Source organism: Vanessa cardui, chromosome 8, assembly GCF_905220365.1.
Source record: "Vanessa cardui chromosome 8, ilVanCard2.1, whole genome shotgun sequence".
Lineage (NCBI taxonomy): Eukaryota > Metazoa > Arthropoda > Insecta > Lepidoptera > Nymphalidae > Vanessa > Vanessa cardui.
The window spans coordinates 7396485-7540663 of record NC_061130.1 but is presented as its reverse complement, the minus strand read 5'-3'; the positions used below and the strand labels follow the sequence as shown (position 1 = coordinate 7540663).

Below are 144179 nucleotides of genomic sequence, written 5' to 3'. Positions count from 1 at the left end.
CTATGAGATTAAACATTTAATAATAGCAAACTGCAACTATTCATATAATAAATATTTAGTCTGCTTTATGACAGAAATATATAAAATATACTTTTCAAACCCTGACTGGGTCTGCATCCTTGTAAGCTTTAGCATAAAAAAAAAACTTTTTGATGTTGTGTTTTCATGAGTTTATCATGCTTTCACGTGTCCGATGAAATTGGTTTGGAGTCAATATAATTTTTTGTTCTTACGAAATGCGCGAATGTTTCCGCCGTAAACAAATATTAACATTTATTTTATTATATCACACCTATTTTATAATAATCTCACTCTAACTGCTCCAGAATTTTTATATTATGACTGTTTATAGAGGGAGGAGTAATAAAGTAATCTATGTCCTTCCTTGGGTCTGATCTCATAACAAAGATTATGAAATTCAGTTCACGGATTTTACCGTAAAAGAGCAACAGACATAATTACTTTCTCAATGTGATATTAGTATAGATGATAATAATATAGAAATAAAATAGTAATAATAATGTAGAATAATAATAATATAGAATATAAAAAGTATTATGTATGGTTAGTATAGATCGCTTGATTTGAGACTTGTTATATCATATTTATTTATATCTCATTTATTTAACCGTGCGAAGTCAGGATGAATTGCTCGTATTTAAAATGACTACTAAAGATGAAAGAATCTTCGTTTTAATTTGTTCTACAGGTCAGTGATTTCGAATGTCTTACATTTATTTTTACTTCACCGTTTCATTTCAAATTCTTTGAATCATTGGATGAAAACAAAATTTTATCCAAAATATTTTGAATAGAGTAGGTACTATAAGTACCTACCTCGGATTGATGAGAAATAATTTTTAATTGGCGTTCAAGTTCATAAGACCAAATAAAGGTAAGGTTTAAGCTTTATGTGTGCTATCAATTTCACATCTTACATTGTATTTTAACAGCCATCATATTCATTATTATTATTTTATCTGTTGTTTCAACAGAGCAGCTTCTGTTGCGGTCACGAGCTGACTAGAAGCTCCAAGCGCCGCATTACTAACATTAAAGTGCGTTTGCTGTGTAATATGTTCGCAACATGATGGAACGAAGATGATAAAAGTATAGTAAAGGTACATGAACATATCGGACAGTCGACGTCGGAGACTGTGAGGAGCTCGGGATATGAGATTCCACTGCAGGTCTAATGTCGTCGAAACTTCCAATAAAGTGATAAGAAACATAATACAATCGCAGTTAAAATCAGAATATAAAGTGTGAAATCGACTTTCTTTTAAATAATTCTGATGAGTGCATATTTAATAAAGCTTCTTCAACAGCCTACCTTATCATTACTCATTCAAGACCTTTATTTTGAGTATTAGTCTAAGAAGAACAATTATTTTGGTAGGACGAACTAGAAAAAGACATTCCCTAATAAAAGGTTATATATATTACAATCAATTTATAACCATGTCGATAGGCAATTGGACTTGTGTCAAGAAGAAAAAATATTTTTTGATAACTAAAAACTTTCATTGCATAGATATTCAATTACTTTATTTTTGTTGTATAAAATTTTACGGAAAATGGTTTTTATTATACTTATACTGAATAGCCAATATTCCGAGGTTACGCTGCATTTGTGTCATATCCACTAATAAATGACATGTTTTTTGTAATGCCTAACTGAAAAACATACTAAGCCTCTTGACATAAAACTCATACCAGACGATGCAACGCGTTTCGGAGAAGGTTTTAATGTATAATATTATTAAATAAATATTTGCGCTTTGGAATTTCACCCGTTTTACAATTACACGTGACAATCATGAACTTAATGTCCTTATAAATATCATACATATATTAATTTTATGTTTGAAATTTTAAATGAATTATATATTGACAGTGAAGTGAATAGTAAATGAATCAACTTGACTGAATTGTTATGCATCTTCTGTTTATAATGCCACATCCAATCGTGTCAGTGTGATTCGTGGCTGCGCTGTGCTGCGGCAGAGTGAAAGTGGCAGCAAGCCCCTTGGCTCTCGGCGAGCGAAGGCCAACGCGCGTCGCACCAAGCGTAAATAATATACACCAAAACCATTACAAATATACTACGATAAATAATACTTACATTCGTTACTTCTGCGCGTAAGCACTTATCTCATTCTATATTGACAAATTTTTATTTAATATTCGTTGGTGTTAGTATATAATTTGTATTACTTTCTCTTAAGTTTTGTTGCATTTTCTAAATATACGAACAAAATTGGTTATCATAAGAAATACTATTAGAGAAAAGAAAGAAGAATAACAATTAGAGATCTACATGGTTTAAGTTATATGATATACAATATTTATGAGAATTATAATACATGAAAAAAGGTGTACATGAGCTACAACTGGGCTTGCTTTGGGGAGAAGTTTAGGAGCTTATTCCATTACGATTTTACAATGCGTATAATATAGTACAAAAAAGCTATAGATCATATGAAAAAATTAATAAATGAGCATTCGAAATAACTAACAATAAAAGTAGAGCGTAAAGAAAATTGCTTGAGTACATTTTTAAAAAAATCTAAAAATCAAATATCTCATATTATGACATATTCTTTCTGTAGTTCCATAGAACACTTCCCGTAGAAATGGAGTAGTGTACTCGTTATACATGAATAGTTCGCAAATTTATAACCCCAAGCTAAAGGAAGGTTAATCAACCACGCAGCTTCCTGTAGTTTTGAAGGGTATAGATAAGTATACCCTTCAAAAATAATTCTTATTCTAGAGCTCAACGCCACTTAATACATGTAAACTGTGCTTACCTCCAAGCAATAATATCCACATACATCTACTCGCTTATCTTTTCTCGTTATTAATTCTTAGGATGGTCATAACTTTGAACAAAAATATTCTTCCAGATTCATTTATTAACACTATTTTCACATTTATTTTACCCACTAATCCGTGTTTTACAATACATCCCGTATTTATTTCCAAATGAGGCCTATAATTCTAATTGTTTTGAATATAATTAAAATTAAAACAAAACACTGTCGCCGCGTTCGATTTATTGACATTTTTTTTTATACCGGCCAGTATCAGACATTCGGCCAGTATTAATCGTGAAAAATTAAAATATAACATTACAACATATTCTAAAATAGTCAATTATTAATTAAATAATTATAATAAACTATAGTTACACAATGTGTAAAAAATAACTCTAGCATAGTGTAAATTAAATGTCTAGACTATCCCTTTGGCACAATTTTGGATGACATCGTAATTTAAACAATTGACTCGGCGTGTCAAATATATATAATCTATTATGACAGAATACACCCACAGTGACAGTTAATATTTATTGTATATATTGCAAACCACAACACCTTTAAAAAAACATATTAACCGATCTAATCGCCTGTACTGTTTTAATGTATCTTACAACACGCCACGCATGGCCGTAGGCAGGCGGGGGTTTTGGGGGTTCAAACCCCCCCCGAAATTTTTTCGATAACCGCTATCGTATTATCAAAAAAATATTTTGCGCTAATTAAACAAACAAAACGTAAGTATTTATTGATTTCTTCAGAAAATTAAGCCGTTTTGTCTAGATACGACAATTAATCTAAACAAAATGATTCATTTTACGCAAAGACTAGAGGCAATAATAATCATACCCTTATTCATATTTTATTAAGATACTAATTTTTGATGTCATAATGTCACGTTAGTAATTTTAGATACTAAAGAAGATAAACCTTTTAGAGAGTGCCATTACTTTTGAAATGTGTAAGACAGATTGTAAAATTTCTGATACACTCTATGCACAGGGTTATTGGTAATTCGACGTATATCCGTTAGGAGGTGATAGGGGTGACTATTTGAAATAATTTTAACCCCCATATGCATAATCCAAAAGTGAACCATTTTTGAGTTATCACGTTTTTTAGCTTTTTTCAATTTATTTAAAAAAGTATCAATAAAAATCTATTTTTTTCTTTTGTTTTATAAAAACGATTAAACACTAGATATTTGTCAATATTTAAACAGTAATCATTGGTCCGAATTTAAAAATGCGAGACGGAAAACTAAATTATTTCAACATATTTTTGATTTTTTTTCCTCAAAACGCCTTAAAAACTAAAAAATAAATAATAAATCATGGCCTGCAGATTATTTTTAAAACATAACCGTTTTCTCATCTTTCCAAAAATTTATAAAAAGAAGGAAATTATTTCAAATCAATCGAACTAAATTGATCAGAAAGGACGCTGGTGGAAATTCGTAGTCGAACTTGAACGAATTCGTATTAAAGGTCGCTCTTTAAAATTCCCTCATGAGGAATGGGATTACTAACTATCATAATGACATGTTCATTGGATTGAAAAAATGTACAAAACATCCTCATATGAAATCCTCCTCAATAGTCCAACTAATCACCCCTATCATCTAACGGATATACGTGAAATTACCAATAACCCTGTATATTTTATTGAGAATATTCATACTATAATATTAAAAAACAGATAGTCGGCGCTCTTTACCGAATAGTCGCCGACTACGAAAGCAGCCGAACTCCTGGAAGACTACTTTGGTGCATCCTATCCCTAAAAAGAGCAACCGCCCATACCCGTCCAATTATAGCCCAATAGCTATCACCTCCTTGATTCGTTTCCATCGGGGTCGTTCAGGCAGTGATCTTCTAGATTACCTTAGTCATAGATGGGTGGAAGCAGTTGAGAGCAAGTGGGAGGCATTGGCGGCCAGTCTGGACATAGCGAAGCCCTTCGATAGCGTACGGCAGAAAGCGCGTCTTCCGAAGCTCCCTTCCTACGGGCTTACCGGGAAATTATGCAATAGGATCACCAGCTTTTTGGCAGATCGGAACATTAAAGTCGTTATATGGTGCTTGCTCTGATTTAAAATTCGTTAATGTCTGTGTTGCACAAGGCTGCGTTCTATCACCCACTCTGTTTCTTCTGCATATCAGTGACTTGTTGCAAATCTGTAACATTCACTGCTATGCAGACGACAGTACTGTAGACACCTCATACACCGGCTGGGCTAATATTTCTCGGGAAAACGTCGGAGAAAACCGGAATAAACTTGTGTCTAAAATCGAGTCTTCATTAAACAAAGTCTCTAACTGGCGCCGGCTAAACTTAGGCCATATATGATTGCTATTTTGTTATTAAAATATCTGATGGCGGGGAAGTACTCTCCCTTAGGCTCACTTAGTAGTTTCAGACCCCCTGGCTAAAATTAGTCCACTTCAACCCCAAAAGAGGCAAGTTTTCGCGTTAGCTGCTAAAAAATTACCATTTCTCGTATCTCCACGATTTCAGAAGATTCCAATAGCCGCCACAGCTAGTATTGGAATACTTTATTTTTCGAGCCTCGTTCAGTTCCGCGGTCAATTGGAACGCAAAGCCAAATTAGCATCAAAAAAGCTCGGTGTGCTCAGCAAGCCATGACAGTATTTCACGCCGGTCCATCGCCTAAAACTATATAAGGCGCAAATTGAACCCCACATGGAATATTGCTCACAACTCTGGGCGGGTGCTCCCCAATACCAGCTTCTTCCATTTGTCCGTATCCAACGCAGAGTGGCTCGAATTATCGACGATCAAGCCCTTTTCGACACGCTTGATCCTTTAGCTTTGCGTAGAGATGTTAAATCACTCTGCATCTTCTTCTTCTTTCGAATATTTCACGAAAAATGTTCGGACGCATTGTTTGGATTAATCCCGGCTGCGGAATTTCACCTTCGGACAACTCGTCAAAATTCTAAGTTTCACCCGCACCACCTTAATGTTCAAAAAACCACAACATCACCATTTTTATGACATTTTCTACCTTGCACAACCAGTCTGTTGCACCAGCGACGCTTTTTCCGAACCGATACGACTTCGGAACCTTGACCTTGAAAAGAGCGTACTCCTTCCTTAAAGGCCGGTAACGCACCTGCAAGCCCCACAGATGTCCATGGGCGATGGTAATCACTTTCCATCAGGTGAGCCTCATGCTCATTTGCCTAGAACATAAAATAAGCCATAGGTTGTCTTTCAAATAAATGTGTATAAATTATGTCTAATTTTAATATACCTATGTACTTATGCTTATTTTAAAAAAAACCTGTTGCTTTTTTTTCCTGGAGCACGAACCCCCCCCGAAATGAAATCCTGGCTACGGCCCTGACGCCACGTCTATTTAAAACTCTCGTAATATTTCTAAAACGACTGGTTCGAATTGGATATAAGACAATATTTATCTACACAAAATGTTGAACAATTTTATTTACCTTAAAAATTAGGAAGTAACACGTTTGCTCTTAATAAACGAATTAATTAATTTATACCCCAGTAATTTAACTCACTCATTCAACAACAATGTCATATTATTGGGGAATAAATAAACTCACATAAAAATAATAATATAAACTTACATAAAAATAATAATAAAGAGAGCTGAGATGGCCCAGTGGTTAGAATACGTGCATCTTAACCGATAATATTATGGTTCAAATCCAGGCAAGCACCACTATATATATATGTGCTTAATTTGTGTTTATAATTCATTTCGTGCTCGGCGGTGAAGGAAAACATCGTGAGGAAACCTACATGTGTCTAATTTCATCGAAATTCTGCCACATGTGCATTCCACCAACCCGCATTGGAACAGCGTGGTGGAATATGTTCCAAATCCTCTCCTTAATGGAAGAGGAGGCCGCAGTGGGAAATTTACAGGCTGTTACTTTACTTTACTTTTTAAAAATAATAATATAAATACTAATTATCAAAAGTTGTTTTAAAAATACTGTGATTTATATTTTAATAAGAATCTTCATTTTGTGAACATTAAATTAAACTGAGAATTAATTCCCATTTATGGAAATATAACTATGTTTATTTTTATTTATTTATGGTTGAGAGACAAATGACTTTTCTTCAGAAATTCAAGAGATTTTCAAATTGGTATAAAAATCCTAACATAACATTTTGTGTAACGATAATATTATGGGTACCAATTGCCTAGATAGCGTTTGCATCGACATATTTTTCTCCGATTAGGTACGATGACGTAATAATTTATATCTTGAATCATCTGTAACATATAACATGCCCCCTAACCTAACCTAACTAACAACTGACTAATGAATGAAATCAATATTAATCAAAAAGTAGTTTTTGGAAATCAAAAACGAAAGTTACCAGTTTATTAGTTATATAGTACAGTAGTAGTACGTCAATTGTATTTTACTGGTAAATGAAATAATAACCCATTCATATCCTGCTGCCGGCATAAGGCATCTTTTCTCTTTGAGAATATATTTGGTTTGAGTTATAAATATTTGGTTCAGAGTTTATGCTCCACCACGCTGCAATAAATTGGGGTGACATGTCATTTGCTTTTCACAATTTCATTGAAATTAGACACTACAGATTTCACCGCCAAGAATGAGATAAATTATAAACCTAAAATGAACTCATGGAAATTTAGTTGTGGCACCTACAATCACCGATTGAGATACCCGCATTTTAACTACTGGACCATCTCGGCCCTCATTTCTATTTTATCATTTCGTAATTGTATCATGTTTTGTAATTTTCTTTAATACTACGATTTTTTTTAAATACAAAAGGTGTTATATGTCATAATGATCCTGTAACTACCGTTTACTGACTCAACAACAGACATCACGTCAAAATTTTGCAAGTTACGATACTTATCGTGATGACTTTCATATTTATTAATAGATTGTTGAATAGATTTTATATCCCAGTAGCCGCATAACCAATATCCCATCGGAAACTTTATTCAGAAGCTTGCCTATTTTTGAAATTTTAGTATTTTAAAGCCCAGACATCGATCCTTTTTCATTCATATCCATATTTTTTTGAAAATCATTTCAATAATCTATTCGATTTCATTGTCGATTTTCATATTTCTTATATAAAAAAGATAACTTACCATTCAAAATTATATCTTCTATTTAAGCCCTTAGGGGTTGTATTTTGTAAAATTCTATCTTAGTCCATCTACGTTTCATAAGACATTCCTGAGCATAATTTTATACTTCTAGACACACCGGTTTAAGCTTTGCGTTGTTTATCAGTCAGTCATTTTAAAATTTTATTAAGTACCTACTTAGATTAATTCAACGTATAGGCTTCCAAAAAAAATCAACAAAAATATTTAAAAGTTTCTATAATTCTCCGCGTAATTAGTTTATATTATATTAATCGTATAATACCGGTTGGAACTATTTTCCTATGACGTGACGTTTACATTATCGTTTAACGTTTTGTTGTAGAAATCATAATTTATCATTGAAAACGAGTTAGCCTATATAAGTTATGGAAATATTGAAAGAGAACTAAAGCTAACTATCTATAAATCGTAGTAATTAAGTTAGTATCAAAAAAGGAAAGATGTGTATGAAGGTTATTATCGTTGGCAAGTCGGTCAAAGACAACTTAGATAAAAAATAAACAAATAAATCGCGCAATTTAAATTCACAATGCTGAAATAAAAATGAACACGTTTAGCTAGCGGTTATCGGAGTTGTTTGGAGTAATATATTTGTGGAATACTTATTACACGGAGAATCCGGATGTAAATAAATCTTCGAGCATGAGCGTACGCAATGATCATGCACTGTTTGCTCGACTTAGGGTTGAGAGAAATTTTACTATCACTTAATAAGTTATGATTTTTTTATTCAATTTACTTAAAAATATTTTAATACATATTCTTTAATGAAAATACAAAGATTTAAATAAACCAAAGTATTGAATATTGATATGCATATGGACCCTACTATACCTACTGCAATAAGTCGACTGATCCCAAATTAATTTCCACTTCGATATAATTAAGCTGGAAATGGAATGGTCAGTATATACATGTGATGATAGGGCAATTTTAAAATGGCAACCCTAAAACCCCGAAGAACGACGGCTCGCGCTCGCCGCAATTACGGCAGTGGCCTGCGGCACATTCCGCTGGACGTGAAGCCTAATTAGCCCACTATACGATGAGCCTTTGTCTAACAGTTCACATTGCCTATACGTGTAGCTTAAATACTGATCGTTAAGACGATTTGTTATTTCGCTCGCTCGACCTTCCGCAAAGGACGTGTCCGTTTTGCAGAGAACACGTTGCGTATTCGAATTGTTGCGTGATAAAATTTGTGTGACCTATAGACACAGATATTAAATTTAATAGATATCAATTTCCTTCGTTCACAAATCGCAAGAAACCAACTAAAGTTGTTTCTCGGGCGGATTATTTATAAGTTGGTCATTAGGTTTCTTAACAGATACGGGTGACAGATTTAAAAGGTTTAGATTATTACTTTAAATTGATTTACGGTTCAGAAAAAATAAACAACATAATAATATATTACATCGTATTCAACGACTTCTAATGGTCCAACTACAAAACGGAATAGTTAATAATCTTTAAATATAAATTCCATTAAATGCTTTTAAAAGCAAATATGCTTGTAATGGAGTGTCACAAAAAAATGCTCAAAGTTTAATTAAAATCAATAATCATATATTTATTGTGGAAGCGTTGTCTCATATATGTAGATTAAGCACCCGTTCATACGAACAAAGAGCCGAGAGCAAACAAAGGTTCTGAGTCGAGTTCGGAAGCCGATTCGTGTTTACCAGCGCTGCGTAAACGACTCCTAGTCGAACTGTTACGTAAACATGTTGAACACAGTGCGCAAACACCGCCTGCACTGATCGTTAAAAACAATATTTATTCTGTTAGCGCGAACCAACACGCTTTTTTAAACTAATGAGTTATTCGAAACAACATAGGCGAAAGAGGAACGAATTATATTTCTATGTTTTAATTCAAAATTACGAATTAGTGATAAAGTTAGGCTGTTTTGGATATGATATAGTATTTATGCTGGGCAAAAAAAATGGTATGTATACGTAATTCAAATCAATATTAAAATTAATACTTATTTTATAAAGAACTAGATTTATAGAGATGAAATGTAAAAATATGTAGAAACAAATGAAAAGTTAAAAAATAATCGCAATATCACAAAAATAAATACGTTCTTGTACATTGACAGTAATCCACAGAAATGGCGCCTGCATATCGTTACATTGTTTGAAAGCTATTTTGCTTTCGTATCACACCTCACCTTACCTAACCCAAATGATAAAAGATCGTGTTACGTTTACAAAGTTTGCATTTACCTAACAGTATATTTTTAATCTATGTACAAAGTGCGATCTGGTTTATAAATAGCCCGCGGCGAGGGCAGGTGCAGCCGCGCAGGCAGACGCGCGGACGCCGTGCTTCCACGAATCTGCCGAGCAAACATCGCGAGCAGGATTGCGAACCTACACTTACTATACATACAGAGAGACTTGTTTGTTTAAGGAATAATCGGGTCGATGTTCTAGCTAGCATGGATTACCTTAACAGCTAGTTAATTACAACGCAAGTCCGACGGAGTGTACATAAATAAAATATTTATATCTACACAAAATGCACGAGACTGGAACGCAAATAAGTCGATTCTCATGGATTGTAATGTATTTTAAGTAACTTAGATGGAAAATTACATCCATTTTGCCGATAATTAATCCGTTGCTCGTTCTACACCATACATCTGATGTCATGTCGTCGAAATTTCAAAAATTCGTCAGTCAACAGTTTTATTATGTGGTTTAAATTAAAGTAAATTATAATATTTAGTAAATTATGATTAAGCCATAGTTCTTTGTTTTACTGAAGAGTTAAAAATACAAATAATAATTTATGAAAAGCAGAGAGACTACATATAATGTAAATACCAAAAAAATATGTATGAGTTTTGTTGACTTGATTGTTTTTTAATCGTATTGAAAAGAGTTATAAGCAATTCGAATCTAACGTAGTTTTTGGTATATTAAGGCATATTCGTATATTTTTTTGGTTTTTGTGTTCTTATATAAAAATATCAGGATAAAAGGTCGACTGGTACACATTCGGATGGGAGTGGTAGTCGGCTGGTAGACGATAGGGCGCCGCGCGACGACGCCGCGCCGCCTGACCGTGTCGCATTACGTATCGCACATACTGCTTTAAACATTAGCTAGTGGAATTTCGACTTACAATCTTATAGTTACTACGTGCGTACACATTAGCTTATTAACTGCGTGTTCACAAAATATCATTGAATATAAACAAAGGTCGTTCATACGTGAGACATTTAATTACCACACTCCATCGCATAACAATTCTTACAACCAGAACATATTTAGTTTTGTATTTATAAAGAACAATGTGAAAAAATAAAAGATAATGCTGCAAAACTTGAAATTGTGAGAACAAAGCGCTGATTGCTGTTAGCTTGGAAATATTAATTGGTATTATCAAGTATAGAACGAGGCGCGAGCACTAATTTTATATGATCATATCAAATAGTGCTTTGACCCGTCGCAGTTGACTTTCACTTGTAATAGTTTACGTCAATATTACGCGTTACTGCATAAATACAACGCCATAAAATACCTAGTCGATAATAAAATAGCATCTGTTAGTGATTAAAAACACTTAAATTGTAAATCGTACGGACGATCATCGAATAGAAACGAGAGGTTGTTTTGCATTAATTATGTACATAGTGAATATTCGATTAGTTAGTCTGTCCAGGTGCTCGTTGTCCTCGGCGACGGTGTGTCTCTCGACTCGAGTTACCGTACACGCACCCACCTGCGAGCCGCGCACCACCAACACTTGCGTCATTTACAAGTTACAACTTTAAAATAATAAAACTGGTTTTGATTGTGATCTATAAGAAGGTGGATCGACGATTAATGTTCCCAGCACACCTGGCAGACCTCGTGCTGGTATGACATTCGATACCTTCACGATCAATATTGCTCTTCAAAATCCATATTCTACTAATAATTACGACTATAACAATTATGAATATATTTGCAAAACGATATAAATTTAAAATTTACAAATTAATCGCTTTTAGCATTTGCTCACACGAAATAAAAATATTATTTTAATTATATTCAGACCTGATCCTCGACGTATCGAATTTCTTAAAGACGTTTTACTATGAGAACAATATTCTTTACACATAAGTATTATATTTCAACTAGTTCATGATATCCGATCAAGATATAATCATTCTATCACATATTCTCTGTTAACGATACTATTTATTATATGTGTACTCGTATGTTTAAATTTCTACGTATAATTAGTGACTTTTAATTTTTCTTTGTTTCGTATTTAAGTTTTGTAAGGCTAACCAAAGATTTCAATACCTCGCATTCGTTTAATACAAATTAGGTCTTTTAACTCATTATTAAACCTTAGTTGGCTTTCCGTGCACGTAAAAAGAGACATGTATTTTTTTCAACAAAGAGCGCGGAGCAACGACCTGCCCTTATTTGGAGGAGTCAGCGCTAACTGCGAAGGCAACGTATTATGATGAAGCTGCGCTGGCTGAGCCGTCCACTGTGTATGAGCAATGCTACCTGCATTGCCAATATTAAACGCATCATATGAAAATATTCCAAAACATACTCCGAGGATAGCACATTTTAATTGAAAGAATTATAATAATAAACTGTTTTGTTTATTTATCACGCAACTCTTATTTTGAAAACGTACTTTTTATATAAGAACTACGCATTTTTATCGGCTGATTTATAATAATAGTCGGTTCTAGAAAAACATAAAAATCTAATTTGAATGGTCTATTAGCAGAGTTGACGTGAGCTTCACAGGTGTAGCGGCAACCTGTTCGATCTCGAGATCATGTTACACTAGGTTTCACATTAGGAAATTTATACGATGTCTCGTATGACTACCGATGCTGTTAATTATTATTTTATTGACGAGATAAATTATTATAATTATTAATTGATTCCAAGAATGAAGTGCAAAACAAAGTGATTCATCCACGTTTATTCTACAGCGGCCCGCCCAGATGTGCGCCCGCGCTACGGGGAGTGTTGATTATATTAAGTGACATTTCATTTTAATTCATCGACATAAATCTTAGACATTACGAGGAGCATTATCGTAAGTTGCAGGTGCTGCCGCACCCCGCTATAAGCTAAAGGTCTTCGCATATCGGCTAACGCGAAACGCCATCGTGTCTGCCTCAGACCTCGGTAATGTTTCGATTATAATCGTAAATTATTATTATCTCATGACCGACTGACACGCTTGTTTATAACGTTCATAATAATTATATATCGATCTATTATATTCAAACGAATAAACCGCTCGATATTTCATTCCTTTAAACAACGTGGCAAGTTAGCTGATATTCGCATGATTATACTTTCCCCGTTTCTTATCAGTAAAGGTTATGGACATTAAATTTAATATATTACGTTATAAAGTACAGTCTATACGAGTGAAGTGAATTTAATCGTATTGTACTGTGTGAACGAATAGTCTAACTTATTACTAAATTTCTTACGAGTCACAGCCGGTTGGTGTAGCGTTGCACTGGACGCTGTCACTTTTAAGCATCTACTACATACATTACCATGTATATTTGTATGTCAATATAGTTAATTTGCATAAACGAAGCGAAGGAAATATTACTTATGCACCAAGTACGACATACCTGGGCTCGCGGTGCGTTTCCATTTTGCAATAAAATCAACACTATGATATGCTAGTACCGACACAAGTTATTAACATAAATATTTACGACTCTGTAGCGAATCATGACATTTATACATTAGAGATTAGAAGCAGGTACTCCTGGAATTCTGTAATCTAAACAATAATATACCTTGTTGAAATTTTCTTTATAAACAAGAGTAGGTAGCGGAAGCATTGGTAACAGGTCTAGTTTGATCAATTGTTTTTGGAGAAAATACACCGCAGTACGATATAAGGGCACAGTAGTTTTCTAGAAATAGGACTTTTCAAGTATATGAACTAGACTAAATGATTCTATTTTGACAGCTGTTTATTTCGATTAAACACGATGAAATGATTCAAATTTCAGCTTTGTAAAAGTAACTTAGCTTGTTTGACACTGGTTTGTGTATATTATTTCCTCGTCGATTGAAGTCTGTGACATAACCGCAACGCTTCGTCATAATTACAATATTTATATACTTATTAATATTAAAGTTTCACTTTGTTGACAACCAAGAAGGAAAAAATCGCAAATAATAGTTAAAAAATATATACATTATTTAAAATACTGTGAATATAAATTTAGAATTATGTTTTGATATCATTTAAGATATTTTTTTTATATTTAAATCCGTAAAATATTAGCATAGTAGTTGCTAATAATAAATATAAAATTATTATCTTAACATCAATAGACAGAAAGTAAGAATTATTAATATATAAATACACAGCAGTAATGCTGGCTAATATTAATGGTTCATCGGTACCATCATTATCATTTGGTGGCAGAGCTATGTACGAGCCTCTGTGGATAGATAACAGCCACTTATCACCAAACGTTAATAATTGGTATTGCTGGGTTCTGGTTTGAAGGACAAGTCATCAAGACTGCAAGACAAAGGGGCATAATTCCCAAGGTTGGTGGCGCATTACTGCCAATGTCTTTGGGTAGCGTTGACAACTCACCAAGAAGTAGTCCATTTGGCAGTACGCCAAACAAATAAAAACTTGCCTTGAAAACGAGAATGCTATAAAGTTTTCAATAACAAACAAAATGAAGAAGCCTTATCTACCGATACAAGATTATTGATTTCAATAAGTTAATAAATACAGAATTTCATTTTTCGAATTAATGATCTACTAGTCGGTATCACATTATACGGTTATTTGGTTTCGTTCAACCATGGTGGTGTTAGCCCTAATACTGGCACAAGCACGCGCAGTGCAGTAGCGACCTTGTGGCGACGGCGCGGACGTGGTGTCGAGTTGCAGACTTGCGGCCACATTTCTGCCGTTCGCCGCCTCCACCTCGCCGCGCGTGCGGTTCGTTTGCGAAGGAATGCCCCCATCATTTGATAGCCTGACTTAACATTTGATACACTCTCGGCCACATAGTTGAAACGCCGCGAATGCAGTCAACGTAACTAACTGTTCAAGAATCCATGAAAGGTTATATATAGCCTTATCTAACCATATAAGGTTAAGCGACCAGCGACCGTCAAATCTTCACACGGTTTTAATTTTGTTCACTAATCGTCGCTACATAACTGAAGGTACCTCAAATTTATCACTTTTTTATATTAAGCAAAACTTTTGGAATTTCCATACTCTTGAACGTGGAATACATTTTCAGTTGATATTATTGCACGGATATCCGATACTGGATTACGTTTACTCTTTTCCGTTTATAAATTTCTTTGGAATTATTCGTGTTGGTATAAAAATACAATGAGGTAAGTATAACTTCTTCCAATTTATTGTTAATTAATTGCAAAACCAACCAACTCGCATCGGAACAACGTGGTGGAATATGTTCTAAACCTCCTCCTCCAGGGGAGAGGAGGTCTTAGCCCAGAAGTGGGAAGTACAGGCTTTTGTTGCAATTGGCAAGTAATACATTAAGTTTGTACTAAACTTATTACAATATACATATTTGTAAGTGCGAATGACACCAATCTGTATCAAACAAGTGCAACTATTCCAGTATATAAGAAGAGCGTCTATTAATAAAACTGATAGTGCGTATAATGCCAAGCTTTGATTTATATATAAACGCAACATTTCATATTCTCTAAATGATCCTTATAATTAAAATTTATTACAATAAAATTTCATCTTTTTTACATTCCATTGATATTTTAAATCAACATGCAAATACTTAGTAATAATCTCCATTACTTGCGCAAATTGTAAATACATTAAACCACTTAATCACCTGAAGCCGTGCTCAAAATATTTAATATTTGCTTGTGTGTGTACATAATGCAAATATAAATATGACGATCGAATCTTATAATAAATCAAATAATTAAATTTGTATAAGAATACTACGTACACGTTTCTTCCAAATTTAATACTTTATACAAAAAACTGCGCTTTTAATATTAATTCACTGTCATATAAGTTACCATTGGTTAAATACTTAATTAAAGCAAAGGTTCGTTATAACACATAATGAAGTAGTTTACAATAATAACCGTAATATGAGCTTGTCTATTTTTAGCCGCGATCGTTGCACTGGTTAGTAACCGCAAGTGATAAATAATACAAAATGAGCTTTTCGTGGTGCTATTACTCGCTGTTGGAAACATCAGCTATTTTACGGCTCTGCCTTAAATCTACAGACTAAGAATAGCGTTTAACTAAACAAACGCATTACGTTTAACTCTTACACTTGATTTTTTTTTCTGTGATTATCTGTTATTATTCATGTCAGCCGAGGAACGTCCACTCCTGGTTATAGGCCTCCCGAAAAAAATTAATTATCACACTTAAGTTATTATAACAGTATATTATCACAATTTTTAATATTAGATCTCATAAATGTTTGTTAAATCAAAATTGAAAGCATCTGTTAAGAGACTGTGGTCTCAAAAACGGATGTTTGTTTTAGATTATACATATCTGTATCTCAATTGGAATACATATATATAACACAGTAATAATATGTGTATATGATTGGTATATCACCCAGTATGTCATTTAATACTAAATCCTATTATAATATAATTTGGTTTACTTATAAGGTGTAAATTGATTGAATATAATGTAAGATATAAAAACTATGATTGTGATAATATACATAAATATATATTTTTCTTTCTGGTTTTCTGAAATGGTCTTAGCTGGTATACATAGCTGTGAAAAGATAAGATTCAACTTTAAATAACATAATGATTCACTCTTCCACTATGTAGCAGGTCTGGCCAGTCAAAGTATGAATCGAGATAACTTTAAAGGGTTCCAAACGGAGGTCTGCCGATCGATCATTAGAATTTATTTGTTTTTGACGGTGACAAGACGCAGAGCGGGTAGTGGTGGACAAGTTTCGGCTTTTATCTGGAGGTTGTATCACACCATTCGTCATACTGTCACTAAGGCAGGGCACAACGAAACAATCAAAGCGCCCGCTTGATAAAAACGATGGCTCATCACGGCCTATTGGTTCTAGTGGTAAATGCGAATAAAATTCGTTCGATAGCTTAATATGTTCAAATATCCGTTTTTATTTAAATATTATATAGCGATATAACCAATACGTTGTAATCAGTAATTATTACTAGACATAAAAATAAATAAAGTTATAAAAAAAAAACCTAAAAAAATTTTACGAATTTACGATATTGTCATTTTTAAACATTATGTTTGATAGTAACTCGAAAACAACTCTGAAAGGTTTAAATGTGTTGTCAACATTTACCAAAAACAAAAAACTAACAACATTACATAGTTGTCGCTTCAAATTGAATTATTCGAAAAGCATATTCTTTAGCAATATGCAATAAGATGCTTGGAATTACATTTTGATTGCTTTGCTCCCATACATTTGGCACTTGACTTGGCATTGTTTGTAAATTACGCGAAAGAGTTTCGAATAACTTTAAATGCAGCCAACCTCCATCATCCTTCCTAAGAATACATTACTGGTTGGGTTCGATCCCCGTCACCCCCTAGTTTTGCAGATGTCCATGGTCATGTCATGGTAGTCACTTCCAAAACATTCGTTAACAGTTCACTTTTGCTCATTTGAGTTTACTAGCTTATCTTTTTCATTAAATTCTCTTTATTTTAAATTTGACATTAATAATGTACATATTATTTTTAAATTCGTATGTGTCTCATTCAAAACAAGAAACAATTTTTTTCTGCCTGTGTATATATGCTATAATATAAGTAGGCAGACGGGGAATTAGGCCATCTGATGGTGATTGGTATCCACTTATTATCCGTAGTCATTAAATAATTCTAGACATCGTCAATACGCCGTCAACATTGGAAACTAAGATGTTATGTCACTTCCACTTGTGCCTATAATTATGCTGGATCACGCAAACGAAACACAACAATATTAAGTATTGCTGTTAGGCGGTAGACTATGGGATGAATGGATAACCTACCCAGACGACCTTGTACGAGCGGAGTCTGATAGTCCGTAAGCTATTGTCCTGTCTTGATATCGAATCAACGAGGATACAGTCTGCAACATCACATTCGGGGTATGTGCAATGTACTCTGCCAACTTCTTAACTCGTAATAATAAATGCAAATCGTATAATTTTGAGAGGAGGACAAGATTGGTTGGATGTAATATTTTATTGTGTCTATGTTATCTTTTTTATTATAAAAATCACTTTAGGTAATTAGTCTTCAAGGATTAATTATAAATAAGGAGGATTACGTTATTGAATTATTAGACCAATATTAATTTAATCTGTTACTTTTAAAATATTTTATGGTAAAGGCATTACGGTTTGGAATGAATCTTATCTTGTTTCGTGTCCAGCAAAGTGGAACAGGTATTTGCACGTCAGATTTTATCGAAGGCAAGTTTTGCATACCGCAGGCCATGTCTATAAAATACAATACATTACGAGCAATCAATGGCTCCCGTGTTACGTGTATATACAGTTTTAATAATATTCGATTAATAAAAGGCTCAAAACCAGCACTGAGAAAAAGCAATAACTCTGGATTTAAAAAAAAATTAATAAACTTAAGCCTTATTTATGATTATTTTATTGTTGGTCGATTACATTGCCTTCGAAATTCGATAAATTGTATGCGAAAACAAAATTAAAAAAGTAGTAAATGTTGTATGAAATTTGATTTATATTTTATTAAGTAATCAAAGCACGATTCCAAGGAATTAATAACTGTTTTATCGTTGAATTCAAATATTTATTATAAATGAGTTCATTATAACTTTTATATTATACCTATAAGAATCGTAGTGGTGGATGAATAGTAAGAAAAACAGCTTTTGAACGTAACGGTACAGTTTGTTGGATATGATCATATAAACAATTTTGTTGATATTTTGGATAATAATTTTGTATTTCCTTAAATTGTTAGTTCACAATATATCTGCCAAATCACTTCCATCGACTAAAAGGCGGCAGACTTCCAGTCATGAAATAGACTTAAGTATCTACTTGGATTTTTCTAAGAAGAATTCAAACTTGTCAAAATGAAAATATTTAATAACTTTATTGAAGTAGACTCCAAGAATCACTTTTGAATTGTTAAGTTGTAATATTAAATGTAAAGCTACCGTCGATGCAGAACGTAAATTCTACTGAACCCACTGGATTTATCTAATTAGACAGAATATTATAGCCGTAGACTGTATTGATGACCTTTTTTTGAACAAAAAGTTTTCAAATTATACTTAAAACCCAATACGTAACCCATCCTCCCAGCGAACAAATTGCGTCAAGGGACCAGCTGCTCGTGTAAAAAAGAAATAGTATAGGAATTTTATAAGTTTACTAATTGTAGGTGATAGTGATTAGAAATTTGTAGCATACTTACCAAGCTCATTAATTGCCGCCTTTCCAAATAACATGGAATCGAATCTAAAAACATCGTTATCTCTATTCCCACTCAAATCACGGGACAATAAAATTTCGAGGGTCTAAGAAAAACGGAGCATCACGATAACCATAAATTTGAGCCGAAACGGATGGGACAAATTTTTATAATGGGCCTCCCCCATTTGGTCTCAGCGCCGCGTTAATGACAGCCTAACAGTTTGTTTTAACGTCATTATAGAAGTGTATCGGGCATTCCATCACAGGTACCTGCGTCGAGCGTATAGATACACATGTCGGAACATCGCGATGTTTTGATACGACATTCGATGCTCCTGGTTTCATTGATTTAGACCTATGGATATCAGATTACACTTATTGTGTTACAAGTTTAATCTAGCTCTTTTCAACACAACTAAGAAATATTACGTAATTTAATGATCGTGAAGATGTGTTTTATTTTATGATAATTTAGAAAAAATGAAAAAAAAAATTCAGACATTTTCGTTTGTCAGAGAACAGATATAAGAAACATGTCAGGATAAAAAAATGAATAATTATCTGTGTAGGCCAGTTGGTAGTAGAAGGGTCAGCGAGGCGGCCGCGCCCGCATCGGCTTCCCAGCAATATATCCGAGAGACAGCTACACGTATTTACAATTACCTTATCTCGCTTTAACTCGGCTCCTGACATCACGGGACAAATATTCGTGATCGTCAGCCAAACTTATTGGGATATGCAAAACATTTATGATTTTTTGCCCAGTACTACTAACGGTAACAAGTGATCGCTATACGTCACCCCATTCCCAGGTTTAAAAGATTTACATAAGTTTAAAGCTCTTAGTATTACGATATGAATTTATGTTTTTCTTGGAAATTAAACAGCTGCCTAATTACTGAAGTAGCCCAATTAAGTCAATATTGGATATTATCAGTATCTACTCAAGCCAACCCTACTGTACCCGAAGCTCATATCTAGTTTTCCTACATTACTAGTATTAATACTCAGCCCGCTAACAACATATTTTTTTTGGGTTTTTTCAGCAAACTTGTAATACACTATGTAGAGCTTACCAGTGGTACGTAAAATACTTATTGTACACTTGCTAGCTATACAAGACAAATTCGTGCGGATAAATATGTATAAGGCCTATTTAAATTAACAAAATATATAAAATATGATAATACATTCATGACGGACTCGGGCGATATTCGTGACTGTGTTAATACATCTTACCGCACACCCCAACGATGCTTGTTTTTCTTAAGATAAGAATTAATGCGGTGTGACAAAAAAGTCACCTAAGTTTTTTTTCTTTGCGTATAACTTAAAAATAGTCCCGTGGCGTATCTATAAACTATTGTTTTCGCAGACTTCATTTCTGACATTTGAAGTTTTACAAATTACGAATACAAAGCTTTCTCTTCTATCCGTTATCATTTGTATAGCGTTTTCATAAGGCTTTTTTCGTATAGAAGTTCCATATAAATCGGATTATAATTTTTTTTTTGCTTTATTCAAAAAGCGACTAAAACTTGCCACGTTATCAATTTAATATGATAATATTTTCGAAGTTCTGATGATCATAAAAATACTTATTATTATAAGAAGGTCACGATAGAGAAGTTGTGTTAATAGTTAAGTAAAGTGCAAAGTAGTTGACAATAACTAACAACTTTTTAAATAATGCATCTAATACTAATCGAATTAATAATTAAGTATTTCGTTTGTATGTGCACGAAGGAGTGTGCTGAAGTAAATGTATCCATGGGATAAGCACGCCAAAGGCTTTATGACTTAATTATCAATTATTCTCTGGCGTAATTTTGTACATATATTTTGTTTACAGACACGTACGACAAAGTATGTAGTTGTAAAAGTAAAATAAGGATATAAAGAATACAAATATGTTTTTCGTAAACATGAATAAGCTTAAAACTTTTTCAGTGTAATGATCGACCTCACGCAAACATAATGCTGCTTATACAATTTATAAATTAAATAAAAACAAAAGAATCCTGCTTATTTTTAACCAACAATATAAAACCTCAATGTAAAATGAAATACAAAATTCCATTCCTACCGTAACTCATTATGACCCTAAAATAAAAGAACTAAATATAAGGCAAAACCGCATGCCCACCGCGACCAGATCAAAGGTGACTTTTAATTGATTTTAGGCGAACGGGCTCGCTGGAGATGGTAAAGAAATTGACATTTCAATGGCAAAAAAGGAAAGGAGTTGCAACGGCGAGAGTGGTCGTACGGCAATGATTTAGCACGTCTTCGGCGCAGAGCCAAGCCCGGGTTCCCATGGGAAAACGTCCGCAAATATTGACACTACAGCAACATGTTTATATGCACTTAATGCATCGCTCACATTTTTTTACATTTTATTTGTTTTATGCGAGCGAGGCAGACGGAACGTCGGCCTCTTGTTTGAGTTCTTTTTTGTCGTAATTCTATTTAGCAGGTAATATCTTACGTCCGTTATTAAATGATAAAACTAAATTGCGCTTTGTTTCAAAGTTGAGTTTTCCAATTACAGATGTTACGTTTTACCCAGCTTTCATTTAAATGGATATAACTTAAACATGTATCTAATTATTATAAAAATATAATAAAACTTGTGAAAATCTTAAACGAAGATCAAGTCAAGTCCGGAAAAAACATAACTGACTTTTCATGTATTTAAATTGTGTTTATTATTATCTCGCGCTAAGTGGCGAAGGAAAACATCGCGAGGAAACCTGATTACGTCATCTACGCCACGTGTATATTCAAAAACCAGCATTTGAGTAGCGTGTTGGAATTAGTTCTTAATATTTTCTTCGGATAGAAGGCCTTTGCCCAATCGTGGGGTATTTACGCACCGTTACTTCTATAGATACTTTGAGATACCACAATCGTACTTGCCTTGCTACATATGGAAACATTCCACGTTTGACCACCAATCCAATATCTCTACTAGTGTTTAAGACAGAATGTTAAATAAAAGTACTCTGTCATTATTTTATTTATTTAAGATACTAATTAATTACTTTTTGTTACTAAGGGAGACTTTTCTTAGTCTTAGAAGCATAAAATAAGAAAAAAAATTCAAACAATGTATGAAAAAAAATATTTTACAATTCGTGTATTGATTTTAACTTAAATATGTAATTTGTCGAGAGAAAAACGATTTACTTTTTGAATATGTTGACTTAAATGATGACGAAAAGCAAACGATTTTATATTATAAAAATATGCTTTAATATAATAAATATCACATATGTATATCTGCGGAAATTATACGATTTTTGTCAAAAAACAATAGGATTTATGATTGGAAAAATAAGGGAAAATTTGTTGAGCAAAATTATAATTTATTCAAAAAATCATTGTGACCCAATTTCAACAAAGATAACAAAAAACTTATTCCGTTTATAATTGACTGAGATATATTTTTTATTACCGCAAAAACGTAAATTGATTTTTAAACGAAAGAAATTCATTATTTAACCAAAATGCTAATTAACATTATGTGCACACAATAATGAATTTAAATAATAAAATATATCACGGATTTTACTTGTTCGTGGCCATATCTGTTACAAATTTATAACATGTTAAGGCACCCATCACGGTGTGAGGGACAGCAATTTGCGGTTAAAATAATGGGTCAAAATTATTATGAGTTGTCCTTGGCGTGTCCATATGGGAATGTGCAACTTATTGCGTCACGTCCCCTCTAATTATTAATGTCGATGTGGATGCACAAATTATAGCTTTTCGATGCCGACTTCGAAGTTAAAACGAATAAAACTTTTATACCTTTTGGCCCAATTAGGTACTTTGTATATTTTATTTTGTTCTAATTCGCTTCAAGCTAATCTTTAAATCGATGTCTTTTTTCTTTGATTTTTTGGGTAAAGTACGTTTTGAATAGCTATATTTTTATTAACAATAACAATTATCTTCAACGAAACAAAGGATTGAACCAATCAAAGACATATCTGTATATTCGTCGTACATTTAACATAATTAGGTAACTAGAATCAAATGGAAATATAAAAAAGCACAGATTTAAAGAGTACTTGAAACAATCTAAATATAAAACATCCTAACGTAATAAACAACAATACTCACATATCTCTATTCGAAATCTGTATTTACCTATCAAATCGTGTCGAACTTAAGACATCAAAATCAATTATTATTCTCGAATTGGATTTATCTCTTGAGTTATTTATCATTATAATCTCGATCATAAAATGAAAAAGACATAGAATAACTTATTTAAAATGCTTCAAAGGAGTGTGGACTCTGTAAGAGGGGAATAAAAGACAGTTATTCTCTGCTAAAGGTCGATATGATGCTTGGAGCGATTTCGATTTGGGATACATGAATGCGTGCAAAGGATTTGGACTGTTTACGACTTCGTGGGTGGTTGTGGGCGTGTCGTTCTCTGGTCTGCTCACACTCAGGGTCACTGCATATATCCATTTCGTTTCACGGCCGCTCCCACAGGACCTTCTTGTTAAGATATTTTTTGTTCCTCTCATCTTGCCTTAAGAAATGGTCAGACGGGCAAATATTTACTCACGATTTTGAAAATCTTATTATCATACTACCAGCTTGGAGAATGATTCGTTATAGAGATTATCGTGTTGTATCATTCTTGCAATAATGTGGAAATTCGATGCACAAAGTTCGTATATTATGAATTTAGTATTTAGTCAGTTGGTTATATTATTTTGATATTTTATAAATAATACAATAGTAGTCGGCCTCTTACACTTTATTTAGGTACTGATTGTGGCCTATGGTTTTCTTTTTTGGCATTATTTTCTTTTATTTTTCAAAAATTGTATTTGAACGTGATTTTTATTTACCTGGGTATACATATCAATGAACCTCCTAAATAATAAGTTTTTAAATCATTTAACTTGTAACAGTTTCATACCTTTCCATGTAAAAATTTTGTAAATCAATACGATTACATTTTTTGTAGTTTTCGTAGAAATATCATTCGTGTAATTAAAAAAAAATTAAGACAAAATTATGTTTATTTGACACTATTATCTACTACCAACAAAAGTCTTAAGCTGTCAACTGTTGTCAAAAACCAGTGAGTCTAGAAATATACTTTTTAATCATTTTTACATCCAAAGCTTACGATAAGAAAGGAATTTTGGTAATTTCAGCTTTATAAATAGAAAATGGATAAATTTGTATAAATTTTACCCCCACGAAGTCGGTAGTTTCGAAAGTATTTATAAATACAATGTACTGAAACTATACTTAGATATTACATTATTTACTAAAAAGTTTTTGAAAAGTATATATACTTGCCCATTAACATTTTTCGTTAGAAATTAATAATACATTAATTCGTATATAAATTTATAATAAGTACATATAATAATATCGATCAATAAAATGTGTTTAGACTTTTTAAACTACTTAATTATAGAAGTTTATTTTAAATAAGTAATTAAATGATAATGTAATATTTCGAAATAAGCATCGTATAGTTTTTATTGAAATGACAAATATTTTAATCCATAATAGAGAACGTATGATTTAGTTGAAATTGAACGATTCCTTTGGGGTTTTAGCGGCCGAGTCCAAAGACGGAGATGAGGCGGACCGCACGCAGGCTTGGCGATAAAGAAATTATCTTCTTCCCAACTAACGAGCCACGCACGTATCTAATTGGTACCCTGCCGAAGCTCTGATTCATTTATACGTTCCACTCTAAAATGCGTCGAAAATTAATGATGATCTCATACAGTATCAATAAAATCGTGTAAGTTTCGTCCTTCGATATCTGAAATTTGTTTTTAAAAATTATATATAATCCATAGTGATTATGTTTAGTATTTGTACCTTTTTTTATTAAACATTAATTATTAAAATAATGGAGTTTATAATTGACTATAGAACGCTTGGTTACTAGGCCATTCATCGCTTTTTGGAATAGGATCTTAAGTCACCCAATTTTAAAATTTTAATCATAATCCAGAAAAATGTTATTAGATAAGTATCTACAATTAAACGCAAGTTGAGATATTAAAAAAATATCTCAGAGTTTAAAACCAAACTTAGGTTTAAGAAGCAACAATAGTAATATACAATGTCATGTTATTTTTATAATTTATCTCGAGTATGTTGCTGAAGGAATATAGTAGGAAACCTGCAGCATGATCGAATAATTATTGAATAAATTATTCATGTCAAGTAAAATAATACTGTATTTCTAAAATATTATATTATTAACTTAATCACAATATCCATCCCCAGCTTTAATATAAAATATGCAATTCAAATCGATAAGGTTGCTATGAAAGCATCGATGGTTTCGTTTTGTGTTTCAACCAGTTCAAACATGTAAATTTACCGTAAGTACATTATAGTTAAGCTGAAAGGTAACCCTCCTTTCAAAATATATCTTACAAGGAATCTGCCCAAGGGTTTATGATTATAAAAAACAAATGAGTCATTTAAAACTGAGAGCATGAATCACAATACTTAACCGCTACCTTCTAACGTTTCACTGATAAATTGTTGATAACATTAAACGTCAAACAATAGTGCGTCGCAGAAGAGGTCGCTCCAGCGGTGCTACTTTTATGAGTAACACAAAAAACATCGTATCGTGAGGATTTAGATGTTCAGCACGACATGAAATACTTAAAACAATTCTTTGTAAATAAATACACAATGGCTAATGGTTCTGAGTACAGGAGCTCTCTGAGAGCGCCGCTGGCGCTTACAGGACAATGGCGATTATCTAATTTTCAGACAAAACACAAACACGGGGCTTCTCGACATTAATCTATAGTGAAAAAATGACACTGACACTCGGAGAAAGTTAAGGAACGCACAAAGATGTAAGATTTTAAGATAACGCGGACACACTTTTTTCAAATTATTCAATACACGGTACCTTTGTTTAATAATCATAAATAGATGTGCGTCATACTCGGAATTTCAAAGACTTAATTAGTCGGACAAATTTGAAGCATATTACATGAAAATTGTACTGAGATGAAAAAAATGTGACACAAATTTATTAGACTAAGACGAAGGTATTATTTTTCATCATGACGACAGTTATATAATTAGACAAGTCTGTTTACCCAAAAAAAATGTACATACCTATACATTAGCAATAATTGTTACGGAGCATCAAAAATAAAATAGCAATGCAAAACACCTACAGCATACCAATGTGCTGACGCACGACAGGTAGGTACAGACGCGCGGTCAGTTTGCGCCACCGCGCAGGGTCGTACCATAGAGTGTAAAGGATGGTGGTGCTGACACGGTATTTCGTCTCTTATAGTACAACCTCTGTGTTCAAAACAAGCGCCACCATAAAAAAGTCCCGACGGAAGTAAGCTCACAAAGCAAATACCAACGAGCAAAAAGTTGACGAAAAAAACTGCATAATGCGGTCGAGAGCCAGTGTGGGCTTCGGCCGCTCTTGTAAAATTTATAACAGCTCTATTTAGTTTACCTGCTTGACTTCGCTTTTATATTGTCTTGTAATTGGAGGCATTTGACGATGACTTATTAATTTATTGAACGTTTATTGACAGTTTCTTTTAAATTTTTATGGAAGTGCTAAAACGTTCGTCATGCTATGCCTTTGTCTTTTTTAGGATGCTTGCGCAACAAATTTAATGATTATTTTAATTTACTTAAAAATAGTTTAAGAATCTGCGTTTGTAAATATTTGATAATTAAAATAAATAATACATCTAAATCCCTTATTTATATTCTGATTAATACTATTTTACTGTTACTCTCTTTATATTACTCTACTATTCTAGAATATGTAAATAAAAGGTGAAATTTATACGATGACGTAACAACAAAAGCATTTTACTGTAAACTTGTAATTAAACAAATTTAGTAACACAATTTATACACGTAAAATAAACAAATGAAAATAATCTAAATTGCTCTTTATAATTTGTCTTTAAGTAGTGCACAGTAGAAATCTTAACGGTTAGAAGTATGTACTTTTTTCGAATGAAAAATATTTCACACAATAAATAGACTAATTCGATATCAACTTCCTTTTATTAGGATTATCCTAAATCGTCTGATTACTTTAATATTTTCAAATTTATTTAAAATTTTGAATTGATATCTTCGACTACCTTATAATTTTCACTTTATAATTATTAGACCATATCGCAATATCCTTGGTTAAAATTTCTGGGTCAAAAATAGGCCTTCCTATCAAGAAATTCTTGGTGTCTTCACTGCATCTAAACTCTCTGGTCGTGTTTTGCTGCCCCGTTGGATTATGAATTAAAATTATGAAGAATTATGAAATAAAATATGATTATGAAGAAAAATTGTTAGTGTACTAAAATTTTTCCTGAAGAAAAAATCATCGACTCATTAGTAAATTGTATAGTAAAAAACAAAATGTACTAGTATGTTATGAAATTATGATATTCTCTGGTCTCAGTGGTTATTATCAACGGACTCAAGCCATTTGCCGCAAGCGCAGGGGATATTTTAATGGTCAAGCATGTGGGTAAACACAGTCTAGCTCTGCATTTCCTCAATCTCATAAACCGATGGAATTACACTCAGTAAGTTCAGACGTAGGACCAACTACAGGCCACAAATAATAAATTGAGACAGAAGAAAGGATATAAATATGATGTTAATATATTAATGGTGTTATTAAAATATACGCATTAGACTAGAGAGAGACACTCTTTTGTCTAGAATTTAATTTATGAACAACGAAATTCTTTAAACTGTGACATCGGTTAATACAACATTTTATAAAATATTCTTACCTAGTTGTTTAAAAAGGTTTTTTAAAAATTGCTATTCAAAAAGAATTAGAATAGATATTTAGATATTTGTAAGACATGTTAAAGTATTGTAAATACTGTTTAGACATTACTTCGATAATATTTCATTTCGAACGAAAAAAAAAGTACTTCAAAGCAAGGTTGAATCATATTCATCTATGAATTTGCCAAATCTAATGAAAGTATGCAACATAAAAGTTCAATATTGTATTGTTAATTGCAGTTTATATGCTGTGTTTTGCCAAAGAAATAAAACAATGTAGATATATGTTAGCCAGTATTCAAGCAATACTACGTATGTTCTTTTTTTCAAACCCACTTATTTTATGACATTCGTTAAAAGTACGGAAAATCACTATACATGGAATTTTTTATGATGAAAACCTTGATTAAATGCCTATAGAATCATGTTGTGACGACGTATATATAAATTACAAACAGCAATGACAAGGTTCATTAATTCGCTTAGACACGCGCAAAGGGAAATAATATAGTAATTAATTATAATGTAAATTATTATAGATAAATTATATTGCTAATGTGATAAGTAATACCCCGCAAACACGTTAACAATTGATTTGCATTGAGCGAAACACGTTGTCTCTATTCAAGTCATTCTAAATGTATGGAAATTGTTTTTTTAAGTAATATGCTCAAAGATCACTCACAACTACATATGCACAATACACACACGGGAGATATAAGCTGATGACATATAGGTATTTTCTTACAAATTTGTTATTAAGTATTTGCTTAATGAAAAAATTATAATGTTGATTTTTTAACTATCCCTTTTAAGAAGATCCATATAATCTAATTATTATTACCGATACTAAACAATCAAGCCGTCTCTGATTCATTTTTTTTTTAATATTTTTAAGAGAGCTCTTTTTTAGAGAAATTTTCGAACGTGTTACATTATATTTACGACGACGTGTTTAAAAGTCGAATAGGTGTCAAGTGTTAGGGTAAATGATACAATAATGCGTCCACAATATTTTTTCCTTACGTCGCCCGCGTGTCTCGTAAGTTACATTACCGTTAAAACACCGAAAACCATTACTATTGCTTTATAGCATGTCAACCGGTTCTAATTGATATTGTTTACTCAACATTTTTACTCCCGAAAAGAGAAGTGTAGTACATAAAAAAATGTTCAAAAGGTAGTATATTGGTAAGCGTTCGAGTTCTCAGCGGCACCTGCAGACGAATGTGCCATTTACATTGTAATGCACGTACAACCTCCAACCAGTTCGATTAGGAGGGGAATGCTGTCTACATACTTTCTGGGCTCTGTAAATGATTAAGTTTTGTCAATACGTGATGCGTAAATAAAATAGTATGGTTTTATTAACTGATCGTATTCATTTGTTTTTTGGGTCTCACATAGGTATTATGAATTGTGTCTAATGCTGAATACATATATTGTTTCTATTTTATTACAAAATTAAGTAACAATGAAATAATTTGATTTATTCAATCTTGGTTAAGTTATGTGCAATACGATTGAATTTTTATTTGTTTTGTCAGAGTCTCAACCAGATTAAAGATCTAGTATCAAAGTTTTAAGTAAAGAAAATCTTAACGGGATGAATAAAAAATAAAAAAAATAAGGTTAGCTACTTAAGGGTCTTTTAAAACATCTTCACGAAACGTTTACACGAATGACAATAACGAAACATGTGTACACAAATACGTGATTGATTCCGGTGCGGGGTGAGGGGTGGGGAGGGCGAGGTGGCTTGAGACAGCGGCAGTGACCGCTGCAGCCAGGTGCGTGCGGCCATCGACACCATAAAATTAATAACCCGTCGAGCCTCCTAACCAATGCACTCTTGAGTCCCATGTGCACTTCACACATGCCGAGGAAAACGAGCGTTTACCGCTTAATATTGTAACTGTTTACGTGACCTATATTTCATCTGAGTTATCAAAGTTTTGACCGATGCATACGAGGATGTAAACATTATTAAAACCATCTTTCAAATGAATATTCTGTACAAATGAACTCTTATATATTTTTGTATTAAATAATCCGTTTGTTACAAGTTCATTTGTACACAAACAACCAATATAAAGTTTGTTTCTATATGAATCCTAACCTTACCTAATACAAATTCACAGGCGATGAGATAATTAAGAGTTCTGAAAGGAAAAACAATTTATTAGTATGAAAAGGCTTTTAGGTCTTATCGAATTGCTTAAGTTACTGCGTTCTCGGAGTTATGTCTCTTTATAATAAAGAATGTAATTGAATTTTTTCTACATTTTTTTAAAGTTAATTCTGCTCAATGCATCCGGTGCTTCCATCTCCTGCACCTAATATCAAGATTGTGCAATGTTTATATATAAATATTACTTTAGCACAAATATATAATCGTATTTACTTACTAATTTACACTGATGTCGAGTTAATAGTAAGGGTACCATTCGTTTCTACAAATTGAATTATCATAAAATGTATCCTTTCAACGCGTTATGCTTCGTTAAGGGTGTGTTTTAAATTTGAATTTAATAGCGGCTCAAAGCACAGACTGATTTGATCCGACAGCAGCTCGGCAGAGGCACGGCTGCGGCGCGGGAGGGGATCGGCCGGAGGAGAGGACTACGCCGAGACGGTTAGTCTGCCTGATAAAGAAGGATTTTATCCGCTCGATTTAGCATGAAATTGGAACACAAAGTGAATAAAGCCACAAGATTGTAAACATTATAAGGTTCCTCTTTTTATTGCGAGCTTCGGCTTATTTACAGTTTTTTTATTTTTATTGGTCGCTAGTGCCCACATCAAAACCCCTATTTATTACCTTGTTAACTGTTGTTAACGAACTCGTCTCTCGATGCCAATTCGGCGTTTGCGATGCGGTTAATTGAAAATTTATCGCTTTTTCCCTACGATGCCAAATTGATTTGAGAGTTAAACGATCAGTAAAATGTAATTCGTAAATGAACATTCTGACAACTACAAGGAATGTAAAAAGGAAAAGTCTTAAGAGTCTATTTTAGACAGAATTTTAAAAGCTCGTAAATGGAGGCGAGTGTAAATCACGAGTGCCGCTCGTTCCCACGCGGCGTTGCGTCGCTTCTACCAGAATGAATGACTCACTGAACTCGAAGCTCCATTTCCACAAGTCATAGTGCAATTAATAATATACGGCATCCTGTCGAATTATCTCTCGTCGTGGCAGGGGTCCGGGCGGCTTTAATTTACCACAATGGAAGATGGTTCTGAGAAGCGTTGGCTGGCGAGGCGGGCCGATTCTTCGACGAAAACAAACAGAAAATAATTATCATAAAGATGAAGAGCGGCCGCTCGAGCCTCGCCGCTGCTAATGGGAGCCCACCTGGCAGCGTGCGCCCCGCGCCCCGTCTACATACTACACGCTCACACATTCCATGCCGTACCACATGCTACATAGCCATCCAGTCAACTCATCTCCGCCATCGAATAAAGGCGTGATTGATTTTTGATACAAGCCTTAATGTGATTGTAGTCGTTTACAATAAAATTTATTGTATTCTTGTAATATGTACCTACTATAATATTTTTAATCTTAATCTACCTATTTTGTTAGTTTATAGTGTTTCACTGCCTGCCTGCCTGCTGTTCATGTCCGTTATTAAATTGTCATGAATGCAGCAATATATAATTTTTTAATAAGATCTACACGCTGCTCATGTAGAACATGGCGATTAGTGTAAAGGCAATTTGGCATTAGGCAAAAACAACTACAACGATCTGGATAATTTAAACTTTTGTTTCATTGGTATCGGTTCCTACGTGGACGTACATAGCTTTCTTTGACGTATCTATTTGACTGATAAAAACAATAAAAAAATTTAAATTATTGACAAATTTTAATTCTTACAATGTCCAACCCAAACTATTAGTTTATTGGGTTACAAATTTTCACAATAATTCCTTATACGTAGTTAAGCTCATAGGAATAATTTTTCACAAATGCTCTACTAAACGGATTGAAAGTCAAGAAAGGAAATGTGTTATTTCTGATGTCGGAAATATGAAAATAATTAAATAACTTAGGTTAAACTAATGGTTTATTGGGTTAAAAATGTTCACAATAATTCCTTATACGTAGTTAAGCTCATAGGAATAATTTTTCACAAATGCTCTACTAAACGGATTGAAAGTCAAGAAAGGAAATGTGTTATTTCTGATGTCGGAAATATGAAAATAATTAAATAACTTAGGTTAAACTAATGGTTTATTGGGTTAAAAATGTTCACAATAATTCCTTATACGTAGTTAAGCTCATAGGAATAATTTTTCACAAATGCTCTACTAAACGGATTGAAAGTCAAGAAAGGAAATGTGTTATTTCTGATGTCGGAAATATGAAAATAATTAAATAACTTAGGTTAAACTAATGGTTTATTGGGTTAAAAATGTTCACAATAATTCCTTATACGTAGTTAAAATCATAGGAATAATTTTTCACAAATGCTCTACTAAACGGATTGAAAGTCAAGAAAGGAAATGTTTTATTTCTGATGTCAGAAATATGAAAATAATTAAATAACTTAGGTTAAACTAATGGTTTATTGGGTTAAAAATGTTCACAATAATTCCTTATACGTAGTTAAAATCATAGGAATAATTTTTCACAAATGCTCTACTAAACGGATTGAAAGTCAAGAAAGGAAATGTTTTATTTCTGATGTCAGAAATATGAAAATAATTAAATAACTTAGGTTAAACTAATGGTTTATTGGGTTAAAAATGTTCACAATAATTCCTTATACGTAGTTAAAATCATAGGAATAATTTTTCACAAATGCTCTACTAAACGGATTGAAAGTCAAGAAAGGAAATGTTTTATTTCTGATGTCAGAAATATGAAAATAATTAAATAACTTAGGTTAAACTAATGGTTTATTGGGTTAAAAATGTTCACAATAATTCCTTATACGTAGTTAAAATCATAGGAATAATTTTTCACAAATGCTCTACTAAACGGATTGAAAGTCAAGAAAGGAAATGTTTTATTTCTGATGTCAGAAATATGAAAATAATTAAATAACTTAGGTTGAAAGTAAGTTATAATTTTAAGTATTAGGATTATACACCATTATTATATTTAAAGTTTTAAAAATTAAAACATATAGAAAACCTCTTATTATTTGCTGTTAGGAAAGGTGAAAATCTCGCCTTTTCTCTACTTTAATATGCATTTATTATAATACTCATAAATCTTCCTCTTAAATCATTCAATTTAGTAATAAAACCGCAATAGAATCCGTTGCGTAGTTTAAAACATTTAAGCGTGTATAGGGCGGGAAGCGACTTTGTACATATTATATAAGGCAGTCGATTTAGAGTTTTTCGCATTTCACATCTTAAGATGGTGAAATTTCAGACTTCGTTTAAGCTCTTGTTTATGACAGTTGTTACGCCAGCTTTGAATGAAATGGATCAGTGAAATGGATATCAAAGTTCGTACTTTCTGTATTGAAAAATGAAAATCGTTGTTTTTTTTCGATTTATGAGTAAAAGATTTCATTGTGTGTGTAATGTTAAAATTTTTTTACATTTAATTAAATTTTGAATTATTTTGACTCCATTTTACTCGCTAAGTGTTACCGGATTGTTAAAAAAACAACTAAATATATGGTGTGTAGGCAAAAACTAGTCATTTATATTATCTTGAACAGCAATTTAAGCTATGTTTATAACATTAGTAGTATGTATGTGTATATCTAATAATTATTAAGTAGAATGACCATGAGGTACAAGTTAAAGTATTTTTTTAATGTATGCATATATCTATCCTATGTATGCATAGGCAAAAGCTGTAGGTAAAATAATAAAAAAAATCATCGCGCCCTCTCCATAATTCATCTCAATAGTGAATAAGTAAAGGGAAATAGGTACTGGGTTTTCTTGAAATATAATATATGTGAATTTAAAAAGAATATAAAATGTAAGTACGTATGTAGGAACAGTATTTACGTTGAAGAAGATAGATTAAATTCAAACGTATAATTTAATGTTAAATTATTAATAGGTTAAGAACATAAACAATATCTCAAGAAATCTGTAAAGAAATTGAAATGTAATTAATATAATTATACGAATATTATATACGAGTTAGATGTAAGTTTTCAATTCCTATGTATCATATTATTGAACTATATTACATACACATCAACACCGTCTAGGAATATTTTGTATAAAATTCTTAAACTCAAAAAATCATAGCCAGTTTTAAAATCTTTTGATGAAAGACTATTTTGTAAACCTTCTTGGACGATTCTAAATTTGAATTTGTCATATTAAGATATTTTTTTGTGTCAAATTTAAGTTTTATAACAAGTTATCGATTAATTTCGAGTTAAACCTATTGTGTGTATCATGCAGCGGTGCCATTTAACGAGAGAAGAAATGCTAAGGGCAGTACGCATGCTCCAAGCTGAGGCTACTCAACGGAGTATTGCTGAGGAGATTGAAACAAGACAAAATGTTATATCTAGGTTATGGTCACGCTACCGTGCTACTGGTAAAGTAACTGAAAGATATCCAGGTGGGAAGCGCAAAACCAATCAACAACAAGACCGATATTAGCAAGTTACCGCAAAAAGAGAACCAAATGTTTCGGCACTTCAATTGGTTCAGAGGCTCCAGCAGAGGACCATTTGCTTGTGAGTGACCAAACTGTAAGGAGAAGGCTGCATGAAGCTTAACTTCATGCTTGCAGACCGCTTCGTACTCCAGCACTACGCCGAGGAAATCGTGGGCGTCGACTAGAGTGGGTTCGTGTAAATTTGCTGTCGGAAGATAACCAGTCGTCTGTAGTGCTGTTTGCCGATGAGTCCCGGTTCGGTTTCCATCCTATCGGGATGGAAACCGAACCGGGACTCATCGTACGTACATCATACGTAGCGTACGTGTTTTGAGATTCCCTGGTCATGATAGCCGTCTGCAACATCTTCAGAAAGTCCATACATACCACGGCGGCATAATTATGGTTTGGACAAGAATTCATCGTGGTCGAAGAACAGACCTCGTTTGGATTAGAAACCACATGGCGGCCGAAAAATAGCGTAACGAGATAATTGTGCCAATAATTTAGCCCCATAGACTAAAAACGGGCCAAGAATTCACGCTCATGCACGATAGCGCCCGTCCGCACACAGCGGTAGTGGTGACGAGTGGTGGTTGTAGGAACAAGACGTATCAGTCTTAGGCTATCCCGCTCAATCACCTGACCTAAACCCCATAGAGCACGCGTGGGACATACTCTAAAGAAGGGCTTTGAAGAATTTCCCTGCAAATATTGCAACGGATGAGCCACTTATTTGCATCTTAGTCAGACCTGGGACAATATACCTACCGCAGCAAGACTTGGATAACTTAATCAAAAGTATGAAAAGTTGTTGCAGGACCGTTATAAATGTCCTGGGTAGTTTTACAGACTACTGATTTTTCATATGACTTTTAAAAACAATAACTTTTCTACATTTTTCACATTTTTCTGAGACAAACATTAATTGTTAATTTGTTAGTTTTACCATTATTTTACGTTTTTTCTTTATTTAAGAATAGAATTGTTTAAGCAAAATAATAAGGTTTATTTTTCAACCGACTTCCAAAAGGAGGAGGTTATCAATTCGTCTGTATTTTTTTTTTTTTTTTTTTTTTTTTATGTTTGTTACCTCATAACTTTTCACTGGGTGGACCGATTTTGATAATTTTTTTTTTGTTTGAAAGGTAGTGCTTCCCGTGGGGTCCCATTTTTTTTTTATATTTTTCCGATGATGGTATACATTTGAAAACGACATAAGTCTTAAATTTGCATTATGTATATGCGCGACAAATCGGTGAATAACTGAAAATCACGTTAACCAATTTTGATAATTCTTTTTTTACTATAAAATATATACTTCAAGGGTAATTTGGTGAAAGTTTGGTAAGGTTCTGAGCACAGGATCCATGACAAAGTAACGGAACGGAAGGGAACGGAACAATTCTGAGGAGCACGTTAGCGATACTCAGTCGAATCTTTTTTTCTAAGTTATTTGGATATTTGAGTCACCTTCCGTAATGTGGTTATGTTTATGTAATTATCATAGTCAAATATTATAATCAACTAGCTACCCACCCCGGCTTCGCACGGGTGCAATACTGATACTAAATATACTACAGAATTTGTTTATTTACGACATCACATTGCACACTTCTAAAATTATCAGTGTTTCTTTACTATATTGTTCATGTATTATATACACAAACCTTCCCCTTGAATCACACTATCTTTTAAAAAAAACCGCATCAAAATCCGTTGCGTAGATTTAAAGATATAGGAACAGAGAAAGCGACTTTGTTTTATACTATGTAGTGATAGAACTCCTATACGGCTCGCAGTTAGTGTGCGATATGGGGCAGAATTTCTTACTATCTTTAATCAAATTTTGTGTATGTGATGTGATGTCATATGATGTCCGAAATATAGTTGGTCTTTTTCAAAGATTTTTTGCTGAGTTCGATTACAGCTCTTTCGAGGGATCCTTGTAGTTTACGCCGCGTGACGTATTAAACATTTTCGAAAGTCTATTTTTGCTTTATTCGAAAGTTTATTTTGAAATTGTCCCCAAAGTAGTTTCTGATTCATATAAACGGCACGCTTAATCTATCCATATTAGGAAAAAAATGTAAGTCTACATCAGCTTCACTTAAAATCAAAAAATAAATAAAATTTTAACAAAAAGAAAAACCGACTTCAAACAAAACACTATTTTAAAACAAATAAAAATATACTAAAAAGTAGTAAAAATAATTGCATATTTAACATATTTTTGAGAGTCCTCCTAGGTAAAATGAAATGAAAAATATTAGACTACTTAAAAGTCGATTTACGATTATATAACGTAGTTATAATTATTGCTATATTTGGAGTCGGTGTCAGCCAACCCTATACTATATCTATCAAAAAACAATACGAGAATACTTTAAGAAATATGTTTCTTACAAATTACCTTTTATACGATATTATACTGGGTCAATCAAGAGGCTCGTATCGTATTCTTTCTTTTGATTGTTGAAGCGTGTGCCCGTGGCTGACACCGGCTCCAAATATAACAATAACTATAACTACGTCATATAATCGGAAATCGACTTTTAATTAGTCTAATATTTTTCATTTCATTTTACCTAGGAGGACTCTCAAAAATATGTTAAATATGCAATTATTTTTACTACTTTTTAGTATATTTTTATTTGTTTTAAAATAGTGTTTTGTTTGAAGTCGGTTTTTCTTTTTGTTAAAATTTTATTTATTATTCTGGAGTATAGTCAGATAAATGGGCTTTATGAAAATATAATCATGTTGCATGTTATCTTTAATAAATTTTGAAATAATTGAGTAATAAATTCAAAATATCCCTAGATGGTGTTGATGTGGTATTTTCAATTAAGAATACTTAAGATGACTAATGAAAAACTAGTGATGAAATCTACACTAAGTAAGGAAATTATAACATCTGTGTATGATATTAATTGCTATGTATTACATTTAATTATCAGATAACAGATGCGAGATGGCTTGCTGGATATAAACTAAACAAAAACATTTCGATTTTATCAATTAAGACTGACTTATCGTGCTCTTAATTTATGTTTATAATATCAACTTATCTCATGAAGTCTCGTCAGTGTGGTCAAATATGAATTCATATGAAACCTGCTTATTAAATAACACTCGAATACAATATGTGTAAGAGACGTATTTGGGTAGCTTCGTGAAATAAGATCTAAACCTTCTTTTTCGGGATTTTCCAGCAGTTGATCATTAACGGGCTCTTTTATATCTGATAACATTAATGTGTTAAACATTTAATAATAATTAAGTAATTTTTAATTGCTGAAGTATTACTAATAGTAGGTACTCTGGCACTCACCTTCAATTATCTTATTATTATTAGACAAAATTAATTAGAAAATTATCCGAACATGCAGGTAAGTAACAAAGACTATAAATTAGTTCTACAAAATATAAGATATTAAATATATAGCGAAATCAAAGAAGAACGTAATCGGTTACAAATAACCATACACCAATACTACCCTACGTGCAAACACGTTAATACATACTTCTTCGGTTAGCTTAATGTTTATAAAGAAACTGAATTTCAAAGATTAGAGACTGCTACATACACGGACTGATACTGAAATAAACGTAAAGAAAATGGAGAGAAAATTCCACAAATGCAAAATAATGATATACGTTATCGCTAGCTATAGAGAATAAAGGTCCCTTTAGCCGTCTCCCAAGGAGGGACGGCCGGAATCAATATGACAGCGTATAAACGCTGGTGTGGCAGGATATCAGCCGGGCTGGGCTGGCTTCGCTCTGCTGTATTTGAGCTTAGGGGACGAGATTACCTTCGTCCGAAAAGGAGAGGCTCCGCTAACCAATGAGTAGAGCAAAGCTCGAAAGAGGCTTTGAAAGTTTCTACACTGTCAAATACGCCTATTTTAGGTATTAACTAATTTTGAACCTTATTTTTGCGTATTATAAACCGTGCGTCATAAGTCAGTTCCTTGCCGAACAACCAATATTTTTTTAGATAAAGCTAAATATGACACATGGCAATTTTTAAAATTTACTATGACTTATCTAAATTAATCTAAGTATTGATCATGGTATTGGTGTGTTTTTGTGTGAGTTTAAGTGATTGTGTAATTACCTACTTATGTAAATTTTTGGCTGAACGTTTATTTCATTTATCTATAGGTAAGGGAGCCTCTACTTTTTCATAATTAAACTTTTTTAACTCAAGTTTTAGTTTTGTTGTGTTTTGTTGAGTAAAAAGATAGTCACCTCCATAGTTATAAACAAATGGCTTATTATCTAGATTCGAGAATATTATATTTGTGCAATACTTGCAATGGTTTTAACTCTTTGATTTTTATTACGAATTTCAAATCAATTGATATGATTATCTTAAAGCAGGAAATAAAAGTTATATTGTAATGCATTTCACTACTATATGAGCTACACGTTTATTATGATTGTTATTATTAAACCTTAATCATCACCGTCGCGTTCGCACCCGTATGCAACCTCCGAGATTTTATTAGAACCCTTATGAACCCTTAAATTGGGCTTTACAGTCTTAACTAAATCAAAACAACACGTAAACTTTACAATAATCGAAAACATTTCGAGGACTGTCAAGTAAAACTCACTTAGGTACTTATTATTTACTGAGAAAGAATAAACAACAATGAATGGCAGAAAATGTATATTTCTTTAAGTTCAAATAATCGAAGGTGGCCGCTACTTTATCTTAAGAATGTTCAACCAGGGATAATTTTTACGGTACTTTTTTTAACAAAACAATGTTCATTGTATTCACATTAAAAATAAGAGGCGTGGGACCGTGATACTTTTTTTGTTTTTAAAATAACGCCGATGATAACATTTACAAGCAATATTGCTATTTTTCAGTATAAGGTAAATTTAAATAAATTTTGTTCTCTTCGTCATAAAGAAAATTAATAACAATAAAAATTTATGAGTAAATTATTAAAGTAGTTAAACTTAGTCTTGTAATTTTAATTATTAACACAAAAATGCAGAAAAATTAGTAGTTCTATTTTTTTTCTGTAGACCATATTATGATTTTTCTTTTATTCTTTTATTGAAAAGAATAAGGACTATGTATTCATAGTGAACAACTACTGTAAATAAAGTTAAAACTGAGTTGAAGTGCTAAAATATTTTAAGAAAATATATAATAATTTATTGTTTATTTTAAAATCTTAAGATTTCTCATTAAAATATCTTGCACATTTTAAAGCATTAGAAAAGTTCTAAAGCAAATTGAATTTATTTTCTATAGCAAATTGAAAAATAATCCTTGAAGTTTAATCAACGACTGATAAGTTATTTTAAATCAAAAAAAAAAGCAAACAAATATTTTAAGACTATACATGAATACGAAACAATTCTAATTATCATCACGTTAAAAAGGGTCTCACTTAAATGATAAGTCTATATTGTCAACAGTTTGACACTGCGACCGCTATCGACCTGTGAAAGGCAGAGATAAAATACTTTACGGAATTCCTTGAGGGACTAGTCGGTATACTGTTTTTCTTATTATTTTTTCGGCATCAACGTTTCAGAACTGTTTTTGCAGAAATTCCACTTCATATCGGTCGGGTGGTCCATTAAAACTGGAACAATGGCCCACTCAGTTTCTATTACCAATTTTATCTGTATTTAACGCAGCTTATGTGAGTTCTGTCGGTGTTTTTTATGTTGAGCTAACGATGTGTAGCCATTAGCAAGATAATGTTTTCTCGTAGGTAATTGTAATTCTAGATTGTATTGTTTCCTATTCCTAACGGCTTCAACGACTATTCCATAATCTTCCTTTAAAAATAATGGTCTTTGACACGATCATAATTAATTAAATGACAAGAATGTCATTAAAAGAAACGAAGATGACTTAGGAATGTCTGATAAATTATCAATTAATATAATTGAAAAAAAAAATAACGTTGATTACAATCAAATCAAAGGAAAAAAAATGAATACTTTACATTACCTTTGAAATAAAAATAGTATTTTTTAGTATTATTGTTGAGTTATTATTAAATTTTACCTATATGGACCTTCATTAAGAGTAAAACATTTCGAAACAATTAAGGTTTTTTTAATAGTAGTTATACGATATAAGTGTCATGTATTCAAATGATTTTTTTTTGTATTTTATACATGACCCTATCAACAATTATGATTGCCACGGTTTACATATCATCGAGAACTGAATGATGAACATAGATTATAAAGATATTCTTATCTTAAAATAAAGGAATGCGTAAAAGAAATAATTATTGCTTTATTGTAAGAATTTTGTCAATTATGTTAGTCCAAAGCCACGGGAGGCAGCCACAGCAGGTTGCCTGCCCGACTAACGTGGAAATAGCTCCTCTTTGTAGGTCGAATGAGATACATTTACTTAAGTTTGTTAACGAGTGAGGTGTTTTACGAAAAAATATCAAAATTACATATATAATTACTTCATTCAATAACATAATTGAAAATGATTCAATGAAATATCAATCAACATGCCAACGAATATAAGCTATGAATTAATTAGTATGCAGGTAAATAGTACTAGGAATAAACAACTTTGTCCAAAAAAAAAAAAACTAAACTTTACTAAAAAATTACAGGAAGAGAAAAATAATAAAGAGAACAAATATTAATGAATTATTGTTATTTATCAAATATATTATTATGCAGACAATAGTACGTACTCATTAGATATATTTTAATAGCACAGCGGCTGTTTTTTTACTGTTTATATTCTACATCTTGAAACTAAAACATCCCTTCTGATGTTTACTTACATCACATATCCTACTCTCAAATCGTCTTAAAACAATACAGTGACCAATTGATGCAATGTCGAATAAACTTGTTAATGTTTATTTACTTTTCATTGAGAATTATTTAATCTTACATCGAGCAAAACGAAAAACAGCACGCCGCAATGTTTGTAAACGAATACGAAAAGACGGCCAAGAGCCTTGAGAAGTACAGCCAACATGTTCCATCCTAACCCATTTACACAAGGTAAATTAAACTTTCATCACAACATGATAGAATTAAACTTCAAAAGCAAATTTAATTTTATTTCTTCCTAAATAGAGTATATAAATGACCTTTATAGCATGACTAGTAAGGTTCAATTTAGAATCATGTATCAATCTAGACCTGGAAACTTCGGTATTGGGCATCCAATTTGTTTACCGATAAATCACGCTCATTGTTTGAATAAATTTCTATTTCGAAGCATTAACGTGAAACATTTGCCACGGGATTCGCGTTAAACACTGTTTCACCGTAAACGTGGGAAGTGCCAGCTTAATGCGCACTTAAGAACAGCTTTTGTGTAATAACAATTTCCATCATAATATAATATTGTTAGAATTGTTTCTTAATCTAAACATAAAGGAAATCAAACAACAAAATATCTCTATTTTAGTCACGACACACGTAAGAAGTTATTAATTTCTTTTTTTAAATGTTACAAGTGATATAATAACTTTATAAGATACCAAATACTTACTATTTGTTTATAAGTTTAGCGTTATTTAAATTATAAAATGCGATAAAAAAAAAAAACAAACAAATTATTTTGGCTCTTTCTTCATAAGTGTTACTAATATTAATTAACTACAAACATACATGTAAGTTATTTATTAATTATATGTAGTTAAAATACGCAAATATTATCAACACTAATGTGTATTTAAAAACCCATGTTAGAGCACCGTGGTGGAAAATCACCAAGCCTTCCTCCAGGCACAAGTCCAGCAAATGAGCATTTGTAGACTTTTACTTTTATGTCATTTTTTATCAATTATATTTAGTTATGTTGCTATGTTACTGTGTCTTAAATGAATAAAATAACGGATATCATATTTTATACATTCTAGATTTATAACAATGAATGATGGCCTGAATGGAATTCGACCACACCCACTGCCTACAGCGGCCTCGAAAAAAAAAAATATTTCGTTAAGTTTATTAATAACTAATAATTATTTAATTTAAATTAAATATTTTTAAATACGATGTGTATCTATTATTTGATTTTCCATATTAAAAGTGCTGCTATTAAAAAGATTCATAAAAAACAATTTAGGTAAATTGTGATAGTTGATTACAGGACTGCTATTTGTACAACAAAATATTTATTCTCTATTTAATTTTGGATAAGTAGCACGAACTGTTTTTATTTTCGGTACAATTGGATCAGTCTGTACTTTCAAAGAAATTATACGATTTTTGAAAAAACTCGCTCACGACCTTTTATATTGTCTATTTTAAAACCCATGGACGTGGTTTTTGGAGTACAAAGTACAAACAATTGTATTTTTTCGCTTAGTTAAAATTCTTTGACTTTGTATCGGACATGGATGTTCCGGTTAGCACTTGCATAGACTAATTAGGCAGGAAGTGCTACAAGTGTACCGCTTGGGGTCGCACGTCACTTTGTAGAATGAAACAGTGAAACAGGTGTGTAAGGAAAGTGCCTTCTCTGAATCGATCCACATAAGATCATCGACGCACCTTCTCCCCTTGCCGTAAGCGTCTCAGACAGTAAAAGTTTTCAAAAACACCTTATTGTAAAGTTTACTTAAATCCTGTGGCGCCTCCGAAGAAATGCAGAGGGTACCGCTTGTTTTTTTAAGTTCTCTTAAGCACCATTGTGTCCCATTAATACCCCTTGGCTTATACCAATGAAAACACTTTTCGTGTTAATTGTTCATTCAATATCATAGTAGTGGCAAAATGTGTTTAAAAAACCTGAGGCCGCATTTACAAGGATTCGCTCGACAACTGACGCTGGTGTTGAGTTCGTAAAAATTATTTACAGGGCCTGGGAGGAGTCACAGGATGGATTTTTTGTGATTTATCTAAGGCCTTTGATTGTGTGCAACACGAAACCTTGGTCAGAAACCTACGTCATTATAGAATCAGGGACACTGCACCCAGTCTTCTGATTTCGTATTTAAGCAATCGGATTCAGAGGGTTGATGTAAATGGAAAGAGATCTCCCTGGGCTCAGGTTATTGTGGGGGTCCCTCAAGAATCAATTCTTGGTCCATTTCTCTGCCTTGTTTATATAAATGACCTGCCACATCTCTTAGGTGATAAACTCGAGATAGTATTGTTTGCTGATGATACTTATTATATTCTTTAATTTTTAAAATAAAAATTTTTAAAAGAAAAATGTGCGCATACTGTAAACAGCTAAAGCTATCTAAGCTAAGCTAAAGCTATCCATTCTCGGCCAACTAAAATCTGGATAAACTGGCTGTTGTATCCCAGATCCATGGTAAAAGTCTCCTGGTCCAGCCAGATTCAAAATATAATGAGACTTAATATTCCGACGGTTCTGAGATAATTTGAGGAATACCTAAGTGGTGTGAAGGAAGCTAGTTAACTATAAATAAAGACCAACAGTAATTAAGTGCTTAAGAAGAATTTGTAAATACTATCAAACATATAAATGCTTTTACTTGAATAAAAAAGACATATGAGTAACTAATATTTATTTCTAATTATTCGAATTAATCTAATATGTTTCTTCAATCAAGAAACTTTGGATAGACTTATTGTACTTTTCTGGTAATATTTCAGCTAACTCATTCCTTGTTAGCCAATTGGGTTTTGACTTCTTATCAGTTTCACCAGATTCATAATTTGCATAGTAGAAAAATACCTGAAAATACAGTTTCGAGTTATACACATCATAATTATACAAACTATGCTTCATGCACTTAAACATTTATGTATGAGTTGTTGTTTCCTGTTGTTTCCTTAAGGAAATTCAATTGGTCATTGGAAAGGCATATTGGCCAGATCAGTTCTTAGAACATTAGAACAATGTTTGTCTAACATGCTGGATTTGTTGCAAAGCCTGGTAATTCTATGCAGACACATTGACCAGTGAGGAGTGAATAATGGTGGAAAAGTAGTAAAATGTAATTTGTCTATTGTGTGTCACTCAGTTTGTTTAGAACTTTGCTTAGAATTCTATCTATGGGAGAATAGTGACTAGGTGGAATATAATAACTTCTAGGTATATTGTGAACGGTTATTCAAGTCTTATAAAAATCAATAATAATAATAATAATAACAAAATAATAGCTTATTTCAAATCATCAATGAGTATCAAACTAGAAGGATTTATCTTACATACATATATAAATAAACTATTATACCTTGGCACCAATTTTGCCATTAACTTCCGAAGGATATTTATATTTATAAAAACCACTTGGAGCATTTGATAGAAATTTTACTTTAATACCAGAACCACAGTGTTCTAAAAGTGTTCGTTCAGCTGTCTGGAAAAAAAGATAATATAATGTTTAAAAAATAAGCTACATTTTTCCAATCAATTTGAAGATAAAAATAGTAATTAATAAAGTATTTCAAAATAATAAAACCATTATTAAAATATCATTACCTGTCTTAAAGTCTCTCCTTCTGCCCATACTCCGTGAGGAAGAATAGTTTTGATCTCCTTTCCTAATTTCACTTGAGTTACAAGCACCAGATGCCTTTGAAGAAATCTATCATGAGTACTTTTATCACCTTTTTTATCTGCTTCTGCAAGGGTATTTTAAACAGGTATATGAAATTCATGATTGCAAAATTAATTATCTAAAATTTAAACAGGTAAAACTACAAAGCATACCTAATTAATTATTTTACATACTAAAACTTCTTAAATGTGCTGCAATTTCTAGTAAAAGTTTTATGTATTGTTAACTATTATTTTTCAATAAATTATGCAACCTTAATATGACATATCCTTAGCACTACTGAATGTTCTATATTATTATTATTGATCAAAATATAAATATTTATTTTACCAAGAACCAACATTACTAAAATGAAGGAAATTCAATAGACTAATGTTATGATAAATAATTCAGATTGTAACTGTTTATATGACCCTAAATTAAAACCATAACTACTACCTACTACTGAAAAAAAAAAACTGAAATATGAAAACATGAAGATATCTAAATACCTGTTTCAATATTGGCAAATTTAAAACTATCAAATTCTTCCTTAGATGCATCTTCAAAATCCTGAGCTGTTATTTTACTGACAATATCCAAATCAACATCTGCCGATTCATTTTTAAGAAGTTCTGCTTGTACTCTGAAATATTTTTTTTATTGTAAATTTTAATCAAATCATATATACGATCACACATATTATTATATTTTACTTACTTATCATTCTCTTTTCTAATTTCATGATTTGATTTAAGACTTTTTTCTACTTCGATATTCCCCAGCATGTTTTTGAACTTTTTTTGAATATCGTTGAGTGGTGGCGTAACTACTGGTAGCCTTTCGACACATACTCCTGCTACTATGTCCCAAGACGATTTATCTGCAAGCAACAATCAGATATATTTCAGATTAATTTTGCTGCTTAACTAAATAGAAAATACAACAGTATTGACATTATTACCTCGAACCAATATTCTATGACTTAAACATATTTCCGAAAGAAATAATTTTCTTAAAAACATCTTAATTGATACGGAAATTGCTAAATTTCGTATTGCTAACTTAACCTATATATTTAATATTTATATTAATAAATTGGAAAAAAAAGGAAAATCAAAAACGAGAATGACATTGACGTTTAACAAAATTGACATTGGAATCAGGTGTTGCTACAAATTAAAATAATACATATATTATCGGTATTCTACGATATATACGATTTTTTTACTCTTTTAATTTATTTCAATTGACATTAATAAAATTATAAAGAAGATGATTAAACTCCATTATAAGAATGAACACTTCGTACAATTAATTAAACAAAACAGATTGATAAGTGCTGTGTGATAGATAAGAGCTAATATCGCATTAGCGATATTAACACAAACATTCACACTATATTATTTTAAACTGTTATTTTTGCAAAAGAATGGAACGTTGTAGTTTATAAAAAATTGACGAACTTGTATTGAAATATTCTTTATACCTTTTGTGTTATACGTTGAAAAATATGTCTATTGACAAGACAATGGGTCCCCAATTACTAAATTAGTGACCACATCCAAAACTTTCCCTTAGCATTTGAATTGTAAGAAATTTTAACATTTCTTTATATCGGCAATGTGCTAACAATAAGTCCCTCGTGTCTGTAGTCATGTAGTTACTGGTTCGATTTCAAACCGGAATACAACATAGTTAATATTGATGTTTGAGGGTACAATATCTGAAGAGTAGTACGAATGGTACCTACCCAGACATAGTACAAAGCCGTTAAAATTTACCACTAAAAATAGTTAGAAACATTTTAAAAAATGTTATTCATATTAACCATCGAGTTACGTTAGAATCGTTACGACTATTCGAATGATTTTCCATTCAATTAATAGTGTGTACTATTAAATTGGTTTTTAAAAAAGTACCTGAAGTTATCCCAGTTCATAAATTTGAATATAAATTTATGGTCAGCTCGTAGCTGATTTTCAATTCAAACGTATGCAAATATATGTCATAAATATTTTGCATATGTATGAATTGAATATGATATGATATGATTTTGTCCTATACTAGCGCTTATTGATTGTTCTGAACTTACTCAATTACAATAATGATGGCTTTAACGGGGAATCTTATTTTATAAGAAATATGTAATGATTCCCTATTGGAATTTATGCAAACTCTAAGAAATATTTTTATAACTTTTAAAACCTTTCAAGAAACTTAATAATATTTCATAATAATCGATTAAATTTCGATTTCATTAAAATAATCGATTTATTTTTAGAACACTGTCAATCTGGCAACACCTTACGATCTTTTCCGGCTCTCTGTGTCACTGAAAGTAAGCTATTTCTATAATTTGAAAGAAAAAATCGAAAAGAATCCTTTAAAAGTTATATTAATTTTTGTGTTGTGATGCAGATTTCAATTAAACAATATACCGCACATAAGTTTTGGGGAATATTTCAATGTTTTTCAATAAAAACAATATTCCCCAATGACAAAATCGGATAGGTTATGTTGATCAATGTTTTATATTTTTAGGCCTCAGCATGAAGCAAATCGTTGCTAATCAAAAAGTGAAAATCCCTGAGGGGTTGACTGTTCATGTGAAATCAAGACTAGTGACAGTGAAAGGTCCCCGAGGAGTGCTGAAAAGAAACTTTAAACATTTAGCTGTGGACATTCGCATGGTGAACCCTCGGTTATTGAAAGTGGAAAAATGGTTCGGATCCAAGAAGGAACTTGCTGCTGTAAGAACAGTATGTTCCCACGTTGAGAACATGATTAAAGGTACGTAGTGTAGATTTTGTTTTTAAGTTAGTCTAAAATTTTAAAGTTCCTATATTTAATATAACATAGAACGTTAAAGTGTGTTGCTACAATCTGCTTCTCTTTTTTATATATTTTGTTCTGTTTTCCTTGAAAGATACGGTCTAAGCTGAATTAGAATTAGGTTATGAATTGTAAATTAATTTATTGACAAGTCACTAGAATAGGAATAATGTAGTTTTTTTAAAGGAATCAGGTTTATGAATATTAACCTAATACTACTTACTAACTGATATTTACCTTGCAATAGTGGTCACTGTAAACATAATAATTTAAAAGAGGTCAAGAAAGTATTTAAACATCTATTCACATCCATTTTTCTTTGCAGGTGTCACTAAGGGATTCCAATACAAAATGCGTGCTGTATATGCCCATTTCCCCATCAACTGTGTCACCACTGAAAACAATTCAGTTATCGAAATCCGTAACTTCCTTGGAGAGAAGTACATCAGAAGGGTAAAGATGGCCCCAGGTGTGACTGTTGTCAACTCCCCGAAACAGAAAGATGAACTTATCATTGAAGGTAACTCACTCGAAGATGTTTCTAGTTCAGCAGCACTCATTCAACAATCCACAACTGTCAAAAATAAGGACATCAGAAAGTTCTTGGACGGTCTATATGTGTCCGAGAAGACAACTGTTGTAATGGATGAGATATAAGATCATTAAAGTTTTAAGCTGAACGAAATCTTTTATTTACTAATTAATTTTGTTTTGATTCTAATAATAGGTTACTTCTTCATGTTTTAAGTTCATTCAATAATGGTGAGCTTATAATTTAAACAATTACCCTATTAGTATTCAGTTGGAAATAATTTTTAATCCTTTTCAAATAGAAGAAGCATTAATAATAGCCCAGTGTTAGATTAGCACATGTGAGAGATTTATATCTTTAATGTTTTCCCTAAACTAAATTAGAGTGGTTAACACTTGTATCTCAGACAGCAAGTATAGTTGTCAGTTGTTTATGCTGCACTTGAAGCCTTGTCATGTTGGATTGCTATCATTCTTGCTATAGGAGATGAGGGAAAGTGAACTGTGATTTGCTCAAATTTAGTGCTAGTCTATATAATGTTGTGTTATATTGTGTATAGTGAATGTTGTCGTGTTGAACTGTTTTTTTTATAATAATTAATAAGGAATAATAATTTAAATATCAAAAAATGAAGTATTATGTAGTAATTTAAAAAAAATGGTTTGTATAACTTATAGATATAATAATGATGATGCATCCTCAAAAAAGCACTTATTGCTAATTACAGGTTTTTTATGAAGGTTTCAGTACTCACTAAAAATATTTTTAATAATTATTTCATTATTAATAAGCGATATCAAAGAGTATTATTTAATATTGTTATATACCTATATACTCTTAAATAACTTTAGGTCATACTGAACCAATTGCAATGAAAGAAAACGAATATTTCTATTTGCTACCACAAATAGTTCTATTATTTTTTAATTTAAAAATAAAGCAGATCACAAAGGCCTGGATTAAAAGCCAGGATTGGCTAATAGTGTTCGGGTTTTTCTTTTATATCTTAGTACCAGTCCCTGTAAGATGAGTGACAACATTCCATATCTCCAAAGTCATGTAAATCTGATGGGTCTGCGCTCTTTCCAGTTTCCAGTGATATTGGATTTGACAGTGCGGGAGGGATACCTTCTATATTGGCCACAGGAGTGCTATCCAGACAGGATCACTTACAACAACGATGACTAACGAATATCCAATCGTAAAGGATTACGAATGTGGCCTGCGACCTCTTGTGACCGAAATAAGTCAGGAGGAACATGAGAATGGTTTAAATAATGTTTACTTATCTTGTATCTATCTCCGCACTTCACTTACGGCCGTTTTCAATAACCTATTGTAAGGTTTTCTTTAATAATTGCGGGAAATGTGAGGTAGTTTTACTAGTACAATGTTTTTATCAACTGGCCACATTGGTGGCCGCTTGCATGCCGCGAGGCATTCGGAACGGCCACCTTGGAGACGCGAACGCGGGAAGCGTGTTTTTGGAAAGTCTGTTTAGAGTTTAAAGTTATATTTTGAAAGTATAGTGATTGTCAATTGAATATTAGAGTTTAACTACAAACTTCGTCGACACCTACTGGAAAAGCGTTTTTACATCTCAGAAGCCAGGGATAAACCAATCCAACAAGTACGCGCTTACAACTTAATTATGACCCACACAGATCGATTGTTAAGTTTCATAGTTGATTTTCTCGTTTGAAAGTATATATTAGGAACTATATGTTATATAGTATTAAAATTTATAGTATAATATTTTAAATAAGGAGAATGCTTCCTCTAAAAAAAAAGAAAGAAAATAATACGCGAGAGGGATTGTTACCGCCTAGCCACGCGAATATTCGCATCCGCGAATTTCCCGTGGCCAGGCGCTTATATAGAGGAAGTTGCGATTCCCTTTCACACATTGCACGTTGACCACATCGTGAAGTCGAAAAGAAGATTCACACATACTATAAATGTCGTGGAAATAGAGCGCTACAAAAGGACCATACTTGACGAGTTTTTACACTATGTTTAGTTGGAGAGTTGCCTCTTCAAAAAAAAGGTGGTATGTAATTTATGTAAATATAGTTGAAATATTTATAATAAAATTTGGTATTAATTAAATTGAAATTATGAAAATGTATTTTACAGAATAAATGAAACAATGGTACTAGATAATCGTTCCATTTGTATCTACCAGCACGTAGTTTGTCCGATATTGTATTAGTATTGCTTCATTTGGTGACAGACGACATAAACTTGAATGAGTTCGATAATTTTTAGGGTTCTCTACTCTACTAGGGTACTCTAGAGGAAAAAAAACTAATAAGATCGGTTCGTGGTCAGTATGTCTGCCCATTATGGCCCTTTTCTCAGGAACGCATATGAAGTTAAAACTGAAAAAAACTGAGTCTGCAGTCCCTAGGTAGGGAAAGCTCAGCCACATGAGTCCGAAACACATTTGCCTGGTTTTTTAATATTTATATTGCTGAAGTGGCGCATTAGCATCGACTTCATTGATTTCTGTATTTTTACCGAATACTTTTTTTTTAAATTTCATAATATATATTTAATAGATAAAGATGAGTATTTTTACCTGCTATGTATGTATCTTGCCATTTTCACACAGGAAACCCATTAAAACAAGTAAAATATAGTGGAAAGGTGTAAAAAGATAATATTTGCTATATAAGTGTCAAACAGTACCTTTTTACTTTAAACATTATGCAGTTATGTACGTAACGTTATACAGAGTATTAGGACATAAAAAAACACTGATTGAATTTTCAACGTAAATAATTTTATTCAAACTAGTCTATTGAACATCACTAACTGATAAACATTGTACATCTGCAAATATGGATTTTGATAATGTTTCAGTTAGATTGTTGTTAAAACATTATTAATACTTACAATTTATTAATATACACAAATTTAACACATTCCATTAATTTAATAGAATACCTACTTAGCACAATAAAATAAATAACTATTAAAACATACGCATTTGTTAATAAATCAGTGTAAAAACTTAATTGTAACTTGACAGGTATACACATTGATTAAGAAATTATATTCAAAATAATATATTCAATAAATTGACTTTCATAACTTATTGTTGTATGTTTTACATACAGTGATTAAAATGTTTATTTATTTACAAAGATCTTGAAGTAAACTACAACGACGAAGACACATTCATACATTTGTTAAGTAGTCATTTGTCAATTTTCCATGCAACAAATTGCTGAATATCTTTGGTAGTATGAAAGTACGCACAAAACAATGATTGTCATATAAGTAAAACGGAACAGTTTGTCGCGGTTTCATTAATTAAAAATCAATGAATATTTGTCATGCAAATTAATATTTTCTAAATTGCGTTAACATGGCATTATTATAAAGTAAAAATAATATTATAATATAATTTTAATAATTTAAGTACAAGCGATAGTAATCAATTGTAATATTTTTAAAAATACTCATTGCACTTATCAATAAACGAGTTTGGTGTTCAAAGATTATCTTAAGTAGAAAGTGCTCGCGTATATTGCCATATTTGCAGATGGGCATACTGTTGTTAAATAAAATTCTCAGTAAATTAATGTCAAACACGATTGGTGAGACATTTCACGCCGTATAACACAATTTCTTACTATAAAAATGATCAACAAACAACTTCGCACCTCGTCTAAGTAAGTGTTAAAGGGACTTCGGTATGCACAATGTCATGAGATTCAATGGCTACATTACAGATTGCTGCTTGAGCAAATAATTCTGGTTACATACTCCTTAGCCTAGCCATGCAGGACGCGTGAGGTGGGTTCGACTATAGTATCATAATAATCTTTATAACTAATATATATTATGTCATACTTTACTGTATCATCCAGTGCACATTTTTTTAAATCGATAATGATATTTTATTATCTGTGTACATAATAAAGATTTTTATATATTATTTGATAATGCTGGCGAAAATTCACAATTTACTCTAGCAATCTGAGTTAACAAATTAACATGAACAATATCATTTTTTATTTCTACAATATACAATTCATTTACATTAAATTGAAGCATATAATTTGTTTTGTCAATAAATATTTTTATTACACCATGCAAACATACTATTTGAAGAAATATAAACGCTAGATTAATGATTAGCACAATAAACACAAGCATAATATACTACAGTGAAAGCTTTGTATTATAAAACTGTTATCACGTTAAATAGCTGGAACCGTTTCTGGAGATGTAATTTATGCTACGATTGATAGAAGGTCTATCCAGCGATTTTTATAAAATTTTATCGCTATATCAACAGATTTAAAAAATACGTGACTATCTATAGCGCTTCGATCCTAAGAAACGATATATTGCTTAGATGAGGCGAGTGTCGACCTCGGCTTTATATTGCTTCACTCGTTCCACGGCGAATACCCGATCACGAAGTTTAGGAGATTCTAAATTCATTGAACGTATTGCTTTTAACTAATCGATAATCTACATACCAAAGCGGACGAACGAGTCGGTACCAGAACTTCGTCAATTTTGTCGTAACTAATTCGAATATAAATTTATTAAAATCTTCTTTTATCATCGTACGCCTCAAGGAAAAGTCAAGTTTGAAGGAAATAAATAAGGGATAATCTAAATTTTCACATGACGGTCTTCGGCCTAGTTTCTGTGCAATACCCTAAACGGTACAGGAATTAGAGTCAAACGGTGCGTATGGCACGCGCGGCTCACAGCGGGTCGCGGCGCGGCACCCACACGGCGGGCCCGCTCTCCGCCGTGATCACCGCCTTCACTTTCGCGTAGATCTCCTCCGGCGTGTCGCCCGTCACCACGGCTGAAACAGGCCGGGGTCAGTGTGTGCAAGTGGGGTGCAAATCGTTGAGGTTAGGACAATGTCATGAGATTCAATGGCTACATTACAGATTGCTGCTTGAGCAAATAATTCTGGTTACATACTCCTTAGCCATGCAGGACGCGTGAGGTGGGTTCGACTATAGTATCATTAACTAATATATATTAGTTCAAATCGTTGAGGTTAGCTCAACGATTTGCACCTAGCACCTCTATTCAATATAATTAGTACTCACCTATTGTTTTTAATCAATAATAAAAATTATAAGATACATATATTCGTAAAATAGCAAAATTTAGGTTCAGCTGCAAGGTACTGACGATGGATCAATTCTAAAAATGATCGGAGAAGGGGCACAATAAAGGAATGAAATAAATATAGACATTTTGCTGTAAGAAATTGGGAACTAAAATGTTATGTCCCATTTACCTGTAGTTACACTCGCTCACTCAGCAAATACAACAATAATAAGTATTGCTGTTTGTCAGAAGAATATCTGATAAGTGGTTGATATCTACTTAGACACACACAAAGTCCTGCCACCAAGTCTGATGTATAATGATTAATGCTTTACCAGTAAAATATTCGGCGAATTCTTGCTCCATCTTAAGAGCGCGTTCGTACGTTTTCTTCGCTTGATCTTCGGTCATTCGCTTCGTCATTTCCCTGCAATGATAAAAATATAATAGCATATTTTTTTCAAATATTTTTTTGATTTGAGATGATAACTAATATGAAGGTTCTACTCACATTATAGACTCTACACTCTTTGGTTTAATAAATATGGCAATGGGATAGAGTTGCGCAACTTGTAACCTCTTAATAGCGTTACCGCTTACATCCAAAATGCAATGTTTGCCCTGAAAATGTAAGTAAGTGATTTAATAAATAGTGTAGCAAATAACATCTCGACTCATTATTATAAAAAATAATAATGAGTCGAGATGGCCCAGTGGTTAGAACGCGTGCATCTTAACCGATGATTGCGGGTTTCAAACCCAGGCAAGCACCGCTGATTCATGTGCTTAATTTGTCTTTATAATTCATCTCGTGCTCAGCGGTGAAGGAAAACATCGTGAGGAAACCTGCATGTGACAAATTTCATAGAAACTCTGCCACATGTGTATTCCACCAACCCTTGGAACAGCGTGGTGGAATATGTTACAAACCTCCTCAATGGGAGACAGGCCTTTAGCCCAACAGTGGGAATTTACAGGCTGTTGTTGTTTTGTTTGTAACAAATAAGGCTCGTATTGTTGCGATGGCGGATTCAACGTGACGTACTTTCTCGGCCACCTCCCGCACGGAGGCCACGGAGGTGCCGTACAGGTTGTCGTTGTACTGGCCCGCTTCGATGAACAAGTGGTTCTGTATGTCGCGCTCCATCTGCTCGCGACTGCCCACGAAGTGGTAGTCGCGGCCGTCCACTTCGTAGTCCCGCCGCGGCCGGGTCGTATCTGTTGGTGGCCGATTTTATTGTTAACAATTATCGCGTTCGTACATTTATAGTCTACTTTACACATACATATTCGTACATGAAGTCCTCTTAGAACACTTTTTGATTTTAAAATGTTTACTAAGAATCAACATAAGCTTCTTGGTCATTTGATATTTAAACAATAATAATTTCTAAAGCTCTAAATATGGTAAAGATTCGTTTTGTCTGTGTAGCTTGCTGTATTATGCTGGATACACAAAAAATAAATTTAAAAAAGTACTCGTATGATATTGTTACCTAATAATAATAATCATAAAGTTAAATCTTTTGGAATATGTAATTTGAGGCCGTAGATATACGAAATTTACGTAACGTTACGTTACGTTACTCACGAGGCACGCAGCTTCCAAACTTGTCAGGGAACTCTGATATAAGATCATCGTTGATCCTATCTTTGAGTGGACCCAATATTATTACTGGTCTCGTGTAACTAATAGTTAACTGTTGAACTGTTTCGTATGACAAAACGGCTTCGTCCTGACCTGAAAACATAAAACAAACAATATAAAACCTCTTTCTTTACATGATTTCTTTGCAAACTAATGAATATTTACTGAAAGTATTGCTATATTATTAACAATTTACCTTTGGATTGTATGAATAAGGATAACAATTTTAATTTGAGCATATTTTTAAAGCGACTAACCTATACAAATAAGAACTCTAGCAAATTTCCATTACATTTTAAATATACAATATTTTCAATGATAATTTGATTTTATACATCTTTGGTTTAATCGTGCGAACGTGCTCTATGATTAATTGCTATACAAAATTACTAACAATATCATGTGCAGTATTGATTATAAAATAAATCAGATATTTTTCATAACTAATTTCAGTGCTAATACATAAAGCAAAATAAAGTCGCGATTTGATCATTATTTGTACTGTCAAAGAAACATACAAGTAATGATTAAATTGCATGACTTTTTTCTTAGCATTATTCCATAAAGTCTAAGTCTAGTAAGATTACTTTACTATATTACAATATAAAATATAATACAACTAACTACGGATAATCTCCATATCTGTATTACCAAAGTTATTACAAATCTTTTTTTGTGTAATTTCTCCGGTTTTTCACTTTCCTTACCTTTTTGAGGTAATTTGGTTTTGTTTTAATGTACGAAAAATGTTTGACATCGAAATAATGTAATCATAACATAAGACGAATCAGCGAATAAAAGACATGCTTTACAAAATGATGGCAACTGTATAAACCATTTTCGTATCGGCCAGAATTAAAAATTTAACGTATTATGGCACGGGGTAATTAAGTTACTCTTAATAAATATGAAATACGTATAGTTGTTAATTCTGACTCAATCTTTCTGCATAGATAAGCATGTTTCACACCACTGAAATATAACCTGAAACTAATAGGCTAAAAAAGATATTTATAGCGTATCTAAACATCAGAAGCGACACAAAATCTAAGTTCTGAAATAAACCAACACAATAAATCTGAAGATTAATTCTGAAGCCCGAATGGTGTTTGTCGGTAGGTCGATACATTGTTGTGGTCATGCTCGTGACGTATGTATGTCTAAGGCAAAGCGCGTACAGTCGTGCGAGCATGCGCGGCGCCTCAAGCATCAAGTGGTGTGATAGAGGCGGCTCTAGTGTCCTCGTGTGCTTCCAGTGGCCCACTCTCCCTTCACAAGTTAATAATGACAAATTTAAAGTCTACGCCGGCGACCCGTCGTTAAGACTAGAGAGCGCGACGTCACATCTATTTGTGAGTGAATAAAACTTTCGTGGGTTCGATGGATATATTCGTGTGCGAAGAGGCTATTAGAATCGTCGCGTTGTATGAATTAGAAAAAAAAACTAAACATAAAAATATGACAAATAATATAAAAAAATCGAGTGTTATTGAAATGAAAACTACATTTCTAATTGATGATCATAACCAGAATGCGGCAGAATGCGGGAGGTAAGGTATCGACTACGGCACTCGCAAGCTACGCCTCACTCCCAAAACTTACTCTCGTCCTCGAGATATATGAGCGTTATCTCCTCCATCATGGGAAGTTCCACTCGGTACAAGATTTCCCCTACACGTAGAAAAATTCACGTTATATACATATTGGAAAATATTCTGTACTTCGCAAAGGGTCCGTGTCATGGAGAAGAAAATTGTTTACTGACTTGTTTTATGTAGCGATCTTTCGGATTTGTAAATTTTGAAATTAATAATCAAAGCTCCCGATAGTACTCGTGAGGTTTTAGCGTAAGTACATACGTCGGTCTACTTGATGAGCAGCTCACGTAACACAAAGGATAAACAAAAAATAATGTAGGTATACAAGATACGATGGTGGGTGCGACACGTTCGCTCCGGTCAGGCAACTAGAAGCACAGGACGGCGGCCGAACGTGTGTCAAACCAAACCGTGTGCTCGCTGCACTACACACCTAGCGACATGGAACCGGCATGTCCCGACATCACACAACCGTACATTAATTGTATAACATATTCTACAATACATTCGTATTGGCTTAAAGGCAGTCGTTACAGTTCGAAAGAATTTGACGGTTATGTGACTTAAGACATTTTCAGATTTGTAACAAACAATAATTCTAACCACAAGATAGTGTGTAACAATACTTCTCTCGCGTCCGGTACGCCATTTCGTGAAGCAACAATCATATTACGCATTTACCTACTCCAAATTATATTACTAAATTTACTATAATTAATTATGAAGCATCATCATGCTTTCCATAGACACTACAAGCGTTAATTTACTCACACCGATCCAATTTAAATAACATTAAGGTAGTAGAAAACAAATTCACTAAATACAACCTAAATAATCGATATTTAACTCCAACGATTTGTAGGTGTACAAAAACATATATATTTGTGTTCGTCGATTCGACGATCGATATAAGAATAATTTCATCTGCAGTGTCAATACAGCATAATAATTACCCTACAAACGAAACAGTCCGAGCACGATCTTGTCTTTTACCAAGTTGGAAGGAAATTTTAAAATATTTACGTAATATATTTAGAAGAACTTAGATGTTTAGACAATGCGTCATTTTTAACGGTTAGAAAAAGCACACAGCTCCAATTAAAACATTTTTATAGTGATAACATTAGCAGCCGAATGAAAAGTTGCGTACACTATCGTCGAAATCTTATCGATCTGGTATCCTTTAGTCGGGATATCGGGCGTTTACATTCATCAAAGTCAATAAACATTATACAATGCTATAATTATGGAACAAAGGATTCAGTTGTAGGCTTATATTCATAATTTTAGCTACACACCTTTTTCACATCTTAATAAAGATTAATTAAATATTTCGCGATAAATGTGTATTGGATGATTATAACGCGGACACTCTTAATGAAGAGTCGCAACCTTTTCAAATATTTTATACGATATATTTATTGAGGTTTCGGCTTCATGATTATTTATTAAATATGCAAGAGACAACTTTAACTTATGTAATATTATGAGACTTAATGTCTAATTATAAAAAATAACAACAACAGTATGTTTGTTTCTTGTAACCATTTCGAGATCGATAAGACAACGTACGGGCATAATGACCTAAATACGAACAGCGGAATAGCGAAAATAATATTGATAGTAATGAAGGATATATTGTGCACTCACCGTCTGCGTTAGTGTCCTCTTGTGTGTAACAAAGCATGAAAGCTGTAACAAAATCGTATATTACAACTTATGACTCCGCACACCGTGAGGGTGAAGCTGAGAAAGATTCCGATCCTTTAGTAGAGACTCGTGTATTTCAGTTATGTCATTACCTCAATCACATAGAGAATGGACCGAGTAACGTTCTCACAAATATACCATATCATTAGAAAGACACAAAGCACAAACAAGACAAAGATAGTATGACCAATATCAGAGCATTCTTGGTGCAAGGCAGTTATTGAAAGAATATTAAAGTATATCTTAAATCATAGATGAGAAACGCTTAGTCAATTCTCTATATCTTTAATAGATATAAAACAGTTTAGGAGTGACTTATGACTGCATAACTGTTATATTTCAATGAAATTTTACCTCTTGACAACTTTGATTAGATTATGTTTTGTGTATTAACATTTTTTTTAACCTTTATGTATATAAGACGAATAAATGTCAATTTTTCTGTCGTGGAATAAAAATTTTCAAAATATACAACTAGCATTATTCCTATGTGAGTTCCATGTTGATATAAGTGAGTGAAAGGGATATAAGCGTTTTGTGTAAGAGTGAAAGAGAACACAGAAAAAAGTGAGCTGCATATCGCATTATCCTTACCAGTGTAAGATGTTCACTAAGATTCATATAGATGCTGTATTTGGAACAACTGGATAAAGATTATAGTCGCAGTAATTAAGTCTGCATCGTCTTAAGAATAACTTAACAAGACTAATTTAGACATCAAATGTCATTGTAGTATAATATGATTAATTATTATTAATTTGTTAATTTTTTTTCTTTTAATGATAATTTATGAAACATGAAATTATTATGATTAATCAATGAATAGTACACTGATTTTATTGTTTTCATGTAACCTGTGTGAGTTGTATGAAATGATTACAAATAAGTACGAAATTATAATTATACAGCCATTTTAAAATAATAAGTAAATATTCCATCATTAATGAACAAAGTTTAAAGTTAATACAAGAGGGTGAAACACATTAACTCTAGAACTTGAAATTGTTTCTGGTCATATACTCTTTTGAGTTATTTTTATTATTATGTACTACATAGTTTATAATATGTCAATGTTAATTTTTTTTAACTATCTAAACAAATCGCATTATCTATTTATAGAGTCTTAGGCGCCTATAAAAAATCTCTATTTCCGATGCCCTGCCCGGACTTTCAGTTCAGGCAACTCACAAACTTGATTCAATTATTGGAAGCTTAAAAATTCGTAAAGCGGTATCGCACTAGGAACATAATATTGTGGGTTTTATTATCTGTTGTAGCGACAAACGCAAAGTCCATAGTGTGTAGACAGAGTTCCTTCTAGACCAATTAATTGTCTGCAATAATAGTGCGCAAAATAAGGCAATTAATTTTTAGTTGACTTGCACAAATAATTAACTTAGAGAACACAAAGCGAATGTTACAGCGAATAGAGACTTACGCTCTTGGTCCGAGCCATCTTCAGACTTGCCATCCTCTCGGCTCTTCATGAATGGGAATTTCCTGCTAAACGATAATGTTTTCTTTTTCCTCTCTAATGTTGACTGACTCTGAAATTAATAATTTCACACTATTACAGTTACGTAGATAAAATTAATATTCATTATTATTTGCATAATAGCCTCAACACCTTTGCTAAGAAAAAATTCATTTTCAGTATGATCGATTTTGAAGCGTGAATCAAAAGTTGCCCTCTTTTGAGGCAAAAAATATTATTTTTTGTGATAATTGAGAGAAAATCAGTATAAACAGTAACTAAACATATTAATAAACTAAAAAGATTTCAGTTTCAGAGTGTATAGTCTATAACATGAGGTCATTAGAGCGTGACGCTTACCGTGCTGACGGGCGTGCCCTGTCCCTGGAACTTGACCTGGCGGTCGCGCGCGCGCTGCTTGCGCTCCCAGCGCCGCTTGGACGGGATGATGCCGATCGCCTCCGGGTCCGTGCTGTCCAGCCGCCTGCAACCCGCGACACTTATTATTATTATACTTCAGCAGACTACCATAATAATAAAGCCATTTATTCCATATTTCAATATAACATTTCAAATGAAATTAGTAGTTTGTTAGTAGGTTTTCTTAATTTATTGTTAGTGCGGTTAGTCTCCATTGTGTGAAATATGGACAACTTTTTGGGTAAAGGCCTCCTCCAGTTTTTTCCACGTCTCTCTGTCCTTGCTTACTGTTAGCCAGTCGCTCCCTGTGACATTGGTGATATCATCAGCCCACCGTTTTCTTGGTCTACCAACACTTCTCTTTCCCCCAGGGCCGTTCCATCTTGTGGTCAGCAGAGTACCATGCCAACTCAAAAAACTCAGTACGAGTCGACTAGGCGTTATATTTTTGTGGCATACTTTTGAAAGTCATCAATTTTTTTAACGGCCGCATGGAAATAAACCCCGAGCAAAATGGATTCCCAGGGAGGTTTGGTATTTGACGTGCCTTAAGTGTTTGCCAATATAATTGTTCATCCATAATTTTCTATAAAAAGGGTTACTCACCTCGCTTGCCACCACTCGTCGTCAGAGGCATTGGTGACATGTAGGATATCACCGTAGCGGAAGGGTAGGCCTCTAGAAGGTAACCCATCATCCCTAATGGGATCATAGTCGAAAAGAGCTCTGAAATTAAAAAAAAAGTTTAATTTTCTTAGTGCCAATAATAAAACAATTATTTTCTCATACAAAAGCGTCATTGATCTATAAATCACTTAAGTTACATTATTGAGCGTACATATTTTTTTAGTTTTCATATCTACAAAACAACTATCCCAAAAAGTTAATCAAGGCAGGTTATTTTTCCCGTTTAGTGCTTCTCAAAAACAGCATTTATCTCGTCTCAATGGCCTTGGGTTATTTGAATGTACCTAAGCTAAAGTTGTATGTAGCAATAAATCTACATTATTTTTAAACATTTATAATAATTAAAATAAATTTTACTTTGCCTTTACGCCAAATTGTGTAGCTTCTATAAATTTAATGTCTGTACTGTAGATTACTTTCATAATTATATATTAAAATTCTACAAATTCCATGTGACAATTTAATTCAATAAATTATTTAAATTTATTCAATATATAATATACTGTTATTTACTTTACCTTACATATAGTGATCGTTTTTGAGATGTCCTTAGTAGTGTATGATGTTGTTTCAATTCATTGATACGAGCTTCAAATTTGTTGTATTCCTGTGGCCTGTACACTACCGTCAATTTTACATTCTGCCCTGTACTCTGTAAGAAATGAGATAATGTCACATTATGATAATTACTTTGGCAGCTTTATCATTTCTTATCAATTCTGTATACTTCTATAACTTGAGTTTATAGTCTGTGGAAAAGATAATATTGTTAATATAGTAATAGAATATTTTTAGTAATCAGGTTTAGAACTTTAAGAAATAAGTATTGATTACAATCACTTTTTACGGTTTTAATTTCGACGTATTTGGTATAAACAACCTAATCACACAGGAGCAGTGACTTTATCTAACCCGAAGATAAATAATCTTTGACATTGAATGGACGCGATATCATTGGCCGAGATCTTGAACAATCTATGACATCCATGAGAGATTCTCGAAAGAAAGGCGTTTCGAATTTAATTTTATTACCACTAATCTAGTATCCGCATACTAGATGAAAACCCAGCCTCGCTCTGGTAAAATTAATAAAACTAACCTTATTAGGTTAGTTATAACTAACCTTATTAGGTAGTCATATATTAATGACTAGCGACCCGCCCCGTCTTCGCACGGGTGCATTACTGATACTAATAATACTATAGAATTTGTTGATTTACGACTTCACATCCGAATCTTTTAAAATTATCAGTGTTTCTTTTCTTATTTTGTATATGTATTATATACAAAAACCTTGCTATGGAACCACTCTATCTATTAAATAAAAACCGCATTAAAATCCGTGGCATAATTTTAAAGATACATAGGTAGCGATAACAGCGGATTTTTGTATACTGTATCTGCAGTCTATCTGTACTTATGGGTAAGAGATTAATTTGTAGTAGATAAACTACTATGCTATAAAATTTGTGCGGGTAAAACCGCGTACTCCGGTAGTATTTCATAAATGAAATAATCGCGAAAAAGCTAATTATGAGTATTTAGTATAAGCTACATATTGAAATTAGAATATGATTACAACATAATTATTAGAAACGATTATTATGAAACATAGTACTTACTATATAAAATATAGTAGCATAATAATAATTATGGTAGTGTTATTATTAATATTCTCTATATGGGCTTCCTATATGAGCTGAGGCCAAATTTTAATTAAACGTAGTACATATATAGATACACTGCACAATATACAGTGACTAATGGGGTTTTTTAAACGATCCGTTACGCAATCCAATCGTTTTATCTCGTCCGTTTGTCAATCGCGTATGTATTCATAGCTTGATTTAATCACATCGTTCACGGACACGAAGAGCCTAATTGTATAACAATTGAACGCTGCGCATGTTTCTGACTGGACTAGACAACAATGTAATTAAATTATTTTAGATTATATAATTTATGATTTCGTATCGTGTTACCTAATTTTTGTAATTACATTAAATTTTAGTGTGTACATTTTAATTTTGTTTCATTCAAACATCCTCTTATATAATCGAATAAACAACATGGACATTTTTTTTCAAGAGTTTTGATTATATAATGCCTCGTAGGTGCAATGGTTGTTTAGTACATACAAAGAATAACGTGTTCCGGATTCAAATCGCGCGGCGGCTAGATGTGAACCTTGAGACCCGAGAATGATAGATGTGAGAAAGGCCGGCAACGCACCTGCAAGCCCCCTGGTGTTGCAGATGTCCATGGGCGGTGGTAGTCACTTTCCATCAGGTGAGCCTCCTGCTCGTTTGCCACCCTATTCTATAAAAAAAAAGACCAGAGCAGTACGCACCTTGAGCGCCTTGGCGGCCTGCTCGTGCGTGGCGTGCGTGATGTCCACGTCGTTGACGGCCAGCAGGCGGTCGCCGCGCCGCAGCCGCGCCGAGCGCTCGGCCGGCCCGCCCGCCAGCAGGAACGACACGTAGATGCCGTGCCCGTCCTCCCCGCCCACGATGTTGAAGCCGAGCCCCTGCGGGCCCTTCTCCAGCTCCACGACGCGCGGCTCCTCGGCGTCCGGCGCGTCCGGCCCGTCCGGCCCGTCCGGTCCGTCCTGCGCGTCCTCGCGCCGCAGCGAGTTGGCCGTGCTCGACGCTGCGAGGATGGCTACGTCTCTGTTACTCTCTTTCGTTCTACTGTCTACGTGCGGTCATACGAGATCGACTCCGATAATTATGTACTCGGTATTTGTGTGACATTTTTAAGTAGCAGCCTGTATAGCTTGTCTACTTTATGTGGGTATTGCTAACTTGAATATTCTATTTCCTATTTTTAATAATTCGCATAATGATGGGTAGTCACCCCCATCCACAATCAATGACGAAGATGCTATGTCTGACGTACTGCATGTATGTGTAATCTATGCCTACTTGTGACCATTTGTAAATAACGAGTGATGCAAGGTACTCCTGCTGGGTGCAATGAGTCATGAGCGGCACTCACGGGTGTTGGCCCTGGAGGTGCGCGGCGAGGGCTGTCCGTGGCGCGGGCCGGGCACGAGCACGAGCAGCACGCGCTCGCCCGACGCCTTCAGGGCGCTCACGGCGTCCTCGTGGGTCACGTTGTCGAGGTTCACGTCGCCTTTCTGCAGACACGTATTCAAATGATATCTTACTCGTTTTAAGGATGAAGTTCATGTATTGGAGCTTCTGTTTTACTTACTGATGTATTTTTCACCATTAGCAGCTTGTCTCCGACCCTTAAACGCCCATCGCGATGCGCGGCCCCTCCGGCCATGATCTTGGTTACGTATATGCCATTGTCACCCGGTATGTGCTGATTGCCCAATCCGCCTGCTATGCTAAAGCCTAACCCGGAACCGCCCTTCACCAACTCTATCTCTACAGCCTCCTCCTTGTTTGATATTTGAGAAACATTTAATGTGTTTTCTCCCGTTTGCCGACGTCTTATTTTCTGCAATGACGACATAAGTCTCAGAAATAGGAATATTGTTGATTATATAATGATTATTTATGATGCTTACCAGTCTTACTGTGCTTCCTGCCTTTTTTAACGCGTCGACTGCCTCAGCATGCGATACATTCTCGACTGATGTGTCGTTAACCTGAATGAAATAGACCACATTTTAAAATCGCTAATCAAAATATAAATGAAATTTATGTGATAATTGAGACCTACCAACACACAAACTTTAAACTAAAATGTTGATATTATAATTACATGTAAATATATAACAATACAAGTACAGAGTATGTCGTATACCTAGCAGAGAATGCTATGGTGCATGTTATTATAATTTTAATCATCTTGCAATATGAATATTGTAATTGTAGTTTTATGGATAGAGCTACCTGTAGTATTGCATCGTTTATTTGCAGCTGACTAGCCGCGGCCGCGCCCCCGGGTATGAGTTTAGTGACGTAGATGAGCGGGTCGTCGGCGACGTGAGGGTTGTCCGAGCCGCCGGCGATACTGAACCCGAGCCCAGCGCCGCCCGCGCGAGATAAAACCACAGTTAAGTACAAAAAGCCGTCATCGCCGACAGTGCGCTCCGAACCACCTTCTATTCCATTTATCTGCAACTTTCAACAGCATTCATTTTTAATTTGATTTCATTTTTTAACAGTGCAATTGTAAATTTATTGATGTCATTAAATTATCAGGATATATTCAGAGAGAATTATATTTTCTAGCATATCTTGATGGATAATGTATGAACTAAAATTAGTTATGTATCTATTATATATTTTCGTCCCATTTCTTGTAAGACAATTGTTTTAGGTTTAGTTTAGACATTACATTTTACTCTGTCACTGTTGATAAAATATTTTATAACATGTATATTTTTATCATCCAAATATCTTAGTATATCTGTAAAATTTTAAAACCGCTAAGTGATAAAATTACTTATCTATTATGTAACTGCAAACATGCAGACCTTAGCCAAGAATTTGAGTTCAAATCCAAGCATTTTCGCAAATACTGTATATAGACAATAATAAATGATTATATTTATTAAATAGTAAATTAATACATTAAGCAAACAATCACTCAATTTATCCATAGCAACTTTTTCCTTTTCAAATGTGTTCATTTGTCAATTTATATATAATATATTGACAATTTAATAAGAGTTTTAAAAAATTTAACTTTATGTCTATATGTTTAACAAATTTTGATATAGGTTTATACTTTTTTAATGCCATAGGATTACTAGATATTGTCTCAGAACCCACATATTAATTATGCTCAGATTGTGGTTTTACAGTATACAAAATGTGGAATTTTATTCTTTAATTTCTTAATAATAATTTTACCACAATAGGTCAATAATTTAATTTAGGATAAAATGTTTGGTTACTTATTTTAATTAAAATGTTATCAAAAAGGACCAAATTTTATAATATTTTCAGATTCATTAATATAAACTGTATATCCATAATAAAACATGTTAAGAAACAAGAAAAATATTTAATAATTTAAAATAAATAGAATAAGTGTAGTAAGATGAATAATAATCGAACTTTGAAGTTAGCAGGAATGTCATTAATATATTTACCTGCTTCATTTCAGGTGATGAGACGTGAACCTGGAATAAAAAATCAATTACTTTGGTTAATAGCTTAGACTTCTCACAATTACAATTGTAATATGAACACACTTAGTTTATTAGTTCAACACGGAAAACAATTAATTGGATTAGCAAGACACTTTATGTATACTTTTTATTTCAAACATGTATTACTACAAAACCTTAATATACTTTACAAATAATCTATATGGATAAAAAAAATGTGTTATATGGCTGCTGCATGTAATTTCTAAGAAACTAATATTTATAAATTTCTATATTTTATTTTCAAAATTTTATTGGTTTCAAAAGAAAATTTAACAGTCAGAATTATTATAGCTGTACTGTTTTTGTTACAAATAATAAAAAAATTGTACATTAATTTTGTAAGACATCTATCATTGCTCTCTTGAGAACAATCTATCTTTTATGTAGTAGCACTCACCTACTCACCGTATCAAGGTTAAATAAGGAGGAGACTTTCCGAAGAAATCCATTATGAGTTTTTTTCTTCCGTCTTTCAGTCATTTTGTTAACCAAGTGTGCATAGCCCTCTGGTACTTGTTTTCGGTTCTATACTATGTACAGAGCATGCATGTTAGTTACACACTTGTGCCTGCTGTCAGCACCTTACTGGCTGCGCTCCTGCATGCACCATTCTCTACCTAGAACCCACTTCTAGCTTGCACCAAAAACATTTTTATGTGTATCGCCACTTTTAAAAAACGCAACCTAGATTTATGATTGCATGTTGTCCCACAGTATAAGCTGATTATCATGTTAGCTTAATTTAAAATTAAACCAGTCCTTATCTAAAGAATTATTTTCGAACCGAGCCCTTTTCAGATAGCGGATTTTATTAGAATGTATGCGTATGTAGTTAATTGGGTGTTACCAACTTGTGTTCAATGATAGGATGGTATGAATGTCAAAGCGATGAACTTTAATTAGAATGTCCGTGTTACGTTATTTAACGTGCAATATAGACATTTGGTTTTATTTAGAAGATAAATAAATCGTTTAGCGAGTAACGTAGCGAATTGTTACAAGCAAAACTATTTCAGAAGTTTCATTAGTCTCACCAAAAGTTTGAAAACGTTCCCAAATAGTAAATTACTAAACGTTTAAAAATAGATTAGTGTATATTATATGGCCTTACTTGCGACGAATACGAAATAACAGCAGTGTGAATGTCAAAATTTTATGTGCAATATCATTTCACTTGATAATCATTTATATGAAGTTTTCTTTTAGTCGATGTATCGTTCGTAAGTCATTGGCACAATTGTGAAGTTTAACAGCACAAATCCACACAACCATGAAACGTTAGCGTACATATCGCTGAAAACTTGTACTATATTTTAGGTTATAAATAGTACTACGAAACGCGAAACACCAACTATCCGCCATTACCGACCACTTGTTGTATAGCGTTCGGGTACCTACCTTCGGAGACGTCACGTCATCAAAAAGAAGAAAAAAAAACAAAACGGTATCGGTAAACACCTCGAATTTCAGAGGTTTTCCGAAAGATGGCGTTAGGTATTTGTTGTTTAGACGAAAACAAATATGAATAATTTTAATAACATGTCTCCAGAGTTTATTTTTTGTCACCTGCCATCTCTACTTATTTAACTAAAAGAATAATCATTATTCATAACAATTACAAAATATTTTTTTTATTATTGTAAGCAGAGATAAGAAGTTGTTTTATATTTTTTGCGGATGGGATATTTTTATTTTTAAATAAATAAAAGTTTCATACATTTACAGCAGCAGCCAAATAACTTAGTCTTTAAATAAAAGAAAAAAAAATTACGATTTACCTTCTTTTCTTCTGCGTCTCCTCTTGGTGATATAATGGAAGGAATTGCTCCGACCTGAAAATTTATTTCTTTCAGTGACTTTAGGATCGCCGTAATGATATATAATCATTATAACATTTGCAAAATGAAGTACATAAATTAAAGCCTAAGCAGTGAAGATGACCTTACAGTACGTATATTTAATCAACATCTCTGTCATGAGCGGAGATTAATGTTGCTTGTTATTGTATCAATCATAATGCATTAATGTTTACTGATTGTATAAATGTATATTATAATTTTTGTGTATTACGAATTAATGTTATAAATGTTTTCTTTATTATTCGAATATGTATTTATATAACAAGTAACAAATATAATTTGTATATTGTTCCGCTATCGATTTCGTCTACGATGGCCATTCTCAAGAGTAAAGCTGGGCGTATTATAGTGCTTATGAGTTATATGTGTGCCAACACAGGTGCGCTCTCAATTCCTGCCCTCTTATAATCCGATAGGAAGGCAAATCCAATACAAGCAGTAAGAGTTCAAGGACAGTACCAACGGCTTAATGTGCTATCCGAGGTAAGGGATCAATTTTACAAAACTTAAAGCGAAAAACAAAAACTTTAAGCGCTATATTTAATATATTGGAATGAGTGATTTACCCGTGCTGAATCTGGTGTGTCGACATTGCGATTGTCCGATTTTCTATTGTTATCCTGTAGAAAAGCATTCGAAACTGATCTGTAATCATTATCCACTGATTGTGCCTGGAAAAATATTTACGTATAAAAATGTTTCAATACATATATATCCTACTATAATATACAACGATAATTAAAAGTCAGGTCTAATCGCTACATAGATACCAAGGTTTATATAAATAAAACTGTCGTATTGAAAAGCTTATTCTTTGTTGAAGTTGGTTAAAAAATGTCTAAAAGTGTTAGAAAGATCTACATCATTAAAGTATATGTAGTTTTTTTTATATAAATTCGCGTGGTTCGTAATATGTAAAAATCTAATCTTAACTGATCTATTAAAAAAAGGGCTGTGCATAATTATTGTAATGAAAAAATACTAAACATTGATGAACATGAAGCAGAATTTAAATAGAGATTATATAGAAACTTCAAAAAGCCTTATTTTGCAAAGTAATTATTGTTTTATTAATTGAAAAGAAAAATTGGAATTTCAGTTCAATAAATTTACTATTCATTAAATCGCTTTGCTTCAGCACGGCCAAGAATTTCGATACATCAGCATAATATCTACCATCTGTTACATCGATCAACTTAACTAATTGCTTAAGAACAGCAAAATATTTTTAAATTTATTTTAAAAATATTTTGTACAACCTTGTACAACTACAATGAATGAATAATATACGTATTTTTTTCTGTAATCGTTAGATGTACATATATCGTATAAACACACCTATAGCTGTAATTTAAAAAAAAACAGCTTATGATTTCTACAATCAACAAAGATATCATAAATGTGCCGAGAAGATTTAAATGTAAGTAGAAACACAAGGTGGTAGACATGTTCTTTGTACCTATTGATCATATACAGTTTTGCATATCAGTACGATAAAATTTCTACTCAATTTACGACATTCTCATTTCAACTATGGATACTTCAGCTTCACCTCACTGGCTTACTAGTATATTATTTTAAAATAAAAGTAGATTATTGATAAACACTGGGAAAATACTACAATTTATTACATTTAATTAAAATATACAATATTTCGCAATTCAATTATGTTATTTAAGCAATTAAACTTAGTCTGAATTATTTAGTATATAACAAGCTTTGTAGGGTCGAAGAAAGTATAAATTATTTCAGTACCAGTATTGGATCAATTTCTGGACTGCTTAGTGTTTATAACAATTTAAGTATTACCAAAGCACGTGCTATTATTTTGATACGAAATTCAAAATAAATTTGATCCAACGATAAGATGAAAATACATGACCAGAGATAGAAATATGTTAAAGAAGGTTTTTATATTTTATTTAACAAATAACGTAGTTTTTCATACTATTCATATTTAAAATCCTTTGCCCACATTATGTGGAACTTTTTCTTGAATCTTGTAATAAATAACTATTTTGCACTTTAAATTTATTCTATCAAAAATTATATAATATCATATTAAAATTATGGTTATGTTTGTCACAAAGTGTTCGACACATTAGGCATATATTATCTAATAATAGTCCATTAATTGGAGGACATTTAGTTTAACCTCTTAAACATTTTTTAAGCAAGTACGTACATATATAAGGTATGTTTTTAGTCCATTTATCTGTAGTCATGTTATTAAAAAAAATTCTTTGCACCTTCAAGAGTACTCATAGAATAAATTAAGATGCAGCGGGATTTTAATTTTTATATAAAAAAAATAATGATTAGTTAGTCATGTATACATTAAAGAATTATCATAATAAGATACTCACTTCACCCCGGACACCATCAGACTCCCACTTGTTTGCTATACGAATTGTTTCAACAGTTTTCTGTTGAATAGATTTCGTATCATCGAGAAGGGTTAATTCGTAAAATTCTTGAATATCTGTAGGCAAGAAATAGCAAGTTAGTAAAAAAGTTACAAGCCAAACACTCGAAATCGAACGTTCAAACAAATCGAAATCAAATTAGAATACCCTTCGTAGTTTTATTTCTCAAACTTTATCTTCTTTTATATAAATAAATCAAGATTAAGTTCTTAATTTAAGATAAGAGCGATAAAAAAAACTAAAAAATAATAATAAATAAACTAAAAAAATTCCAGCCTTTAAAAATTCTAAATTTCTACCAGACTATGGTTTACAGGAAAAATTGCATTGCAGCGTGGCAAATGCGGTTCGTTTTTAGCGAGAATTTTAAATTCACGGGAAAACATTGCACGTGTGTACTGTTGTTGTAGTACATTTTTTAATAAAAATCCAAAAATAGGAGTGTACATATAAGCGTATATCGTTAAAAACAATAGGTTATTGGTCTTTATAGGAGAGGTTATATGAATTGCTTTACAGGTTCAAAGTTTTATTTTGTTGTTGTGTAATATTTATGTATGATATTGAATCTAGTATTCTCAACGGCCTATATTTATTTTAAATTTAAGTAACATTTCTGTTATATATTAAAGTAATTGAAATGTAAAAATACTTCGTAGAAATTTCAACAATTTCATTGTCAACGAATCGCTAGATTTATTGTGTGATCTCGCTTTCTATGACAACCTATATCGCGTGTTCTAAGTAGCCGATCGATGACAAACACAACTATAGAGGGTTTATTAATATACGTATATTAGCTTTTCCATTAACGGTGTGATACTTTTATTTTCTTTACACTATAGACAATCCCATACAGTAACAAAAATAAATGAAATATATTAATTATATTTTAAAATAATCTAAATTTTGATGACTTTGATAAGTATTATCTGTAATATTTTATAGTACGCCAGAAGGCCTAACATACCATATAAAAATTAATAGTATTATAGTATACGCAAGTGTAAAAGGAAAATGAGCAAAAGGCCTTAAACTGTGTGTTCATAACATAGACAGTAAAGACGCGACGAATCGATGAATGACGTATGTCCTAAGCCTATAAATTGTTTATAACATAATGCACAATTATATGCTATGTAGCTGTATAATTGTTTTTTTTTTTTATAAAATATAACCAAAAAAAATTATTATTTATATAGAAAACATATTTGAAACGTATAGAAGTCGTTTATATGTAGGTTATGTCCTGGAAGAAGGTTATATAGTGTCTGTAAAAAATACAGAAGTAGATACTTTACGTTCACTGAGGCGAGCCGATGTTATTATATAATGTCTGTAATTTCTGTTCCGGGATTGCTGAATATATTCTTACTTAACTACAAAATTATTATAAATTGCGTACCGAAACAATCGAGTTTTCAGAATTGAATTAATTTTTAGGTCGCTTGGGTTCTGTCTGCGTATGTATGATTACAATGATAATTATTATTGTCAACAAAACATATATTTTTAGATTTCATCATGTGAATAGCTGTTGAATATTTTATAAATATTTTTTTCTCACATCCGAAAACGAGAATTATTTGCCGGAAGTGACCTTATCTGGAAATACTCTACAATAAGAACAATGAAGCATCTTCCTCTTTTTTATTTTCGTTTATGTTTGGCATATAATATGGTGAATATTTTTATTAGGATTTTTTAAATATAATAAATCGAAATCGTAACATGTTTTATTTATAGTGCTTAGTCGATAAAATCAATGTTGACGGTGCGGGCCGGCTACAGTTTCGGATAGTATCGAATATGTCAAAATTATTAAGTATATTGAATATAGCTATGTGTTACAAAAATAAATGACGTTAAAATAGGTACATTTGGTAATATCAAAGTTTTATATACTTCCAAAACGGCCAATCGCTACAAACAAACACGAACACAAAGCGTTGGATCGATCGTGAGGCATGTTGTTTGGACTCATTCTCCTCAGCAAATAGTTAAGCAAAGTTATACAAAATATTTTTCATATTGCCTTAATTGAACAGTTAGTATGCAAATTAATTCATACGCTCGCCAACAAATATCTGAGGAGGCTGCCTACAAAGACAATATTACGTAATATTTTTTTGTCAACTGTAAATAATCATATTTTTACTAATGTTACAAATTAAAAAGTAACTGTCTGTTGACTCAATGAAGCACTGAACCAATCCTAATAATATTTGACATTCAGGTCACCTGGCTTCTGTATAAGAACAAAGCCATGATGACGGGTTTTAAAGAAATATTATTTTTCGAACTGTAGACTGGATATGCCGAAATTATTTGAGTTAAAGAGGTCATAGTTGATTGTTCTACAACATCATGAACAGAGCTCTCGGTATGTGCAATGCTATCTTTGGGAAATATATATTATACACACGTACATGAGTAAAGAGTAGAGACGAAAGTTGTATTGATAATCTATTTTAAAAATTTACCATGTACCATGTAAACATTAAGGTTCTTCGCAGTGACTTTTGTTGAGTTCTCTCGTTACTTAGTGACATTCTATTGCTTATGCCTATATGGCGTTAGGGTTCGAGTAGAATGCTAGTGATATATGCACTATGTACCACAGTTCTATCATTTCTTGTAGTGATAGGGTCAGATATGTCCTCTTTGAGCCTTTGATGCCCTATACCCGTGTCTTTGCAAATGTTATAAATATGTTATAAATAGAATCTCCCTTGCAAGGTTCATCGAATAATTGAACCCTACAAAAGATGCGGGTTAGCTACCGATCCCTTTTTATATATTTTTACTAAATGGTTAAAATGGGTTATATGGGTCATGACTCATGAGGCCAGTATCATTCGCTTTTTTCCAAAGTATTGATTATAAAATATATATTTAGGTGCATTTATCTTTACTTAAATATACAATAGTAGGTACGCAATATAAATAAAAAATAATCATTTTAAACCTAACACTAATCTGAGAATGAATTCGGTACTATCATATTAAAAAAAACCTTCGGAATTAAAATAAAATTGGAGTAAACAGTTTACTATAAAATAGTGTTCATAAATAGGTATAGGGTTTTGAATTGAATGAATGACCAGAAAATTAAAGCTTTTAAGCATATTCTTTACAATTAGTTACATCAGTCTGCAGTATCGACTTTCAATTTTACACTCTTAGAGACAATATTAGTAGGTACCTCAACGGTTATTAATTAATCAAAAAGATTCCTACCTGTAAATCAAACAAATGACATTATTCAAGACAGTCGGGATACCATCCACTCTCTAATCAGGATCAAGAAATTCTTAGTCATTCATTATATCACTTAAATATAAATGATCGACGTATCGTCCGTGTAATTTAAAGGTATAAGTAGTTTTTGTTTCCTAAAATACTGTTGTTGATAATAGTATAATTTATTAATGATAATATAAACTGGTTCGATGAAGTCGGTATCGGTTCTAGATGGTACTTTCCTACCTAGACAATTTCTTACCTAAGGTAAGCGTGGCTCTGAGCATTTTATTGGATAATCAATTATTATACACTCTAATTTAAGCGGGCTGATTTTAACTTCAATTTATATAACAAAATAAAAAAAATAAATAAATCGTACATAGATCAATAAAAGTAATTTTTCAAAAAAAAATAATATTAGCATTTTTTAAAAATATATCGTTGGTCATTTGTAAATTCAGAAAAAAAATTTAAGATCATCGTGGATCATCGCTACAACAAAGTACACAGTTACATAGTTAACGTTCCATTTATCGCCTGAATGGTTGCGTTATTTAAAATTTCAATTAAAAATCGTTTCAACAGTCCTAGCTGTGCAGCTTCGTCAGCACGCTGATAGTGAAGTAGTGTTGGAGGTAGGCAGCGAGTTTGAGTTATGACCTATATCTTTATAAGTAGGTCAAACTGAGCACATTAACGATTATACGGTATGCGAACATGAATTTCAAGTTTTTGTTAAACAGTTTAAAGATTTTCTACAAAAATGATTGTTCTTTTAATGTTAACTGCTATAAGTCTTGTCATGTCTGTATTATTACTTTTATCAATCAAAATTTGATTTATCAATCAAAAATAATTCAAAGGAAAAAGTTATATATCTATTAATTCTAAAATTAAATAAATAAAATAAATCTCCTAACAAATATCGAGATTCATATTCGTGTAAGAACAGATTGTTCATGTTTAATTTTTTTTTATAATCCATTTAATACAGGTAAGAATACAGTCAGTAAACTACAAGTTTTGTAGCAGTCAGATTGAATAACTTAATAACTTCAAATTTAGTATTTAAGAGGACATTTACCCAGCATTGCTGTTAGTTTACCTAATTCATAAAGTAATATTAAATAGATCAGACTAAAGAAAGGCGAAGAGAGTGTACGTGATTCCTTCGTGTCACTTTATTAACGTGTTTCTAAAGTTTTATATAAATCTGAACTAAGCCTTTCACCTTTCCATTAATTATATTTTAGTTAAATATAAATTAACGCTTGGGTGTTCTAATTAGATTAAAGTAATTTCATATAATATTTGCTAGGTTTGATACTTATTTAGTTCATTTAGTAGGTATGGTCTGAAGTGTGCATATTTGTATAATAATATAGTCATGCGAATGGGTCATCTGATAATAGCTACCCATATACCTTGGTGCTGTAAGAATTGTTAATCATTGCTTCCTTTGACTTATGTCTCTTGTGCTTGTTCTGTCTATGCCTATGGCTTATTCGCCCTATAGGTCAGAACATAACAATACTATCAAATTAATACCTATTTATTATGTACCTATTACCTACCTAGGCGGGCTTCCTCAAACCTAACGAGTAATGTTTATAATTAAAATTTTTGTTCACAAATTATTGGAATGATGGATAGGTACTTGTATTGAATGTTGCCAATTTTTTATATTTATAAAAAATTACATTTATACACAGAAGATTTATGTACTATCAACTAACTGTAACAGACCTATATAAAGTCTGTTAAGTAACTGCCCACGTAATGCTAGGTATAACGTTTGACGACTTAACTGTGCGAGAATAAAGAGACTAGAACTTACATCTGTCGTTTAGGATCTATGAGAGCCGAGATGACCCAGTGGTTAGAATTAGTGCATCTTAACCGATGATCGCGGGTTCAGACCCAGGCAAGCACCACTGAATATATATGTGCTTAATTTATGTTTATAGTTCATCTCGTGCTTGACGGTGAAGTAAAACATCGTGAGGAAACCTGCATGAGTCTAATTTCAAAGAAATTCTACCATATGTGCATTCCACCAATCAACAGCGTTCTGGAATATGTCCCCTTCTCCTCTAAGGGAGATGAGGCCTTAACCCAGCAGTGGGAAACACAGGCTGTTGTTGTTGTTAGGTTCTATTGGTTAAATCCATCGGGCCATTTCGGCTCTTATGACATAATCGTGGACCACTCGGATTAACGGCGGTAGCATCAATGATCATGATATTGTTTCTATGAGCTAATTAATTTCACTTAACAAAACCGCAAGTAGAAGGTCGTAGCTATAAATAATAATTAATTAATCCACGTTGATAATATTAATGTGACCTAGAAGCTTAAACAATAGCTAAGTACATATGAAATTTAGTAAATTACAAACAATATACTCTATAATACTCTATATTTAATGTAATATAGATATAGAAATGAATGACTGCAACTAAATGTAAGTCTTGTTGCGCACAAGCAACTTAACAAGGTTAATCCAATATACCAACCTTATTACTACACTTATATTATTATCTCAACACGTACATGATACGAACCATAATTTAGTGAATGTTTAACGTACATTTTAATAATTATTTAATCAAATATACTGTTATAAGCTTGTCGTTTTGGTACTGTAATTCTATTTTTTTTTCTAATATGACAACTTTATGAAAAAATGTTATCGAACTATCACTCCAAAGAATTGAAAAAATTTGTATTGTCTGTAGCTCGCGACTACCCTGCGTCTGATTTAGACCCAAAATTTGATGATTTCGATTCTGAGAAGTTAAAACATAAAGGCGAAGCAAACGAATAAACACACTTTCGCATCCATTAAGGATATTTATAGACGTTATTTTGGATTAAAATAATACCTATTATTCGATTACCCGTTTATGTACAGATTCTATTAAATTATAACTTATTTGAAATGATGGTCTTCAAACTTTTTTTATAATTATACCCAAAAGTTATAAACTAATTAAAACAATATTAAAATTACTTAAATAATTACAAAATCCAGCCTGTCTTTCTTTTGTTTGATGATAGAAGTTTAATTTTTAATACCAATAAATATAAAAATAATAATAGTAACACTGAAAATCAGTGCTTCAAATTACTTATAATATTAATTTAATAAAAAAGTCGTTTATAATTTTTCCGTGATATCGAATATGGGGAACCTAAATCATCTCGGTTATGCATAAGAAAATGTCGACATGTGCAGAATTCGATTGTTAATCTTTAATATTTACGCACTAAAAGCACTTTAAACATTTAATAGTAAATCGAAGGTACTTTTTCAGATCAAAATTGATGAATTTTAGTATAAATAACATGATCAGCACCATTAACTCAAGTTACTTTTAATCATCATCGAATTTATAATATGTAGTAGCTCGATACCATCTACTTATTACGCAATTAATAATTTCAAATTATAACATAATAATAACTTGCACAGATAATATTTACATCTGGCGATTTTATTTTTAAATAAAAGTTATCGATTCAACAGCCATATTTAGACGCAGGTAAACGCCATTTTTGGGGATCATTTCTATCACGTGACTCAACCTGCATGGTAGCGAAATCCATTAGCAAAGAGCTTTCCCAAGACGTCACACAGACAGTTTTCCAGACAGTAGAATTTGTCTTCCAAATATATTTATTTATGCAATTTACATAATTACCGCGTCGACACCAAACGAATAAGTTATGAGCGATGATAATGTAGTAACGCACTTGACACTAATGATTGTGTATTTAAAAGCAAAAAAATAAGAATAAAACAAAATATTGTCTAATTAAAAATATTATGCAATAATAATTTAAGGATGGATACTATAATTAACGTTCGTGGTGCTCATTACAACTGTCTAAATATACTACGGAAAACAATGGCAGTGTCGTGGTCGGACTCAAGACCGATATTGACGTGAGTTGCGGTCACGCGCCTGCTAATATATATTTATAGCAGCCTAGTAACACGACAATACTATTTAGTTCAAGATTATAACACTATTTCGGTTTATTAATATTGTTGCTTGATATCGCGCCACTAGGAGCATGAATCGGATATTTAACGTTTGACTCTACTGATATCCAATAGATGACATATAAGGGAATATGAATTATTACTTGATCTATGCAGACTTATATTAAATAATTATATTTTTTTCAAATATTCTATAATCTAAATTATTTGGTTCACAAAATTTAAATTTCATCGGTCGTAACACGCTGCTTAATCACGTGGCCGTAAAAAAGGGCACGCTAATGATACTTGGTACTTTATATAAGAATTATAATTGTAACAGTAGCGCCTAGTAGGTACACTCAACGTTGGAACATAATTTATTCAAAGTAAGTAATTTATACCCGATAATCATTTGCATTTCACAAACAACGATCAAGGGATGTTGCCTAAAGTAGCTTTATAATTTGGTTACGTATTAGCTGATAATAAAAAAAATATTTTGTGAAAACTCAAGTTACAAAATGAACTATAAAATTTTAATATACCTATTCACTTACCAAGAAGAGCTTGAAAAAGGCGTGATTTAAAAATTCTGATAACTCTTTCGATCGCGAGACGAAGCTGGCGGTCCTGCGGCTTAATTAATTTGCTGTGATAGTCTTCCAGCAGTTCTAATGCTCGGTGGGCCTCTGAAATAAATATACAAAGGTGTTATTCGGTTCGAGTAAGGTAATAGCATAATGGTATTTAATACGGGTTTTAATTGTGTATTATAAAATAAAAGCAACAAATTAAAATTCTTCTTGTACTGTTATTTTCTTCAAGAATTTATGAGCTTTAAAACTATAAACGAAGCGTATAAATATATCGATGAATGTCTGAGTAATATCGATTGGAATGAAAATGTATTCGTAAATTTAAATCAGCATCAGTAAAAATATTGTTTAAAAGAACATAGCACAACTTCTAAATTCTTCGATAGTACTTACTGGTATATATATATCAAACGATTTTTAATAAATAATATTTAATACTATTAGAATGATTAGACTTATCGCTTATTATAATTACGCTATCATTAATGAAACACATATGTACATTTCACTGTTTATATACAAACTATGTAGTTATTCATTTTAATTATTATAATGACAAGTATTGGTAAGTTAATCAAAGGACGGACTTACTACGTTAAGGATTTATAAAGACTATAATATTACTGTTTGTTTTTCAAAAATTAGGTAATTCGAGCTACAAATTAAACTTATGTTAGCGTCACCAATAAGACCAGTAAATGAACATGTTTTTTGTCAATTTGTTTAATTTAATTTCAAGGTTTCAAAATAATAATTACTGTAAGCACGTAAGACGTGTTTTTTTGGGTAATTTTGTCGTAGGTAAATGTGTTGACTACGCCAAACTTGACTCAAAACTTGACTAAAGATATAAATCTTTGTAGCGGCCAGGTCAACTATTCAGGTTATCACGAAATCAGTAAATAGTATGGGGTATTATTACTCTGTAACATTTGATTACAATACCATTGTTTTATAATTAAATATATTATATTTCATGAATATATACATAGACAAGGTATATTTAATACTCGGTAATATGACTTTAAAAAAATAAGAACAGAAAAAGTTTATTGAACCTAAGCTACGTAGAACGTATTTTTATAATAATAATATACAAATAATAAATATTGGTTAACACTGGAGTGAATACCAAAAGAATACGTCGCAATTCAATGGGGTTATAGTACCGATTATTTTATTTGGAATTACTGATTTTTTTCTTTGTTATAGCACAATCCAGACAGCAAATATAAAACATATAGCGATGTTAACATTATTATCTTATATATTTTTTTCTATACTATTTATAATTAAGAGGATTACAAACTCTAAGACAATAAAGGGTATGTGTATTATATAGAAAACTCCACTGCATTGAATACTTCACAAATATCGGGCAGGTTGCTATGACGTTACCAATACGCATTAATCACAATCAATATTTGAATTATGAATCATTGACAATACGGACATAAATAAGCATATATAAATGTAATTTAAACGTGGTTACTGTACAAATAATGATCGCGTGGAACGGTGACAGCAGCATTTTCCTATTGGAATCGCATTTCTGATTTTCTGGCTAAAAAATTCCAGTACTCTTATCACCCATCAATGAAGGCAATAAGACTCAGTGTTATGCCTTTAAATGTATGTAAAAATGTTAATAACACGTAACAAATATATAATTGTAAATTTGTATCTCCGACCCTTAACATTATTTTCTTTACAAGTAATAGGACCAATGTGTCAACGCATGTAGCGTCCCATTATATAATTGTAATGCCTGCAAACTTATTGAACCATTGATTCACCCAACTGTCGCCAAATATGATATGCGGTGAAATATTTTTGTGACTTTGTTAAAAACCATGATTGTAAAAGGCAAACGAAAATGTTATGACACGTAACTTACCTGAAGAACCAGTATCACTGGTCTTATTTAATAAAATAAACTTAAACGACTTAAATTATTAATTTCTTATTTATTTTATTTATTGGTTTATAAGAAAAGAATGTGTGTGTGTGTGTGTGTGTGTGTGTTTTAAGGCAATCAAATAATTTAAGACGTTGTAAATTCGGTGGGTAAAGACCACCCGTTTTTCTTAATGAAATCCTAGATCATTCCTAACCTTAATAAGTATATTGAGTTAAATCGACTAATTAATATTTGGTTAATGAGATATTTAACATGCGGTTATATTTATTAAGATAGTTGTGAATGTATAAGAGTTTAATTTATAAAGCTTTAAGTACAAGATATATATAGTAGTACACATTGTATTTTCTTAAAAATTATTGAGATATATAATTGACTTTAATATATATATATATATATAATTAATAGAAACTCAAAACATTATAATATGGCAACACCGTTGATGCAAAACAACATAGGGGTGTTATAGCACAAGTCCATTACGTTCCAACCCCTTGCATAATCTTTTGTCAAAAATAACGTAGTACATTTAACTACAACTTTACAACGTTGGTGTTATAATATTCACCTTGCTTACGAACTGGCATCACGGTACCGCCCCCTAACGTAATTTGTAACACTTATTATTTTCTAAAGAAATAAAACAATAAACTGTTTCACGAACATTGAGTAACAAAAAATAATCATTTCACAATATTAATCACATTTAAATACATTTTTACACGGCACGTATAGAAACACAATAATAACATTAAGATTATAAAGACAATGTTATAAAATGATACGCGGTGGTGATTCCGCTTATAAGGGCCGTCGACTACTGTGCTTATAGGATTGGTCGATTTCAGCTGTGACGTCAGAGGGTGGAATCATAGACAATATAAAATCGCGAGGGTGAAAATGTTAGGGGTTGCAAAGTAAGTAAATTATTTTTATATCTTTAAAGTGAACGCTTAAAGATACAACATAATTATTGGTATATTATTAAAAAAATAATAATGTTACATGATGAACATTATTATCATAATATTTATTTCCATCTTAATCATTTAAGATGAAATAAATATGAAAATAGAAAGGCTTATCTTATTTTAGTCTTACCTTCTTAGAAATAGCAAAAAAACGTCGTAAAACCATTACTTTTAATAAAATTAAAATTGATTTGAAGTAATGGTATGTATTTCAACAGAGGTTTATAATTTTATAAAGGTACCTTATTTATATAGTAGGACTCAAAATTGTTAATAAATTACTTCTACGCCACTCCCTTACCGTAGAGCCTCTACGAAATGTCACCTAGTCAGGGATAATACTTGAATTTCTTGTCACTTATAATTTTGATATTATTATTGCTATTTATTAAACCGATATCAACTAAATTATTTTTTTAAAGTTTTACTTTTCAGTTACCTATTTACCATACCATTGCATAAAAATATATTTTTTATTAAATATTTTTTACAGTTACACTGGCAAAACATCATTGAGTACCTACTGTTATTTGGCGTTAGAATATTTGAAGAGGAGGTACCACCAGTAGGTTAGGTGAACCAGGTTGGTTAGATTAGGTGAGCTTCTCTGGTTAGGTTTATTAATTCATCGTTTTTATCCAACAAATTAATTTATTCGTAGTTATTGATCCCAGACATAATTCATAAACCGGAATTATCCATTTAGCTTATGATCTATAAGTTAAAATATTTGCTCAAGAGACTCGTGCCCTGCATGGTAAATTATGTGAACAAATATTAGTAATCTAATTTGTACCTATTATTTTTTTATTTTCATTAGTCATCTCACGATAGGACTTTTTATACTTCATATCATTACTATTATCAATAGTTTTACTAATAGGAAGCAATTATAGTACGACACAACTTAGATGTCGCATCGGCAAAATTCGTAAAACCGATCACATCCGAATTAAGTACGCGATCCCAAATTATCAATATTTATTTCTCCTGCGAATATGATCTTTGCACAAACGTAATAACTTGTAATATCATATGACCTAAATATATTCGTCAATTTGACGCTTCGATTTACATGCACTTGCTTTCTCTGACGCGTGAATCTATAGCGACGAATAGCGTCGAATGGCGCGAAAGGGAGCTATTTCTATTGGTTGTATAAATCGGCAGTAATCGGTTTTATTTTCATTCCATTGCATTTTCCGATGCTACATCTAATTTTTGACGTACTATACATTAAGAATACTTTAATTGTCAAGTAGGTACAGTATGACACAACTTAGATGTCGCATCGGCAAAATTCGTAAAATCGATCACATCCGAATTGAGTACGCTATCTCAAATTATCAATATTTATTTCTTATGTGAAAATGGTCTTTACACAAACGTAATAACTTGTAATATCATATGTCCTAATATATCTGTCAATTTGACACGTCGATTTACATGCTCTCGCTTACTCGGGTTGAACTGACGCGATAACCTATAGCGACAAATAGCGTCGAATGGCGCGATAGGAAGCTATTTCTATTGGTTGTATAGATGGGCATTAATTGGGTTTATTGAATTTGCCGATGCTACGTCTAATTTGTGTCGTACTATACTTACTTTGAGGAGAAATTTTAGTATTCTTGCTATTTGTAATAATATTAAATAAATATTAATTTGTCTCCTAAATGCTTCCTCATTTTAGCCATGTTATAATTTAATGAATACTAGTATTAATTCCTAATGGATCACCATCAGATAGTTTAGTATTAATAACACATAAATTACTTACAAAAAATCTTTTTAGACTGCACAGCTATTAGAGAATAGAATGCTATTGATGTACCTACTATATGGTATTTTTTTTTCGTGAGTGAAGTAGTGCTGTTGGCCCTACTGGCCTTTACAGCATCATTAAATGGTAGGTTAAACACATTTATATGGTACCTAATTTTTTATTTAGTGGAATTTTATTTGTTCCCGCGATATATTTAATTTGGTTGAATTATTGGTTAGATTCCCCCAACCCGTATTGGAACAGCGTGGTGGAATTGTTCCGAACCTTCTACTCAAAGGGAGAGGTATTATTTTAATGGTTGTTTCCCGCGTAACCTATTGAAAAATTTATTCATTAAAAAAACAATCCAGGCAATGTGTTCACAAAGTCATAAGATCCCGAGGGCATACAATATCATCCGACTGACTCAGCCCGCGTGTTTAACCCGTTTGTTTTTAAAATGTAATAAACATGGCAAATAAATCTTTCATCATTTCATTGTCATCCTTGATTTGTTAAATAATTTTACAGAATTTATATTATTATTTCAAGAAGCTATAATATATTCTTTAACCAGCGATCCTCCCGGGTTTGCGCGGGTGCAATGCTGATACTTAATTTACAACAGAATTTCATACAACGTTTACAGCTTTTTTAACATTAGACAATAAAAACCGCTGTGTCCCAGCATTTTAGATCTGTTTTATCTTCAAAAATTAGATGCTGTTAAAGGTTTTATTAATCTACTTACTACTTTGATAAGGATTTATGTTGTTTTGCTTAAAATCGCTTCGAATTACTTTAAAATTAAATTGTTTAGGCGTATTGAAACGGTCGAACTTTCTGAGGTTATGTCAGCATTTTTATTTTAAACTTACAAGTCGTCAATGCTTAAGTCGTACCTGTACACAATTCCTTAGTCGTACCGGTACGACTTGGGTATTAAGAGATTTTTTGTACATCATGATTTTTAGTGTTCTTATTTATCAAGTAAATAATAAAAATGGTGAACCAAAAAAAAGAAAAATCCTAAACTAGATTTAAAAACAGCCAAAACAGAAAATGGAATAAATAAAATAAAAAAAAGAGTACAGGAGAAATATGTAAGAAAAACAAAAGAATAAAAGAAGAAACAAAAAATCGTGGTTATGTCACTATGTAAGGAAGATCGTGAAAAAAACATGATATAATATACAAAATGTAGAGGTAGGATACAAGATTTATATGCTCACGTTGAACGTAAAATAAAAAATTATTAGTGATAACTGTGTTCAATAATGTTCTTATTAAGCATTACTTTGTATTTAACAGATATTAATTTTTTTATTCTTATAGTTTCGATTTTACACCTAACAAATAAAAATAATGATCTCAAATTAAATTGTTTGTAGTTAGTAGTAAGTTTATTTGTAAGTGTTTTTCTTTACAATTTTTAATATGTGTTTACTAATTATGTTTTCTAAGTACGACTAAGGCCATAGGTGGTACGATTAAAGCAACTAGGTACCTTAATCGTACCGAAGGTATGTTTTTGGAAAACGTTAAATACTTATTTACATTAAAGATATTAAAGTTTTGATGGTTGTTAAATAAAAGCCAATTAAATAAATTATAAGTATACAATATTAAAATATTTTGTTTTATTTTAGTCGTAGTGTATATTACAGTGTAATTTCCTTAGGAGTTACGACTTAAGCAACCTTACCCTATACATTTTCCCTTTGCTCTAGCTATTAAAAAAAAATCCATCAAAATTGTATAATTTTAAAGATCTAAGCATACATATGGACATACTACAGTAAGCGACTTTCTTTTGTAATGTGATGATGATGATGATGATGTAAATATTATCTATTCCAAGTAACTTACTAACATGTAGTATAATTATCATAATTATCAAACTGTGTTTGATGACGTGTTATGTCAGAAAAATGATCTGTTGCGTTTAATGAACAAAAATGTTTAAATAAAAAAAATAATCAGTTCAATTGTTTCTAGAAAATGTTAATATTGAACTAACTAAAATAAATTTCGCCGAAGAGCCGAGATGGAGCCGAGCCCAGTGGTTAGAACGCGTGCATCATCACCGAGTATTCATGTCCTTAATTTGTGTTTATAATTCATCCCGTGCTCAGCGGTGAGGCAAAACATCGTGATAAAACCTTCAAGTGTCTAATTTCATAGAAATTCTGCCACATGTGTATTCCACCAATCCGCATTGGAACAGCGTGGTGGAATATGTTCTGAATCTTTTCCTCAAAAGGGAGTGGAGGCCTTTGCCCAGCAGTTGGTAATTTATAGGCTACTGTTGTTTTTAAAATATTTTCATAAATAATTATAAATAAATGGTAATTTATAAATGATCCGAAATAAAAAAATATTGCAATATCGTAATAATTTGTTGAATTAATTACATAAGCTATTGTGTATACTGTATGTACAGAATGTGCGTATAGTATTTTTTTAGAGCTAGTCAAGCTTTGCGTTGTAATGTAATAAATGAAAAACAAATATATATAGAAAATTATGTGGCTTTGAAAACAAAAACTTATTAGGGACATCACACACACATCTAATTAAAAGTAGTATAATTGTCTATGTCTAAATCTCATTGTCTTTGTTTGTTAAAAAAGCTGTTAAATGTACCCTCAAATTCTCATGTTGTAGTGTATAAATATAAAGTGACTTAATGCATTATTTCATAATTTGAAACTGATTACCAGTCTCTTAGGGGAAAAAAAATAAACATACTGTGTCTACAGAGAAATGTGACAGCTGACAGAACTGCAAAAATACTCATAAGCTTGTTACGTGTAGATCTCCCGAAGTAATAAAAAAATATTTTAATCCATTTAAAAAAGGGATAACCTCATTATTTACCGATTTTTTATTCAATATAAACTAATTAATTTATATTTAGTTTTATACAAACATGTCCAAACGCTTGCAACCACAAAGCGTTCGCTTTGTTTTACAGGTTCACACAATGCGAATGTAGATTCTGCCTAAGTTTTTTTTTTAAGATTGAAAATATTGCCAGGCTATCACAATAATTTTCAATTATTTATTAAATTAAATTAAATTAAAATAGTTTTAGTGGTCATAATGGAGTCATTTATCGAAAATAATTGGCAAAGGATGTCCTCAGTCTTAACAAAGAGAGTTGTGAAGTAATTAGTAAATTACTCATTATTACCTCAGTTTATTCTGTAGATTTATTTAGTTTGATAAATCAAAATTCTTTATGAAACTGCATCGTAAAACTCATAATGTTATTTGCTCATTAATCTACTTAAATTTTTTTTGTTTTATGTTTTATATACAAAACATAATTTTCAAAAGTGAAACATGTACTATTTAACGTTTATAATGTCCGTCGAAAGATAGTGAATAAAAGTTCGTATTTAATAAACATTTACACATTTCCACAAATAGTTGTGCTAATGTGTAGCGTTGGCTTTATAATCATAGTTGTGTGAGTTCGTGTTATGTCTAACATTTAAATTTATATGTCTTATCGATATAGATTAAAGCCTTTAGCTACGTAGTCGTAGATATTTTTTAGAGTAGAGCAAGTCGAATCTCTAGTGAATAAGTGAAGGCCTACAGAATGCCTCTTTTTGGCAAAAAAGATTTTGGTAGAAAGTCAAAAAAAGACAGTAAAGAATCTGAGAAGCAGCCATCCATCGAGGATAAATATGTTGTAAAGGATCTGCTCGGAACGGGAGCGTTTTCAGAAGTACGTCTCATTGAGAGCAAAGAAAATGGACATTTGTTCGCTTGCAAAATTATTGATAAAAAAGCCCTCAAAGGTAAAGAAGATTCATTGGAAAATGAAATTAGGGTCTTAAAAAGATTTAGCGAAAACGCAAAAGCCGAAGGTGGCGAGAAAAAAATGTTTTCTCACCCTAATATCGTCCAGCTGCTAGAGACATACGAAGATAAGAACAAGGTATATCTTGTTATGGAATTAGTAACTGGAGGTGAGTTATTTGATCGAATTGTTGAGAAAGGATCGTATACAGAAAAAGACGCGTCTAATCTTATTAGACAAGTATTAGAGGCTGTGGATTACATGCATTGTCAGGGAGTGGTACATAGAGATTTAAAACCAGAAAATCTTCTTTATTATAGTGCAGATGAGGAAAGTAAAATTATGATAAGTGACTTTGGCCTCTCTAAGATTGAAGATTCAGGAATAATGGCAACAGCTTGTGGTACACCAGGATATGTTGCTCCTGAAGTACTAGCTCAAAAACCTTACGGTAAAGCTGTTGATGTGTGGAGCATAGGAGTTATCTCTTATATTTTGCTATGTGGATATCCTCCATTTTATGATGAAAATGATGCAAATCTTTTTGCTCAAATTCTCAAAGGTGATTTTGAGTTTGATTCTCCTTATTGGGATGACATTAGTGAGTCAGCTAAAGACTTCATCCGGCATTTGATGTGTGTAGATGTGGACAAGAGATATACTTGCAAGTGAGTATGCAAATAAATACATCATATATTTGTTTAGTTCTCCACTTGGTATAATAAATAATTAATTCTCTAATATAGTGAAATGTTTAAATCAGATAATCATATTGACCTTTGATTTTTTCTTAATCATCATCATTATTGAGTTCATGTGTACTTATTTAATCATGGAATTAATATTACATAATTTTATCTATAATTGCTTTAGTGTTTTTGCGTGTATTCATCGTTTAATAATAATATTCTAATTGATTAAAAAAAATTATACTATCACTTCATAAAATGTCTTTAGGAACTATTAATAAAAATTACATTCTATAATAATATGTGCCAATTTGTTAATAATCAATATACAATAATGTTTTACAGACAAGCTTTAGCACATCCATGGATTTCTGGTAATGCTGCTAGCAACAAGAATATTCATGGTACTGTATCTGAGCAACTTAAGAAAAACTTTGCCAAGTCCCGCTGGAAACAGGCATATCATGCGACTACAGTTATCCGTCAGATGCAAAAAATGATTCTCAGCAGCAGCAGCAGTTCAAGTCGTAATACCAATGCCCAGCCCAAACCCCAACAATAGTTACACCTCTGAATTAGCGACTTGTTATGTGATTAAGGTACTTAATGATACATATTTCTATGTGATTTGGATCACCCAGCAAATTTATATAATCAACTTGTCAGTTGGTACAATAATATTACTTTGGTAGACAACAGTAATTGATATTTATCGTTGAGGCAATTGCCAGCAATATGTGTCCTTGCTAAATTTATTACATTAATTTGTCAATGCTTTGATTTCAATGGGTGAACACATTCACCTAGAAGTTAATTATTAAAACAATCAACGAAACTTAATAGAATATTGGACTAGTCACAGTAATTATGAGGTTTTAAATCTAGGTGTCAAATCATTTTATAATCATTAATGGCTTTAGATGCAAATGCTGTTTAGGGTGTGTTTAGATAAACAATACTATGTCTTCTTCTTTTGAACATCAAATTAATAGTGACAGAAAGAGAAAATAGTGTTTTACTAAACATCCACTGAACAATGTTCTTGAGCAAGGCCATATCACAATAATATTTTTCATAAGTGATATTTTTAATTTCTGAACTTAATTAGATTTATTTTTCAAAGTAGGCTTCATGCTTCGTTACTCTTCTTGGAATCTCATACTTCAATCCATGTCATTGATAATCTCTATTTAACCTTTTACATGACATTGTGTAACATAATATGTGTAATATAAAAGTCCTTGTATGAATCTTCATTTATCTTTTGAATAATTAAAATGAGTAGTTAGGGTTAACATTCTCTTCTAAACATTCTGTGCTAATATTAACTTATAGATAAAGTGATAATCCCATTATGCTAGGATTTGTTGGAATTTAATATAAAATATAAATTAATCATGACATGAATGCCATTAGATATTTGGGCTTCATGGGCTGATAATATGACAAACATGTATTGTCACATAAATGTGCATATTGATTGTTACTGTTTTATGAAAAGGAGCTGTCCATAAAGTGTATTTAAATTATTCGGATTTTCAGCTAATATTACTAGGATTTGAAAGTTTGTTATTAAAATTTGATAGTTATAATATTGCTAGAAATGTGATTAGCTGCTGTTTCCATTTATTGTATCCAATAGTTGTATTTCTTAGGTTATGGTTAACATCTGTGGGGTCTACTTGGATTGACTTTGTTAATACAAATGTTGTTTACGATTGAATGTAATGGAAAGTTGCTGAGCTAAAATACTTAATGTGTGTGTGGGTGTGTATGTGGCATATTCCTATTTAACCATATTATAATAAAATAGTTGTTTTAAAAATTATATGCTATAATATGTAAGATTATATTCTAAATTTGACTCCTTCCTATCTTTTAGTAGTTTTACAAATATGACAACAGTATGTCACAGTCAATATTCTTTCATTTCTTGAGAACTATTGCTGAAAAAACTTTTAACAATATTCCATAATTGCTGTTAGAATAGAAAACTAATATTTAAGCGGGCCTAATGCAAAATTCACAAAATAGCTTCTTTACATTTATTTATTGTAGAAAAATAATAGAGGAAAATACATTAGAGCACGATTTTTAATTCAAGTTCTCAAAATATGATATATTTTTAATAATAAAAAAATGTTTAAAGTTGAAGAGATAGGTAAGGAAAACAAAATGTGTAAAAAAAACTACTTGTTTAGAAAAAAATGGAAGGATTTTCATAAATGATTTTGTTTATAAAAAAAAGGTCAACAATGTTACCACAGTGCAATCTATGTCGTATATTGTAGGTTTTAGTTCTGAGATTTTATAACTACCTATTCTTAAAATGTTATTATAAGATAGTCATATCATGCTAAGCATAACAAAAGTAACCATTTCATTAACCTAATAACTCTTAGACTATTTTATTATTCTTTTAGCAATTTGATTACTTATCAAACTTTCCAACACTTTTAAATATGTAGTTATCTGACAAAAACTACATTCCGTTATGGAATCCTAATGTTATATCTTTTAATAAAGACATTCCATTTTTCAGTATTGCACTTTTACTATTGCATTATGTTTAAAATATTTTATTATATAAAATATTTATATTTTTATTATACTTATATTTTTATTATACTTATAAAATTGAAATTACATATATTTTTAAATAAATATATAATTTAGGTTGATTATAATCCCAAAAAATGGTGGTTATGATTTATATACAAAATATTTTGAAACAATGAAAAATAAATTCAAGTAATTGTGTCTTCCGTCCACACCTTTCACGACCAACACCTTATCAAATTTTAATTTAATCCATCTTATTAAACAGAAACACTTGCATACTATAATCAAATACTATTATTTGGTAAATGAAATAATCTAACCTATTTTATTTTTATTATTTTTCATAAACCCAAAGTTCACCTAATAAGAAAAATATTTACAAATCTTATCAGATAATATAAATGTAAAAAATGTAATTTGTGTTCATGAAGGCTGTGACGGGAGAACTTATTTATAGATTTTAAAAATATTGAGGTGAATTTAGAATGATATAATAATGTATTAATTTTAAAATGTAAACGAAAATTCCGTTATGCTTTTTTCTGACATGATTAGGAAGACTGTACACTGTTATCCATGCCGGGGTAATCATTATGCACTCTACTTTACAATATCATTTTATTTTAACGATTTCTTAAGCATTTTATTTAGAAAAGTAAGATTTAATTGATTTTCATATGAGATAATGTTTTAGTAACCTTTGACATTGATAATATTCAACTCTGTTAATTATTCTTGTGACAAGGTTTTTCCTGTTTATTTATGACATACTAGTCCTTTCTAATCTCATTTTGATGAACATGGTTTATTTAAATAAATCATTAGATTAATATGACAAGTATACTTAAGATGACATTTATTGTGCATTAATTTTTTCTAAAAGAAATCCATTATGTTTATCAGAATTTTATTTAATTAAAATAGAAACATTTTAACCACTTTGTGTTCTGTAATATATTATATGTTTTACGATAAATCGGCTATTGATTTTTTTTTAAATTTGGTGGTGGAAACTTCTAGTTTTTAATATAAGTTTACAATGTCATTGTAATGTACATTAAAATGATGAAATTAGCGTACTTATTATTTGTTATAATAATATACGTATAGAAGATATCGGTTGAAGCGCCTTCTAAATACGATGTTTTTATATTGTAGGACTTGTCACTGATTTTAGAAGTAAGGAGTTAATGAGTTATGGATAATATGTATGTCTATTTATCTATTATGTTTGTGCCATTATAATTATTTACTAGCCTTTTTAAAAAGTGATAAATTTTATATAAACTAACATAAGGCTTACTCTTTTATTACTATATAATATTCGAAATTGTTGTGTGTGATATTAGAAATTGCATATTATATTTTGCTTTCATAGCTGTCAATGTATTATATTTTAAACGAAATTATATGGTTATATTAAAATCTATCGGCATTCTATCTAGGGCTAAAGTAATTGTGCGTTATATCTAAATTTAAAAAGCGTATAAAATTGAATGAATATACGCACAATATATTTCATATTATATTGTATTGTTCACGGTAAACTTTATTTCTATTGGTTGTTTGATTCAATTTTAAATAATTATGATATGTATTTAATATTTTGAAATTGTTTTAATCAAGAGTCGTAGATTATAAATTTTAAATAAACACAGATGCCTTGTGTTGTTTGACCATAATAAACCTTGCCATACTCTAATGCATGTTCCTGCAATTAAGTTACTTTCGAGTTTGCTCTCTGATAGACACATATCACTTGTTATTAATTTTTCACTGTGCCAAACCATATCTTGATCCGTGATAGCATATTATAGAAAACAAATTCACGTGGACATGGAATATGTTTCTTACTCGACAGTGGTTTATGCAGTGCTAATTGTAATAAATTCAAGTTCCTTGTCGAATAACAAAATGTATTTCTTTATTTTGTATATTAATCGTAAGTACATACCTAACACATCACTATTTTTCGAAGGTTATTACTTTAAATTTTTTAATGTAACACACTTTTATTTTTAATTAGCACAATAGTTTTAAGGGTTGGGATAAAAAATATATCGACAAGTTTCTTTTTATATACTGATTTGTTTAGAATTGGCCACATTATGTAGTTTCGGTTGTGAAATCGTTTGCCCCATCAAGAATGTCATGACAAGGCATAATACCTGTTTAAAGATCTGATGCTATACTGAATTCGTAATCTTGTGATTTTAGATTTTATACTTCTTGTTCTAAACAATAAAAAGTTTTAGTAGATATTAGATGTTAGCTCTATTTTCAATGTCATTGTAAATAAAATGCCAACTTGTTGAACTAGTCTTTTATTTACACAATATTAAAGGTGACCCCAATTAGGTGTAATTAAAACAATTTAATATTTTGGTATAATATAATATTTTACAACTTTACATAAATATCTTATAAATGGAATTGTTACTGAAGTTCCTCACCCAACAAAGATAGTTGCTTAAGAAATTGAAATGCGTTTGGCAAAGTTGTAGCTCCATAGATGATTTTTCTTGTTATTCCACTCGCCGCTTGTTGCTAAATAGAAAAATTATAAAATTATACCAAGTAAAGATGATTACCAAATACTACATTCTTCATATAATTTATAATTATTAACTAGTGATTTTTTATTTAAAATCTTTTTTGCAACAATATTTTTTATTATACCTACTTCACTATGATAAATACAGTGAAACATTAAGTTGATTTATGAGGAAACATAAATATTAAAAGTAATTATCAATAGATTAGAGACAGAGTAATGCAATTTATTTGTAACTAGCTTTTGCCCGCGACTTCGTTCGCGTGGACTTCAGGTTCGTCCCGTCTAGTCTAGTAATCGCTTCGTAAATAAGTCATTATTTCTCGTACAAAGTAAAGGATAAAAATGGTTATTCTGGATTATTCCTAAGAGATAAACATATACCATCACGGACTTTTTTGTAGATCTTTTTAAGTTGTACAATACTGTAGTACATTGTTTTGATCTATCTTGTAGGATTCAGTCAGCGTTTGCAATGTAAAGCAAAAAATGTTTTTTACGACCTCACATTAGAAACCTCAAAAATTGTAGCCTATGTGTTATTCTGATGTATAAGCTATATTGTGGTAAAGTTTCATTCAAATCCATTTATTTACGTGAAAGAGTAACAAACATCCATACATACAAACTTTCGCCTTTATAATAGTAGTAGGATTTTGTAATGACATGTTTGTTTGTTGTACCTTTGCAAAATCGATGAGGTTATGGTACTCTATGTAGCTGCCACCCCCCACGAGGAACACAACGGCATCGGTGGGAGGGGGGTGTCGCTGCGCACGCGCACGAGCGCCGCCGTCCGTGCGAGCGGCGCGCGGGTCCAGCCACGCCAACTCGCTATCACCCGCCCCGCTGCTACCCAGCGCTGCTTCCACGGTTCGGCTCACGGGCAATTTCTAAATTTAATTATCAAATTGTTATTAACAATTGAATAAAAAGTCCATACGCATGTTACAGTGAGCAGAGATGGCCCAGTGGTTAGAACGCGTGCATCTTAACCGATGATTGCGGGTTCAAATCCAGGCAAGCACCGCTGATTCATGTGCTTAATTTGTCTTTATAATTCATCTCGTGCTCAGCGGTGAAGGAAAACATCGTGAGGAAACCTGCATGTGACAAATTTCATACAAATTCTGCCACATGTGTATTCCACCAACCCGCATTGGAACAGCGTGGTGGAATATGTTCCAAACCTTCTCCTTAAAGGGCGAGGAGGCCTTTAGCCCAACAGTGGGAATTTACAGGCTATTACTTTACTTTTTTTTACGCATGTTACACACATGCGTATACACATGCGCTCGGACGATAAAAAAATGAAATAAAAAAAAATATTATAGAATAAAATACATTGTGATCAAGAAAAAGAAACTCGTCTTGGAAAACTGGCTCCGATAGTGCGCATATGTGCTCGACATAATGAATTGACAAAAGTTATACATGGCATTGACATATTTCATGATAGCTTCATTACTTTCAAAAAAAAAGCTCATGGATTACTTTTTGTTAGCTAAATAGTGCGTAAAATTCCTGTTGTTTTTTGTTTTCTTTATTTTTCGTTTTTCTGTTATATTATTTAGTTATTATGTTTATAAACGACGATAGCATAGGTAATTTTTTTTTTAAATTGTATAATATATTTTAATTTCAACTTTAAACAAATATGTTGACACGATACACTATAAATGTTATGTACACTTGTAATTGATGAACATATCAGAAGTTGTTTTTCTTTTTTTTGGATGTTGTGTAAGCCATCAATTAATATGTATATTGTTAGTGTACTTATTAAATAAATAAATAAATAAATAAAAAAAAACAATATTTAAAAATTTTTTTATAAATATTGGACTACTAGCCTGACTTCTTTGAGAATTTCTATTTTCCATAAAAGTTACTTACATGTTTCTTTACAACTAAGTTTTTTACACCTTCCATTACAAAAGACGAGCCTTGTGATACTAATTTTGAAAACATAGATACTGTTTTGGTTCCTCCACCTTCATATTGACCTTGACTAGACATTTTCGTAAATCCTCTGAAAGTAAATTATGTATCCTTATGTATTCATATCGATAAATATGTTGATATTCAATTGATAAATATTGTTGTGAAAATATGGTGTGTTTAATAATCAAGAAGCTCTCAATAGGACTTGGAAAAAAATTTCAATATGGGTTACATAAGATAAGCTGAATCATCTTCTACCATTGAAAATATTTTCGAATTCGTATATTATTATTAACTTTTAAGCATATTAGTAAGTATCTACTCACTTCCAACGTTTCATATAAGTCATAGGTTTAATGTCACAATTTGCAGCTATTAATGCAGCTTTAAATTTTTCATAGTCATCATCCAGTACTTGTGTTGCACACAGATAATATATAATAAACAAACGCATTTTGTCTTCCACCGTCCCCGCACTAGGGTCGGTGATCAAATCCATAACCGCTTTGCTTTCGACACCGCTGCTTTTACTCATTATTTTTTCTTCCAATTCAAAAAATGAATCAAGTCTTCTTGATTTAATTGCATTAAGTATTGCTAGAAAAAATAATTACTATATTAAAAAAATAATATTGTAAGTTAAGCTTTGCCATAATAACTTCGTAAAAAGATATATATATATCTCCTTTTTTGAAGTCTGTAGAGATTACCAAACAATAGAAACTTTGTAAAATATTTTTTATTTTACAAAGTTTAATAGTCTTCAAACCCTTAATTGATGTTCCTATCCTTAAAATGATATCTGGCCAAATTTGGTATAAATTGTATTTTTATTTAATCAAACGACTATGAAACACATAGGACTTAACACCAAAAAGTATACCTGTAGCAATAGTAGTGTGCATATCAATCAGACGCTTCTTCTCCATCAGTTGCGGCAATGAGTTCACTGCACTGGTTAGTCTTTGAGTGTTATCACTGACTAAGCTCAGTGCAAGGTCACTATCAGCATCCAATCCCATAGAACTTTTCAGTTTCTTTACTTCTGCTTCTGAACTCCTATAAATCAAATAAAAATACATTTTAATAAGAGTTGAGATAGTCTAATGTATCTAAAGCAAAGTCCAAATCATGCAATTTCCACATGGTTAATTTGTGATCTTGGATGAGTTGGATGAAAAATCTGTCAGTTGATATCTGTGGTGAAATTAAGCTCCAGGTACCTTTAAGTAAACATAATCAGCAATTGAAATTCCTTTGTTACATCTATTTATAAAGAGGTAAAAAAATATATTTACCTGTATTTATCCAAATCTTCCTGTATAGCCTCAGCTACAGTAGGGAAAGGGCTTCCTTTATGTTCAGACCACAATGGGTCTTTTGAGTCTAAGTCACAAATTCTAGTTTTAACTTTTTGTCCTGGTACTATTGGTCCTGACCCTTCTGGTACCACTGCTCTACAAAAACAGAATGCAATTTACAGTGGTATTAGACTGTTTACAATTATTTTATAATATTTTAAACTTATTAGGCTGTTTTAATAGAAACCTGTTTAAAGATAAGTCCAGTACATCATGAGCTAGAGCTTGGTATGTCCATGTGTGATGTAAAGGTGTTGCCATATCCAAATTTCTGTCAAGTAATATGAGCATCGGGCGAGTAAAGCTGAAAGTACCAGCTTGTCCATGGAATAAATTATTTCTTGCATCCCAGAGATTTTCACGTAGCTTCTTGTCCAATTTCTTTGCTACCATTTCTGCAGCATTGCCTTTAGTACACCTTATTATAGGAACATTACCTGTGAAAAAACATAGATTTATTTTTCTTTAAATTTACCTATATAGTATATATGTATATACCAAATATCTACATTATATTTTATGTAGGCAGCATACATTTTGGTTATTTCAAGATTAGTGTAAAGGAACAAATGCACATAGTTGTGGTTATAAAATATGTATAAAAATATATTAGTTTTATTAATTTATTACCGTATTAATCCATAAATATATAATTCCCATCTAGACTAGTACTTTAACAATTATTGTATCATATTTGACACTTTAATGGTAAATTTTTAGCTTCATTTATTTAGTACACCCTTCCTGGGAAAGGTAATCTGCATACCATTTAATATTTGGTTCTAATTAGTTTTAAGGTAAAGTTATGTATATTTAATAAATACGGTAATACCAATTATAGTATATATGCATATAGAAATGATAGTAATGATTGGAATAAGTACTTATTACCATTCCAAGATAACCCATTCATACAAATAATGATTGTATAATTATTACACAATCACTCAAGACATTTAGATGATTGAAAAATAGTATTCTTTTCTTAAACACTTATATTCCAAATTGGTTGTATCAGCTTTTAATCAAACATAACTTTTTAAAATGATGATTTAACTTTTAACAGAAGGGATTTTTTTCTTATTTTAATACAATATACCTGATAATAAAATAAAAACTAGTGATAGTACATATTTCTAATAAAATGCTTACCCAGTGTCACAAAAACTGAGAACAGACTCTCAACAATTTCATCCATAATTGCTTCCATCTCTGTATCTTTAGTATCTCCTTTATTTATTGCTGGAAATTGAGGAAAGAAATATTTTACATCATCAAACAAATTAGTAATATTATTTATTTATACTTAATTTTCTTTTCTATTTACCATAATATGACAATGAATCTGATTGTTGATGTTTCATTATAAACAAATCATCTTCTAAGCATATGAAGTTTAAATATTGATCAAACACTTTATGAATGCTCATTACAGAGTTAGACTGGATGGCTGAAGCAGCTAGGTCTTCTAATTTTTGTCTAGTTATTGGTGATATAAAGTTCAAGTGATACTGGTCATATATTCCATTGTCAAGGTCTTGACATATTCTTCCAAGATTTTCTTCTGTCGGGGAACAGAAGTATACTGCGGGTACTTCTGGGATAGAATCTCGGTCTGAATGTAGTTGTCTATAAGAAGGAATATTTGATGTTAGAAATGATATGTTATTAGAAAATATGTACCTTATTATAAATAAAATAATTATTATGCATAATCTTGTCAATATCTAATTTATTTAAAGATATTCTACACTATCTCATCAGTGAATGTACTTCTTTATTTATAATGTTTCTTGTGGTATATGGTTGCTCCTAAACAACTAGAATGTAAGACAAAGATAATTGATTTTTTAAACTTATACTCACACATGTATAGTGACACCCAATTCCCGAAGTTCTTTAACAGATATTAGAGGTGAAATGATATCTTGTCCTACTCTATCATAAATGAGCACTTTCCACGTTGGTTCAGTAGCTACTGCTTTTGTCAATGGTTGATTCAAATTTAGCATCTGTTTTAAGGCATCTGAAATAATAATTAAAAATTTTTTAAAAATAAATATAATTGGAAAATAATATTAAAACTTGAATGAATAATCGAAGCATAAGTTTTCATGTTTTGGGGATCACATCAAACAATATAAGTATGGTGTCACGTAAAGATAAAATATTGTTAAGGTTTTTAAAATTACAGACTTATTTTAATAAGGAAATTGAACTTATATGCTTAAAAATGGTTACTAAATATAAAACCAACTATAATAACTCACTAAGTTGGCGCTCTCGTAAAGTCGTCATTGTATCGTAGGAATTAAACTGCCATTAAATATTAAAACAATATAATTAACTCAGGTAAAACTTATTGTTTTTATTATCATTTAAAAATGACAAAAATATGTACTGCAGTAATTATAAATTTCATGTCCTTACGTTTGTCAAATTGACATTTATTTGCTGTCGACACGTCGGCTCTGACAAATGACAATCTTTAAAAACTTGGTTTGGAATCTTGGTGATTGAGTTGACAATAATAATTCTAATAGGAACGACCGTGTTTGCGGTTTATAATAACACATACCGCTCATATAATTACTAGTTTAGCAAAGCTCAAAGCTAGTTATTGTTTTAATATTTCTATCCTATTGATTACACACATGAAAGATTCAAAACAAAGAGACTAAAACCATATAGAGACTATTTTCTTTAATTAATGTAAACACCTGGGGCCTGCAGTGAGATTTATTAGTATGTACCTGGTTCAGTTCTTTTTGTTTTTTTTTTTTATTGGGTTTAGTACTTCCATATTTCTGAACACTTTTCCGTTAACATCGTAACGTTGCATTGGTAGCAGACCTAATGTTTCATGTGCCATGTGAAATTGTATTGGAGCATAGCAATGTTATCTGAATTGTTAGTTTAAAGTATAGATTTGATTGTATTTTGTTCGGTAAATTGTCGATTAATGTAATATAAGTCCTCATATTAAGAAACACACGCTGGTTCAAAATATGCACAATTAATTGTTAAGAACAATCACATACACTTACTTATCGCATATCACAAAACTATATTTTTTTATTATTGTCGAGTTTCGATTTGAATGGTGATTTGACCAGTGTAATTTCAGATAAAAGGGTATAAGATTTTACATTCCATGCTTATGTTAGAATCGGTGGTGACCCTCAGGGTCCTTATTCATTATTAAAATAAAGAATGGTTAGCTGAAGGAGACATATTCAATTAAAAAAGTTATGAAAATAATGATAATGCTGATTAACATATTTAGAAATATTTTGAAAATTACATCAAAATCAATATCAAATTCATAACTGTCGGTGGCGTCAACGGAAGAAGGAAGGTATAGTAGTTACAAGAAACCACACAACTATAAAAATATAGGATTTTAAATTAACATGATTATTTTTATTATTAAAGTTATTAATTTCGTGAACAAGACATTCGTAGACAATGTCGAAATATCGAGCTCCACCGAACAAAAATAAAAAACATGGTAAATATCCCGAAATTAATAACTTTAATTATAAAAATATACGTTTTAAGAAATGACCTTTCTAATCAATTTTTATCAGTACAGACACAATAAAAAAACAAGGACAGGATTTTAAATTAATTTCTTAGAGGTTGAAAACTAGTTTTAAATGTTATTCGTATGATTTAAAATAGCAGTAGTACAATCTTTGCATAATAGTCTGCACTCGGTAAAATAGTATAAAATATATCCAATGGGTTTACAAATACTTGTCACTTCTGCTTGTCTGCGTATGTTATCATAAGTATATTGCACTCGTGGTGCACCCTGGGCAACGGGGCCGGCTTGAGCTTGCTCGTCGACCACGGCTAAGACTGGCGGGAGGGATGCCGCGGGGCTGCTCGTGTACATTCCTGGTTGGTGTCAGGGTGGACCACGTGAGTAGCCTCGTTGGCTAGGTTAGCCAGCTTCGTTGACGCCCAGCCTCTAGTAGCGGACTCGGGGGAGTTCGTCACATGAGCACATGGAGAATGAGGAGAAAGGCGCGCACTAGGCGCGCTCCACAATTGTCATTTAGCCGCCCCGCGGCGCCTGGCGCTGGTGCATGTTCTGGGCGATCCCGTTGCCTCACCACTCGGCGGCATGGTGGAAACCCGAGGATGGTTTTAGTGGGTAGGACAGGGCATTAGGCCCTGGCTCCGGTTGAGTGGCACATACCCGTCCCAGTCCCCCGACCGGGCGGCATGCGTAAACACATTTCCTCCTCGTTAAACAAAAAAAGGGTAACTACAAGAACCAAGATTATAATATTTCCATCTGTTTTTAAATACTATAAAATTTAATATGTTTGTTATCTTTACCTGATTAACTTGATTAAAAGTTCTAAATACAAGGGATACAGGGATCTAAAAAAAATATATACATATTTGTACATTATAAGTTTTTTGTTCTACGATGTAATTACTACTTTTCATTTTAATTTTCACCCAGATCATTTAACAATTACCACTCTGCTTTTCTCGTTTAAAATTTGCCGCCACGTTTTGACGGTTCTATGTGTACGTGGTGGCGTATTCTATTGATGTTGGTAATGTTATAAGAATTTGTCACATCGTATACGATGCTTTCATAAGTAAGTTTTGATGTCAACCCTTTATAGAAAATTACTTGTATGACGGTTGATATTTCGATTTCTATTTACGATATAATTTTTTTACTTATTTTAGCAGAGAAATAAGACTTCACACCTAAAACCAAAGAGTATGTCGATGGTATTACCTACCGGCCCGATTTCTACCACGACAGTCATACTTAATAGTCAACTGGGTAGGACTACCTATTTCGATTACATATATACATACACTACATACATATATATACACTTTACTCGTGTTTCTCCAAGGCACTCTTATAATCCAATCGGAATGTAAATCCGATACGGGATCGACCGGAAAAGCAGTTTTAACGATTTAACGTGCTCTTCGAGGCACCGGAGCCTCAGTTATCCGACTCCAAGCTTTTTATGAGAATACCTCTGCAAACCTAATAACTTTAAAACAGTTTTCGGTATAGTATGAAACCCAAACCAAATGTGTTATCATTTACATGACCAAAATGGCAGACAAAGATTATATATAATTAAGGTAGAAGGAATTAAATATTTTAATCATGGCCATATAAGGCAACGAACTTTTCAATCCACTCACGTATGTAATCTGCATAAAATCATTCGAAGTCATTAAACTTCATTCAAGTATGCTCTTACGAGTACTTTTGTTCGTCATTATAGAAGGTTAAATTAAATTTTAAGCTTCAACAATTTCTGTTTGTGTGTATTTCGGCATTTTTCATTATTCATTGTAGTAGATGTAATAAATAATATAAAATTTTCGTTTTGATTTAAATAATACGCAATAACAAGATATTTATAATGGTTTTTAATGCAGTTAGGTGAATGTGTGAGTCGTAATTATGTTAGTTACGCAAACAACTACTGAGAAAATCTCTTTACCATTTATAGCTGAGTATTTTCTGAATTTGAAAATTTCGGCTTTTCTTAATAATGTCACTTAAGGTGATTAATTATGTAATGCTGTCAAATGAATGATATCAGGAAGAGATAAATCAGTGTTTAACTAAACACCCTCCGAAAGACCCTCAATTTAAATTTTACTTTACAGGTTAAATTATATTCCGATGTTCCTTAAATATGATACAATCAATTCAAACCCACTTAAAATGAGGTAAGTTTCTAATACGAAGTTGATTTGGTCTTGGCCATTCTTTAATCAGTTGTCGGGACATCTCATGACCTAAAAAAGTAACAGCCGATAAAAAAACAGCTCACTTGGCATAGTCCAGTCGTCTCCATTTTTCCTTTATTTCAGCGCGCTGCTCCAATGCAGTTTCGTTGATTGAATTGGAAGAACAGCGCCTACCATAGTTCTTTACAATATATAAAATGGAAAGTGTATATAAAAATGCTGAAAGAGCAATTTTACTTTTCAAAACGTTAACACGAAAATTCGGATACTTTTAATAGTCGTACAATTTAGTGTAGGTTAAATGATTTGGTAGACTGAATATATATAAATACATGTTTAATTTGCACACAACTGTTTATATTTATATATATTTATAAGTGACGGTTTTAGGATTTAGAAGATTTACAAAGGAAGACTGAATTGAAGTTGAATAAAACAACAGAAAGGATCAAGTATGGCTGCAACGAAAATTAGATGTTTTTATTTTTACCATAAAGTTATTTATTGTATTTAATGAAATTAATAGTTATCTCCAGAACGAAAAATAAAACAACAGAATATGTATTATAGAATATATTGACGTGTAACTGACGCGTGCAGGCCTGCACTCAATGTAGCCATTTAGGAATATGAAAATGCAGTGTTTCTTGTCTGGGTTTGAAGCCGCATCCGTTAAGATACACGTATTCTTAAAAAATGGCCATCTCGGCTCTTTTATCAATAGATATTTTATATCGTATTTTTTTTTAAATTATTTAGAGTAATTTAAATAAACGGATTGGTCTTCTATGCTTGTAAAATCGCTTCATGTAAAATATTCATATTTATCAAAGTAATTAAGTATATTAAGGGCGAATCTGCATTGCATTAACAGTAACTAATATAATCTTCCATCGGTGAAGTTGTCAAAGCTGAAATACGGTTGCGTTACACATATTTAATCATATAAAACATGTTTCTTAATGTATTGCACGATTTTTTTTTATGTTATAGGTTGGCGGACGAGCATACGGGGCACCTGATGATAAGTGGTCATCATCACCCATAGACAATGTGCCACCAACCTTGGGAACTAAGATGTAATGTCCCTTGTGCCTATAGTTACACTGGCTCACTCACGCTTAAAACCGGAACACAACAATACTGAGTACTGTTATTTGGCCGTAGAATAACTGATGAGTATGTGGTCTCTACCCAGACGGGCTGGCACAAAGCCCTACCACTAAGTATTACCAATTAATAAGTAATGCATATTTCATAAAATTATAATCACTATTTTTATTAATGATTAAATAACAAATATTACAACTGTATAATAAAGAATTAATTATTAGGTAATAATAAGGTACGAATGATGACGTCTCAATTAGCCTTTTCTACTAGTAGACTTGCGAAGCGAAGATATAATGCCGCCAGAAAATATATTTTAATTTTCTGACATTACACTTACAAGATAAAATAGTAATTAAGATAATAAGATATTTAATAAAATATTTTGTAGTTTTGTTATCTTTACCTATAAATAATGTGTGCCCGATATAAATTATAAAATAAAAGTTTAGAAAAAAAAAAAACTAATATTTTATAGGTCACCTGGGTAGCTTAAACGAAATGTGGTTATTTTAAGCACGCCTTGGACACGGAATAAGTAGTATTCAGACAGGTTATACGGCGCTAAATGACCTTACCAATTCTATTTAACATTTTTAATACAATGAATCGAATCGAATCTTATCTTAAATGATTTGTTTGTTTTAAGGAAGAATGTCATTTCAAATATTTACTAACGAGCGTATAACCATTTTGTAGTTAAAGGTAGATATTGGACTTTGGAGTTCTGTAGTATTTACAAGGATTATTTGTTGATTGTGATCGATTATTATCATTCAGTCTGAATGACATGTCACAGTATAGCGCACACCAAAAAACTACTACCATAAATAGGCATGCATGGATTTGTTGACGTGACTATCTGTTATATATACATAGTACATACACACTTCGTATATGTTGGTACATAATTACATGCTTTATATAATATTAGGCTAAATAATGAGGGTCTTATGTTTAAAACTAACATACTGCGGGTTAAAGATAACGAGAGGGAGATTTAACATAATATATAGATGTATGTGGTTCCTGCAAAATCAAATAGATTATATAAAACATTTATGATGTTGTTTTATGTTTGATAAAAAATACTGTAGCAAACTATTACCTACAATACACGCGACCGAAACTGCATAAGGGCATAAGTTGTTATTGTGATTGAATATGTTTGATAATGATAAAATAGACCAGTGATACTTATGCCAAAATATTTCTATCTCCAAGGCTATTAGGTACTCTAGATTTGGGAACTGAAAAAGCAGCATTACTAATATTTGTATACAAAAATAGTCATATAAATATTGATTTTTATAACATTCTCAAAGTTTTGATTGATGAATATAAAATAGATACTATGAATAATGTAAATTATTACCAATATAGCCAGAACCTTAGACCAGATGGTTTAGAAGGAGAAAGCCGTGCAGACGAGTAGTAGACGGTAGTTTGGGTGGTGGTAGAGCGAAGTACCTCTGTCTTGTAAATCTGGCAGTGTGCGCGCGGTGGTGAAAGGTGCTTTAACGAATTATTGAGTTTAGCGAAGCGCGGCCATCATGACCGCCTACACGCGAGTATTTATTTTTTGTGCCATATTTGTGAATGGTTAGTTGAAAGCATTTTGTGTTTTTACTATAAGCTTAATTATGTAAAAAATATGTGATGATATTACATAAAATTTTAAGGCGTATTTTTAAACAAGTGATTTAATGTATTTATCATTTTATAGTTTCAATACCTTATTAACCTATACGTACATTAATAAAAATAAATATATATATATTAAAAATAACGAAGAATAAATATATGAAAAGAATTTACAAACATTTCTATTACACGTGTAACGGTGCGTACGTAGTTTTGTTACCTATTATACCAATTAAATATGGTGACAAAATATGACAGCTACTATTACGAAATCATATTATTGGCTGTTCATACGATTAACGATTTAGAAAGTCTCTTATAATGATTTGTTACTAAGTGTACTGACTAATTATTATGCGGTTGATACGTCCTTTCTTTCACTTGACATTGAGACGTGACCGGTCGTAATATATTAGAGGATGACGGTACTTCTCCATGTTCGAAAGTGGAAAATTATGTAATAACCAGCCCGGGATTCGTCGAGTGGCAAGATCAATTGGTTCATTAAAACGAATCTTAATTATAATTTATATTGGAAACGTTGGAAATTTTGAGAATCATAATAATTAATACTGTTTAGTCGCAATATTATATTTTCAATCGTAATCTTAAATGTACGTATATATAAGTTTATAAAAAAAGAATATATACGCATATGTTCAACACTATTTGCCTTGATGTAAATGTTATAGTGGACTTGTATCCTGACAGGTTTATTAAGTACCTGTGTAGTGTGTTTGCTTGCATACATCACATTTTTTTATTTGGTTACGAGCTCTTGGCATCTATGCGTCGATTGCAGTTATACATTGTAACTTTTAGGTACATAGCTTTTATAATTTAAAACGAATATAGAAAAATTCGGAAAATAAATTACCTACAAATACTTTTGGATAAAATTATTGAAGGGAATTTTAACATAATTCCGTTAATAACCACTTTTAAGATATCAGATATCCTCGTAAAATATAAAAGTATTTATTAAACAATAAACAAGCAAAATGCTTGTAGTTTGCAAAAATATTTATTGTGTCCTATCAGACATCGAAGTCGGTAAGTGACCTTCCCACAAAAAATAATTTTACATTCCGTCGATAAACTATAGGCGCATACCAAACGGCGTTACAGAGAATGAATAAGAATTAACAAGGAAATTGTAACGTATACTATATAATACTAGGAAATAACTTTGAAGTGAAATAAGCAAACTAAAGAACATATGTATATATACTTGGAAATGAAAAAAAAATGTGTCAATGAAAACAGTATACTTGCTTCGAAATTATATTTATTAAATTAATATTCTTCAGGAGTATATTCTATACCTTATTATTATAACTTATGTAATGGAAGAAAATTATAGTGTTAACTGTTTAAATATTTTTTTGATCGTTATTTCCTTTATTATGTAGTTACTAAATATTACGATACAAATGTTTCGGATATGCAAATCTTATATAATGCTAAAAGGTATTATGTACTAATATTAAACATATTACGTATTCGGATTGTAAAAGTTTTGACCCTGTTTAAAAAATAAGTTATCAAAAATGTGATTATGTCGAAATATCGCACGAAAAGTTTTGTATATTTTAACTAAAGTCGTATAGTATTGTTAACTTTAACCTTTCGCTATGTATATTTTTTGTAATATAACGGGTTTTATTCGCGATCTTTTTTTTTCGATCTTGACGATTGACTGAGTCTCATGACCATCATAGGTGAAATTTTGTCGAAACGTCAACTAAATAAAAGGCTGTATGATTGCAGCTACAGTCCGAATATAGTATATGTATATAATAAAAAAAATATAAATGTCATCCATAATAGAAAGTTGTTACAGCACGCACTAAATTTAGATACCTATTATTGACATACGTATTCACACCATTTTGCTTGCGGCACACCAAGCTTGTTTAATTTAAATTTCAGAGAACTTGTAGCTTAAAAAAACAAATAGCAGTTCTCAATGGATATTAATATAAAAGATTCACGTTAAGTTAATAAATACATAGAATAATCTTTCAGTAAAGATTGGTTTCAGTAATGATGTCTAAAATTCAACAAAATAGCTTGAAAAGGGTCTAGCAGACTTACTATGAGAAAATTGCACAAACGTCACTCAAAGTATTTGTACTCGTGATTTTATGTCTCTGCTGTCACTTATAAGGAGGAAAAAGGGGGGGGGGGTAACAGTCCCTAACGGTTTTTTTTTTTCAGAAACTATGTTAGATATTGAAATTAATAGTTGATTCATTATTTTAATAACATAACTAACTATATTACTAACATAACTATATAATGAAATAAAATAAAGGAAAAAATAATTTGAACTGGTATGCAATTTAAATAAAAAAAAACTAGGTACGTATGATACTTTTTAATAAAACCTATAAGATTGTTCGTCGTAAGCACTTCCTTGCCGTAAATGTCAATCTGGTAATTAAAATTTATATTCTATTCCTTAATGATATTTTACATACCAATATATTGAATAAAACCTACAATTGTAATTCAAATGACAAAGATAAAAATAACAAATCTGTTCATTATTAATATATTTTGATTATAATATCAATGATATAATAAATTTTAACATAAGATAATAATGAAGAAACGACAAATTAACAAGTATAGCTAGTTTTAAGTGTTTCTACAGATTTTTTTCGCTCTGAAATAAAATTAAATAATAAAATACTTTGGTAATTTCAATAGCCTGTGTGTTTCGTATACATCAGCATACAATCATGCCCGTTTTATGTTAGTTTATCTATTTCTGTAACCTTCATATGATCTTAGTTTTTCTAACAATAAATAATATGAAATAAAATAATTATGAAGTCAAATTATTTGAATTTGCAAAAGCTAAAATATAATTTTTTGGCCAATTCTAATTACAAGATACAGACTGTTAAGTCTATTTTAATCAACTTAATCGACGATGCTCTGCTTCATGGCAAGTAATCATTGATAAATCAAACGCGAAATCCAGTTCTCCTTGGGGTCTTGGTGTTCTAACTCGTTTGCTCACAGAGAATAAAATACCCGACCGGCATTCGTAATTCTGTATAATTACTCACAACTCGTAAGTTTGGAAACCAGTCAACAATACGTAACACGCTTACACAAAGATGTGCCGAGCGTGCACCTCACATCACGTGATAATAAGCGTGCATTATGACCGATAGCGTAGTAAATATTTCATGTTGAAGAGTAATGGCTAGCTCAAATGTACTTCCGCTTCTGAACTTAATGATCTGTAAAGATTGTTTTTACATTCTTATATAATATCTTTATTGCTGTGTGATTGATTTTAATTATACTTTCGTATTTTACAAGCAAATTTTGAAATATTATGTAATGTTCCTATAATCTTACAAGTTTTGTTGATTATAAGATTATTTGTAAACAAGTATGTTTCTTGTTGTAGAAAATACCACATAATTTCAGAAGAAATAGTTATCTATGTTGTGGACAGCAACGGCTGTGATTTCGTTATATGTTACGTGTGCCTTCTATTAATGGGAAGGTAGTTCTAGCGAGAATTTCGGCTCTTTAAGAAAAAAACAGGATTTTATTGCTGAACTGTCAACAGTAACTATTATCCAGAAAAAAATATAAAAGACGAAGTTGAAATAAATTTAGACATAAAAAGTTAATAAATATATTATTATTAGACTTATTACTAGTCTATAATTATTACAAATAATTTTATTATACATATGTACCTATTAGTTCAAATAAAACATTGATGTATTTTATATATCTGTTTATATTTGTTAAGATGATACAAAAACTAATGGAAAAGAATTAAATTCAGTTATCAATTAAAAACATGTAAAAACAAAATTACAAAGAGGAGGTATAAAATTTAGTGTACCACCAAAACTGCTTGATTTTAACATATATTATATTGTACATACTATATTTTTACCACTTTAATTTTTTCGTTTAGTATGTTAATGGAATACTAAAACTACAATAAAACGATATGATAAATGATATGATGTTTTCCGCAAATTTGACCTTCACCTTCTTGAAGTTAAAATCATAATACATTTGTCAAACTCGTTAAAAATAATGTGTTTGAATCACTATATTAATAAAAAATAGTATTATTACATTATTACGAAATCATTTTATGTTTAAGATTATGCACATTTTTTAGTTTTTTTTTGTTGTTTCTTTTATAGAGATTAATGGAGGAATTAATGTTTTATTTACAGTAAATAGCCAGAAAGAAAAAGAAGCGGTTGAATTCGTTTGTCCCGAAGGTACGACGGGCAATGGTAATTTCGCTGATCCCGCTACTTGTCGCCGGTTCTACCAAGTTAGTACTTCTTTATATTAATTTGAAGGTTTTACATTAAAAATATTTAAATATTGAATAAATTGAGTAACGTTTTATACATTTATTTTTATTCTATATATTCTAAGTACAGGAAGTTTTTGTTATCATCGTCATCACTCAGTATTTAAAAATATCAACAGCTTTCCCTCGGCTTCGCTCGTTTTTGAGGATATCGGCATCATAGGCTACCTAACGAGTGATAGGTTACGTAGGTGGAGTAAATTTGTATAAGCTATAATAAATTAATATCTTGTATTTTTATTTTAATTTTCTTCTAAATATTAATTAGAATTATATTCCAAGTAGATATAAAAAACGGCCTAGGTCGCCCACATTATCAACGCATTAAACTCTTGGTTACAAAAAAAGTCATTCAATTCAAACGAATGTAACTTATCATACTGCATTATGCAATTCAGCGTTGAAAAACATGCTTTAGAGTTGATATTATCATTTGTCTACACGACACGCGAACCGAAAGTCACATTCACCAACGTAAATACGTACATTATGCCCTCCTGACCGAATTTCATTCTCGGCGGCTATTTTTAACAGAGATTAGCTTTACTGAAGGTATTGTAATGCACAAATCTCGAAGTATAACCAGGTGAACTCTCCAGTACTTCAGTCATACAGTCCGATGGTGTCAATCCGACTACCCTGAATTCAATTAGGCAAAGGATTAAACGATTCAGGGAACATTGCTAGTTTCCTCAGTTCTGACTGCTACAAATAAAAATAATTCCACTTTTATTTTTTATCTAAACTTCAATTCAAGCAAGCAACTAAACTAACAAATGTGTTAAAAACAAATAAAAAAACACTAAATCAAATAACAGTTACCAAAAGACCGGTAAAAGTTTTGACAATTTATTGGAATCAACGGACTTCCCCATACGATTTTAATAAAAGCTTATTTTATATATTTCCATATTCTAATCATTGAATATAATTTTTATTCAATAAAAGTCCATGTAATCGTGCTTAGATACTTAGTTTGCATTTTATGTGCCTTAAAATTGTAAATGAAATAATTATGTACCTTTGAGGCTGAGTGTAACCGGTTTTGAAGCGCTAAGGAACTGGATTTCTATTGACAATTTAATTTGTAAACGGCGCGAACAGACCAATAGAAGTCTAATAAAACGATTATATGTGTTTATGTGACTTTGAAATGAGGAATAAAATGTGAAAAGAGCCGTTTTATTTCTTTTGTGTCCCTAATACTGTTGGATGCAACTAAATATTTGAATATTTGAAATTATAATATTAAATAGAATTATGACATGGTTAGGAGTTGGTGTCATAAGGGTTCGTGTTTGAATCGATGTAAATTGGTTTGTTATTGCAAAAAATCTTACGTCATTACGCGTTTGCATTGCGATGCTCTATTTATTATAAGTTTTAAGTAAAATCCTTTGAAAGCACAAAATATCTTGAAATAGAAGGAAATCCACCGGTCAGTCTTCCAGGCTGTACATTATCACGAGATTAATAAAATCTCTGCTTTGTAATTTGCTCAAGGTTCTAGTTGCGTCCCTTAATTCCTTATGACACACTGGATATTCCAAAAAAAATGGCATTCACTGATTTTAGATTATTTTGAAAATCATGGTATTAAGCTAGATTGATTGAGATTTTACCCCGGGAATCACCCCTAGGTGTTAGAGGCCCGCATAGGTGGGCCGATCGTCAGGCCGTCATGGTAGCATGCGTAAGCGATCCCGTGGCGTCCATCGAAAGACGGAGAGGATACCGCTGGTTTTTTAGTGGGTAAACCTGGCGTACTTGGGCGCACTCGGCGTCCAGGGCTCCAGGGAGTTCCACCCCCCCCCCCATTTTCCATCACGTGGGGGAAGAGCGTAATGCGTTTTTCCAGCGAGAAAAAAATAAAGATTGATTGAGATTTTGATTGATATTTTCAATCGATGTTATAATAATATGTAACATGATATAATATTGTGATTTAACCATATACTTTGGTAGACGTCAAAATGCTCACATACCTATAGTAACCATTTTTTTAATAAATCTCGTCAAAAAATAATCAAATGATCTTCCTGCGGAATATCAACAGTCTGAATATCAATGTTTGATAATTTTTATAAGAACAATGGTGGCACTGCGTGACCATTCCTACGATAAGTAAGTTCGATTGGTATGGAAAGTCTTATTATACCCAGTTTCCGAAAGCGGGCAGGACAGCCCCGATCATCTACTTGTCGTTTCTCGCAGAGACGTTTGCGCAACGTTGCTAGAGCTCTCCGATGTTCTCAGCCTTTTAACGTAAGCAGCTTGAAAGTAAGCCCCCGGAGAGGTGCACTTTCGCCATGATGAATTAAGACGTGGGATGGGTTCGTTTTATTTGCACATGTTCATAATTGTTTTTCACCCTTTCCCGATACTTAATCCTGTTGACTATTTGAACGAGATTGTTAGATATAAGAATCGAATTGCTGACCGGACCTAAATGTTTATAATATTTAAATTGTTGTTGTAAATCGTTCTGCGACATTTTATAGTAATCAACGACTTTTCTGACTTTATATAAGCGAAAAATTAACATACTCGTAAACTAATACAGTTAATAGGTAATTATTGTTAAATATGATTTACATATGCCATATGCCTATTTTTTTTTATGGAATAGGTGGCAAACGAGCAGGAGGCTCACCTGATGGAAAGTGACTACCACCGCCCATGGACATCTGCAACACCAGGGGGCTTGCAGGTGCGTTGCCGGCCTTTGAGAAAGGAGTAGGCTCTTTTCTTGAAGGTTCCCATGTCGTATCGGTTCGGAAAAACCGCCGGCGAAAGCTGGTTCCACAGAGTGGTTGTGCGAGGCAGAAAATGTCTAAGAAATCGCGCTGTTGTGGATTTTCGGACATCAAGATGGTGCGGGTGAAACTTAGAATTTTGACGAGATGTCCGAAGGTGAAATTCAGCAGCCGGGATTAATCCGAACAATTCCTCGGAACATTCCCCGTGAAAAATTCGGTAGAAGATGCAGAGTGATCCAACATCTCTACGCAAAGCCAAAGGATCAAGGAGATCGGAAAGGGCTTGATCGTCGATAACTCGAGCCGCTCTACGTTGGATGCGGTCAAATGGAAGGAGCTGGTACTGGGGAGCACCCGCCCAGAGGTGAGAGCAGTACTCCATGTGAGGCCGAATTTGCGCCTTGTAAAGTTTTAGGCGATGGGCCGACGTGAAGTACTGTCTCGCCTTGCTAAGCACACCGAGCTTCTTTGAAGCCAATTTGGCTTTGCCTTCCAATTGACCGCGGAACTGAACGAGGCTCGAAATATCAACGCCAAGTATTCCGATACTACCTGTAGCGGCTATCGGGATGTTCTCAAATCGTGGAGATACGACAAATGGTGTTTTTTTAGCGGTTAACGCGCAAACTTGCGTCTTTTTGGGGTTGAAATGGACTAAATTTAGCCGGCCCCAGTTCGAGACTTCGTTTAACGAAGACTCGATTTCAGACACAAGTTTGTTCCGGTTTTCTTCGACGTTTTCCCGAGAAATATTAGCGCGGCCGGTGTATAAGGTGTCAACGGTACTGTCGTCTGCATAGCAATGAATGTTCCCGATTTGCAACAAATCATTGATATGCAGAAGAAACAGAGTGGGTGATAGAACGCAGCCTTGTGGAACACCAGCATTGACGAATTTTAAGTCAGAGCATGCACCGTCGACAACGACCTTGATGCTCTGATCTGCCAAAAAGCTGGTAATCCAATTGCATAATTTCCCGGGAAGCCCATAGGAAGGAAGCTTCGAAAGAAGCGCTTTGTGCAATACACGATCGAAGGCCTTCGCTATGTCCAAGCTAGCTGCTAATGCCTCCCCCTTGCTCTCAACTGCTTCAGCCCACCTGTGAGTAAGGTAAACTAGAAGATCACCGGCTGAGCGACCCCGACGGAAACCGTACTGGCGGTCACTAATCAGCTGATTCTCCTCTAGGTACCGCAGGAGCTGGCAGTTAATAAGGGACTCCCTTATCTTGGAGAGCAAGGAGGTGATGGCTATAGGCCTATAATTGGACGGATCTGAGCGGTTGCCTTTTTTAGGGATCGGATGCACCAAAGCAGTCTTCCAGGAGTTCGGGACGACGCCTAATGCGTAGGATTGCCGGAAAAGACGCGTTAAGTCCGCAAACTCGGGAGCACATGTCCGTAGCACGATTGGAGGGATGCCATCGGGTCCACTCGACTTGTTAATGTCCAAGGAAAGAAGTGTTTTCCGAACTGCACTTTGCCGAAATTTAACCTCCGGCATCGGCCTATAATATTATCTGTATACCTGATTGGTTATATCACTGTATTTTTCGTACCATTCATAAATTCACCGAGTTTTTTTGGTATCAAACCCTCATGTTAATTCGGCTACGGCACACTCTTGTAACGTCGAATGCAAATGTGAATTATTACTCACAAATTCATGATCATGAAATTAAGTAACAACTGTATTTTACTCATAAACAGATGCCTTAACTGTTTCACATATTTTAGCTTATACAAATTTTCAACCCCAATTTCAGATTCATAAGGAGGTCATTTTTCATAAAACGCAATACCCAATTTGTTTTATTCATAAAAATGATGATTCCCTATACACAGTTCCAACAACAATTTAATCCTCTTAAGGGATTAATTTCCTAAAAATATGATATAAATATCTTCATTAACAGTCTGTAATTCTGTAATTTTTTCCCCAGCTAGGCTAAGCCCTTTATAGGAGTAGGCTTGGAGAATATTCCACCACACTGCTCTTATATGAGTTGGTGGATTCACGTGTCAAAAAATTTAATTGCAATTACACACACATTTTTCCTGAGCTTGAGAAGAATGATGTACATAATTATAAACACTTAATTTGTGTTTAAAAAACATGAAAATTTAGTGGTGCTTGCCTGAGTATGAACCCGCAATCATCGGTTAATATGCACGCATTCTAATCACTCTCTAATTTGGTTCTCAATAAATGTCTAATAAAAAGAAACTTAAATAATGATTTCCAAACTTTGAAAACCATAAACCTCAAATTGCAATATAATAGTCAAATCCCATTTAAATTCCTTGAAAGATGAATTTTGAAAAATTGTTTCTTACCGAATTTTCATTCATTAATTATGAAAATTAGATATAACCATTTTTCTATTAATTTCGAAACAATGTCAATGGATAAAATAGCTCTACCTAGTATTGTGGTAAACGTGGTCAATTATCGAATTTAATGATAATTATAGTCATAATAGTACCAATTTAGCACGTCAGAACTTAAAAAAAAATCTTTAATAATAAGATAAATGCGAAAGTAAATTTGTCTGTTTGCCTGTCTTTTACGGCCAAACTGCTGAAACGAGTTAGTTGAATTTTCTATCTAGCATGCTGGAAATTCATGAAAGAACAAAGGCTACATTTTATGCCCAGCAGATGTCGAGCAACTTATGGACCTCGACCGGAGCCACGGGCTAAAAGTTGTTCGAACATAAACAAACCTTGTTATTTTTAATAACATCAAACATGAATCAGATATATATTACATTATATATACATGTATACTACATTAAAATATATAGGAACAGTACTTCGATGTATGGGTTCGATCAAAAAAGATGATGTATAAAAATAATATAATACTATTCATATACCTTGTAAACTGTTTCTAAGCCAAATGTTTAATCATTATATATCAAATAATTGTATTCACAGATCTTTCAATATAATAATAAATTGTTTTATTCCAGTGTGTAGATGGATATCCTTACTTGAACAGATGTCCATCTGGCTTATACTTTGACGACATCAGTAAATACTGTACGTTTAAAGCGGAAGCAAGATGTGGTCCAATACCAACAAGTACGTATACCTTTTTCTGTTAATCATAAATTGCTAAATACACCAAAAACAATGTCTTTAGTAAGAACGACAAATTTCGGACTTATTAGATTTGTTTGTGTCGAAACAAATAATTTACGTATAGCTCCTTCCACATTCAGTATTTTAACAACTCAATTAAACACACCCCAACAAAGTCAGTGTTGCCACACGAACTTAAAATTCAATTAGTAGGCGTGCAACATACGTATTACTGTACACTTTGGTAGCTCTATCCTGTTACAAACACAAATGTACTAGAGCATACCCGCCGTGTCACGAAACAAGAGGCGAGACAAGCGGGATGGCACGGATGCCAAACATACAACTGCAAATGCCTGCTCGCACAGTATGTCTGTTTACCGATGGGAAATGCACTCCACCTGTGTACACAGCCTTCGCTGTGATCTTGAATCGATTGTTTGAATAGCTTCGTGATCACTGCCTTAATAAATATTGAAATAGAAATCACGTCTTGTGATAGAGTTACTGTGCCGAAATTATTTTCGAGGATTCAATGCTTTGCCCACACCCTCCACCACACTTTTGAACGGATACCTATAAGAAAGTCACACGCTTTTATATTTTATACGACCTGCTTCGTTCAGTTACAATATTATTATTTTTGTTTATCCTATTTGCTTGGTAAACTCCTCAGTGAATTCAATTAAGACGCAGTATCGAAATTTTAATATTTTTGTTTTACTAAACAATTACTAAACTTCAGTCACGCTATTTTGTGTTATTCTCGTTCTGCTATGATTTTTTTTCACGAAAAATAAAGTGAACCAGCTTACGTTTCATATTATGTACTTTATATTTATATACCAGTGTGGATATAAGCGCATTACACATGCACAACTTAGAATCGTATGTTTAATTGGCTAAGATAAACCGTCCGCAGGGTTCTTAATAAGTAAATTACGTTTTTGATAAAGCTATAATTAATTATAAACAATAGAAAGGACAATAAAAAGTTGTGTTCAATTGAAAACTGGTTCAGGGATAACATAAAATATTATTTAAATTAAGGTTTTATTTATCTCATTTAAATGACAATATAAAAATATACATACTTTTTGTTAACAACCTTTTCCTAATTTTGTATAGCTCCAGCTCCTATAACAGAGACTCCAACAGACTTAGCGCTGAAGTGCGATCCAGCGGAATGTCAGCTTCCATATTGTTTTTGTTCGAAGGACGGCACTCTCATACCGGGCGGTCTGGATCCAGAGGATGTAAGTCTGAGAACAAATAACATTGTAGTCGCGCGGAGCACGTTAATTGAATTGCAGCAATTCTAAAGCACTTGGATTTGTATAAACTTAAGCGAATATTCGCATTATATAGGCACTATAAAACACTTTTTTTTAATATGAATATGTCAAATGTGTCATTAAATGTGGTTTAACATTGCACTGAGAAACCGCAACCTACTTTTAAATATGATGTCATGTGTATATGACCTTACGTTTAATATCTAGAAAATAATATTTAAAAAATACTACCTACGTATTTGTATATTGTTATTTATTTACTTTTAAGGCTAATGATATATCCCGTAATTTTGAGAGAACGCGCTCCGTATGTTGCAGTTAATATATTATTATGTGACCAGAATCTGGCCAATTAGTGTGATGCGTTATTATAACTTTAATAAACATTAATTAAGTTTTATGTTTCAATGTTTAATTTCAGACGCCGCAAATGATAATGCTCACATTTGATGGTGCCGTTAATTTGAACAACTACGACTTGTACAAGAAAGTTTTTAATGGGAAATTACGTAATCCAAACGACTGCCCAATTCGGGGCACTTTCTTCTTATCTCACGAGTACAGGTTAGTATTGGGGAAGAGTCCGTATCTCAAACACTTTCTAGCGTATTTTGCTAAAATATATTAATAATGAAGATTACCCGTGAACGGCGCGGTTAACCGCCTTTATACAGAGAATGATCGTAATAATGAAAGTAATATCCGTCTTATTACATTATATTTCAATTGAAACTGAATTTGCAATAAGCTGCCGGTATATAGCGTTCGCTGCAATTTAATTATATTTTATTTCATTTACGAAGAATTGTAGTTCTTACTGTATGGCATTAAAGATAAAAATGGTCGAAAATCTATATTATAGTTTTTTTTAGATTAAATACACATAGATAGATATTAGGAAGTTACGCTAAAATATAACTTATGTCACACTTGCTTAAGTAAATCTTTACAAAAAATAATTAAAGATTTTACATAATAAGTTACGGTACAAAAAACTTCTACTTTTTGTACATTCATACCAGGTCAGGCGCTCGCAAGCTATCATTGTAGTTATTTCATAATATAATACTCATATATACATTATGCAATGGCATCTTTAATAAAATCATATTGCTAAGAAAATATTAGTTGGTAGGTCTTCGCGTCGGTTATCGCGTTGCAAATTCAGTAAGTGTAAATATATGGGACATAATATCTTGGTTACCAAGGTTGGCGGCGCATTGGCGATGTAATGAATGGTTAATATTTCCTAAAGCACGAATATCTATGGTCCATAGTGACCACTTATTATCAGGTAGCAAATCTCCCTGTGCACCGTTATTAAAAAATCTTCGTTGTTCAATTTAAGACTTAGCTCCAACTTTGTAGTACACATTGAATCTTTTAGGTTTGTATTGTCTTTTATTTTTTAGTTTAACGTTCTTTTTATATAATGTAAAAAGTAAAGAAGATAATTTTTTCCATCCGCAAACGGGGTTGTTTTGGGTTATTAAACTGTCGTCACACGATTTTATTTTCATAACTTTTTACCAAACGCGTTATTTTCTTCTTAATGATATTATGAAAAACGTAAAACCTTAATTCTTTGTGAACGATAGGATTAAAAATGGAATGAGAAATGACTGTAAATTGAATTACTTACAACTTAAGGCAATTAATGCCCGGAGTTAATTCATGAAACGATTCGTTTTGATTACGGAATACGGAAAGTAGAATTGTCTAAATCATAATCTATCTCTGCTCAGATCAGAAGGTTACGAATACAGCATAGTAAGGTAAACGAACGAAAATAACAGATAGTATTTAAAATAATATAAACAATATGATGAAAGAACTATAATTCCTTTTTAGATTTACTAGGACTTAGGTCTATTATAATTTAAAAGTCTTAAGTATTACGACATACATACATACATACACGACGAGGGCTATTTATTATGAATTTCAATTAGATTATTCCATGAATATCTAATTGGCGTGTTGTAAATCTATCTGTATATTACTTAGATCGAATACTGTTTATTTAATGATCTGACTTCATGATATGACTAAATACATATTAAGGCTATACCTAAATTAGATACTTTTTAATTTTGATTCATCATTTTAGTATAGTCGAAATTTGAATTGAAATAATTGTTTAAAGTAATATAAAAATGTAAATAATGATTTCATGTTGTGTGTATGTAAAAAATATAACAAATAAATCAAATTACAATGTACTTTGTTTGCTCTATCTACGAATTTATAATTTTTTATGGCTTTTAGACGAATTAAAAATATAACGAAATTATCCTGTACAAATATTATTAAGAGTTCATATCAAAAACACCGGAATCAACGATTTCCTTCGGGATATTTATACGCTTCATAAAATATACAAAATAAATATTGTTATAAGTTCTACGTATATACGTGTTAGTAAGTGAATCTTTGTATTTGATCTTAAGTAATTGTTTCTGAAATATACTAATATCGGTTGTGCAATATTATTATGATTCGAGATAGCGTGGACTTTTTATAGCAGCTCTTGAACTCCCAGCTCTAAATCCTCTACGAGACAATTGTAATTCAGTTTTTCTGTTAAGATTTTCTCAGTAGCAGCCCAGGGTATGGAGGTCGGTGTTGCAATACACAGGCAACTGGATTAAAACTAAATATACCCGTATGGAATCAGGGCGGATATCTCGTGTCATAAAATATATGAAAAAGTTTTGCTTAAATTAAAAGACAAAGATATTTCGTCGTGGCATTTTAGAGCTTGCGTTCTTTTTACTTTGTCGTTGTTAATAGCATTTACTGTGAACAAAGACGCTTGAGTTCAAGTACACTATCGTTTCTTTAGTACAATATTCAATGTAATTTACAGTTTTTGATTTTGTTTTGCTAGTAACTTGACTGAGACTTGACCTATATCTGTTGAATGAACGTTACACAACAATATAAGAAATGTCTCTGATCATTCTAGACAAAAACTATGATTTTTTTTTTAACTTTAATTTTAATCATCTTTGTTACACGAATTTGTTATAAAAGTTATCTATTATCTTATATTTCAAACGGGTTATTTGATGTTGACTATAAACTAACTCTGCCTACGTATAAGCCAGTCTATTCAACGCGAAGTGCACTCAACTATGGAATCCCACATTTTACGTCCTTTGTTATAAGATCGACGAGTGGAGAAACTAATTTATTGAAGTTTTTTTTTTATAGTTTATTCCAATCGAAGAAATAATAAAGACAGAAAAGTCCTTTAGACTTATATATCATGCGATTTGCACTTATTGAACTATTAATATAGTATATTGCACAATACTAAAAATTCTCGATTAATAAGTGTTTATTTATGATCCCATAATATGTGGAATATTATGGGATAAACTACGCATTCGTTATAATTTTTACTTTCATAGTTTCGATAATAGTTTCGTCGTAATTCAAAACGCTTCAAAACCATTTTTCGAAAATTCATAATTAATATTACAGACCGTTCAAGCTCTCGATCAATGATATCGCATGAATTCAAAGTTCTTTATTTGACATTTGTCCAATTATGGTTGGAATAGACTATAACCTTGCATCTGAAATTTACATAATGATTCTTTTTATGAGTTAAAATGTAATGCTGATTTCATTTACAGTAATTACGCCATGGTACAGGCGCTTGCACATGATGGTCACGAAGTAAGTATTTTTTATGTATATATTACAATTAGATCTAGTCAAGTTTTATAACAAATTAAGTCTAATTTAAAAAAATAATCTTAGATAGATTGTAGTTGTATATATTTTAATCTTGACTCGAAAATATTAAAATAAATTTGTATTAAATACGAAGGAGATTTTCAATTCACTTAATATATTAGGTTGGGGAAAAAGTCTTTTCGCATATAGTATGTATGAACTTGTAATAAAATCTCTTTGGCTATACCATTTGTACCTGGCTGGTTTTGGTATCATTAAAAAGTTTCAATTTTAAAGAAGGCACTTCCAAATTCAAATTAGGAATTTGTGTGATTTTCATTTGTTTTTGTTGTTGTTAAAATGAGTGAATCTAAAGAAGAAATTCGATACATTTTAAAATTTTACTATAAAAAAAGGGAAAAATGCAACTCAAGCCGCGAAAAAAAATTGTGATGTTTATGGACCTAATGCAGTATCTGTGAGAGTAGCGCAAGTTTGGTTTAAGCGTTTTCAAGCCGGAAATTTTGATATCAAAGATGCATCTCGCTCTGGTCGCCCCGTTACGGACAAAATTGATGCCATTTTTGAAAAAGTGGAGCAAGATCGGCATATTAGTAGTTACGATGTAGCTGAAGAACTGGCAATTGACCACAAAATGGTTTTGATTCATTTGAATAAAGCTGGGTACACAAAAAAGGTCGATATATGGGTGCCTCATGAACTCACTGAAAGAAACCTAATGAACCGTGTACTCATTTGTGATTCTTTATTACGACGTAATGAAACCGAACCATTTTTGAAGAAGCTGATAACTGGTGTTGAAAAGTGGATCACATACGACAAGAACGTGCGAAAAAGATCGTGGTCAAAGGCCGATCAAGCTTCACAGACTGTGGCAAAACCCGGATTAACTCGCAACAAGGTAATGCTGTGTGTATGGTGGGATTGGAAGGGCATCATTCATTATGAGCTGTTACCGCCCGGCAGGACCATCGATTCAGAACTGTATTGCGAACAATTGATGAGATTGAAGCAAGAAATTGAGAGAAAGCGGCCAGAATTGATCAACAGAAGGGGTGTGGTTTTTCACCATGACAACGCTAGACCTCACACATCTTTAGCCACTCAACAAAAATTACGAGAGTTTGGCTGGGAGGTATTAATGCATCCGCCGTATAGTCCTGACCTTGCACATTCAGATTTTCATCTATTTCGGTCTCTGCAGAATTCCTTAGGCAGTGCCAGGTTAACATCACGAGAGGACTGCCAAAACCACTTGTCGCAGTTTTTCTATCAAAAGCCCCAAAATTTTTACAGCAATGGGATCATGCCACTACCAACAAGATGGCATAAAGTTATGGAACAAAATGGCACCTACATACTTTAGTCAAATGTAAATAAACTATAAAAAAAACTTTTTGAATTTTCATATAAAATACGAAGAAACTTTTTCCCCAACCTATTAATATAGCTTCGGTTAAGATTAAATTTCAATTGTGGAATACTGAATAAAGTGTGTTAGTGATATATCTTTATACAATTATGTTTCCGTGGCTACCGACCAATCTTCTCTTAGTTAACCGCTAAGAAGTAATACTTTATAATCGCGTGTGCCGGTTGGAAAGTAACTGAGCTAGTGTAAATATATTGTTGTGACTATATTAGATATATAGCACTTAGAACCAATTGCCGGTAGCGTATTGACAGTGTCTTTGGATATTGGCGAGCCATTCCTCGTTTTTAATGAAAAAAAAGTTTGTTGTACGTACAATTATATAAACTATGAAAAGACATTAATTATTAAAATGTAATAATAAATATACTTTATATTGTAACCACTAGATAGCAACAGGCACGATATCCCAGCAACAAGGTCTCCAAGACAAAGGCTACGAAGAGTGGGCCGGCGAGATGATCGGTATGCGCGAGATCCTAAAAAAGTTTGCGAACGTTTCCCGCTCTGAGATCGTCGGGGCTCGCGCACCGTTCCTGAAGCCCGGACGTAACACTCAATTCAAGGTATGTATTACATCGTAAATTTTGACCGAATAATTGTATATGTTATATATAAGAGAGAGCCGAGATGGCCCAGTGGTTAGAACGCGTGCATCTTAATAGATGATTGTAGGTTTAAACCCAGGCAAGCACCACTGAACATTCTGTGCTTAATTTGTGTTTATAATTCATCTCGTACTCGGCGGTGAATGAAAACATTGAGGACCTGCGTGTGTCTAATTTCATAGAAATTCTGCTACATGTTTATTCCACCAACCCACATTGGAACAGCGTGGTAGAATATGTTCCATTCTCTTCAAAGGGAAAGGAGGCCTTAGCCCAGCGGTGGGAAATTTACAGGCCGCTGTTGTTGTTGTTTTTGTTGTTATATAAATACATTATTTTGATTACAATGTCTCGTTTACATTTTCATAATAAATTAACTCAGACATAAGATGCACCTTTATAAGTATAGATAAAGTTTCAAAAATCTTAGCTATTACATACAATATTGTAAATAGTCAAAGGTATATTTTACACATTAACCTGGTGTATAGGTATTAGAAGACTTTGGCTACATCTACGACAGCTCCGTGGGCGTGCCGCCGCTGCCGATTCCCGTGTGGCCTTACACGCTCGACTACAAGATCGCGCACGAGTGCAAATCTGGCACCTGCCCCACCAAGTCGTTCCCAGGTATTTAGAGCCTTTGACATTTATCCATTAAACTTTTAATAATATATTTTTGTACTCACAAAATCTTAAATAATAATAATAATAATAGTTGTAAGTATCTCAGTATTGATAACATTCAAAATAGCAGTTAGTAGTTTTATATAAAAGCAAAAGCAGCTTAATTGTGTAAATGTAGAAAAAATCTGACACAGTAATTTGCTTATGGTTGTAAGCGCGCCTTTGCTTCGTATTAGTATATGAATCAAGAATTTGTTTTCCATTCAGCCATTAGACTATGTTCAGACACACAAATTAAACTAATTTAGTTTATTATACAAAATACATATAATTTAATACAGAATCATTCGTACAAAATGAAAAAACGGAATTCAAATAAAGTTTGAATTTAATATTGAAGTAGATGATTTAGGTTATCCCGTCGGGGCAAACTGTGTGGTGGATAAGTTGAGGCAAGAGTAAAAAAAAATGATCAGTCTGCAATGTAGCAAAATAAAACAAATTAGGTTGTTCAGTTTACATCTCATATACTTATCTATTAGGTACCTATGTTGTGTAATTACTAAATTAGAGTGTAAGACTAAGCACACGGTACAATTTTAAAACTACAATTAGATAATATTCAATTTGAATCAATTTGGTTAGTATTCTATGAAATAATCAGCGAATCGCGGTATCTTCAAGAAAGCAATACTTGTCTAAGTAGAATCGTGTTGCTTAACAAAATATAAAGTCTTTAAGTGTTTTGTTTTTTTTTTTAAATTCTGTTTTTTTTTTTTAATTAATAGGTAAACAGTTTTTAAATTACTTGACAGTATATTATTATAAGTTATTTAATATAAAATACAAGTAATTATTATTAGAACAATTTCATATTCAGAATAGAATACCACGTGTATTAGAATATGATATTAATACAGAGCAGAGAAGTGACTATGAAAGTGTTTTGAGATAGCCGCTTATCGATCACAACACGTTCACTACAAGATAATATTGCATGAGTGTAAGTTACTGCATACCCATTCTCGTCGTGAGGAACGGTAGTGTGCGAGGCCAAGTTCGAGAAAATCGATTGCAAAAGCTCCAAAGCAGATTGTAACAAATTAATATATGTATTTCACAAACCAGCAAAACATGAAGAAAACAATTTCAGAAAAAATAATATAATAAAATAAAAAAGTAGTTTTTTAGGAGTTGTTTCTTAAGTAAAAGTATTATATTAGACAGTCGCAAAACATATGTTGTTCGTGTTACACTGAGTGGTATTAGATCAGACTTAAGAGCTCTTGCAAGCGGTCCAAGTAAGCGTGATTGAAGTGGCATAATAAATGTACATATATACTTTTATACAAATAATGTTAGACATTTGGTAATTTATGAATTTACATGTAGATATATAAATGAGTGAATAATATCGTATCGTGTCATTATGCATTTATTCGTAATTTTCTTTTGACAGGTCTGTGGGAAGTTCCTTTCAACGCTCATTATGTAGAGACATATGAAGGTGGACATTGTCCTTACTTGGATCAGTGCGTTTTGCACAATCACGATGCCAATGAGGCGAGTACTTGAAGTTTTATTATTTTCGTATTAAAAACAATTGTCATTCAAACAAATTCGAGAAATAACTAATTATAGTGATTTTGATTAAAGGTTTGTTAAATTGAATACAAAATTGTTAAATTTAATTGCATAGAAGTATTCGCAAAGACAATCCAGAGTAAATTTTATTATGTAAATTTCATGTGACAATATGATTTGTAAGTTTTCTACAATCACGGTTTGTTACAAGGTGGCGACAAACTTCATTAATTAAACACGAACGTGTAACGAGAATGTTTTGAAAGTTGTTTCGAACGTTTTATCTCAAGTTTTTTGTGCTCTTAAACGGTTTAATTTCCGTTCCGATAGAGAACAAATTAAACGCGCAAGGAAATAAAACCCAGGCGTGTTTTGACCGCACTATGTGTAATTGATTTTTCCTCACGGCTACAGAATAATTGTAAATGTTTGCATGTTGGGTATGTTTGCGATTTATTCAATTGCGAGTCACGCCTGCGACATTGTTCGAATAGAATTTACGCGGCGCAATAATTTTTGACTATCTACTAAATAGTATTTCGTAGTTTTAAAATTCATTTATAAAATATGTCGAAATTTATTTTTGCCGAATCACACGTGTGATAGCAACTAATATTTCACAGTGTTAAACATCATACTAACAATATATTTGTTGCAATCATTTATGAAATTAAAGTAAGAAATTCCTGCCACTTTTGGGCAATAACCTCATCTCCTATTGACGAGAAGGTTTGGAGCTTATTATGCCAAGCTGCTCTAATTCTTTGGTGCTTAGTCGGTCGGCAATTTTCGGTTAAAATTAATTTATTTTTACCTCAGAGCAATCTCAGTGCTTAACATTTGTTGAACAAATGTATAATTTTATTAATTACACATACAATGATAGCAGCAGTGGTATGCTTTGACAGTTAGCATTTCTATGGGCGCTGATATTATAATAATATGTCAATTAGTCATAAATAAATATTTGTTATATTCAAAATTCAGGTTTTCGAATGGCTTCAAGAGGATTTCATCAGGTACTACGACCAGAACCGAGCGCCATATATGATGCCTTTCCACACCAACTGGTTCCAAATCAAGGAGCTCGAGCGAGGCTTACATAAATTCCTGCAGTGGGCGTCTAACTTGTAAGTTTATGTGCCCTACACATGTATTCGGCTAGTTATATTCTTGGCAAAATTATTAGGAGTCTAGATAGCTATATTGTGATTTAGAATATCTAGTAAACTAAATTACATATTATTCAATATAGTTCCTGTGACTAGTTTTTATGAATATTGTTTAAGCGAATGGTACGATATCTTTAATTCTCATCTATATATATATAATAAAGTATTTTTTATACTGTTTGGAAGGATTTGACTTGAATTACTTGACGTGTCAATGAATCGTTATTGTTCATCAGTAATCGATCATTTTTGACATAAGAGTCACCCTAAAAGTTGACACGTTATTAAGACTTCGAAACTTGCGAAATGTGTTTATAGGAAAGTACTTCTATCGAAATTACTCTTGCTGGACGTTTCTACCGTATTCTACCATAACAAATACAAAACACATTTCTCGATGTACGTATGTATTGTGAATAAGGGTTTTGAAGTGAATTTTACATTGATCAAAAGTAGCAGCTTGAATTTTTATTGTTTACTGGCCGCAGAATAGTATTCGCAGAATCAATAGATTTATTTCACAAACTCTAATAATATAAAAGCATTAATACGATAATGCCATTTGACTTTCTATATTTATCATTAGCATAAATAAAAATGAACTATTGACTTCAAAAACATTTCAAGAAGCGGTAATAAGACTTCTATTCATTGCAAATTAATTAATTATTTGCAGTGAATAGAAGTCTGTGCAATTCAATGGAGCGCACATTTTCCCCTTATTGCAATTGTACTAGTGATGTATTTATTTGGTCTTTTATTGAATTGCTATCAAAAGATTTTTATTTTTTCCCTGTATTTTATAAAACGAGCGCATTTAGAATCGTAATAACTCCATATTTGCTATTCAATAAGGACCTTTTATATAATATTCTGTTTATTTGAAAACGGTTTCATTTTATAACAAAACATTGGCTGTAGAAAGCAAACAATTTTTATAAAAGATAGCGTAACTTACCTCATAAAAAGAGGATATTGTGTTTGAGAAAATATAAACATTTTCAAAAATGATTTTCAGTGGTTTATAGAAGTCATTTTGAAAAATATTTATTTTTATTGCTATGGATTTGGTGTTTGAACAATAATAATTATAGTACGTCGTTTATTATTTTTATAATTCATATATGTTATGTAATATTGCTACACTGTTCGAACGATGCATAAATGTGTCATTTTTTATAATAGAGAAAGTATGTGCACATACTTCAGTATGGTTTTGGAAAAAAATAGTTATATTATTTGAAAGTTAAATTTGTTAGTAAATTACTTGTTAAGTATGACTGTAGTAAAATTAAAGTTCGTTTCCAGGGATGACGTTTGGTTCGTGACTGTAACACAAGCCCTGACTTGGATGACTGACCCGCGGTCACTGAAGTCAATCAACAACTACGAGGCGTGGCGTTGTGACAAGAAGGATCTGCCGCCAGCGCCTTGTAACCTCTCCAACAAGTGCGCGCTATCCTTCAAGCATCCGGACACAAACTTTACTGATACCCGTTATATGGAGACTTGCACTGAATGCCCAAATCAGTAAGTATTATTTATGATGAATAGTAAAAGTTTGCTTCAAACTTATAGAATACTGTTTTTGAAATACTTTTTCATTATTTTACAGTTAGGTAATGACATTATTCTATAATTTTTCAGGTATCCTTGGTTAGGTGACTCTGGTGGAACAGGCATACCTGGAAAAGACAACTATATTCCTGACAATTTAAAGAGGAAGTAGTAGCTTATAATATTATCGATAAAATTTCAATTCGTATTGATTGCAGGTACTAAAACAAATGATTACTTTTCTATGAGTTTTAGTATACCAACGCCTTATAGGTAGTCTCGTCAAATAAAAAAGTATATTAGATAATTTCAAAACGCCTTCGTTAAAAATATAACAAATATATTTTTACAATTCTTGGCGGGTTTATAGAAGGATAATGAAAAAGCTGATCATTTAATACAGCCGTCAATTATTACCTATGTACCGATCCAAATTAATTTAAAACGATCTCAAAAATAATAACGTTATTTTATTAACTTATAATTAATTTGATGATAAATTAACGTTATTGTACAAAGGAATATAAAACATATTTTAGGCAATCAAGTGAAATATGATTATTTACTGGTGAATCAGATTTTAGTAAGAAGTTTTTATAATTATAATCAATCTGCCTGTCGTCATACAAGTAATCTATTCATAATATTAATGTATATACATAATGTCATAATTTAAGATATCAATGCCCAAAACGTCAACGAATTTTTTAACTTTTTTTGTATAAGAAAATTAAAATCTTACGAAACCTATTAGTTGAGTAATATTATTCTGAATAGATTGTTACATTGTACATATATACGTATATTTTGTTATGTAGCAATGACTAGCCACTTTTTGGTTGTACGAAAGCATTTTGAATATGCTCGAAACTTGTATATGTTATTTATTAATAAAATAATATTACAAGAATATATTATCATATTCGTTGTGTACAAATAACACAATGCAGATTAGACGAGGGAGCCATTTATTACATGGTAATAATTGTATTCTAAGGTTTAAGATACTTTGATAAATTTATTAAATTACAATACAGATAATGTGTGTTTAATTTATTGTTATCCAATGAGTGGTCCACTGCTGGGCATAGGCCTGCTCTTGAGAAATAGGTTTTTCCATTGCGATTCGTTTCGCAGTTTCTCACGCATTAAACAAGATACAACAAAAAATCTAACTATAACTCCAATTTAGAACAGGCCTTTTGAAACAATTTTGCATATTTAATTTTCAAGATATATTAAACGCACTTAAATTACATTTACATAAAATTGAAATTATATAGACATACACATTCTCATACGGATAAAAATATATACAAACGTACGATTAAACACATTAATATTTAATCTCAAGTTGTCAAAAAAAGTAAAGTAATAGCCTGTAAATTTCGCGCTGCTGAGATAAGGCTTCCTCATCCATTAAGGAGAGGGTTTGGAACATATTCCACCACGCTGTTCCAATGCGGGATGGTGGAATGCAGATGTGGCAGAATTTTCATGAAATTAGACACATGCAGTTTTCCTCACGATGTTTTCCTTCACCGCCGAGCACGAAATGAATTATAAACACAAATGAAGCACATATATATAGTGGTGCTCGCCTGGGTTTGAACCCGCAATCATTGATTAAGATTCACTCGTTATGACCACTGGGCCATCTCAGCTCATATATAAATTCAATATAATTCAAATGTGTATATTTAATCTCTGTTAAATAATAGTATAAGTATTGCAATATTATCTTAATCGTGTGGCCTTATAAGTTGAGTTAAATAAAAACTGCAATAAATGTCGATAACGCTGTTGATTAGGAATAAAAAAATAATACAACCAAAAAAAATTAAAACGTCCCACTTTGTGAAAATTGTATGAAAATCCGTTGCGTTTATCGCGTTCAGACAGACACGGCGCAGGGCCTTTGTTTAATAATATGCAGTTATATAAGCAACGGCAGAATATAATAAATAATCGAAAATCTTTCACCACGATAGTTGTATAAATATATTAATAAATATTTGACAACATCACATACATTTTGTTGATGCCAATGTATGTAAGTAGCTAAAGTACTTGTGTTATGGAAAATCAGAAGTAACGACGATACCACAAACGCACAGGCCCAAGACGATGTAGAACTTTTCCTACATCGACTCGGCCGGGAATCGAACACGTGACCTCGGAGTGGAGTACCTATGAAAATTTTAACAAAAAGAAAAACCGACTTCAAACAAAACACTATTTTAAAACAAATGAATATGCACGAAAAAGTAATAAAAATAATTGCGTATTCAACATATTTTTTAGAGTCTTCCTAAGTTAAATGAAATGAAAAATATTAGACTACTTAAAAGTCGATTAACGATTATATCATGTAGTTATAATTATTGTTATATTTGGAGTCGGTGTCAAAATTGTTAATTTTGACACCGACTCGTACACACCGTACGACACCGTAGTTAATCGGGGTCAAAAGTGTTAAAATTTTATTTATTTTTTGATTTTAAGTGAAGCTGATGTTGACTAACTAATTTTTTTAATATGGATAGATTAAACGTTCCGTTTATATGAGTCAGAAACTACTTCGAGGACAATTTCAAAGGAAACTTGCGAATAAAGCAAAAATAGACTTTCAAAAATGCGGATTTAATACGTCACGCGGCGTAAATTACAAGGATCCCTCGAAAGAGCTGTAATCGAACTCAGCAAAAAACTTTGAAAAAGACCAACTATATTTCGTACATCATATGACATCACATCACATACACAAAATTTGATTAAAGATAGTAAGAAATTCTGCCCCATATCGCACCCTAACTGCGAGCCGTATAGGAGTTCCATCACTACATAGTATAAAACAAAGTCGCTTTCTCTGTCCCTATATCTTTAAATCTACGAAACGGATTTTGATGCGGTTTTTTTTAAAAGATAGTGTGATTCAAGGGGAAGGTTTGTGTATATAAAACATGAACAATATAGTAAAGAAACACTGATAATTTTAGAAGTTTGCGATGTGATGTCGTATATAAACAAATTCTGTAGTATATTTAGTATCAGTATTGCACCAGTGCGAAGCCGGGGTGGGTAGCTAGTTGATTATAATATTCGACTATGATAATTACATAAACATAACCACATTACGGAAGGTGACTCAAATATCCAAATAACCTATAAATAAAAGATTCGACCGAGTATCGCTAACGTGCTCCTCAGAATTGTTCCGTTCCCTTCCGTTCCGTTACTTTGTCATGGATCCTGTGCTCAGAACCTTACCAAACTTTCACCAAATTACCCTTGAAGTATATATTTTATAATAAAAAAAGAATTATCAAAATTGGTTAACGTGATTTTCAGTTATTCACCTATTAGTCGCGCATATACATAATGCAAATTTAAGACTTATGTCGTTTTCACATGGATACCATCATCGGAAAAAAAAATAAAAAAATGGGACCCCACGGGAAGCACTACCTTTCAAACAAAAAAAAAATTATCAAAATCGGTCCACCCAGTGAAAAGTTATGAGGTAACAAACATAAAAAAAAAAAAAAAAAAAAAAAAAATACAGACGAATTGATAACCTCCTCCTTTTGGAAGTCGGTTGAAAATTGGTGGACACACTACTCGACCACGGAGGTCGTCGTATATGTATAGAATCATATATGTTTATATAGAATGATGATTTGTGGTGCTTGCTTAGAGTAGGACATGGTCTTCTTTTAATATCCAAACTGATCTGTTGTTTATCCATCGAACTAGAACAGGTCTTCATATTGTATTCCTTTTCGTTTTTAACACAATTTCATAAATATACTATTAATATAATAAATGAAGTATGTAGACGAACGATTTACAGAATTATTGTACAGAACGAGCGGCAGTTCGCGTCTGATATTCGTCGCAGATTTAATTTGAGATTGCGCCACCAGTGCCTGTGTGAGTAAGTAAGGATGTGTGTGTAAGTTTTACGCATACGTACGTACCTGAATTCGATTTAAACTTTGTCTGCTCATATTTGGACTTTATGTTTCCTTTGCCATTTATTTCGAATATTATAACAATAATATTTTGAAGAAGTATGAGATATACAACTTACATATTAGATTTGAAGGTCGAAAGCCACAATAAACATTCCTAAGGCCTAAAAAAATGTAGCAATATCAAATATTGTCTTTTACATTTTGATATTCGAACCGATACTTTTATAAATAAGAAGAGATTACTAGATATGCGTGTAATTCTCCACATGCAACTTTGCCAATTCAAAAGTTCAAATTTGTAAAAAATACTAATAACATAAAAAGCCATCTTTCATATAATATAGTACATAATAGGAACGTAAGTATGTACTGATGTATTAGACATATAGGTGCAATATCGTCAGTGCACTACTTGTAGTCATCACAATATCCATTTATTTCCAATTACTGGTTAAACTTTAGTAAAAAAATACTCAGCAAAACACCGATATATATTTCTTAGTAGTCACGTTAGCAAGCCAGCCCCGTAATTAAGGAAAATGCATAACATAATAAGGTAACCCCCAGCTGGAGAGAAACCCAGACTGACGTGAACAAAGCGCTGACATCATATACAATTGGTAAGTAAGCAAATGAGGAATTCATTAAATAATTTTGAATTACAGCTTTACAATTGTTTTACAAATAGATATGAAAACTTTTCTCTTTTCCTTTAGCTTGAATTTCATCTTCTAATTATTGTACGCTCGTATTCGGCTTTCATCAAAAGCCGAATTTGATACTGAGAAGTTACAAAAAATAAATAAATGTACCCTTGCTTTCATTAGGGGCTCTTAGTCTAACTCTTTAAAAAAATAAAATATTATTGGGTTCAGGAATATGCTGTTAATGCTATACAGGACGTTCAGGACAGATCGAGATCTGAATATTTTTTTAATATATTTTTATTTTAGCCTAAAGCATATTCAGATTTTTATTCGCATATAACATTTATATGTTCCGATGTCAGACATGATTGTCATGATTGTTTGACAAAAAACGAATGACAGAATATGATTATTTTAGAAAATAGAAGGATTGTGTATTCAAATTTGTAAAAATATATGTAGTTAAGTGAATATAATTTACTATATTAATAATATTCTTGCTAGCCAATAGTGATCGCTATCGCCGATACATACTGGCTGGAAAATACTATATGCTTAGTACTGTTGTGGTAAAAACAATGATTAGTATGGTACCTAAAAGCATATAACACAACAACTATGTAGGTACAATGTGTGAAGGGGATGAAAATTTTAATAATAGAGCACAGGTATCATTATCGGTCTACCAAAAGTGGTGATAATCAATAACATGTCTCCGACGTCTATTCGAAATCATATTTCAATAAAAACCACGTTTAGTCAGTTAGTTAGCTTCTGATTGTCAAAGTACACTGAAGTATGGTTCGAAGAAACTCAGCGAGAATGTTGGTTTTGCTACATGCATATTTTGTTTAAAATGATTTTTGCTTATTTGCTTAAAAGCCTGGAGCGGTTTGTTTCTTTTTCAAGATGTGTTGTCACAAAATTTATTCAACTTTTAATAACCTTGTGTCAACATTAACTCATGTAACATAATCAAAATTTGTTACTATTTGTATCATAAGTATATCCAGCATAGTATATGGCTGAAAAGTTTGTTTGTGTAAAAGCGAGTCACTAGTTTTAGTACATAAATACTGTTTGCTTTACTTATTGGCATAGCATAGCATAGCATTAATTGAGAAAGATGAAAGGCTATCACGTAAGACCCAAGGGGTGGTACAGTAATATTTGAAGCAGACAAAACTGCATGCAGCAACTAATTTATACAAATGTTATAAAGAGATTAATTTCTTCATTGACATTAAAATTAATCACCAAAAAGCAAATGGGCTGTAAAAAGTTTAGTTTCCAGTTGGTTTATAATGTTGAAATATATTTATATTTAACAAAACAATTTAAAAAAATATATATTTATATATTTTAATTTACTTAATTTCATTTTGAGAAAACATACTCGAGGAATAGCATAAAAGAATATTACTTTCCTTATAGAGCAAATAGCCACAATAAACAATGTACCTAAGTAAATATTAGCCCAGGTATGCGGGTAGTGGTACGTTGTTAATAAGGTCTTGTGTATTTTCAGGCACATTACGGCCCCCTGAAGCATGAACGTCGAGGGTTTCATAAAATATAATAAGTCTAGCATAATGAGAACAAGTCAACATTATAAAACTTTTCTATAACGGTTATACTGGAGTATAAAGTTTTTCAATAGAGCAGCTTTTTTTTCAATTACAGACAATGTTAAAATTCATAAATGGAATAAAATAATTTTGTATTTTTATGATGTGGATATCATAGTACATTGCTGATAATCAAGATTGGTACTCGTTTGTTACTTAATTAAGAAACGTGAAAAACAAATTGCGTCCATAACCACATCGTATAAAAATGTTTTCATTTGTTATTCGGGTGAAATGTGTAGCAATATATTTATCTTATCACATGTTTTTACGTATACATTATTAACTTGTTACAATAACAAGTTAATCTCCATCGATCCGTATAAGTCAGCTCATTATTTTCCCTTATCACAGTTACATATGGAGATAAAAGCTGGGGGTTATTCTTGTAGATGACATTTTATGTTTCCAGAATAGGGAAATAACGAACTCATAAATGGAATTCGGACGATAAACAAACCGTAGCTTCGAGATAAAGTCTGCGCTGTAATAGGACTAAGAGTATTATATCTTGCCCATACATTTACGAGATTAACATGTGATCAATAACTCTCTTGGTATACTTAATGAAAATAAAACATATGACAGTATTAGCATATTAATCCGTTTTACACATGATGACGTATAAACTAAATTCTATTTTTACAATCATAAGCTATTTATACCTACACTTAAGAGAATGTGTGTTTGTTACACACATTCTCAGTACAGTCAGTACCAACTTTTTCTGTATTATTTAGTACACATAAGAAAAATCAGGCTCAGTTAAACATATTAAATTCCCCGTATTATAAAATTAATTCTTGTTATAAACGCGGTCATAACTTTTTTCAGTCAGTGCGTGACCATGGAAGATGAAACTCTGTCGAAACGTCGGGCAAAATAAAAAATATATGAGTGAGGTTAAGGGCCGAATAATATTTATAATATACTAGCGATCTGCCGCGGTTACACAGTTGAGAAATTTATTAATAAAGAAAATAAGTTTGTTAATCAAGAATATATTATAATATAATTAAGTAGGTATATTACTTTATTATAAAACGTACATTTATTTATTAGTTGATATTATAATATATGAGAAATATAGGCATAAAATTGGTATGAATCGTAATTTTGAAAAATGTGATACAGATCCGATTTTATTTCACAGAAAATAGATTATAAGGAAGTATGCAACCAATCCATACAAACTTGACCTGGTCTGGTTACGAATAGACATCCAAAAGCAACTTGTGTATAATTATTTTATATTAAGGTACTATTTTTCCGTTATTTTGTTTATTTTTTGTTGCATTAAAGTACCATATCCAGATACATAAAACACTAAAAGCATATGTGATTCTATCAATGAAGTTGAATTGGTTGTTATTTGTTTGAAATGAAATGAAAATGTAATAATAAATATGAAATGTGGTCATCTTTATATGTATAAAATGAATATATCATTAAGGCGAAATTGATTGGTCGAAAATGAGGAAAGCCAGGGATAACTGTATTACTTAGATCATTATGTAAGCAAACAACAGATTTGATAAAGGATATCCAAATACGTTATAAAACACCACAAGGTAAATATTCGCAATAAACGTCACAATGTCACATGAGTGGATGATATGCTTATGACATGACAGGTATAAAAGTCCTGTTATTTGTTTGATGAAAATTTTACCTTCTTCTGTCCTTTCTATTAATTTATCAACATTTCATAGTCTAAATATAAAAAAGAAAAAATGTGATCACCATTACAGTATATCGTTATAAGAAATACTAGGTACTGTTCCCGTAAAGTTAACCTTTTCCAAATTGAACATAAATTAAATGACAAATCTTTTAGTTTTAAATATTTATTCAAATGCTGTATAAACATCATTATATATTTACATTTATATTTTCAGTAATTGAAACTACCAAGGTCAAAACCATCCATTACGCGTTGCACAATATTTTTTTGTTGCACTAAATTAGAAATTCGTCGATTTATCTTAAAGTACTAGATCGAATGCTATAGTATACACAATTTTAATATATATTAAGTTTTCACGATAATTATTATATTTATTTGAATAAGAGTTATTAATCAATTGTATACTGAAGACCATTGTAAGTACGAAAAAATGTACTATATTGTTTGGGTGTATATATTAAGATTTATTCACTTAATATTAATTACAAAAAAAGAAAATCAAAAGAGACAATAATAAAAAAAATTGAATCTTTTCTTAAGAATAACATTAAATTGGTATGATAACCATTAACCATGGAGAATCGCGATGGCGTTAAAACATCCGAATTATCTGAAGGCTGCTTGTGGGAATTTGTACCCATGTACGATGTACATGTAGTAAGTACTACGTAAGCACCTTTGAATTGTCATGTGTTTATAATTAATGCGAAAAAATATAATAGTAGCTGTTGTGAGGAAATCAAACATCTTTACGTATTCAGAAACGGTTGACTGAACAGGCAGTAAAGTTTGCTCCAACCACGTTACCTGTGTGCAGGTTTCATGTAGAATTTTAATATGCTCGGCAGCAAACAGTATACTGAATTGCAGGAATGTAAACTATTATACTCGCTAGATTTAGGGAGCCTTTGACTTTGCATCTCAAAGCCACGAGTAATCACGTAAGTGAATGTATCGAATGCCAGCGTAATTGAAAAATGTAATGAAATTAATAAGCTAACCTATGTACGTCTCATCTATAATATAATATATAAATATTTTTAATAGACAAAGATTTTCTTTGCTTTTTGTTTATGGGGTAGGTTAGGTTAGGTTATTCCTTAAATCGTCAATGCGCCACTAACCTTGGGAACTGAGATATTATGTCCCTTGTGCCTGTAGTTACACTGGCTCACTCACCCTTCAAACACAACGGAACGGAACACGGAACACAACAATACTGAGTACTGTTGTTTGAAATTGAACTTAAGTTGGAGATCTACGGCGAATAGAATACTTATTTAAATAAATAAAAAGGTGCGTTTACTTTTACACGCGGGAGAAATTCATATTAAAATGACATGCATATAACTATTTGCAATTAAATAATAATTTTTATATTAATAATAAAATTAAAATGATTATTTACTTCAATCTTTTGTCCATAAGACCAAAATAAATAAACTTCAATAGTATATATGTATTGGATTTTATATTGGATTTATACGCTTTCATCGCGGTCATACAATAATATAAATATATTTAATTTAATAAGAATATTGTGGACGGATATAAAAGAGTTTAAAAAATATATTAGAGTATTATATATAAGACACATATTAGAATTACATTTTATTACGATTATAATTCCATAGCTCATAACTAAAATATATGCAGCAGGAAAACTATCTCACTTTGGGTGAGTATTTCTTACCGCCTGTAGATCATTCAGATTAATTCCATAAGGAAAATTCATCTTAAACGCTCCCTTGGGCGACAGGCCTCGTTCGTGTTCTTATATTACCCGCAACTCTTTTTAGTATCATATAAAATAAAACATTTCCAAAATTAAATAAATATTAAGTTCACGTAAGTGGATCCAGCGGGTAAAGTATTAGATGAAATCTAAATATATCCGTTGGACCAAGTATTTACTTAGTACTTGCCTCGATGGATAGATTCGATTCGTTGGAATATTATTAGCAATGTCTAAGGGACGTTCTATATTAAGGTTAAATTCATTCAATAGCAATGGAGAAACTTTTGTTATAAGTAAAGTAAAGTAATGTAACATCCTGTAAATTTCCTACTGCTGGGCTTAGACCTCCTCTCCCGTTAAGGAGAGGGGTTTGGAACATATTAATTATTGCTATAAGTAATATATGTTTCTGATTCGTACGTCATTTTGTAAAATAAGCGCAGTTTTTGTATTGTAATAATTTTAATATAAGTGGTTTAATCGGATTCCAATATCTTTGTATCTTTAAATATATATAATAAACGTCACTATCGAATGTTAATGTACACCGAGTAAAGGGTAAAAAAGAAAATAGTTTGATATATTGATAAGACTATTTAACAATTGACTGTTAAAAAAGTAATAGGGTAATCAATTATCAAATGTCTATTTTTAAAATTTAAATAAACTATACGAACTAATTATCTATATTAATAATATAAATGTAAAAGTAACTATGTTTGTTTGTCTGTCGATCTTTCATGACAAAACCGCTGCGCCGAATTTGAACAAATTTCTTATGAAGCAAACTTGAACTCAAAGAAAGGTCAAAGCTACTTTTTTGCCAAATATATTTCAACCACCTCCTCAAAAATGAGAACGAAGCTGCGGGCGACTACTAGTATACTATACACAACTGTATGAAAGGTGTTCCACGGGAATAACATTCAGGTACGCATCGCTATAGAGCCTAATCTAATTGAGGAAGTATTGAGGTCATAATGGCTGTCAATGTTCCTTATCAACTATACATATGTAGATTACTAGACATACTACAAATATCAGCACATGTAAACGACCCGGCTTTTCTAAGGCCTATACCTCGTTCCATCCTTATCAATTTTGGATAAGGATGTCGACGTGATATCTCCAATTAAAAATTTCGAGACTGTTTCCAACAAGTTAGATAAGAGGCCTCGCCTCATAAAACTTCATAATATTCAATGTTTTACTTAACAAGCGTACCAACTCTCCTGTCGCCGTTATAACGTAGGTATTCTGTTTCTTAGCAATATTTTAATTGTGCCATGTTTTCAAAGCAAATCACTCTTATAACATAATAAATTAAATAATTATAATATATGTTTGGTAGATTTTTGTGTTAAAAATCTCATATGCGTATGTTTCGATATCCTCGATTCACTTCAGACATATTTTTCCAATCCTACAGTAAAAGTTATTATTTTGTTAACCCAACTTACGCTAAATGCTTAGAAGATAAGTCCATTATTAATCACTTGTAAAGACTTTGACTTTAGTTTAGTAGAAGTATTCTCTGTCAAACAAAGTCTAGCTAGTTAACGGACTCGAAAAAAGTCAATAAAGGCAAAAGTCTCAAGTCTCTACAAAAATATAAGGCCGTTCATAAAGACTTAAGAAAAAAAATTTGAGTGTCTTTTGGGTGGGTATTATTTATCTATTAATCTACCGGCAAACATAATTCTGTATTCCGCAGTGTAATAACAGGTACAAGGTACATAACATTTAAGATGCCATTGTTCGCAGTGCATTCACGATGTAAGGTAATACATGTGGCAAATACCTTACTATTGTTGTGTTCTAATTTAAAGAGTGAGTGAGTCAGTGCAACTGTTGGCACAAGGAATATAAAATTTTAGTTTCCAAGGTTGATAATTCACTGATAATGTAACTATACCACTTGTTATCACTTGTCTTCAAATAAAACAAATGTTGTCAATATTAGTTCCACCTACTTAGCCGTGGTAAATTTTTGGTCAATATGCATCATTACATAGTATGTACAACAAAGTCGCTTGCTGTTGTTTATATGTATGTTTAGATATTTAAAATTACGCAAACGAATTTTGATGTGGATTTTTTAATAGGGGCCGAGATGGCCCAGTGGTTAGACCGCGTTCATCTTAACCGATGATTGAGGGTTTAAACTCAGGCAAGCACCAAATTGTATATTGCAATTTGAATATTCATGTGCTTAATTTTTGTTTATAATTAATTCATCTCGTGCTCGGCGGTTAAAGAAAATATCGGGAGGTAACCTGCGAAGGACACATTCCATCAACCCGCATTGGAATAGCGTGGTGGAATATGTTCCAAACCTTTTCCTCAAGGGGAGAGGAGGCCTTAGCCCAGGAGTGGGTAATTTACAGGCTTTTGTTGATTAAAGGGGAAGGTTTTTGTAATAAATCGACACTATAGTAATGATAAGTGTGTCATTACTATAGTGTCCATCAGTGTACATCAGTGGATAATTTTAGAAGTTTCTAATGTGATGTCGGAAATAAACAAATTCTATAGTAAATTTAGTATTAGTATTGCACCCGTGTGAAGCCGTGGCGAGTCACTAGTTTAGAAATAAATGTTTTTACTTTAAACATTTATTGGTATAGGTAATATTTGTTCATTGTGACAATGTAACTGGCATAGATCACTGCATTTATTGACAAATAGTACAATTGAATAGTACACGTTCCATCGACGAGCAATTCCAATCAATCGATTCCTCGTTGATAGATCAAATTCCTGACGTCATAGTTTAAGTTGGTGATGCTAAAATGATTTCATTGAACTACATTCGGGACATTGATGTAAATTTTATAATAAAGGCATAGACAGCATTTGTTTCAAGTAGTCTCTTTCAATAAGTATGGTTGTGTCCGAATCTGAGTGTAGTATTCGCCCATAATTTGGCTAGATTTGTATCTCGCAAATAGACTCTAGCCTGTGGTATAATTGTAATGTAATAATTTATGAGAATTTTTAACTCTGTCGATTTATGTTTTTAAATATAGCAGTTAGATACCTTTATGATAACAGCTTAATTGCAATGACTAGCATAGAGAGGCACTCTGATATTAACGTGATATTAACCTGATATTAACCCACCTGATATTAACCCAAAAGGCTTCCTTATACGTACAACTTACTACAAAATGGCAACCAAAAAGGTGTGGTACCTTTGACAAGGCCTCTCAGTTTCTTTCAGGGTAAAGCAGGGGATGTGCCCCACAGGAGCCTTAAGTGGGCCTCTAATTTCTGGCCGGGTCCTAATATTTACCCCTAAACGCTAACAAGATTACACATTCAAACGAGAAAGAACTTTTTATCTGCTGCATAACACATTTTGAAAGTAAATCGGAAATTCGTTTTGCATCAGTTAAGAATATTTTAGAACATTTTATTTTCCCTAACTTTTTACATGTTTACAGTACTTCGCTTCGGAAACTTCTTAGGAAATGTTCGTAAAAGTTTATTTTGGTTTTATTTTAGCGAACAAATTTTTTTCTTTAAAAATAAATGTTTGAGTTAACGCTTTACATTTATATACTGCATTATTACTTTTCGTAATACCTTCATAAACTTAGGAGCAATATTATTTAAGAAAATGCCTGTTTTTTTGTTAAGTAAATTATTTGGACATATTCAGCAGACAATTTTATTTACAAATTTATAAAATAAAGTCCTGCTAATTGTAAATAACGATTTGAAAACATTATATAAGAATGTAGTAATTTTGTATAACATTTTCGAAATATTATTATTCTATTATATACTATATATATATGTACATCGTTCCTACTACTATGAGATTGTAATAAAATAGTTTACTAAGAATACATATTGTAACATATTTGTATATGTTCTTATGTACCATTATAGTATTCTCTTTCATTAAACATACGTTGGCCCAATTCTACTTATTTGTATTCCTGAATAGTTCTCAACAAGCAATTTGGTCATAGCAATTTAGCCGACTTTCGTATTTTCCACAAGACAAATAACAATGTTCCATCGATAAGGCCGTCGTCAACTTGTCTATCCTGAGGATAAATCGTTTTGCAGACAATTCGCATTTTCTTTTTTAGTTGCAGCTGTTTTATACGGAATTCGTGAAACGAGCCTACAGCGCTTTAATGTAATCGTTTTTTGTTGTTATAACGCAAGGTAATTTAATTTTCGAATGTCTCGTTCTTTTTGAATTATTTTTATTACAATTGATGTAATAATAATAGCGTATACATTTAATATTTTAAGTCCATAATCATTGGGAGTATGTTAAAAACGTAAGTACACAATATTTTATGTGTAATGATTTGTAAAAGAAAATTATGAAATCAATATTGTAAGTAATAAGCATTGTTCTAATTGGGTTACGCGTAAAACAACATTGAAACGATCCAACATTATTGTACATTAAGTTATTTTTGTTAAAAGTGAAAGGATTCAATTAAAACATATTCTATTTCTACGAAAAACACAGCGAGGATAAACGGAACATTGTTTTTCTTCCACTGGAGCATTAAATATTTTACATAAGTAGCACTGCTATGTGCTTCATGTTTTATTACACAAAATAAATATATATATAATATGAGTTTCATCTACATTTTAGTTTACTATAATAAGGTTTGTTTACCTCAGATACATAACATTAATTTTAAATAGAACAGTGACCGAGAGGGTAGATGATAATGATGAATGAAAACGCATTAAATTTTGATGAATTTGTTTTTGTTTTTAAGCACTCAAATGATGTTGAAAGGATTTGGAGGAAATTGAAAACAGATATAGTTTATATCTGTCTACTTAACACCCACACACGCAGAAGTATAATTATAAAACTCGTCGGTGATTTAAATGAATTAATACTTATGTTATATATGATAAATTGTCGGAATAAAAACGTTGATTCTGATCTTTTTAACAACATCCATAGGAAATTTCATTATATATATTTAATATGGTGTAGCAATAATGGCTTCACGAAGTTTTTAACGTCATCATCATTTGTATTCCATATTTTATTTATAGAAACATTTTTAATTGGAATTTAGAATAATTATTAAAAAACATTTGAATTTTTGTACATTATTATAAATAATATATTCTACACACGTTTTAATGAATTAATTTATCTTGGATTGCTCGATGAACTTATTTCTTGAACACCATTGTAATTTTAGCCTGTTAATATTTTTGCTGTATAATATTAATATTTTACTGATATTCATAATTAGCAACTCACCCTGGAAGTTTGAAGTGTTGCACTTTATTTATAAAGAAAATGATACAATGTATACATATACTATATGTAAGCAGGAATAATATAGAACTTTTTTTGAGAATTGTATTATTAGTTCCGTAAATACAAATTTTGCATTTCCTTTCACATCTTTATAATGTGAAATGTGTATAATATTTTTTTAATATATAAGAACAAAATGTTGATTAAATATTTACAATACAAAATTTTTCGAAACGCTTTCAACCAAAACGAAGTAATTAATTTGTGTTTAAATAATAATATAAATAGAACTTTTAAAAGGTGTTAATTGATTATTATCTGAACAAATACCAAATTGTATTAAACAAAGTTAGAAAACAGCGTAAATTTTATAGATAGGTTTGTTACTTGAACCGAGAGCAATTTTGTAACGATTGGGAGTAGTTAGGCATTGTTTCATGTCTAGACAGCATGATTTTTTTTTTGACAAAAAGGTCAACGCCTGCTTCCTATTTTTCCTATTTATAATATTGGATTTTTTATTTAATCCTCTCAAAATAATTGACTTATTAATATATTATTTTTTTTATAGAGAGCCGTGTTGGCCCAGTGTTAAGCGTGCGTCTTAATTGATGATTGGGGGTTTAAACCCAGAAAAGTACCACTGAATATTCATGTGCTTAATTTGTGTCTATAATTCATCTCGTTGTCGGCGGTGAAAGCAAATATCGCGTTTATGTCTAATTTCATCGAAATTCTGCCACATATGTTTTCCACCAATCCGTATTGGTACAGCATGAGGAAATTCTCGTATGTTCCAAACCTTCTCTACAAAGGGAGAGGAGGTCTTGGCCTAGCAGTGGGTTTACAGGCTGTTACTGTAATTTATTTATAGCCCTATGTCATATCCAAAAAAAAAAAATCAGTTTGGTTATCTGAACTCTTTAGACTAAAAAAAAAACACGCGAAATTTGTACGCATATAAAATTTTAACAAAAAGAAAAACCGACTTCAAACAAAACACTATTTTAAAACAAATGAATATGCACGAAAAAGTAATAAAAATAATTGCGTATTCAACATATTTTTTAGAGTCTTCCTAAGTTAAATGAAATGAAAAATATTAGACTACTTAAAAGTCGATTAACGATTATATCATGTAGTTATAGTTATTGGTATATTTGGAGCCGGTGTCAGCCACGGTGCCCTTGTCCCAACAATCAAAAGAAAGAAGCGATACGAGCCCCTTGATTGATCCAGTATATTATTGTGTAAAAGGTAATTTGTAAAAAACATATTTGTTAAAGTATTCTCGTATTGTTTTTTGATAGATTAGATATACTGTAGGGTTTTATTGGCTGACACCGACTCCAAATATAACAATAATTATAACTACATGATATAATCGTTAATCGACTTTTAAGTAGTCTAATATTTTTCATTTCATTTAACTTAGGAAGACTCTAAAAAATATGTTGAATACGCAATTATTTTTATTACTTTTTCGTGCATATTCATTTGTTTTAAAATAGTGTTTTGTTTGAAGTCGGTTTTTCTTTTTGTTAAAATTTTATTTATTTTTTGATTTTAAGTGAAGCTGATGTTGACTAACTATTTTTTTTTAATATGGATAGATTAAGCGTTCCGTTTATATGAGTCAGAAACTACTTCGAGGACAATTTCAAAGGAAACTTGCGAATAAAGCAAAAATAGACTTTCGAAAATGCGGATTTAATACGTCACGCGGCGTAAACTACAAGGATCCCTCGAAAGAGCTGTAATCGAACTCAGCAAAAAAACTTTGAAAAAGACCAACTATATTTCGTACATCATATGACATCACATCACATACACAAAATTTGATTAAATATAGTAAGAAATTCTGCCCCATATCGCACCCTAACTGCGAGCCGTATAGGAGTTCCATCACTACATAGTATAAAACAAAGTCGCTTTCTCTGTCCCTATATCTTTAAATCTACGCAACGGATTTTGATGCGGTTTTTTTTAAAAGATAGTGTGATTCAAGGGGAAGGTTTGTGTATATAATACATGAACAATATAGTAAAGAAACACTGATAATTTTAGAAGTTTGCGATGTGATGTCGTATATAAACAAATTCTGTAGTATATTTAGTATCAGTATTGCACCCGTGCGAAGCCGGGGTGGGTAGCTAGTTGATTATAATATTCGACTATGATAATTACATAAACATAACCACATTACGGAAGGTGACTCAAATATCCAAATAACCTATAAATAAAAGATTCGACCGAGTATCGCTAACGTGCTCCTCAGAATTGTTCCGTTCCCTTCCGTTCCGTTACTTTGTCATGGATCCTGTGCTCAGAACCTTACCAAACTTTCATCAA

The 144179-nt window shown here is 31.9% G+C and overlaps 6 protein-coding genes across 20 annotated transcripts; 3 read left to right on the top strand and 3 right to left on the bottom strand.

Annotated features, from left to right (window-relative positions):
* Positions 1-44354: 44354 nt before the first annotated feature.
* On the bottom strand, positions 44355-46514 carry LOC124531827 (39S ribosomal protein L46, mitochondrial). The gene is made up of 6 exons (XM_047106365.1): positions 46312-46514; positions 46068-46230; positions 45860-45993; positions 45290-45432; positions 45042-45167; positions 44355-44539 (listed from the first exon to the last, which is right to left on the bottom strand). The coding sequence occupies exons 1-6, from the start codon at positions 46370-46372 to the stop codon at positions 44393-44395; spliced, it is 774 nt and encodes a 257-aa protein (XP_046962321.1). The 5' UTR covers positions 46373-46514; the 3' UTR covers positions 44355-44392.
* A 1107-nt stretch (positions 46515-47621) lies between these two features.
* On the top strand, positions 47622-48862 carry LOC124532010 (60S ribosomal protein L9). Its single transcript, XM_047106628.1, has 3 exons — positions 47622-47688; positions 47892-48140; positions 48508-48862. The coding sequence occupies exons 2-3, from the start codon at positions 47900-47902 to the stop codon at positions 48837-48839; spliced, it is 573 nt and encodes a 190-aa protein (XP_046962584.1). The 5' UTR covers positions 47622-47688; positions 47892-47899; the 3' UTR covers positions 48840-48862.
* Positions 48863-51477: 2615 nt separating this feature from the next.
* Positions 51478-81324, bottom strand: LOC124532110 (disks large 1 tumor suppressor protein). Of its 15 annotated transcripts, none has more exons than XM_047106794.1 (22): positions 81087-81324; positions 78559-78690; positions 70705-70820; positions 68905-69009; positions 68258-68311; positions 66420-66449; positions 65212-65442; positions 64884-64964; positions 64562-64813; positions 64343-64484; positions 63696-64006; positions 61864-61997; positions 61265-61384; positions 60599-60722; positions 60203-60311; positions 58705-58746; positions 57059-57127; positions 55400-55549; positions 54854-55026; positions 54320-54429; positions 54144-54235; positions 51478-53551 (listed from the first exon to the last, which is right to left on the bottom strand). In XM_047106794.1, the coding sequence occupies exons 1-22, from the start codon at positions 81103-81105 to the stop codon at positions 53445-53447; spliced, it is 2703 nt and encodes a 900-aa protein (XP_046962750.1). In that variant the 5' UTR covers positions 81106-81324; the 3' UTR covers positions 51478-53444. The 15 variants fall into 15 exon arrangements, with proteins under 15 accessions (XP_046962750.1, XP_046962752.1, XP_046962751.1 ...); XM_047106796.1 differs by having other exon boundaries at positions 63696-63994; XM_047106795.1 differs by having other exon boundaries at positions 65212-65436.
* Positions 81325-86734: 5410 nt separating this feature from the next.
* Positions 86735-92635, top strand: LOC124532073 (calcium/calmodulin-dependent protein kinase type 1). Its single transcript, XM_047106712.1, has 2 exons — positions 86735-87736; positions 88103-92635. Exons 1-2 carry the CDS (start codon positions 86865-86867, stop codon positions 88317-88319), a joined length of 1089 nt encoding a protein of 362 aa, XP_046962668.1. The 5' UTR covers positions 86735-86864; the 3' UTR covers positions 88320-92635.
* Positions 92636-92697: 62 nt separating this feature from the next.
* LOC124532074 (protein sly1 homolog) lies at positions 92698-98638 on the bottom strand. Its single transcript, XM_047106713.1, has 11 exons — positions 98449-98638; positions 98045-98204; positions 97506-97807; positions 97331-97420; positions 96366-96615; positions 96116-96274; positions 95701-95876; positions 95144-95414; positions 94770-94905; positions 93557-93766; positions 92698-92866 (listed from the first exon to the last, which is right to left on the bottom strand). The coding sequence occupies exons 1-11, from the start codon at positions 98474-98476 to the stop codon at positions 92756-92758; spliced, it is 1893 nt and encodes a 630-aa protein (XP_046962669.1). The 5' UTR covers positions 98477-98638; the 3' UTR covers positions 92698-92755.
* A 5847-nt stretch (positions 98639-104485) lies between these two features.
* On the top strand, positions 104486-127928 carry LOC124531965 (chitin deacetylase 1). Its single transcript, XM_047106557.1, has 12 exons — positions 104486-104644; positions 108913-109016; positions 114793-114904; positions 116033-116160; positions 116621-116763; positions 119844-119886; positions 121729-121905; positions 122439-122577; positions 124034-124137; positions 125146-125288; positions 126639-126860; positions 126978-127928. The coding sequence occupies exons 1-12, from the start codon at positions 104596-104598 to the stop codon at positions 127057-127059; spliced, it is 1446 nt and encodes a 481-aa protein (XP_046962513.1). The 5' UTR covers positions 104486-104595; the 3' UTR covers positions 127060-127928.
* The last annotated feature ends 16251 nt before the right edge of the window (positions 127929-144179 follow it).

Coding starts and splice junctions, on each gene's coding strand:
- LOC124531827 (XM_047106365.1), bottom strand. CDS start 46,372: ATGTTTTTAAGAAAATTATTTCTTTCGGAAATATGTTTAAGTCATAGA. Junction 46,231..46,311: donor TCATAGAATATTGGTTCGAG/GTAATAATGTCA, acceptor TGTTGCTTGCAG/ATAAATCGTCTTGGGACATA. Junction 45,433..45,859: donor ATTTGCCAATATTGAAACAG/GTATTTAGATAT, acceptor ATACCCTTGCAG/AAGCAGATAAAAAAGGTGAT.
- LOC124532010 (XM_047106628.1), top strand. CDS start 47,900: ATGAAGCAAATCGTTGCTAATCAAAAAGTGAAAATCCCTGAGGGGTTG. Junction 48,141..48,507: donor CGTTGAGAACATGATTAAAG/GTACGTAGTGTA, acceptor TTTTCTTTGCAG/GTGTCACTAAGGGATTCCAA.
- LOC124532110 (XM_047106794.1), bottom strand. Junction 64,007..64,342: donor CACCTCCAGGGCCAACACCC/GTGAGTGCCGCT, acceptor ACAGAGACGTAG/CCATCCTCGCAGCGTCGAGC. Junction 60,312..60,598: donor AGGGCACGCCCGTCAGCACG/GTAAGCGTCACG, acceptor TATTAATTTCAG/AGTCAGTCAACATTAGAGAG.
- LOC124532073 (XM_047106712.1), top strand. CDS start 86,865: ATGCCTCTTTTTGGCAAAAAAGATTTTGGTAGAAAGTCAAAAAAAGAC. Junction 87,737..88,102: donor GACAAGAGATATACTTGCAA/GTGAGTATGCAA, acceptor AATGTTTTACAG/ACAAGCTTTAGCACATCCAT.
- LOC124532074 (XM_047106713.1), bottom strand. CDS start 98,476: ATGACGACTTTACGAGAGCGCCAACTTA. Junction 94,906..95,143: donor ACTTATATGAAACGTTGGAA/GTGAGTAGATAC, acceptor ATTTACTTTCAG/AGGATTTACGAAAATGTCTA. Junction 92,867..93,556: donor ACCTCATCGATTTTGCAAAG/GTACAACAAACA, acceptor TTTTCTATTTAG/CAACAAGCGGCGAGTGGAAT.
- LOC124531965 (XM_047106557.1), top strand. CDS start 104,596: ATGACCGCCTACACGCGAGTATTTATTTTTTGTGCCATATTTGTGAAT. Junction 114,905..116,032: donor ATGTGGTCCAATACCAACAA/GTACGTATACCT, acceptor AATTTTGTATAG/CTCCAGCTCCTATAACAGAG. Junction 126,861..126,977: donor TGCACTGAATGCCCAAATCA/GTAAGTATTATT, acceptor ATAATTTTTCAG/GTATCCTTGGTTAGGTGACT.